The sequence below is a fragment of the Centruroides vittatus genome, unplaced genomic scaffold, assembly GCF_030686945.1.
Source record: "Centruroides vittatus isolate TY-2023 unplaced genomic scaffold, ASM3068694v2 contig_1057, whole genome shotgun sequence".
NCBI lineage: Eukaryota > Metazoa > Arthropoda > Arachnida > Scorpiones > Buthidae > Centruroides > Centruroides vittatus.
In genome coordinates, this window is record NW_027120684.1 from 1267145 (window position 1) to 1387691 (window position 120547).

General features: G+C 29.8%; 2 protein-coding genes and 1 long non-coding RNA gene across 5 annotated transcripts; 2 read left to right on the plus strand and 1 right to left on the minus strand.

The window, feature by feature from the left end:
- The first annotated feature begins 3930 nt into the window (after window positions 1–3930).
- Window positions 3931–99108, plus strand: LOC136972272 (phospholipid-transporting ATPase VA). 3 transcript variants are annotated; one of them, XM_067266846.1, is made up of 23 exons: window positions 3931–4185; window positions 46300–46760; window positions 58483–58687; window positions 65339–65424; window positions 69344–69450; window positions 70993–71124; window positions 73030–73157; window positions 73373–73634; window positions 76459–76502; window positions 79901–80083; window positions 82877–83219; window positions 85777–85941; window positions 86118–86203; window positions 87039–87269; window positions 89325–89405; window positions 89499–89798; window positions 91338–91392; window positions 92015–92217; window positions 94277–94477; window positions 94624–94704; window positions 94787–94891; window positions 95011–95198; window positions 96799–99108. In XM_067266846.1, the coding sequence occupies exons 2-23, from the start codon at window positions 46306–46308 to the stop codon at window positions 97061–97063; spliced, it is 3906 nt and encodes a 1301-aa protein (XP_067122947.1). In that variant the 5' UTR covers window positions 3931–4185; window positions 46300–46305; the 3' UTR covers window positions 97064–99108. The 3 variants fall into 3 exon arrangements, with proteins under 3 accessions (XP_067122947.1, XP_067122934.1, XP_067122941.1); XM_067266833.1 differs by lacking the exon at window positions 3931–4185 and adding an exon at window positions 27177–27349; XM_067266840.1 differs by lacking the exon at window positions 3931–4185 and adding an exon at window positions 28230–28693.
- LOC136972545 (uncharacterized) lies at window positions 10673–27650 on the minus strand. Its single transcript, XR_010880349.1, has 5 exons — window positions 27246–27650; window positions 27088–27173; window positions 20637–20797; window positions 10954–10984; window positions 10673–10884 (listed from the first exon to the last, which is right to left on the minus strand). It is a non-coding gene; the product is annotated as an uncharacterized lncRNA (long non-coding RNA).
- Window positions 99109–99929: 821 nt separating the features above from the next.
- LOC136972133 (ubiquitin carboxyl-terminal hydrolase isozyme L3-like) lies at window positions 99930–114436 on the plus strand. Its single transcript, XM_067266684.1, has 10 exons — window positions 99930–100079; window positions 100172–100183; window positions 100506–100628; window positions 106535–106691; window positions 106770–106855; window positions 106936–106983; window positions 107066–107141; window positions 107271–107329; window positions 113799–113949; window positions 114030–114436. Exons 1-9 carry the CDS (start codon window positions 100038–100040, stop codon window positions 113886–113888), a joined length of 693 nt encoding a protein of 230 aa, XP_067122785.1. The 5' UTR covers window positions 99930–100037; the 3' UTR covers window positions 113889–113949; window positions 114030–114436.
- Window positions 114437–120547: the final 6111 nt, after the last annotated feature.

A 120547-nucleotide genomic window follows, 5' to 3' on the forward strand; every position in this document is an offset into this window, starting at 1 on the left:
GATATGAAAATGGCGTCTGGATTCCTACGAACTACAATGGAATTTGTATTGTTGATTCGTTAACAATCCGGAAAAAGCTCGTAACTAATTGTCGTCTACGACGTTGTCGATAGCTTGCTTCTGCAAATTAGTAGAATGATTAATAAATGTTTCTGCTCACAATTTGTGTTAATTTTGAAATATATTGGAAGTTTTCATAGTGAACCCATTATGTAAAAGTAAAGATTTATAACAGAAGATTGTAAAAAATGGTCGTTTTAATTAAAATAAAAGTTTCAAAGTCAGAAATCAATATTATTTAGTAGCTACTTTCTTCATTTTGACCATGAATTTGCTTTAATTTCGTTTTATATCAGACCAAAATGCTTATATTTTCATATCGTTATAGTCCATGTGACCATCACTCCATGGGTAGACCTCATATGACAAGAGTACCGGCTTTGTATATATATATATATATTTGTAATACATAATATTGAAATAAGTCAATGGAAAAAAATTTCTTAAAAGGAGCCGACACACGAAAAAAGCTCTAAATTATTATCAAAGTAATATTAACAATTTTCACTAATAAATACCGGTACCTATAAGATTAAATATATTTTTCACGACCTTTAGATTTCCGGTACAAAACGAATATAGTCACTGAACTAACGTTTTCTATCTTTAACCTTAACCAAGATCTTCATCAGATTCTTTGTCCTTTGCAAAAATGGAATGTTACGAATATAAAACGTTTTTTGAATACAAAAATTAATTTTCTCCAGCATGTAGTAACGATCAAAGATTTTGAAATAATTTACTATACAGAAGTCTTTCATAATAATATGTGGTCTATCTTCCAAGGAATAATATACAACTACCAATGCGGATGCTCATCACAAGTATAGCGCCACGCATAAGATATTACCTTACTGTCTTTGAAATTAATACAATTCCCCGACTTGGTTGCTTTGTAAATCTCAAGGGTTTCCAAGGCCCTGATGTGGTCCGTTTTGAATGATTTTTTTTTTATGAGACTGGTGTTATTCAAGTCGGCTCTTACATTGTATCCGTGGTGTACGTTGACAGGGTGGTGGTGTGTCTTTTTTGGCAATGTCATATTTATGTTCAGCAATCCTTTTTTAAATAGACCTTTTGGTGGATTCAATGTAGACAAGATCTCTTTGGAACCTGTGATCCATTATTGGGATATTGTATACCCCTGTACTGTATATCTATGGTTTAGCTCGTAACTTCCATAATATAAACGCAGGGCTTCACGCCTCCACGGAACAGGGGGGTCCAATTTGACCCCCTCCCTGTTCCGTGGAGGTGCCCAGGACCCAAATAAGAAACACACAGTTATACAATACAACAAAAACCTGCATTCCCTATACAAGGAAATAGCACTAAAAAAGGCACCAATTTGGCTTACTCGAGAACGCAAACTATTTACTCGCTTCTGAGAAACGCGAAAGACACACCGGATAATTTAAGAGCACCAGTGGTGTACAGTATCCCAATAAGGGATCACAGGTTCCAAAGAGATCTTGTCTACATTGGTCTGTTCAAAAGGTTTGTTCAAAAAAGGATTGCTGAACATAAATATGACATTGCCAAAAAAGACACACCACCACCCTGTCAACGTACACCACGAATACAATGTAAGAGCCGACTTGAATAACTCCAGTCTCATAAAAAAAAATCATTCAAAACGGACCTTGGAAACCCTTGAGATTTACAAAGCAACTTAGTTACATGTTGTAATTTTGGAAACTGCTGCCATCTATTATTGAAGCTAACAGTTAATCTTGTGAAAACACTGCGAGTTATTTGTTGCTTCATTATATTAGATATTTATATTATTAAAAAAACAACAACAACAACAACAACTTATGAACATATATAAATATATATATATAATTCAGTTTTTCATGGCTTTAAAACATTAATTTTAAAAGAAGTATTTCTTCGCAATCAATAGAAGAATAGTTTAGCGTAATTTTATTCTCATAAACTTGTTTAAAATGTTAAATAGAAAATATTATTCTTAAATTACAAAAGAGAAAATGAGTAATCCTTGTTTGATTGATAGGTAATATAATTAATAAGAATTCGAGTGGGTGTTGTTAACCAATCATTCAATTATTTTATATGAGTTTTTGAAGAGATAAATTGCTGAATAGAACGAGAAAAATGCTTTATCCTTGAACTGGCTCTTCTGTTATCAAACAACACTAATTTTCTGCTTTGACCTTATACTCTAGTTTTTCTAAGAATTGTCTTCACAGAAGATCCTTGAAGAAATATGCTCGTTTCCATCCTTCAAAAAAATACTTATTCATTCACTCTGTTGTAGTAATAATTAATTTATTTTTCTACTCTGAATATATCCTTTGTTCCGCATTTTTTAGGCCGAATTCATTTATTTTGTTTATCGGTAAGTTTCCATCTTTTCATTTATATATATATATATATATATATATATATATATCACCCAATCTACTAGTTACGGATTATATATATATATATATATGCGTGTATCGTAAAGAGATTCTCTTCCTGTATTTTTCAAAATACGTTTAGATAATACTATTGCAGGTTATATATGAATTTATAATATATATAAAAAAAAAAGAAAACGGTGTTTTCAAATCAGAAATTGTTGCCTAGACTATACGCAATTTTTATTGGGGTTAGGTCTTTTTCGTGCTTTACAAGTTCCTGTAGTCAATGCCAAGGAAACTCACACTTCCGATTTAACATTTTAGGTCAGGGCTAAGCACACGCTTTTTAGAACAAATATATTTTTTAAATATGAACGGCTTTAACACGAGATGTAGCCTATAAACTTCAATATTGCCGTTGTAAAATTAAAGTTTTTATCTTCCCGGTCGTTTAGGAATGTGAAATATAAGTAGACTATTTTTATTTATTTAATGCTCAATTAGCTAGTAATTTAAAATAATTTTATTCCATTTATTCAGTGCTATAATTGGATTATAATGTCTGCTTCTTAGAAGTTGACTTTTTGTTTCGATTTGTGGTGTAAATTCTTCTAAGTTACTGTTGAAAGTTTTCGTCGGAAATGATGAAAAAAAGTTCTTATCTGTAGATAACTTTTAATTTTTTAAAATGATATTTACAATATTTACTTGTTTAACATTTTTAATACGGTCATATAATACGTATTACAGCATATTTAAATTTTTTTGCAAAATTTAAAGGTTTGAATTAATTAAGACAAATGTTGCATATTCTATAATCAGTATATTTACAGTTCAATGTTTATTCAATTTGCTATATCATTATTTTGAAGCCAAATTCAGATTATCTTTTGTTTCTTCCCCTTATTTACTCGCGATTGCATTAGACCTAGACCTGTTTTGTCTCATTTAAATATATGAAATCATTGGTCAAGGATCTTATTTTTGTAAACAATAAATAAATAAATATCTTTACATTTTACTGTTTTGTCTTTCTTTTTTTATTATTGATTTCTAAATACAGTAAATAAAATCTTCAATAGAGATAATTCCTTGTCGGAGTGTTTCGCAGCTTTCAATAAATTTATGTTAACATTAAAGGAAAAAAAATGATCCGATAATATAATTTAAATAATAATAAAATTTATAATATTCTTTTGTCAGTTGCAACTCTTTCCTACATCAATAAAAATCTTGAAAAATTATCTAACAACCACCGATAATGACGGGTAAACAGTAACATGACTAACGAAATAGTTAAGATAAATTATACGAATTACAAGGCCATTTCTTAAAACGAATAGAAACATTATATACAAGTTGAAACAGTTAAAATATATTTAATAAATAGCTTTAAATTTAAAAAAAAAAAAAAAAAAAAAAAAATACCGTACTGTACGTGTATAAGCACGCATTTTAAGGTCAGACTGGCCAACGTTTTAATCTGGATCACTCATTCTTCGTGCAACTTGGTGTTAGTTCGCGTTTAATGTAGTGTAAAGTGATGCAAATAAAAGTTTTTTTTTCTTCTGTTAAAATTAATTGAATTCAATAGAGCATGCACAGAGCACATTTTTCGCTTGTCTTTGCGACAGGTGTTAAACAGATTGGTTTATCCCATATCACTTTGGATGTGCGCCCTTGACTACTACTTATTAATCTACTTTGTCATTTGTTTTTCAATTATAATGCGTGTAAAATTATAACTGGAAACTTGGTATGTGTTTTTAATTCATTTTTTATGCTAATTAATTAATGTTCTTTAAATAATTTATTAGTTGTAATATAATTTGCTACTTTAAAAAAAAAAAAAAAAAAAATGCTGTAATGATCTGAATTAGTTCATAGCATCTCAAGAGAAAATTTACATCTGTTTGAATACTACAAAAAAAATAAATAATAATAATATTTTTATATTAAAAAATAAATATGTAAATAAATTAGAGTTTATTACAATTATAATTATATACTATCTGTATATAAGTAATTATTATGTATAATGAATAACAATTTATATACCAGTATAATATACATATGAAAAATACAGGAAATATATATTATAAGAAGAGAAATTTATAAATATGTTTACATATAAACATACTCGCTGGTAGCACTGAAAAGGAAAGATTGCAATGGTGCTAATTGTCGCTTTTCTGCCATTGTAAATCTTTCTCATGCAGATAATAAATGGTCGACAGCTCGATATTATAATGATGGCATATGTCAGGAGAAAACATAACAATTTATTTGTGCTTGAAACATTGCTTATCAAGGAAACTAATAACATTATTAATGATTAATGTTGCCCAGAATCACCAATGTAAGTCTGAAGAAGAGATTTTCTAAATTGTAAGAATTATCTTTAATTATAGAAAAATTTTATCTACATGACCTGTAATGCAATCCAAAGTCTCTTTTATAAGCTGAATTTCATTTATTTTTGGCATTTTTTCAAAGTTGTTAGATTTTTAAGTGAATCATAAAGTGATATACTGTATTTATAAAATGTTATCTGTTCATCCTCAAAAAACAATATAAGATAAGATTATTAAGGTCATTTATCATTACTCATTTCTTTGATCTTTGATGCAATATCTTTCTGATTAATTTAACTTCAAAGTTTTTAATAGGTTTTTTTTCTAATCTTTGGATAAATATTGGTCAGAAACGTTTGGATATTGCTCAATATTACTAAAAGATAATGGAATTATTTGCTTATGAAACTTTCGAAATATATATATCGTTAATACTAGATGTTAAAGTTATCTCTAGAGTCTATTTAAAATTATAATTAATTACCACATTTTCTAACAGAAATTTGATAAGTAATTAGAATGATTTATTACCAAATTATTAGTTATTATTAAGCTACTAATTTATAATTTGTTTTTTAAAGTTTTTTGGGTTGGGTTTTATTTACAATTTACTGAAATAACTTTATTAATAAATTTGTACAAGAAATCAAACATCTTGTTTTATTATTTATAAGTTTAATAAAGTCATAAACAATAAGGCATGAATGAATATGGTACTAATATAATTTTAAAATGAGTGTGTGTGTGTGTTGTGTGTGTGTGTGTGTTGTGTGTGTGTGTGTGTTGTGTGTGTGTGTCTGTGTCTGTGTGTGTGTGTGTGTGGAGCACGATTTTGTTCACCCTTTGAAGCTTAATAACTCTTGCTTTTTGTCGAAATTTTCTGAAATTTTGCAGGAAAGTTTGTATATTAGGGGGATTAATGCTATTAAATTTTGGTGGTTAAGGTCGGGGTGAAGAGGTAAAAGGGGTCGTGTCATATTCCAGAGGTGTCAGACTTAATGACGATTGTACTGGTTATTCGCATTTACAATATTTTTTATAAAACCCATCCCTACCCTCAAAATTAAGTTTTTTTGCCATTTTATAATAATTAAAAAATAAAAAAGTTTTAAAATAAAATATCGTAACAGATGGCGCCACTAAATGCTGCCGGGAAATTTAAGAAACTCGTTGCTGGATTGTTTAAATCTTAATTATAATCAATCAGAATGAATAATTTATATTTTCGATGATATTTTTTAAACAAGATACAAGATAAATCAGTGGACGAACGGATAAAACTATCGAACACTTGTATTATCACGAATTCGTGTCTGACCAATTGATTGGCCGCGTGTAGTTTCCCGGATTTTCTTCACATGTCTAATACCCAAATAGGGAGGATTTCCCACAGAAAGTCCTCCTTGGTAAATCTCCTTCGTGTTGTGTTGCCTTATCCCATACATCATCAACGAGATAAATCAGTAATAATAAGCCTATATAATTCCACAATTGTTTGATTTAACTCGTCAATACACAAATGTGTTGAACTAAATTCTGTTTACATTTTAAAATATAATAACATTTATTATTATTATTATTGTTATTATGAAGCATTTATGATACTCAGATACAGTACCAAATAAATCAATTTTAATAAAGAATTAATTCCCATTCAAGTTGAATTAAATTGAATTTATTAATCTTTTTTAGGATTAGAACCTCTGGGAAGGGTGAAAATGCAGTTGATAATTCATTCAGGTTTAATTATAATGGCGACTAAAATCTGAATAAATACATTTCTTATCTTTATAACATATTTATAGATCTACTATTTTATTAGAAATATATATATATATATATATATATATATATATATATTATATATATATGTTGAGATTAGTCTAATTGTAACCTTCCTTTGCATATGAATAAAATTTCTACAACTCTTTTTAACACATAAATAACACAAAGTGTGTGTTTTTTGCACTCTTTAAATATATATTTTATTTATCATAGAAAATTGCATAATGGATTTTATCCGTTCACTGACTGAATCGCATGCTAGTCTCCAATTTACATACTGTACTTTCTAGTCATAGCTAAAAACAATACTGTTCTTGGAAATTATTACGTAGAATATATAAAAGTAAGTGAAACATTTATATATTTGCTATAATATAAATATTTTCATATTATAGCAATTATAGAATATTTCATTAATTTTATATATTTAGTATAGGTCAAAGTACTAGTTAAAAAGTCAACGTGAACGAGATGACGATATGGCGTCTGTATACAAACTCTGTAAATGAAATCAAATACATACAGTACAGTATATAGTTATAAGTTCGTTATTTTTAAGTTTAAATTTAATATTTTCATAATTTTGTTTACAAATTATTATAAAAAGTGTGAAAATTCTTATTATTTCAGCTGTAAAAAATAAGAAGCAATGTTTAAGTCTCCCGTAAAATATAAGTGGATGTTATTTTCGCACTAGCGAATACTTAACCTATTTACGTCGCTACGAACTTAGGAAATTAAAATGGTGTCTCATGTGCATTGTACGCAATAATTTAATGATAGTTAATTATCTTAATTTTTCATCGTTCTCAAATGTAGCCTAATCGTTTTCTCTGAATAGACTACAGTAGCTTACTTTTCGGATAAGACTTTTTCAATAGTGATAATTTTAAACCACATTAACTATCAATTTTATTTCTTTGAGAGACTATTTGAATAATTTGCGAGTTATTTAACCGTTAAGTAACAGCTTGTAATTCTTTTAATTGTTTTAAATACAGAAAGAACTAGTTCTACGACAGTTTGTAAAAGTAGTCACGTAGAAATTTACACGACTTCAACTTTATGATGTACAGGGGCAAGACACTACTACTGAGATGGAGAGCATATATTTTAAGTTAAACTATATGAATTGATTTAAAGATTTGTTACTGTACGTTATTTTTAAAAATTCTCTTCATTCTTTAATAATATTTATCGAGACATAATTATGGTGTATTGTTATCTGAGTAAAATACAGCTGGTATGCGCCTTATTTTTGATGATTTAAAAAATATTTTCTGTGATACTGACATATACTGTATCTTAGCAGATTTAATAACTCTAAATTTTTATAGTTTAATAAAATCCCGCTTCAAATTACTATTATTTTATACCTTCTAGACGATATTAGTCATATAAAATATTTTTATAATCAATAAATAATTCGGGAATTTATCAAATCGATTAATCAATGTCTTATCTAAATTTTTAATATATTACTTCTATATCTCTCTTGCAAATTTAAATTAGTTTGCTGTCAAAGTTTCTACAATATATGTGTTTAATTTAACTTATTCAACTTCGTAAGATTTTTGTATTTTAATTAAGTCGATTTAGCTTATCCTAGACGAAGGTATAATTCCCGCAATATTAACTTTAATGATATGCTATTTATTTTCTATCTTTGTCCAGAGAATATTTAAATAGTTGCACGAAAAGCAGATAACTTTTGCTGCTTTATTATTATCTTTGAAGCTTTTAAATTTATTTATAGTATTGTTATTAATTTAACTCTGCGGTATCTAAATCTGTTTCCCTGCTCGTATGTCATTTTGTTTTGTTTTTTTTATACGTGTTTTAATTACCGACTGAAATAACCTTGAGTCCAGATGCTTAGTGTTTTATATTTTTGATTTCCGAATGCTAGTCAGTGAATATGCACTTAACATATCTATGACTCATATTTATTTTTAAATTTAACACTTGTATTTATTTTTTCTCTATATTAACATGTGTTAGTTTTATGGGCGAAAATGCGAGCATTTAGTTGCATGGGTGTCCGTAGAACAAAGTCCAGAGTTGGGAAAATATTTTAATGAATAGAACACTATGTAATTCCGACAGTTAGTATAATATAAAAAACATGTGGAAAGATTGTAGGTCATGGAATTTAAGTAGCAGATACGCACTTTTTGCTATTTCCATGCGTATTGGCGAATCTAGAAACGAATCTCAGAGGAGCAATTGTTTTATTCGTGTACGGTGCTAAATTTAGAATATGTACAGTATATATAAAACTTTTTTGCTGTGATAATTACTTAAAATAAATTTATAACAGTATAAAATGTAACAGAATTAGAAATTAATGTTTATATTTTTATTTCAAATAAATAATGAAGCTCGCGTTACCTACAAAAAAAATCTCAGGTGAGACAATCGTCTCCATTGCCACCTCTTGGATCCGACATGCCCACACGAAATAAGGCGTAACTCGAGTTAATTAAGACTGATTTTTTGGTGGAAAAGTGTGAGTTACATTTTAGATAATATTTTATGAAGTAACTCTTTATTGATAATAGCAGTATTGTGCACTGTAGTGTTTTCTACAGAAGTATTCTTAAAACTACCAAAAAATAAAATGAAACATTAAGTTTTTGCATTCTGAACGACAAAAAAAATTTATTTTTAATAAATTTTATTATAATTTGTTTTGACATATGTTAATTTTATTTTCTAATGTTTATGTTATTCAATATTATTTAACAAAATTTCTAAATAAACTGCCTGACAGTTTTGTTCTCTTATTACTAAGTCACTGTTAAAGATGTATAATTATGTATTACATAATAAAAGAGTTCAGAAATAGTAAGGAAAACAATGATTTTACTACGCCAATTTGTCATTGTTTACTTGATTTTAAATCTCAACGTTATTTTTGACATGAAATTTGATTAAGATAGACTGAAATCAAACTTACCGTACGCATTTATTAAAAATTATTACAGAATTATTTTAAATTACGTGTATGCTATTGATGAATAACACAATACTTACTTCATTTATACCGATTAATTTAATCTTTCTGTAAAAATAGATAGTGTGTGGGCGCATAAAACACAAAATAGTAATTACAAGTTAATTAAAGTTTAATTTGTATATACACTGTTCTGTATTCTTGAGGCTTTTTAACTAATTAAAACGAAATTCTTGAAATATATGTATACAGTATATTAATTTACTCTATTGAAAAAAATATATATACAGAGTCAACTTCTATGTACAAGGCCCCGCGCCTAGAGGGACTTTGAGGGTGCCTCATAAGTGGTTTTAAACATTTTAAAAAGGCCCCGCTACATATGGACCGGTTCTGTATATATATTGTGTTAATACTTTTAATAATAATAAATTAAAATAATTGAAAATTATGTATACACACATAAAATTCGAAATTTTATCAAATATTCCATTATCGAAATTCAATTTTTAATATAGTGTAGCCAGAGTTTTTAACTATACTCTCTTATACAAGCCTTCGCGTATAATATTTCTGAATCTCTGAATCACACTTCAATAAATTATAATTTAATATCAGGTTTAATAGCGGAAGCATGAAAGTAAAAAACGGTTGATTTATTTAATTTTTTCTTTCCTTTTACTTTTTCACGGCCTGATTATATACCCTACAGCAAGTCTTGCAGATCATTTTCAGCATTAGTTTTATCAATTCAATATTTTGTAGATTATTATTCTTATTGAAAAAAACCCAGCAAACTATAAATAGAATTTAAATAACAATAATACAATTACAGAAATTTAATTACAGTTTCAATTAACAAAATCCTCTTTATGTAATCCTCAGTTTAATTGTTTTGATATAAAATTTCATTGGAATATTTTTTAAATCCGGAAAATGTCTATTTTAATCCATGATTTATATATGATATTGTAATTATGTCTACGGGATTTCGAATAAATTTTCGAAATCTGAAATCCCGGAGTTTTATTATCATCTTTCATAATAAATATTTTTCTCTTTTTAAATATACTTAAATGATATATGTACAATGTCTCCAGCATTTGCATAATAAATACTTCATTAACGGATGAATAAATTTAAACGGATGTACTTGATTTAACAAATGAAATGTTAGCATTGTATTCAGATGTAATAGTGCAATACGTTACTAAATAATACCAATGTTTTTCAATTATAGAATACAATAGCATCTGGCATACTCCACGCTTATTATCAACATGATGAAAGAGATATAATGTCATTGTGACTGGGCAAAATATTGTTTGTAACCTGCAAAACATTCTTCAAGTACAAATCTCTGTAATAAATAAATACAGTAATTAAGTCACTTCAATAAAAATAAAGTAATTGCGAAACAAACAATTACCTTTCAAGTTTACTTTTCTTTATTAGGAAATCTGTGAAGCAGTATAATGCATGATAATGACTTATGTGAAGAATTATTTATAATTATAGAAGATTATAAAGGTAACGATTCCTTGAACTATTTTTATTAAGAATAAGATATTTTAATAATTTGAATTTTATTAATGGAAAGAGGACCTAATGGGTCACGTTTTACCAATCTCTTCATCAGTTTCATTACATGGAACAGTGAAAATTTGGGTTATTTTTGTGTTTATTTTTTATACTACGCTTAATTTAATATCTTATTAAAATATAATTTTTTCCTCTCATAACAGGATTATTATACTTAATTTTTTAAATAAAAAATATCTTTCTTTTGCGACTTCTTTTGCAAGAATCTACTTATGTTTATATTGTAAATACAATAGGAAGTTTATGAAAAATTTTCAAATAAATTATAAATTGATTAATAGTCTATATGGCATTATAAAATGTACAAAAAATAATAATAATAAAAATAAGAATAATTTATAAATCTGTATTAATAAGAAAATCACGCAACAGCCCAGTTTGATATTAAACTTAACGGTTCTATTCAATGTGTGTGAAGAAACACAGTATCAAGGAAACTATTAACAGAAGCAACACTGAGCAGAAGGGACAATGAATTAGCAATATCGATCGAAACCGGTGATGCGACAACAGAGCGAGTCTATTTAATTGCACAATTATAATTATTTAATTTAATCCATTATTACAAAAATGATTTGTAATATAATTACAAAATAACATTAAAAAACATATTCTATGGTTTTATGTAGTGTGGCATGAATAATTTAGGGTTTACGTTAAACTGTTGTAAAGTTTAACATTTAAACAGGATGGAAAAACCGTCTGATGTTTAAATTTAAAAATAAAATAAATAAAAGGACTGTTTTTGAGGGTCCAGCTTACTTAGACTATGTGGTTTCAGGAGTAGGGCTGGCCATAGAGTAACCCAGGAGGAGGAAGGGGGATCAAAATTTGCAAAATATCGGGCTACGTTGTTTATGGATGTTTCCTAAACCAAATAACAATGGAGACTAATCTCACTGTTATACGATTTTACTCGACTTTAAATAATCAAACTATTAAATTTTTAATAATTATTTTAAAAAATTACGAAAAGTACTGTATTTATGATATTTGAATGTTCCCGAATAGAAAAAAAATCCTAACAATAAAAACAAATATATTTATTCTTCATAATTTTCAGCGATTTTATTAAATATTTGATCCGTAGACTAATTAATCTGTGTATCTTGTTTTGTTTAAACATTTTAGAGGATTTCTCTAATTTTAAGAGATTTTTAATAAAAAAAAATATATATATATATTTAAACGCTTATGATACTACTAAATGAATAAAAGTAGAAATGAATACCCTTCCCGCGATAAGACTGCAACTTCCAATTCGTACCACTGTAATCTTATCTTCGTTTCCGTTTCCATTTCGATGAATCATCAAGTTTATAATTCCGGTACGACATTGAACGGCATAGGAAAGCAATTTACAATTGCAGCTAGAATCCTGTTTTCCGTATTGTATAACAAATTGAAAATCTTGTATATGTCAGTGTCGAGTGCGGGTATAGGTGCTTTGTTCTTACCTCCCTAGGATTTTCTGTAACGATGGTTTCACGTTATGGTGCAATGAATAACTTTATTGTCGAATAAATGTTAATTAGTAAAATTCAATTATCATTTAATACCTTAGGAAGAAATAGGAAACAATTATATACAAGTAGTTTACCGAACAATGAATGTATCTCATGAAATTGTACTGAAGAATTTAAAAAAAAAATATCAACTCGTTAAAAGTAATTTAATTTTTCAATTGTTAAGTCAACAAAAAGTATAACAGAGTTTATTTTTATTCATTTATTTCAAGTTGAATAACTGGAAACGTAATTAAGCTTGTAACTAAAATTAATTTTTAACGATTACCATATATCGTGAGAGGTACTTTAACTAACTGTTCGTGTGCCCTGTGCCCTGCAAGCAGTGCCGAATTTAACAACCAGAAGCCCGTGGGCACAAATACGGTAAGGGTACCTTTAAGAGTAGGCAAATTTGATGATTTAGAAAATTTACACAAAATACTGTACTTTCAACTAGATTTCAACTAGGAAGTTGTAAATTTCATTTAAAAATGAGGTTATTGTAAACATACATATATTTTATTGTGTAAAACTAATTATTTTAATTTAATTGAAAAATACCTATGTAAAAATTTTTCCCCGAAATTTTCCGATGTTTCATAGGTTTTTTCCCGGGTTTGGTTTTCTCTGCCTGTGGCCCTCATGATTAAGCCACACTAGGCTGTCGCGGTAATAGAAAAAAAAAAAAAATTATGTTTAAACATAGTTTTGTGGGGACCCTGGGCACCGGCCTCAAATGCCATTACGTAAATCCGGCCCTGCCTGTAAGATTTTATTTTTGACGCTCTGTTTTGGAAAAAAATTAAAAAACAAATACGGTAGAAATGGGCAGTTAATTTTTAACTTTAATCAACGGAATTATCTCCCACGGAGGCAAAATTTAAATTCTGAAAATACATCTTAATACTGATTATTTTTGATACCCTATTTTAGGGTCTCCTTCGTACTGGCCCTGTGCCACAGCCATCGAGGGCTTGTATGTTGCCTGAGAGTAGACCAGATTCCTTTCGCCTCGTAGAAGGCCCCTTTAATCTTTTGTTTTTTGAATCATTACGGGCCTTAAGTTTTATTCCGGATTTACGACCTCTGACGCTCTCGGCGACCCTGATGTGCGCCCCTGTTGCACCTGCCTAATTACGGAACTGATTATAAGTGATTATTATTATTATTATTATCATAAACGGAGACAATTTCATTAATAAAATATTTTAAACATTTTCAAAGTATAGAAATTTTCTTTCGTTCTGGTGAATTTAACGATACAATAAATATACGAAGCTACCTAAACCAAACTGATTATGAGATGACTACATATTCATTCTTCCATTTAGTTTCATTTAAACTTGGCAGAACCAGTTTTCCCCGTTTTAAATTATACTACGAAATTCTTTCCCCCTTTTCATTGTGACTTCATTATGTTTTAAATTTAGGATTTGCATTTAAGGTCGCGGTTTTTATAGAGTTCAAGCTACTCGGATACTTATCAATTTCTACATTAAATTCCTATTAATTATTACTATAATTTATTTCGATTTCTTACGTGGAATATTTTAATTAATTAAAATTGTCAGATAATTAATTTTGAATCCGTTGAATAGTCGTACATCATTTGATTAAATGACGTATACGACTATTGCAACGGATGTTAAAACACATTTTCGAAGAATTTATTATAATAAAAAATATTTTAGTGTGGTTTGCTACTTAATATAGTTCTTAAAAAAATATATATTTACAATGTATTGTGAAACTTTAAATAACTGAGAAGCGTGAGGTCACGCAATTGTAACTTTGGTAACCTGAACGAAATAAAGTTTAATAGTTAATATATAAATTAAATTTATTGCTAAATAATAAAATATTTTAAGTAATATTCATATATATATTACATCATTTATGAGCAAGCTGATGCCAGAGAGATCTTAATATGTGGTTTCGGGTTTTTCGGTAATGTAATCTTATCTTTGTTTTTTTTCCTCGTGGCATTATGCAACCAAAATTAAGCTGATATTTCTGGCGAAAAACATTTAAACTAAACTTAATCAATGAAAAGATGAAAATAAATTATATAATCCCATTACTATTTTGCTGCGATGCACCCAGAGGGGGACCAACGGGCTTTGGTACTCTCCAAAAAATCTTCCAGAAATATTTTCTTAGTTAAAATTCATTTTTTAATTTATACTGTGTCGTGTCTTCTGTTTGTACACTAGTGATCACATAAGGTAGAAATTTTATTGAATTCTCATTAAAATTTTTTTTTATCCGTTCAACTCGGCTCCCCCAAATTAAATCCTGATATGCAAACCGCTAGTTTGCATATCATTAGCATGTAGGCTATTATTTTAATAGCCAGTGTACTGGCGGTTATGAAATATGTTGATACTAAGCAGGCTTAAAGCCTACAACTCCATAAAAAAAAAAAAAAAAAATGCATGCGGCCTGCCGGAAGCCTACGAAGTTCACTTGAGGCCCGCATCCAAGAAAGATTACTTATCCCTATACTCGATGATAATGATGATGATAACTCATTGCAGACCGTCATTTACAAATACAACACAAAATCAAATATAAAATTCCAGGACAAGATCAAATTTTTAAAATATGTAAAATATTCGCTCGAACGGATTTCGTATCGTGGTTTAATATAGGAAATTTAAATATGATACACGAGATTCGAGAAGTGTTTTTTTGTTTTTAAATAAAAATTGAATTCCTCTATTATGTAACATCCTCGTTATTAGACAAAAAGAAAAACTGATCCTGGCCTATTTTATAAATAACTAGTGCAATATTTACAACACATTAATAAATCTGTTGTTAAAATTAATAAATCTAAATTGAAACCATATAAAATTTCTATTTTTAGAAAAAAGATGGTGTAGTAATAGACAAAAATTATATAAATGGAAATTATTTTTTAAAAAGTAGCCATTGACAGACTTCTAGCAGCTGTGAACGGTAGAATGACAACGATATCACATTTAAAGATCAGTTCATTCCAGTACCACAGTCGAGTTCCAATCTACTATTGAAAGGTAACTTAAGATTAGCAGACAGGAAATTAAGTACGGAAAATTAAACACAATTAGGAAATTTAGAAACGCGAACTTATCTATTTTCCTGCGGTAGTGTCCTATTTTAATACAGAAAATCACGAAACTTCTGTTTTTGGGAAACACGGATGACAACTGACGATTTCCGATTACTTCTGCCTGTGAAATATGAAGCAGTTGATGATCTTTTATGTCTATTTTATGTCGTTTATCTATATGTCATTTTGAGAATTTAGTTAGAGGTAAATATATATTTGGTTAACCTAATTAAATTTCCAGAATAAAAAAAAGACGACAAGAATTATATTTCAAACTGAAAATGTGGCCGAAACTTATAATTTAGTATCTAATTTTATATATATTACGTATAGGAAGTGTGTTAGAAATGTATTTTTTCAATAATGGTGTATCTGGAATGTTACATTAAGATGGCTTCTTTGTAATTGTGGTAATAACTTCCGCAATATCGGTTCTCCTTCGCCTGACTTCCGTTTCAAGCTATAAATATAAATTTTTTTGGTCATTTTAAGGTGCAGTTGTAGGATATGTTGGTTATGAAAAATGAATAACTTTTCTTGTAATAATACAGATAGATATAAAGTAATAAATAAACTTGGGAAGTCGAAGTGTAAAAAGCATTAAAGAAGTGCTGCTAAAAGGTATAAAAAATAAAATCATCATTTTATTACGCATTAAAGTATACATATAACACGTAAAACTTGAGAAAATGATAGAAAATTCGAATCTGTTCTTCCATGCTTAAAAATAAAAGGGCATTGTACTTGCAGACACACAGTCGTTTTACATTCTCCATAGTCATCCGTGTAGATACGAGGGCAGAATATTTGGTTTTCACTAAAAATTCAAACTTTTGTGACTGAGAAACTCAGCAATTACTGTATATTTTGAATATCGATTTTTGCTCAGAAACTAATCCTGTTTTCTCTAAAACAAATCCGTCTAACTGGTTATTGGCCTGTTTAGAAATTCTCCACTGCTTCTCAGTAGACAGACCGCTTTCTTCAAGCTTAAAAGCTGAACTGCACAGGAACTTGTATAAATTCCTTTAACACGTCTTCTTGTTTTAATAGATTTTTGAGTTTCACTGCGGCTCCCGAAGACTTTTCGTCCAGTTTATCAATGAATTCTCCTTTGATGAAAAATTTTCGGCATAAAAACAAGTCACTCGAATCTACGTGCTCCATTTGGTTATTACATGGTATTTTGGGAGTGCAAGATAGTTACTCTTGACATTCGCAGGATATTTAATCAAAGACTTTTTTTCATTTCCGAAATGAAATCCTTGTTTCACATACTCTGTTAAGGCAATAGACCAAAAAAAAAAATGGAAATAAAAAGTACCCAATTTAACTGCAAAATAGTACTCAAAGGTAAAAAAGGGAAAAGGGAATATTCTTGTTTAAATTCTGAAGTTAAAAGTATAATAAATAAACTTTATTTAAGAAAATTCTTTCTTAGAGCAACCAATACTGATGTTCTTAAAGAAATGGCAGCGCAACATTTAGAAAGTCGTACTTGTTAATTCAACTCAAATAATTCTTGATTACCAATTAACCTATACCAAGGATAGTGAACCTATTATGACATACAGTACGTGGTGAAAATAGTATATAGAGATAATTCGCCTAACGTGCAATAAATCATAACGTTTTTATTTATTTTTATTTTAAATATTCATTACTATAATTTATAAACTTGCAGTGTTTTATTGCTGTAACGCTTCGATGATGGGACATTCCAAAACCGTTCAAAATAACAAATTTCAGCAATTAAATGACGTATGAAAATTATTTAATTTATTTTCAATTTAGTTCATGAAAACTAAAAATATAGTTAATGTAATATTTCTATTAAAGACAAAACTTTATAGCTTTTCCTGTAATATAAACTGCCATTCAACACAATAAAAAAGATGCAATGAAAGATCAAGTGCAATTGGTAATAAATTACAGAATATTTAAATTAAATTATATCACGTGCGAATTATTAAGCATAATTTTTTTTATTAATATTTATACTATATGAATAACAAAAAAAATATTAAGAGACATTGTTACAATGACTATAATTTTTGAAAGCAAAAAAAAAAAAAAAAAAAAATACACTATCGATACGCCAAGTAATGAACAAATTACGACATGGAAGTGAATATAACACTATAAACAATACAACTTTGACCATCTGTTCTACCTTTTCCGACTAATGCCTTTAACTGGTTAAGGCCTTGCGGTATGATATTAAAATTTATTAGTATTTAAAATAGTCATTTATGCTTCGTATAGCCTATGCCTATAAATATATCTTATTAAATCTTTTGCATGGTTTGTAATAACGTGTCGCAACTACGAGTATTATCCTAACAGTTTCGTTTATAACTCTTTAAAAAAGGCCAATTTCTGCTAATAGATTCACACTTAATAATTTTTAATCAAATGAAAGTGATTATTACTTGTTTTCATGCGTAAATTAATAAGTTTATATATATATATAATCATTTAAAAACGAAAAATTTGCATAGTAACAACACTACGTTAAATTAATTTAATCTCTTTGACCTTAAATAAAACCCAATTTAATTACATTGATCTTAAGATTAATTATAATTAATTATTTTAAACGTCAATAATTTAAAAATAAACGGAATGTTTTTAAAGTAGGGAGAAACAAATTCCGGGAAATTAATGATCCGAAAACTTTTTCGATTTTCATAAAAATATGTTGCTAAAGTCTATTTATTTTTATTTGTAAAATAAATTTATGAAGAATTAGTGTCTAAAACCTTGTTCTTATTCACGTAAATCATCTCTGACGTAATTATCGAACATCTTTTAACGTCATAAATTTAATGATAGCGAAAGCACGCGACCTATCTAACTGCAATCCGTCTTGATTTAGTTTATTTGTTAGCCTGTTTTTTTAATGATTGATATAAATAACAGATAAAAATATTTTCGTTTTAAAGCCACTAAGAGAGCCTTTTTTCGTATCCATTGTAGGTTCGGCCAGGCCCACAACGGTGAGTAGTGAGGGACCCATAGATCACCCGTCGAAAAATCCTTGGGCTCGAATTTCGCATTATTCTATGGGAAAAAATAGGCTATTTTACGATACCTTTCTGAAGAAAATTCCCTATTTTAGTCTGTTTCGAACTGCTGATACCAATCCTTGAACTGATTAATAAAATTATATACACAAAGCGGGTCATATACTCTTATGATAGAAATTATATAGGTCTAGTGTTGTAGGCCTGTATATCAACCTACGTTAGACCTATATACGATATTTAATTTTATAATTATTACGCGATAGTGTTATACTGTACACGTAATATTTTTTCTGGCCAAGATTTACGCGATGTTTTTGTTTTAATTAATAAGTAATTATCCTTGGAAGGATTCGTATGAGTAATTTTTATTCGGAAAATAATTATGGGAACGTTATAAACTCAATTTTTATTTTATATATATACTTTTTTTTGTTGTTATTAAAAATTAAGCTTGTTTTCTAGCACATTTATTATACAGAAGATGAATTATGAACTTGTATTGATGTAATTTATGGATATTGAAAGGGAAGGGGGGTATTAATCGAAAGCATTAACGTTTTTTTCCAGTTGGAAGCTTTCCAAAATGCATTGGAAATTGCAAAATGACGGTTTAAACTATTCATTAGCGTTAATAAAACATTATTTCCATTTAAATTAATATATTAATCGGATATGGTAATCGTATCAAAGGAAAACCTGCTAATGTGACCACCTTACGCAGGTGGTCACATTAGCAGGTTTCACTGTATATATATTTATATGCAAAATCTATTATTATTATTTTTTTTTTTACTTGAAATTTATGGAAATATTAAAAACGTTTTAGCCATTTCTACTCCTACGCCTAACCCATTTTTATAATATTTTAAACAAAAAATATTAAACCGGTGTTTATGTTATTGTAATGACCCAGTTTTAGTTTATTTATTGGATTTTCAATTGCTTATTGCAAAGAGATAATCATTTTCATTCTGATAATGTGGGCAATTTTAAGTATTTTAAAGTATAGAAATTATTCATAAATTTTTGTCAGCTCTGCATTTATTCCGATAAGAATTTGCTGACGTTTAAAATTTACAACAGTAATTCTAATTTTTGATTTTAGTAAAGCGTATCGAGTGTTTTATTTCAAAATTTTTTAAAGCGATATCGAAGAAAAATATATTTAATCGCTATTTAAACGTAATTATAAACATATTAAATAGAAAATTTAAGATTATAAATAGAAAAGTCAGCAATTACAATAATTTTATTCGGAGAAAACGTAGAAGTCATTTAAAATTCACTTAGTTTCCATTTAAAAAGGTAAATTACATTCATATTTAAATATTATAATTTTAATAAAAATGTGTGTGCGCTGATCTTCATACCATAATTCAAAATTTTAAATAATTACTTCAGGCAATGGCATAAGTAGTCCAAAACAATCTGGTATTTAAAGATCTCCCAAGCATAAATTATTAGCTAAATTATTATTATTATTTTTTTTTTTTTGGGTATAATTTTAATCGCATTTCGTCTGAATTAATCATGCATTCATAATAATATTAAAAATTTTTTTATTAGACAATAACTGTATTTAGGAATTTAAAGACTTTTATCTTTAAATTCCTAATCAGTATGAGCATTTTTTATACAAAAAGTTGCTCCAGTTTGTCAGAAATGGGAAATAATTCCAGAATTTTTAAAGGGTTAACTATATTTAGCGCACAAAAAGTCATTGGATAAACTGAAATGAATGAAATCGCATTTCACAATGGCTGGGAAACGTTTGACTAATCTTTACGTTTGTTATATTAAATGTAGCTAAACAATAGAAAGATTTTTATATAGTAATTTAAAAATTTTACAATAAAAAAAAATTAGAGGATAAATATACCTTTATTATTATGGCATCCCCAGGTAGTGGCATTCCAGGTCATCAGTGGTTATTGTTTACTTATTTGAATTTCGTATATTTGTTTAATTATTTGTATTTTGTTAATTTTTTGTTCGTTTAATGTAGTATGTTGTTCCCCGTACAAATGATGTTCTCTTGTACTAAATAAAATAAATAAATAGGAAATAAAATACACAGTTTATTTCATAAAACTATTTCATTATATTCTTGAATATTACTATTATAAGTTTTATTTTAAAAATTTAATTAAAATTATAATGTATCAATATTTTTATATTGCTGAAAAAGTGATAGAATGGACCAATATTTGGGAAGAAATTCAAGCCACAACTTAGATTCAGATATCTCCCTTAATATATAAGGATATGGATTTTATAATCAATATATTTTCAAGCATTTCACAAATACTTAAAAAAAGAAGCTTCCAAAATATAGTTTGTTTTAATACCTTTTCCAAAAAATATCCTAAATATTTCAAAAACTAGAGTAAAGTTTCGGTAATTTATATATTAATGTAAATCATTTTAAAATGACAATGGCTTTTCAAAGAACTGACTTTTAACTGGAAGATTGGAAGTTCCGTTAAACTAAAATGTCATATGCAGTACATCCTTAACAAAACTAATAATAATAATACAATCTATACGTTAAGTCTACACCACACCTAGATATAAATTATATAATTCGCATAAACTTATGTGTATATTATTAGTTTCCTACATAAGATAATATAGAAAATAATTTGTTCTTATTTTAAAATTTAAAAATGTTTAAATTTGTTTATGATTTAAAGAATAGAATGAAGCTTAATCAACAGCAGAGAGGAAGAGATATCTATTAGCTAGGTTATTTTACAAACTGATTTCTATTAATTAATGCAGTGTGAAACCAGGTGTTGGCCTATTATACTTAAACTAAAATTCTACATACTAACCTGATTCTTTGAACAATTAAATTTTTGTTTTCAGTAAACGTGTTTGAAGAATATACGTTTATATACCTTATTCTTTCCAAAAAACACAAGTTTTATGAAATGAATAGTTTGGAAAATTTCAATTTAAGATTTATTTGAAACCATTGTTTTGTTACATCCTTTCTTGAAGATAAAAATGCTAATTTTAATTTTCATTCAATATCAAGTAATCTTATTGAAATAATTGCATGGTAATACCAAGGTAAAAAGTCACATTCATATAAAATAATATGGCGGAGCAGCCCATTATTGCACACCAAATTTGGCTATCATTTGACCATTACATATTTGACCAAAATAGATATTTAAAATCAAAATAATTTTCCTAGTAGAAACCATATTCGAATTTGAACAGAAATATACTGTATTTTTAATAAATTTATAGATAAAAATACCAAACTATTTTAATTATTGTTTAAATTTATACGTAAAAAAATAGATTACACCATGCCGTAACTAGCATTTCATGTGTCCTACGCAAAATTTTATTTTTAGCCCCCTTTTTTTGGAAAAAAAACACTTAAAGAAACAAATACCACAAAGATGGCAGATTAATTTTTAACTTTAACAGAAAAACATTACGGAAATCGGAAAAAAAATTTAAAATCTGAAGTGAAAACACAATACTGATAATTTTTTGGTACCCTATTTCATGGTCCCTTTCGTCTTGGCCCACCTGTTATACTTTCCCAGTTACTGCACTGGATTGCTCAGTACTTAACACAAAAAATATGTTTAACTTTTTGTGACATTGATTTATTGAATATAATAAAATCGAAAAAATTGAAAAACGTCTATTCACTTATTTGGTTTGATGGTCATTTAAAATAGTTTAAGGATATTTGCTTATTATTCTAGCAAGTAATCGATACTTAAATTAAGTTACTCGTTAGATATATAGGTTAAATTTATGTTTAAAATAGATTAAATTGTTCCCCGACTGGTTTTATAATTAAAAACATGACTTTTCCTTCTAAAAATATTGCAAATCATCTGCTTAATTTCATTTTCAATGACATTTTATCAATAATAATTTCCACATCTTAAATTATACGTTATTTTCAGAATATATTTTTTTATTTTATTTTTGTAAAAAACACGTCGACTCAAGGTAATGTTAACTATATTTAAAATATCGTAGAGACTTTCATTTAACTTAAAATAACAACAATTATTTTAGGTGAATTCAGATAAAATATTCTTAGAATATTTGAAAATATTCAATGCAGTATTTCAGTAAGTTAAAAAATAATAATAATAATAAAATAAATTTAATCAAAATTTTTATCAATTGTTATTTATTGTTAATTTGTATTGTTTTTATGTATTATATTTTAGTTATAGTTCGACGTTAGAAACCAATTTGCAAACAAGTAGCCTTGAGGAAAGACAACATAATCTATACATTTAATTTAATTGTTACACGAAACGAATACACGCAAAGCTTGTAGTTATATTTATTTTCTTTATCAGTCTTTGTTTATATCTAAGAAATAAGATATAAAATTGAAACTAAATTAATTACATTACAAATCAGATAATCTGATTATTATAATTTATCACGTTATGCTAATGAATTTCTGATATATCTAGATTAAAACGTGAACCTGCCTAAACGGAACCTGAATAAAACGGAAAAATTCTTCGGAACATAGCGATTTTCTGTGTTTAAAAACAACCTGTTCGAAACGGAAACCTGCCAAACCAGTAAAAAAATATTTGCTACCGCGCGATTCCGGCTTACACAAGTTTTACAGTATAGCCATTCAGAACTACATAATTCGAGATTAGTTTGGCTATTTAGGCCCTGTTTATCAAATATTAATAACAAAAAGCTCACACGAATTCAATTATATTTATGTCTAAATTCTGTTTATCGGGACGTAAGAATTATTAAGATTGTTAAAGTTTTAGAATATCGAATCGTTATCTATCGAGAGGTTAGCTAATATCGAACTTAATAGCCTAATTTATTTATTTTTACAAAGCTACAAGCCAAACTCAATTCTTACTATTAACTTTTCCAACTCAGCATTGAGTTTAATGGAATTTTTAAGAAATAAGAGCAATGACAGTGTAAACGACTACTGACAGTGATGATGAATTTACTCTGTCTCTAGAATTCTAATTATATAACTTTAGGACAGCATTGTTTATATTTTTATAGTGCAGTTAAATTACGGTTCTAATATTTAATTAAAAGTTTCTATTACAAATTAAAAAAAAAAAAAAACTACTCAGGAGTGATTCAGTTCGTCAACTAAATGCAATCCTCTGTCTTCGTCTGTGTCAGCTGATTATGTCGCTTAATTGCTTAGATTAAAAGGATCAATCTACCGTTGAAACAGATGTTTATTGTTTCAACTCTAAACGGAGCTGATATCGTGCCACATTTCACAACCGATAAACCTATTCTTCTAGAAGGAATTGTAGAGATTAGACATCGTAGGGTTATTCTTTAAGTTTACAATAGTTTGGAGGGATAACATTATAGTTTACCTTCCTCCTTTTACCGCTGAACACTTTTTAAATGGGTTTTTCTTCTTTTGCATTTAAATTGGGTATTGTATTTTGTGTATTTTTCTATTTCTTTTACATATATTAATTTCAGATCTATAAAGTTATATAGCTATGGCCATGACTTTGTTTTGGATGAAACGACGGACGGGCTAAAAAGCTACATGCTGAACATTTTCGTCTGTCTGTTAACAGAGGAGCCAGTAGGCCATTAAAACTCATGCTATTGAGAGTTTATGAATTAGAAAAGACAAATTTCACTGTTATGCAGGCCTTCGATGATTCATGTGCCAAATCGTGGAACTCTGCCATTTCGTTTGAAAACGTTTGCTTGTAACAGACCAGGCTCATACATGCTAAGTGCATGCTCAAATGTAAAGTTGATGTATCCGAATCTGAGACATGTCACTTGTCTTATCCATTGCCTTATATAAGAGGTTTGATTCCAGACAGTCTAATTGTTCAAAACAGCAATTACGCAAAACTAATTCGATTTTTATGCTTGAACCATTGAAAATTAGAAACTAGATAAAAGTAGACATATCAAAATATCTATACATATAAAATCAGTGGCGTATCTGCGTGTCATCATTAAGACGTGTCAAGAATAGTGTTGTAAGTATGACAGATCTTTCGTGGGTAGATCTAAAAAAAAAACATATACAGTATACTTTTCGTTAAAAGAAACATATGAATGTCTAGTCCCATTCCTGAATACATTCTGTACATAATGCATGCATGTGTAACTTATATCAGAATGTTTCTATAAGTATATAACTATTTTAAGTGACGCAATTGTAGTTTTTACTACACTTACTATTATAATAAAAATTTGAAAATTCTATATTTTCTGCTTATATTAATTAGTATACTATACGTTATAGCAACATATGAAATCAGGATTGGTTCATCACGAATTTTTAAAGTAGGAGGGTGACCCGGATATGTCGGGGCCCGTTTCTCTTTTCACTGTAATAGATACGAAACAGACTTTTGTAATCTTTTAGGTGTATAAAAATTGAGTTTACAGTATAATGTATATGATTTAATACAAAATTTTTAAAGCAATTACCTATTAAACTAAATATTGGTTGATCGAGGATATAATTTATTAGTATTTTTCTTCAATATAATTATTCAAACAGAAAACTATTATTAAAAGCGAATTTGGTAATATTTGATATTACAATTGGATTAGATATCGAAGGTTTTTCTTTTGTTGCACGAAACAATGCTATTGTTTTAGCGAGATATAAATTTATTTAATAAAATAATATTACAGATATTTGATTAATTATCTTGATAACTTCGTATTAAAATTATTGAATGATAATCTATATGAAGAAAACTACATTGTAAACTTTCATTATCTCTCTTTTATCTGTTTTGATCAATAAATTTTTTTTTTTTAAATTTTGTAAAGTTCTTTGACATTATTACTCTATTTTTTTCTGTTCTAAATTTATTTCCATTTAAATATTAAATTTTGTCAATTATCGTACGCTAATAATCTCTACATAATCAATTTTAGCTGTCTTCCATTTGCCAATTTATTATAAACACTGGAAGATATTTAATCTGTCTTTCTTATATTTTAAATGCAATTATAAATGAAAAATGACCGATTCATAAAGTGGATCATATAATCATTATCCTTCAGTTGCAATAAAAATGCATTAATTGATAATGCTAAAACCTTACATAAGAAGCTGTTCTTAAGAATGTTCTATAAAGACAACCTTAATTATAGGCTAATTATCAATAATTATTAAATTAGATAAATATTCTAGCTATTACAACATTGAAAATCTTCGTTTTATCTAAATAGCAGACATTTAAATTTACTTCTATCCTTATCTACGCTGAATCTACACTTTCAAGCAAGTTAATTTGGACTTTCCTTTAAGGATCCGAATTAAATGTGTTGTATAATCCGAATTGACGTTCCGAATTGTTTAATTTAAAGTTACATGTGGAGATTGACAGTAATGTATTGCATTTCTCAAAGATAATTCACTGTAATCCTAATTCTTTTTATTCAGATAACGGACTAACTAGGATCATGTTGCTACATGCTACATACGCTACATGTCGGCTATCTTTTAATCATTATCGTTTATTAAATATCAAACTTAATTTTCAAACATATTATCCTTAATTTAAGAACATTTAATGAAAATAATAAATGATATATTGTCTGAGATAGGTAAATCGACAATTACGCCTATCCAGTGGCGCGTTATGGATTCATGGGTCCCAGGCAAATTTGAATTAGAGAGGCCTCATGTACAGTGTTGTCTTCAAACTTATATTTTCGGAGAATTTTGGGGGAATCCCCGGAATTTCGTTCGTTTTTAACGCGACCTCTGCGTTGTGCCAGTGCACCAGTGTCCCAGAGGGTGCACTGGAACAACGCCACAAATTTAAAAATTTCGATATTCTTAGTACAGTAATGTGTTTATAAAAGATTGGATTGGGCTCCCTATTTGTGGAGGCCCCAGGCAATTCCCCTTTATGCCCATAAGTTAGGATAACCCGCCACCGTGCATATCTTAGTAACACATAACTGCCAAAGACGGAAATAATGATATATTATACTACATACAGTATATTGTTATAAATATAATTTACTAAATATGATAAATAAAAACTAAAAAATTAAATCATTTATTAACTTGAAAATAACTTAGTTCGTATTGATTATAGTCAATAAGCTAAATATAATCTGTTATTTAACGAGATGAGCTATTTATTTTATTTCCATTTAAATTCAGTTCATATTTTTGTATTTAAAAAATAAATAAATAAATTTTAAGTACCACAACAATTTTGTATTCATCAAAATAATTCAATAATAAATTTATAATATTCAACTTCGCCTTGTTGATTCTGTATAAAATATTATTTTTAACACCACGAGATAATAATAATTGAGCTTACCTTGAAATATCCCAAGATTTATTGACACAGTTACGGTATTTTGATTACAAATAACTTTTAAATTTATTTCGACGTGTTTTGCTTTACTGAGGAATTCTAAAAGAGAACGTTATCGATTGAATTAACTAAAAAAAATAAACAAATCGATTCTACATTACCACACTTCCTGTTTAAGTCTTTCATTTTCCTTTTGCAAGCCAGTAAAAAGCGTAGTTACGCTTTAAAAATGTAAATGGAAGCAAGCAACACGTCCGATTTCCAGGTAAATCTTCGACAATTAAAATTTCTTTTTTACACGATAGACATAATTAACTTTTAAGGTAGTGTAGGCGTAATATCGCTGAAGCATACCGTTACACAATTTTACAGTACAAGCTACTCTACATACGTTGCAAGTGATTTCATTTTTGCTATAATCATTCTGTATGTACAGGCCTATATCCTCGAAAATATTCAAATATTTGAAATATGTAAATTTTGAATTTGCACCAACTCTAACACAGATTTAAATTTATACTTATTTTATATTGGAAATTTATATTCCTACACAATATAAATATTAAATTTATGTACGGCGATTAAGAAAATGTAAAATTGTATTTTTATTTGCCTTGTATAAATAAGATACTAAGTCAAATAAAATTACCAAATATTCTCCTTTCGGTTCGATTTTTAAATTTTAAACGGGACTTTTAAACATTAAAAGTACCGAATGGCCCATTTCATATTATGACATCAGTTCTAAAAATACGAACATTATGTCAATGAACATTAAACAGCCGCTCTTTTTTTTTTACGAGCGCGAAATTAAACGACGTGAGTCCATCTGAATTATACAGGCTGAGTGGAAAATCGAATGACTAAGCGGTATTTCCTCGACTGACAGTTTCGTGATTGATAGTTTAACCGAATCTTTACTCCAACGAAAGTAATTTTTCATTGGCATATCGATATTAACGACATTTAATAATATAAAAGTAACCCATAACCTCGCCTTTTTCTCACAGGGAATGGATACCGGACGGTTGCTAAATAAGTATAGATCGATACCGAAAGAATTTTTAGTATAAACGGAGACGAAAAACAGTTATCTTTCTCTCGTACGTTCGAACGCTTTCGTTACTATTTGCACGATGTTTCGCATCCGTTATACAATCTCAAGGGGATAATTTGCGTTGCAGGCCGATTGCGTAACTCTGATCGAAACTGGTTTCGAACCAATAGCGTTCCTTCTTTAGATAAACCGGATGTGACGCAGGGTCGAGGATTGAAAGTTGTGTCGTCAGAACGTCAAACGTTTGTTTTCTGCTCCTGGGTTGTGAAAGAAGTTTTGTATATCGAGAGAGGATTGACCGATGCTTTGCAAGCTTTAAAAACCGTATAAAGTTTGACGGTAATCGGATACGTAAAGCAATGGACGATATAATTGTGGATATCTAAGAATTATGTTTGGTATATCGATCGCTTCGAGTTCAAAGTTCAAAGATTTAAGTTCATGTGTTGGAGATTGTAAACGTGGCAGTCGCCCGTCTATTATTATTTTTTTTATTAATTGTTAAGTGTGATTTTTTTTTAATTGGTCATCGATGAAGATCCGTTTAAACGGGTAAGACACAATCTTAAGTTATCTTTTTCCTATTCTCCAGACCTTGAATCCTGTTTATGTATGAATGAATCGTGATGTTTAATGTTAGACCTGTCTGCTTTTTTTTCTTTTGATGGTCGTTGATAAAAGTTATATTATTGTAGAAAATATATTTAAACCGTCGAGTATATAAAAATCACTTCGATTCTCTTTGTTTTGACCTGATTTTTACCCGCAAAAACTTCATTTTTGTCAAATATAGTCGCAGAAAAAGGGGAACAAGTTCCTTTCTGGGTTGTTTTCGAAGGATGAATGTTGCAAAACAGTTCTGGTTTATAACGAATAGAATTAGTAAAAAATTTTTTGTTATTGAAGAATTCATTTGATTATAATATAAAATAGCTCTTCCTGCTTAAAAATATGTAAACACAATATAAGAACGCAAGTACAATCTTACATAATTACACTTTAAATTATTAAATAACTTAATTAACTTTTATTGCCTGATCTAATTTTGAAAAATGGTAAATATTATGGCATAACGAAATTTCATTTTTTTTTTTTTTTGCAGAATTTACTTTGAAAAATTCTAAACAAACACAAATACTTGTACTATATTTGCTAATTATGGTCTAAAATTAGGATGGAGGTCACATTGTTTCATTTATCAATATGGAAAATTTGTTTTATAAGCATTATAAATCCTTTATAGCAGATTTAACAGATTTATTTACATTTTTCTTACTTGTTAATTGTTGAAAATAATCTAAATGAATTAAAACTTTTCTAAAATTTTGATATTTTATGTTAGTATTAAAGTCATATATATGTAAAACATAAATAAAAATACAAATAATAATTGAATTGTTTATAGAACAGTTAAAAATTGCAAAATTTAAATGCCAAATCATGTAATTCATAATCTTAATTTTGACATTTAACAAAGTAATGTGTGTTTTTTTATTTTAAAAATACATACATAATTATATATAAAATAAATACTGTAGTGTGTACTTTATATTAAAAAAATACTATACATACTAATAGGCTACGTGCTAATAAAATTGTAATATATGAACATTTCAAACATAAAAATTAGATTATATTTAATAACTAATGAAAAATAAATGTGCTAAATTTATCATTTGATTTATTTTTTTAAAATTATGAATAATGTATAGTACAGTCGGGCGGATCTACGTAGGGACTAATAGGGCTTAAACCCTAGGCCCCAAGTGTCAAGGGCCCACAAAAATTGAATTATTATCATAAACTTTTTAATACTTTTTCATTAACAATGAGCACTTATTGTATAGTAAAAAATAGTTATTATTAATAATATAATAATAATGATAATTTATAGTATTATTTCTATTAACAAAAAATGGGGCCCCATTGGACTTCAATAAGCCCTAGGCCTCGAAAAACCTAGATCCATCCCCAAGTACAGTACAATTTAGTTCGTTACATACTTGAATTACATATAAAGTAAATATTTTTCAACAATATTATGAGAGATTAATGTAATCACATGAAAAAATTAAGACATGTGAGATATTTAATGCATAAATTAATATCCAAAATAGATTATATTACTTATTACGTATTTTATTATTAAATTTAAAAATATTTGTGTATGCTAATTTATCTCATTTCCTGTTTTTATACATAATTATCTAAATATCTTTTTGATAATTTGCTTGAGAAATATTTATTTTAAATATAATTGAATTTGTCTTAAAGTTCTTATATTTAATAAAATCAAAAATTATGCTTTTTTTTAATTAGCTGCTCATCCCTGCTCATTCTTATTTTATACAAAATGATTTTTTACAATCTATTTGAATTTAAATTTTGTATTTAGTTAGACCCAGCCCATTAAAATGCTATTTAGTTATAAGTTCACACACAAAAGTATCATTTTAAAACAATGATTTTTGAAAATTGAAACAATTCATTACTAGAAAATTTTACATTAAATAAGAAAATAGAATAATGCAGAAAAATATCCGTAGTTTAAATAATATTAAAAAAAAAAAAAAATCAATAATTACAAAGAATGTGTGTCATCTGAGATTTTTCTGTATCAGCATGTTCTCTTATAGAAATTCTCTGCATGAGAAATCTCATATAAAAGAAGATATAGATATAAAGGATAGATAGGTTTATATATGCATATTATATACAAAGTACAGTACATATAAACAAATTCATATATGACACAACTTATTGTAGACATTTATTATCATCAGTAATTTAGTATAGTCAAAATAGTATGTTGTAAAACAAGTTAAAATGCACGTATGACTTCATTTATTGTAACCAGAATTTAGTTATTGCTATTATCATCTTTGGGTAAGTAGGCATTTTTAAGCTTTTACCATGCTCAGTCTCAATGTTTGGCTGACGATATGCAATCAAATTATCAGTTATCATTTATTGCTCTGTACTTTAAAAGTAAAACATTGTTTTAATTATTTTCTTGCAAATAGTAGTTTAAATTGTTTGCAAGTTTTATTTCAATTATATACTAACTACCATTAAAGATGGTATCAAGCAAACAATATAGTATGAATTACATATTAATTAATAACAGGAATTATAATTAAATTTTCAAGTTGTACATTTTTTAATTGTTTTTAAGATATCTTTTTAATGTTAGAGTAATTAAACTGAAATTTTCATTAATTATAGTTTTATTTACTTATACTATTAGATATTATCAGTTGGTTATTGTTATCAGTAGGCTACACTTAAGTATCAAAGTGATTACATTTAACTGGATTCTATTTTATTTGTATATATGTACATAATATGTAACCCATACCAATCTTTTGAACATAATTTGTTATCCTGTTAGAAAAGTTTTGTTGGTTTTATGGAAATTTAGACTTAACAGAACCTATTGGTTTAATAGACTATATTGAAGTATATAGTTATAGAGTATTGGGTCTAAATTTTCATAAAATGAAACCAATAGAATCTATTGGATCAACAGGTTCTATTGGGTCAAAATTTCCATGTAAAACAAATTTACCTAATTATCTTTCCTTAATCATCATATACAGGTATACCTCGAGTTACGTCGTTCTTGATTATACATTGTTTCTCAAAAAAGTATATGGAAAAATAAAAATCAAGTTTAAGTCATTTTATTCGACTTTACATCCGTCCGCCACAACTATTGAAGTCGTAATATCACTAGAAAAGCGTTAAAAGCACACAAAATCATATTAAAATATGTACATTTACAGTAAATGTTAATATAATCATGATAAATCATAGAGAACGAAACATGAAAACATCTGTGTTTCTGGTTGTCGTCTTATTTAGCGGTCTTTAAGTGCTCATTATTGGTGTTTTCCACCGTAGTTTCAACTTATGCTGTAACTGCACAAGTAAATTCGACTTATGTCATTTTTCGACTTACGTTGCCTCTCCTGGAACCAATTACCGACGTAAGGCGAGGTATGCCTGTAATTTCTGACCAGCATCATGTTTTAAAGAATTTGGAGCTTTTTTCAAATTGTCTATTGGATAGCAAGGGTATTAAGCCAAAATTTCAACATAGACATCATCCTTGTCATTCATTATTATTTTTAACAAACCCTTGATTGAAATAAATAACATTGCTTGTGAAGTTATGGTATTTATAATATGAATAGACAGAAAGTTCTCAGAATTGCATATAATGGCAATGTTATTCTCATGAAACAGGTGGCATCAGGAACCAGCACCACTACTTGTCATGCAAGCAACATTTTGGTACCAAAGAGGAAATAGAAAATGCAATGGAAGCAATGAGTATGGATTACAATGAAGAAAATGGAGAAACAGAAGTTTGTGCTGTGATAAAGTATCTGGTAAAGGAGGAGTTTAATGCCATTGACATCAAAACCAATTTGTATCAAGTTTTGAAGAAGTCCATCCTGTCATATTCAATGGTAAGCAAGTGGGTGACATTTTTCAAGCTTGGCTGAGAAAATGTGGAGGCCAATAGTTGCAGTAGACAAACCTGCAACTGCTGTTACCCCAGAAAACGTAGAAAAAATTCTTGATAATGTCTGGCTGACCACTATTTGAAAGTGTGGGAGATTGCTGAGGTCATGGGTATCTCTGCTGACCAGCTATATAAAAATCCTAACTAAGGAACTAGGCCTGACTAAGGTCTCTGCAAGATGGGTACTACATTTGCCCAAGGCAACCAAAAATGTATGTGGACAACAACTTCCAAGGAGTGTTTGAACATCTACCAGAGAAGTCCATGGAAATTTTTGTGTCATTATTTGACCACAGACAAGACTACAGAATCTAAACAACAATGTAAACAGTAGAAACATGCATCTTCACCAACTCCAAAGATAGCAAAAGTGGTTCCTCCAGCATGGAAATTCATGGCCTCCATTTTTTGGGATGCCAAGGAATTATTCTTATTGGCTACTTGGAAAAGAATAAGACCATCACAGCTACTTTTTATCGTAACCTGTTAGAGAAATCAAAGACTGCTATTGTGGAGAAAAGGTCTCATATGAATAAGAAAATCCTTTTTCATCATGATAATGCACTAGTGCATTTTGTCTGCCTCATCCAGCAAAACTTGCCAGCCTTCACTTCTAAATCCTTTCCCACTCTCCAAATTCTCTTGACTTGGATCCTAGTGATTTTCACCCCTTTCCAAAGCTGAAGAAAATGCTGGCAGGCAAGAAATTTCAAATGAAGAGGTCATCGCTGAGGCAAACAGCTATTTTGCAGGACTAAACAAATTGGCTTTTCCTGCTGGATTGAAGACATTGGAACACTGTTGGAATAAGTGTGTTATTCTAAGAGGAGATTATATGAAAAAATAAAAAACAATTCAACTAAATTTTGTATTTTATAATATGCGATTCTGAGAACTTTCCGAATCACACACATGCATAATTTATTATTTTGGAAGTCATTATTTTTTTCTTTTTAGGAGAATCATGTTGTTACATCTTGAGACAAAAATTTTAAAAGCAATAAATTTACTTATATTTTGACTACTATTAAAATTTAGTTAAATAGTTTTTAAACATTTTAAATAATAGTCAACAGACACAATAATAAATCTGATCAACAAATTTCATTTAATAAAGTCTCTATTTATTTTCTGATGAGAAAACACCAGTAGAAATTTCATCGGAGTTAGCTAGATAGAAAATTATTTTGACTACAGTTAACAAAGCTATTAAAAGTAAAATAATAATTATATATCAAATTAACCAAGAATTAAGATTTTCTAATTTTACTTAAATTCTTTTTTTCAATTAAAAAAATGTGTTACAGTAAAAATTTTTTAACATATTTATAATAAAATTATAAGTTCTTGCTTTTGCGATATAGTTGGCATACATACAGGGTAACATTTTGTTGATGAATGCCGTATTATATATAGCAGACATGGGCAAATGTGGCTCCTTTGGAGTTACATGTGGCTCTTGCTGAAAATGTTAATTTCTGTTTTTTATTATTATTTTTACAGTTTTTACAATTTTATTTTTATAATTTTGTAAAAATATGTTTATTAAAAAAAATTCAATATTTGTTTTGTTATATAATAAAATCGTGCGCCTTACCATACTATCCGCCACAACAGTACAGAACTGCGGCTCCCATGCATTTTGCTCAACCTACATTTCGGCTCCCACTGAACTCTTGCTTGCCTACCCCTGATATAGAGATATATTTACTGATTAAGATAGAAAAAAAATCTTTAAATATTTTATGTAACAGTTTAATTACTATTCATCTTTACATACTTGCAACATAATGAAATTTTTGAATAAAAATTAAACAAATATATGATATATTAATTCATTATTGTTTTTATTAAAAAATTATCCATAAACTAATCTCTTATTAAAGATAAAAGTTTGAGATAAAGTTTTATATGTAAGTTTACATATTTTGGCATGAACTCCCAAATATACATATCTAATTTTCTGAATTGTTGTGTTCAAGTGTTAAAGTTCAAAACCAGTGTTTATAGAAATATAAGAAAAATCATAAAATAAATTGACACTAGAGTAAATTTAGAAAAGGTAGTGTAAAGAATAATTAAACAGTATAAATACAGTATTAATTATTATTTTATTATTATTACATATTGGGATAACATGGGAATTACAGATTAATTTTGCAACTTAGATATATGGCATCAGTTACATCATGAGTTATGTAATTTGTTACATTAGGTATGAAATCAATAACTAGTCATCTTTTGTGCATGTATGAACTAAAATTTAAAGCAAAACATAAATTATCATTTAAAATTTCTAATATTTTTCTCCTAGATTTAAAATATAAAGTCTATATTTATAAATTGAAAACATTTTTGAGAATATTTTTTATTAAATTTATATTTTAAGATATTGAATTAAATCAGATTTTACAATGAAAAAATCTGTAAGTAAATAAATAAATATCTTGGAAAGGATTTTTTTTTAAGATTATCTTTAGCTAGATCAATCAATACTTATATCCAAATCTATAATCAAAATGAGGTTAATGTTACCCTTGGTGCCAAGATGGCAGCTTGTCTCTGATTCCAGCAAGAAAACAGTGGGACGCATGTTCTAACCTAACCTAACCTATTCTAATAAATTACCATAATTATTAGCAACCAAATTATTAGAATAGGTTAGGTTAGGTTAGAACGTGCGTTCCACTGTTTCCTTGCTGGAATCGGAGATGAGCTGCCATCTTGACACCAAGGGTTACATTAACCCAAAATGATTTTTATATTTTTGATATTTTGAACAATATTTTAAAAGAATGTCTTTATAAGTCAGTTTTTGTTTATATAGTAAATTGTACATTGTAAAAATAAATTAATTTTAATATTGTTTTTCATATGTATATAAATACCAAATTAAGAAAAATAATTTATAAATTTTTTATGATTTTGACATATTTTAAGATGAGTAATATAAGTATAGAATTTTTGTGTGTTTTTGTTTAAAATAATCTACTATTTTAACTAGTAAGTTGAATATTTATTCATATTTTTCTAATTTTTAAGTATATACTATATTCTGAAATATAAATTTTATTGTATTTACTTATTTTTTTCACTTTGATTTATTTAGTCTCTTAAATTGCCTTTCTTTATTTTTTCCCCATTGCATAATTATCTCTTTCATTTAGGCTTAATTCCACTCCTAAAAATTTTTTACATTTTTATCTTTTTATGAAAGTTAATTATGTAGGCAGAGCATCTAAAGAGACACTATGGGTAATTGATGATTCTATTATTGATTTGGTATTTTCACTGTCATGTGCATTACAGAGCTCTCAACCTGCAATTTCAAAAAAGCTGGTGTCATTGTCAATACTACAATACTGGTGTAATGTACTAATAAACATACACCTGGCAAAACTGGCAAAAAATAGATATATTTTAATGTTATGTTCTATTTTTTGAATATGCATTCAATTTTTTTTGTTTTATATAGCCTGATGATGTCCATTTAAAACAGAAAACATTTGTTTTCATTAAAATATATCTGTTTTTTTTTTGTTAGTTATTGGTGTATAGTTGTGTTTATTTGCTGGTATCATTGTCATAAAAAGCTGAAATTTGCCTAAAAAGCTAACAACCAAAATTTTAATTAAAATGTGGTGGTTTGACAGTTTTAATGGTCAAGACGCACAGAAGTGATACCTCTAGGCATACCTATAGTGCAAGGCATACAAAAATGATAATCTTATTTAACAGTTTATTTCATCACACCCATTTTGAACTTTTGATCATTTTGCACCCATTATACTAATACAATAGTGTAGACCAATAATTTCCAAATTTAGAGTTCTGAATCTATGTGGGGTTACCAATTCTGTGATCGCATATACACTTTTTCATGAACATTATTTTTTTACTTAAAAAACTTTTAAAAATATAGATAACACTTGATTGATTGTCAATCATAAACAACAAAAAAAAGGGGGTTAGTGGATTTATATGCATTTCTTAACAATGTCATTCTAACATATGAAAAAACTATGTCAAAAATAATTGTTAGAAAAAGGAAATATGTTGTGGAATTTTTAAAATATAGATTTCCATATAAGGAAGTTAATGGCAAGCATGTATCATTTTGTATAATTCACCAAACATCTTATACACTTTCCCAGCACAGAATTAGCTTATTGTAAGAATGCAATGGTCTTCAGAATGTTAGCAAATAGTAAGGATAAAAGATATTTAAACAGAGTCCAAGAGGTATATGATAGATTTCTTGGACTCTGCTTGTGTATCTTTTATCCTCTGTTTATGACAACAGGTTTGATCAACACTTAACTTACATTGGATCAACAAACAGATTGTTGTCTCAAAGAATTAAAGAACATCAGTGCAATATTAATACAAATAATCCATTAACTACTTTGACTCAGTATACCAGCAATCCTGGGATAGCCAGTAATTTTGAAGAAGCAATGCTTTTACAAGTTTTCGAAGAATATGGTTGCTAATGTCGCTCATCCTTAAAGGATGATTGTTTTGATAAAAAGACATGTAGCACTGTTTATCACCTGGAAAATGTTATTTGATAACTTTCTGAGAGTACTAAAGAGGAGAGTAACATGCAATGAAACCAAAATACAAGCCAGGTCATAAAATTATATGTATTATTTCTCAGTGCATGTGTTTTATATAACTTGGAGTTTAATGATTTCCTTATTAAATTATGATAAGCAATGAGACATGGGCTCTGCTTATTCAAATAGCATATCTACATAAAAGAATTTATAAAGTGTTCTGAAAATAGAATCTTTTCAAGATTTCAAATTTTTAACAGTGCAATCTAAAGCAGGCTTCTCAAATAAGCTAAAATTTAAAATCATTCATATATTTTATTAAAGTACTGTGCTGGAAAAGTTTGTAAGGTGTTTGGTATTAGTGAATTTATAGCAATTTCAGCTTAGACATGTGGTGTCATTCTGCACAAATTGTAGTGAGACTTTTGCAGGTTTTCAGTTCTTAAATACATTTTTAATGTCTTACCTATTTCTACCAGGAGCCTGGAGAGTTTCCTGATAGTGCATTACATAAATAAGGGTTTGGTTAGTCCCGGACCTGAACTTTACATGGGCAGCAGTAATGAAAAATTGTTAATGAATCAAACTCGAAATAATTACTATACATAATAATAAAAAATATATTTATCCTTCTAAACCCAAATATGTACAATAATGAAATAAAGTTTAATAAAATTTCAAAATATAATAAAAAGATATTTTGAAATTTTATTAAACTATATATATATATGTATCAGTGGCGTAGCTTGGGTGTCAGCTGCCCGGGGCCGAGGAAAATTTTGCCGCCCCCTTATTTAGGTATTTTTACAAGATATTATTATTTATTGTGAAATTTTGCCGCCCCCTAGAAGTGCCGCCCGAGGCGGGCCGCCCCTGCCGCCCCTGCCGCCCCCACTATGCTACGCCACTGATATGTATATATATTAGTTTTTTCGATTTGATAAACTTTTCCTGACACTTGAGGACTTATAAATTAAGTTATAACTGCCTTATAATTATTTCCACAAAACAAACAAAAATATGAAATTGAAATCTGTTGAAAATTCACAAAGAAATCTTACAAATTAAATTGGCCTAACCATCACCAAGAAACTTCTATTTCATCAATGGAACTTGAAAGTCTTGCTTTAAACCTGCTCGATCTTTAGCATCACTTGTTCAGTCTTGAGCTTCACCTCCTTCTTACTGTGTAGTTGGTGACATTACATGATTATGCCCACTTAACACTATTTTACATATTCAAGTGGCTGACATTCTTTTAATTCTAGTAATCTTTCTTTAAGTCATGCCATTGCCCTTACATTTAATCTTTTAAAATTTTTCATTGTGCCTTTTTGTGACAATTTGTGGTGGGAGATCATTCTTTTAACTTCCTGTGGAAGTTCTCCCCTGAGATGTTGTTTCCAGGTTTGATGACATAATTGTGTGGTCGTTTGTTATGTGATGTGATGTTGTCCGCAAAGGAAATGTACAAATAATAGAAAAGACACACGAAAACTTTCTATATTACACAATCTTTTCTTTATTCACGATGAATGGGTTTGGTTTTAAGAAATTCCAACTGTTCTTGTAAAACTTTACAAAATTTGAGGTGCGTTGCATAGGGATTCTTGTTGGATTTTCATACAAGTCGGGAATAAAATTTTACACCTGGAATAATCATGTAACAATCTTCTTAGCCTAACTGCGTACGTGAATCTCATTTAATTAAATCTTACAACTACCTTAAAACTAACTTAACTTAACTTAAGGAAGTGAAAATAGAGACAGAAAAATGAAGAATTGGGAGAAATGAAGAATGGAAGTTTACAGTCACCTGGAATTTTATTCTTTTGTCTGTGCTGATGTGCTCTTTGGGTAGGAGTTCTTTCAGAGGTTAATGTTCTTGCCATCTCGATGATTCCTTTTACTCTTTCTTGGATTCTTGAATATCAAGTTCCCTTTCAAATTTGCTGCCTAGGTACGATTCTTTCCCCATATCAACCTCAAGTTCTCTCAGTTTCTCAAAGGCATCCTCAGGCCTTTCGCTAATACGGAGTTCTTTCTGTTCCTTCTTTCTTAACAGACTTTGTTCCCTCAATCTTCTTGTCAAGATCTCTCTTCGACCTTGTTAGCAGTGTGAAAAACTGATCAACTCGCCAGTCATTTTTCACCCGGTCACCTTATCTCCTACTGTTCTCTTCCTCTGTGGAATGGCTAATCCTACCCAAAGGCAATAATGGTCATCCTAGAAAGTTCCAGAAAAAGATAGAAGAAATCACAGAAATAGAATAGAATTATGACTATATACAAATATACATGTTTTCATATATATATATATATATGGCTAATGGCCACACAGGTGAGGTGCAGCAGTCTATCCTTAATGAAATAAAATGCTCCAAAATAAGTAGAATAATGAACTAAAAATAATCCCCAAACAAAAATAAAATGGTTAAGAATCAACTCCTTACACATTCACCTTTATAACCACTTAAAAAGGGGGTTTTTTGGATGAATAAACCTAAATGTTATGTCCTTTGAATCTAACATTCACCCAAGTTCAAGAATTACTCTTAGTATTACTCTTAGTAATTCTTGAACTCTCTTAAAGATGATAACTGGAAACATCAGCAAAACCATGGACAGATGCTAAATGCAGTGGTTCAATGGACAGCATCCTTGAAAAAGCTAATTGTCCATGCTAAAAGCAAACAGCTGAGATTCGATATTAATTTCTTAAAATAACTAAAGAATGCTACTTTCTGATTTAGAATAGTTTAATAAATGCAAAATCCTATTTACATGATGATTCTAAATGAAAATTTAAAATTTCCGGAATAACATTTACTATTGATGCTATTGAAATGATTTTAGAATTCCAAGATGGACATTAATATTGTTGACTTCAAATTGCAAGTAGTCTGTAACTTACAATGGAATTCCATCATAAGCCAAACATGAAATAACTGTGATAGTTCCAAATGTTGCATACAACCTTCCTGTTATATATTCTAATCAGCCATTGGACAGGACTTGACATATCCTGGGATTGCTTGTTGGAATTCAATCCCACAAATTACAATACATTTAATATAAATATGTTTAACTTATCTTTAGAATGTACTGTACTTGTGATAATGTATCTGTAAGGTAATCAATATGTTTTATTTATTTTGTCAATATGTCTGTTGACAAATTTGTCAACAAACAGATTACATTTTAGAGTTTTAAATATTGTCATTTTATATTCATTATAGATTTAAGAATTTTTTCATATAAGATGAAAATTTTGTAAATAATAATTATATAAAATTATAATGTAGTAAAAAAAATTTTTCTTTAATACTTTTGTCAAAATTCAATGTTATTTACTGGATTCATATATTTGTGTAATACATTTATGTCATTTGAAGCGGTAATAGCATAAACATTAATAGTGGTTTAATTACATTTCAATGAATTTGTTTTGTATGAACTGGTTTATTCTGAAAGTAATCATTAATTTCCTTCTGTTGCTAGGCATTTAAGATGAAAATGAGGACAATGCTACAGTTAAGCCTACTTTTTTCATGGAAATTACTCAATGTTATTATTTGATAAATAAGATAATTTAGATTTTACTACTATTGAAATAATTGCACAACATTTCACAAATTGTTTTTTATTTTATTAAATAAATGACTAAATATATACATGTATACATTATTTGTTATTTTATTCAATATGAATAAATAACAAATAATTAGCATTTCAGTGAATTTAGTTGCCTTACAGTCCTTAATTTTCTTACAATATTATAAATTGTCTACTTGGACATAACTTATTAATAGGACTTTATACTGGTGTATTGGTTAGTGACACAAAGATGAGTTCAGAGTCAAAAAAACAAAAATTCTTTATTTTATCACCTGTAGTAATTTTTCCTGGAAAAACTGATTCTGAACTCATCTTTGTGTCACTAACCAATACACCGGTATAAAGTCCTATTAATAAGTTATGTCCAAGTAGACAATTTATAATATTGTAAAAAAATCAGCATTTCAGTAAGGAAGCAAGATTTAAATATTCTATAACAGGCATGGGCAAATGTGGCTCCGAGAGCTGCATGTGGCTCTTTTTGAGTTACATGCGGCCCTTGCTGAAAGTGTTAATTTCTGTTTTTTATTATTAGTTTTACAATTTTATTTTTTATAATTTTGTGAAAATATATTTATTAAAAAAATTCAATATTTGTTTTATATTATATAATAAAATCGCTTGCCTTACCATACTATCCGCCACGACAGTACTGCGGCTCCCATGCATTTGCAAAACCTACATTTTGGCTCCCACTGAACTCTTGCTTGCCCACCCCTGTTCTATAATAAACATTTCAAAATTCTTTGATTTTTCTTCAAATAGTTTCTTAAATTCTTTTGTAGAATAGTTTAAAATGATACAATACAAGTTAAAAGAAATGTTTAAAATAGACTAACACTTGACTCTTTTCAAAATATGCAATTCTATATTTTGAAAATATACAATTGCATATTTTTAAAAGTGTATTTGTTCTGTACAATTGTTGCAGCAGTGGTTCTCAAATTGTAGTATATGTTTTCCTAGTGGGATATTTTCTAGGGGTTACAGAAAATTTATTATTCTGATTATGACTAAACATAATTATTTCAGCATTAAAATTTGATTTTATGTAGTGGTATGTATCTGTACAAGGTGCAGTCAAAACATTCTGGGACTGGTCCAGTAAAAAATATCTGATGTACACGTTAATTTATTGAGAGTTGTCACCTTCAAAATAAGTTATTTCTGAAGCTGTATATAGATTCCAGTGCTTCTCCCAGTTTCCAAAAAAATTCCTGAAACTTTTTTGTGACATCATTAAGAATTTGCTGTAATTCTGTTTGACAGTCATCAATGTTCTCAAATCATTATCCTTTTCACACTGTTTTTGTGTGTGGAAATAGAAAAAAGTTACATGGTGTCAACAAACAGTCTGGGGAATATGGAGGGAGGATACCATGGCATTTTACTTTTGGCTAGAAACTGTTGAATAGAGATAGCTGTGTGAATGGAAAAGTTGTCATCATGAAACAACAAGTTCTGAGCTTTCTAAAGATCTGTCTTTTTTGCCTGACATTTTCATGCAGGCACCTCAAAACTCCATATAAAAATTTTGATTCATAGTTTGACCTTGTGGAACAAATTCTCGAAGAACAATTCCCTCCCTATCGAAAAGAACAATGAGTGTGTTTTTCAGATTTCAATGGAAATTGCAAATTGGCGAGAACATGGATCTAATCTAAATAGCAAGAAACAAAAACTACATGCAGTAATGGCACAAAATTTGGTGGTAAGCTAAATAACGATGTCTATTATGCATCCTAGTTTGTACAAGTTCAGTATGTGGCCAATTATAGTGCCATGTCACCAGTCCTGGAACTTTTTCACTGCACCTTGTATATGCTATTTTACTTTTGTTTTGTTTAAAATACACCCAATTGTTTTTTAGAGATTTTTTTTACATTTTGATTTTGATTTAACATTGCCTGGAAAAAATTCAGTTCTCTTTTTACACCAATTGTTTTAATCTAACATGTTTCAATAAATTTGCTTTTAAAAATCTCCATTTGATTTTAATTCTAAGAAAAAAATATTCATATTTTCTTTCCTAGAAAATTGGTCTTCTGAAAATTTCTTAAAAATTGTTTTTTTAAGCCTGCTACAATTAAGTTTTAACAATTAAATTAAAACTTTAATGTAGCAATTGTGTGTTAACTTAATTAAGTTTTAAGATTTGGCTGTTATTTTGTGATTTATTTGAATGTGTGTAGTGACAATCAATCTTTCATTTTGACTTTATCCCAGTATTGAAGCAGTCAGAAAAAATATAATTCAAGTTTGATGATATTTTTAACAATTGCATTCCTTCTGTTTTTTTTTTAAATACAGAATAGTTTTTATATGCTATTTGGTGTTAAAAGCTAGAAGTGTTTTAATGTTTAATTGAAAAAGTGGAATAAAAAATAAAATTTGTATGAATAATATAAATTTGTTAGATTTTTCTGATAAGTTATTAATATAACTGTCCTTCCTCTGCTTTTATTAATTAACATTGAAATACAGTGGTACCCTCATACTTTGAATAATTCTAACTTCAGAGTTTGAATGCTGAATTTGACAAAAATTTGCCTCAGAGTTTGAATTATGTTTCAAAGTTCAAATTGCACATGCAGAAAAAAATACACTTGAAGCATAAATACAATCCGTTGTGATTCCAAATCGTCTCTTGCTCTCACTCTTTCATTATGCTCTTGCTATTATTGCTTTATTTTTTGTGTGTTTGTTTATATATAGTATATTTTGTGTTTGTTGTTTTTTAATAATTTCTTTCTGTAATTTTTCTTCATCAACAGCTTTCGGATGCTTTCTACATACAAAATGTAGAAGGCATCCAAAACCTTTAGTTCAAAATTTCTTAAACAGTACTTTTTTAATGCTTGAAGTTTAGTAGCATCTTCCCAACACACATTACAAATTGTTTTTAATGTTTGTATAGCATTATATTCTTTCCAAAACTCAGAGCATATGCCCAATTTGCTTTTTATCTGAAGACATTTCAACTTAATGTTATTCAAACAAAATGTGAAGAAATAAAATAAGTTTTTAAACAAAGAACACAATCACACATTATTGCTAATGTGAGATTCTCACATTAATGTTCTTTATAATTGAATGTTACTGTATAATTAAATCACACATCTATGTTAAGTAACAACAGTAGTTAATAATAAGCAAAACTCTGTATAACAGAATATAACCATTACTTATTAACCATGGTATTCGAGAAGTATATGGAAGCAACAAAGTCTAAGAAGAAGGTTCTGTATTAACAATTGAAATGAAAAAGGAACTTATCACAAAGCACAAAAGTGATACATGGTGTGGCGGGTCTGGTGGCCACGTTTAAGACGCTAAAGTCTACAGTGTGCAATTTTCATTTTATTATCCAGTATTTATATATTTTATTTATTGTTTTTGTGTTTCAATTTATTATTAGGGCATTTTATTCTGTTATTTTTATCTTAACTTCTGTGTATTTCCTGTTTTAAGTTTATTTCCTGTTTTAAGTTTAGTTTTAAGTCTGGGAATGAATTAATTGATTTTCCATTATTTATAATGGGAAAAATTGCTTTGGACTTTCGAACGATTTGGAGTTCAAATAGCCTCCTGGAATGAAATAAATTTAAACTACAAGGCACCACTGTATTTTGTTTAAACACATTCTAAAACCAATTACATTAATTGGTTTATTGTATTATTTTTACTGGTTTTTAAGGTCTGGAACCAATCATCTATTTTTCCGTTTTTGTAAAATGGAGTTTTGGGAACATACCTATCATGTTCCCAAAGTATTGTGTTATCAAAAAGCTATAAGAAAATTTTAGGATGTATTTTATTCTAAATAAAACTAAGAAAAATATAGGTTAATATAAGAAAAGTGTAGGAGATCACAATGGATGTTGATGGCCGTTAATGAAACTAAAAACAAGTTATTGTTATGATGGAAAAGAAATTAGAAACATAAAATAAAATGTATATAAACTGTGTTATTTATGTTGTTAATGAATTTTCTAGATTATCCAGATTGAGCTGGTCCTATTTGAGCTAGATAAACAGGGTTCCACTGTAAAATGTAGGTTTTATTGCTAAAAGAAGCTTTTGGACTTATATTTTATTATATTTTGGCATTAAGTGCATATTCATCTTTTTAAAGGTGTAATTGTGTATAATACTAAACTTTAACTTTGTCATAATATTTCCCTTGGAAACACAAAAGAAAATACATTAAATTAGATGTGAAACTAAGTCTCCAGATCTTAAAAATTTTGAGTTAATGACATGATCTCAAACCTATTTTAACTTACAGAAATACAGAATGCATTGAGTATATGGAAGTTAAGTTAGGACAAAAATAAAATTTGAGTTAAGAAAGCTTGATGTCTATTCTATTAATTTTTTGACACTGAATTTATAACAAACTTGAAATATGATGTAATATACTTTGTTTTGAGTAAATTTCTAAGGATGTATACAGATTCTTGAAACATTACTTGGGTATAAGCTTTTATTCAAATTCTCTACTGTAAATATAATTCACATAAAATAGTTTATTGTTTATTTTGATCTAATTTTTTCCTTTACTTTGAATATCATAATAACATATTTTTGATAGCAAGTACATTTTTTACTCCATATTTTAGATTCAGTTACTCAGCATTTCTTTTTATGTAAAGTATCTCAAATTTGAATTTTATTTATTTTATAATTTTATTTAATATCACAAAACATGTTAATAGATTCTTAATTTTGATATATAAAGTACAAAATATTGAGAATTAAAAATATAATGTTTTTTACATCTTTTGTACATTAACAACAAAGAACAATATATTATGTGAATTTAGTTGCCTTACAGTCCTTAATTTTCTTACAATATTGTAAATTGTCTACTTGGACATAACTTATTAATAGGACTTTATACCGGTGTATTGGTTATCAACACAAAGATGAGTTCAGAATCAGAAAAACAAAAATTCTTTATTTTTATCACCTGTAGTAATTTTTCCTGAAAAAACTGAACTCATCTTTGTGTCGCTAACCAATACACCGGTATAAAGTCCTATTAATAAGTAATGTCCAAGTAGACAATTTATAATATTGTAAAAAAATACATATTATCTTTGCCATATTAATGGAAGGATGGTATCATTGGTATTTAAATCCTTGGTTAATGTAACCCTTGGTGCCAAGATGGCGGATCGTCTCTGATTCCAGCAAGGAAACAGTGGGATGCACATTCAAACCTAACCTAACCTATTCTAATAAATTACCATAATTATTAGCAACCAAATTATTAGAATAGATTAGGTTAGGTTAGAATGTGCGTCCCACTGTTTCCTTGCTGGAATCAGAGACGAGCTGCCATCTTGGCACCAAGGGTTACATTAACCGAATCCTCTTATATTATATATAAGTAAATAACAATCTGGTTTTATATAAATTGATTGATTAAATTATTATTTTTACAGTTGAAGATGACAGACCAAGAGCAAAATATTCAATTTAATCAACCATGTGTGCAGTGTTCAAGAACTTCATTTTTATCCAAAATTTTTAGAAAATGCAAGTCATCATCGCCATCAGATAAAGAGATTCGAATTGTTGTGCCAAATCATACTACAAATAAGAATATATCTGACAGGCAGCATCCAAACCATGCCTATCTTGCCAACAAAATTAGGACAACAAGATATACCATTCTTTCTTTTATACCAAAAAATATTTTTGAACAATTTCATAGGTTTGCAAATTTATACTTTTTGGGTATTGTTGTTCTTAATTGGTTAATTGAAGCATTTGGTAGAGAAATTTCTATGGTTCCTCTTGGATTTGTGCTTGGTGTAACAGCAGTTAAGGATGCTTTTGAAGATTGGAGGAGATATAAATCAGATAAAAGGGTAAACAGTTCTACATGTAGGATATTTAATAAGTAAGAATATTTCGTTACTTTTTATTTTTAAATTAAAATATAGATTTTATATAATAATGCTCTACTAGTCTATAGAAATATGAAACTTTATTTTTAACATCTTATCAAACCATAATACTGATAGATTGGAATAGTTTATATAGTAAGGTCTTGTTTTATGTTTCCTCATTTTATAAAGATTCAAATTAATGAACATTTCAAAATTTATAAAAAATCAAAAATATAACCAAAGATGAAAGACAAAAACAAAAGCATAAATGCAATGCAGGTATCCCTTAATGCAATTAATTAATCCCTTAATGCTACCGTATATCTCAAAATCACATTAATCAAATACCTCTGTGTAATACAGTGATACCTTGGTACTTGACTGAACAATCACAACCCACTAGAACAAATTTTCGGTTAATAACAAATATTTTTATTCAAATTTTGTCATCCATGAAAAAGCTTTCTATGATAAAAATAAGTAACTAAATTAAAAATAAAATGAAACCTTAGAACTGCCTACTCTCATCAGACAACATTATACTCTATCCATCTCGTTTTTTCACTTAATGCATGTGGAACACAATCATCATGTTGGTGATACACTATGATTTTTTCAAGTTTGAATTATTATTAATAATTTCTTTCCAAAATTTCCCAAACAAAACTTTCAAAGCCACATTTGACACATCTGACATTTAGGAGCATCTTTCCCATACACACCATGAGTATTTTATACTGTTTATATAGTGTTATATCCTTTACAAGTTGCCAGAAAGTCATGGAGAGAGGAAAATTTGGAAGAGCTGGCAGTATAATTTTCTGAAGAGGACAGTAAGGAGGATAACAAAGTTTAAGAAATTGTATCACTTGGCTAATGTGAGAGACACTTAAAGAAGCTTTAACACAGATACAGACTACCCATGAACCTCTTTGTGATCACAATCACATTTTTATGAAAATTTAAAACATATTTTGACATTAATATTTTTTAATTTATAATAAATTTAAGAAAAAAACATGAAAAATAAAGGAAATTAAACTTTATTTAGCTATTTAATCAAGACAATTTTGGAAAAAGTATTTAAATGTAGTTTATTAATTTTCAACTTTCCTGTGTAAGTGGAACAAGTGAATATTTTGTTTTAATTAAGATCTGTATGATAATTTACTTATAAAACAGCATTGAAAAGAATTTTGAAATAAAAATGGATTTTATTTTTTAATTCTTTTTAAAGCTGTATTTTGGTTTTGGTTTTTCATTAAAATTGAAACTGAACAAAGTAGAGACAAGTAGCTGAGACTGACTTGTCTTTACTACAAGCAGATAAGTGTAACTAGACAGTGATATAACAAGTAACTGAATTGATTAGAAACAAAGTAAACAACATTACAATTTCACTTTTTAAATATATGGTTTTCCTGCATTTTGGAAAATTATGCCTATAGACATTAATTGAGATGCTTTTCCATTTTTGTGGCTATTTCTGTAATATTTTTTATACCATAAATTTCCCTGTGACAACTTTAATTTTTTAAATCTTGTTGACACAATTGGACATATTCTACAGCTCTGAACCAAACCTTAGTCTACTATTCTGTGTACTGGAGTTTCCAATAAGCAAAATAGTAGAGTTTAACCTATGAAGTTAGTTAATGATAAAAAATGAACCTTACTCTAGTGACATTACCTAAATTAAAATAAGGCAGGTTATTGAATTTATTTATTAAAAAGTAAAGTTTGTTTAGATTAATAATCTTAGATCATTAGAACAAGTGAGCACAGTCATATTATGCTGATGGTAAAGTCTACATAAGCAATAAAAAATAATTTACAGTGGAATACCATATAAAGGAAAAAGTCAGTAAATTAATGTCACTCAATTTTATTTGATAAATACAACAAAGGAAGGCAATGATAATGTAAGTCAAAGTGATTTTCTAATGTGTCCAAAAGAAATAACTGAATTAAATACTTGACTAATATTGCTGTAAATGATATAGGTGCTCATTTTTTCTTAAAATTTTGTAAAATTTCAAGTGAAGTTTTTTTATAATAGCATGATTATGAATATTGCATTGTTGAAAAAATTACCTTCAAGGCAATAGAACAATAAGCTAAGGCAAATAAACAAAGTTCAAAAATTTTTAACGTTGATGGTTAAATAGAACAGTCAGATGAAATGTAGTTTTTCCTTTTCAGGAATAGTTGTTAACATCAATAATTGTCATTAGTGGTGCCTTGAGGTTACTCAATATTTTAAAAGTTTTAACTCTAATAAACTAATGAGATTTCTCTTAAATCATTAAAAACAATTATTAAAATAATAACTTATAGTTATTTTAATATATACACAGTTCATTTAATTTTAGACTCAATTTTAACATGTATAACTAAACTTAATTGTTTGGCTTGCTTTTAGAAATTAAATATTTTAAACTGGATTTCAATATTAAAAACATGTGTGAACTTTTATTCAGGAAAGTTTTTTGAAATAAATTTCTTTCAGCTAAATCAATAATTAACATCTTGATCTTGATGTCAAGTTATTTTTATTGTGTCTCCCATCACAATATGACACTGTATTGACTGCTGACTATTAATAATAGAAACTCTGACTTTTGTGTGAAAGTCATAAAATTGGCTTTAGTATTGCTTTGTTTATTAAGAAAGTGAAATACTTTTTCTCCAAGAACAACAGATTTTCATTGTTAAGCATTATTTCACCAGTCACTCTTATGCATGTGTTGCAGATGAGTTTAATCAGAAATAGCCAGATTTTGCAATTCTTGTGATTATTTTTTAGTATTTGTCACTGTATTTCATTTGATTTCTAAAGAATTGTGGCCCCCACAATTGCCAGATTTGTCACCCCAGATTTTTCTTGCTGGAGGGCATCTCAAAAGAAACTATAAAAATATATATAAAAAATAAAAATATAAAAATAATCCACATGCAATAGATGAACTAAAGAAGAACATTATAATGGTGATTGCCAGCATCAGTTTTTGGATGCTCCACTAGGTGACATAAACATGATAAAAAGAGCTCATGCCTGTACTCATGAACAAGGAGGCCATTTCAAACATATGTTGTAATTACATGATTTGGTTTTGCTTTTCTTAAAGATCAGATTATAAACTTTGTTTTTACTACCTTCTATATTATTGTACATTAACCTCACAAATAAAATTGATTCTTAACATACATGTGCATGACTTTTCAATCATTCTGTATTAAAACTCAAACATCTGTAATTTGTATTAACAAATTAACTGTATATTTTTAAAAATTATTGGAATTTATTGTTTCATTTTCAATTATTGAAAAATAAAATGAAGTATTGCTTTCAGACAAATATAGAAATGGTAAAATATTACGGAGTCTGAATATTTTAATCACAATTAGGAACACATTTTGCCTTATCATCACATTGCAACAACATGATTCAAATAAAAAACAGTGAAAGACTTTTTACTGTTCTTTAATCACAATTATGCATACATTTTGCCTTATCATCACATTGCAACAACATGATTCAAATAAAAAACAGTGAAAGACTTTTCACTGTTCTTTAATCACAATTATGCACACATTTTGCCTTATCATCACATTGCAACAACATGATTCAAATAAAAAAACAGTGAAAAACTTTTCTTTCTAATGTTTTCATGAAGAAAAAAACAATAGAACCTGTTTAATAAAATTGTATTCTTAAGCTATAAAACCAAACTTTCAATGTTTTGTGAGCTTCCTGACTGATGCTATAAGATTTTCCAAATGATCTACTAAATTTTTATTGGGCTAAATTATAGTTACTTTAATGATTAAAAAGAAAGCAATTTGGCTTACAAGCAGATGGTTAAGCTGTCATCTCTTAATGAATATAATAATTAGAAATAAATTTTATTTTTAATTTAAATTTAGAATATTCTGGAAATAAAAATTGGTCTGTTGTGGAACTCGAATCCACCAACTCCTGATAGTTGTAGGGCTGTGTTGCTAGTTATACTTCCCACCAGACCTCTTTCTGATCTTCACTTCCAGTATAATCTAGATATTACCATACTCAGGGCCGGATTATTGAATAGGCAAAGTAGACAAATGTCTAGGGCCCGTAATTCGGAGGGGCCCGGCTTCAGTGCAGAAGATTTCTCTGTTTCGATTTCGAAACTCGAATCGAAATTCAATAGGACAGAAAAGGCTGTATTTAACAATTCTTACTAAGCTCCGCTCGACTAGCCTTACCTAAAAAAAAAAAAAAAGTCAACAGCCACCTGTGCATCAGAAGTAATGTACGCCACGGGATCTCTCGCGCCATCTACAAATATTACTATGGCCGCGCCTTGTGGTAGTACTGATATACGGATGGTTATGATTTATTTTCTAAATCTACACTTATACGTCCCGACATTGCATATTCGATATAGCATTCAAGTTGCTCGAGTGCGAAGATATTACAATTCAATAGTGTTTTATAAAAGAGTTAAAAAGTTATGTGTGACACCACGATATCCGCACCGGGTGTCACCCATGCTAGCTACACTAATGTCACGTTATATAAGATTTGTTTAGATGCAACTTATTTAAATGGGGCCCCAATTTAAATTTTGTCTAGGGCCCGCTAGAGGCTTAATCCGGCGCTGACCATACTGATTAATCATAGCACTGACTGGGGGCAACATTAGCACCCACGACACTCTATTATCTAGATTATATTATAAATTAATGGCTCTGAAAATAAAATATCAGACTGGCATTTTGGTGGTATAAGTAGCAATGCAACTGTACAGCAAACAGGAGTTGGGGATTAGAGTCTCATTCCAGGCTAATTTTCTCTTCTAGAATATTTTAAATTTAAATTAAAAATTAAATTTGTTTCTAATTATTATATATATAAAGAGATGGAGCTTAACTAACTACCTCTAGGCCAAATTGCTTTTTTTTTATCATTAAAGTAACCATAATTTAGCCTAAATTAAAAATCCAGCAGATTGTTTGGGAATTCAATATATTTGGTTGGTTTGTTGTTTATATATATATCAGACATGGGCAAATGCAGCTCTTTTTGAGTTACATGTGGCTCTTGCTGAAAGTGTTGATTTCTGCTTTTTATTATTATTTTTACTATTTTATTTTCACAATTTTGTGAAAATATGTTTATTAAAAAATTCAATATTTGTTTTATATTACTTTTATATCAGGTGTGGCCAAACTTTTATCCCTTAGGGGCTACTTTTCGGTAAAATATAGTCTGCGGGCGACTATGAATATGGACAAACAATTTTAGGGTTTTTCATAGATATTTTAATAAATAATTAATAATGATAAATAAATAATGATAAGTTTTTATTTATTTTTGGCCTGTACTTGGTTTATTCATTTTAAAATAATAGGGATAAATATTAATAACATTTAAAACAATAATTAGTAAACTAACATACCTGCTTCTGTTCGCTGTATGAATAAATAAATAAAACTAAAATTGAAAGTAAATTCAAGTGCACAAACAAGGAGTAACAAGTGGTTTGAAGCCAGGGGCTGTCACGTTACTGTCTGACACATGCCCCTCGATGTGGGTTCCTGTCCGTGGTGAGGGGACCTCCCAGAGATGGTTTAGAAACTCCTTTTTACCATCCCTGGGATCTGAACGCCCACCCACGTGTTTGCCGTGCGTGGTGTCCCGTATGCCGGAAAGGGGGATCCTGGTAGTTGAGGGGCAACATAACGTCCCCAACACACTGCTTTGGCCCCTGCTTCGGATAAACGGGAGGCTCAAATCAGGCTCCGTTTGAGTCAATCGGCTGGTCGGTGAGTCATTCTTGACCTCGGCTGGGAGTCAACCGATCGATGCAGACCGGGCGGACACGTCAGGCAAGATGTGCTCTTCTTGACTGCATTGTGAGGGTATAGCTCCTGGGAAACCCTGGTGTGACGGTCTATGGGAGTCTCCCATGTGACGGCATCCCCTTGTTGGACCCCATGGTGGGTGGGGTCACTAGGAGCTGAATAGTTATTTTTAAACATGGATTCATCAAAAGCAAAAACCACAAGCACCATTGCATCACAACCAAAGGAGGTCAGTTCCTCCAACCAACCAATTTATCTCATAGTACATAGTACTACTGAAAAACCGATGTCTAAGTGTTCCCCTTTCCTAATTCAAAAGTTGTTTGAATCAACTATTGGACATTTAAAGAAAATACAAAAATTGAGGTCAGGGGACCTACTGATAGAAGCAGCCTCCTCTCAACAGTCAGCAAAGCTTTTGAAAATGACATCTCTAGGAGACATAACAGTCACCATCACACCACACGCAAGTTTGAACTCATCACGTGGTGTGATATCTGAGGTCGATCTGATGTCTGAAGATGAATCAGATATCCAGATCGGTCTTTCAGATCAAGGTGTCACTGCTGTCCGACGCATCTCCATTCGTCGTGATGGCAAGTTGATACCAACTAAACATCTCATTCTCACTTTTGGAAAGCCAACATTACCATCATTTGTTACTGCAGGATATCTGCGCTGTCCAGTTCGACCATATGTTCCAAACCCACTGCGCTGCTTCAAATGCCAGCGGTTTGGACATTCTCAAACATCCTGCAGAGGAAAGAGCGTATGTGCACAGTGTGGAAGTGAAGGTCACCAGAGTGCTGAGTGTACCAATACTCCATGCTGTGTGAATTGCAAAGATGCCCATCCTGCCTACTCCCGGAAATGCCCTGCATGGCAGAGAGAGAAAGAAATCCAACGAGTGAAAACAGTTAGCAACATACCTTACCCAGAGGCTCGGCGCATGGTCACTTCAAGTGCACCATTGAAACAGAAGACATTCGCAGCTGTTTTGAAATCCACAAAGACATGTGCAGTTCAAACGAATATTTCAGTTTCTCCGAAAGAATCTCTCACTTGCCATGCGAAATGTCTACTGATCCCATCAAAAGAAACACAAGAAAAAGAGAATTTAAAAGCAAAAGCACCCCTACTTAAAACAGGGGTCACAACAAGAAACCTGGGTTCTAAGAAGGCAAGTAAGAACCCACTAAACAAACAGAGAGTGAAAGCAGCTCTCTCTAAATCTAAAAAATCAGAGGCTCAATCTATGAGTGAGTTCTCTGATATCTCTGATGAAGAGAATAATATGGAGGTGCCACAACCAACCTCACCTCCAAAAGGAAAATCCTCTGTGAAATTGAAGAGGGACACTTTTGCGAAGAATGCTGCCTCAAACACATAATGGATAACAAAATAATCCAATGGAACTGTCGTGGTTTCCGCAACAACTTTTCTGACATTAAACACTTGACATTATCTACCTCATCTCTCTGTGTGGCACTCCAGGAAACCCATCTGAAACCTGGAGAAAATATTTCTTTAAAAGGATTCAATCTTTATCGTAAGGATGACGATAGCCACAACCGTGCCAGCGGAGGTGTGGCTATACTGGTTTCAAACCGCATCCCGTCCTTACCGGTACAAATAACAACAGAGCTGCAAGCTGTGGCAGTCAGAATTTCAATTGGCGTTACTGTCACAGTTTGTTCCATATACTTGCCACCAGATGTCAGAATCGATGAAGATGAATTGGATGCCTTGGTTGAACAACTGCCGACTCCATTCCTTTTACTCGGTGATTTCAATGGCCACAACCCAATGTGGGGCAGTCCCGACATAAACCGTCGAGGCAGGGCCATTGAGAGATTTATAGGCAATCACCAACTGTATTTATTTAATACTGGAGAAGTGACATACTTCCACGCCCCAACAAGAACATTTACTGCCATTGATTTGACATTAGCTAGTCCAAATCTGTTTTCAGCGTTTACATGGAAGGTTGGATGTAATCCACTTTCCAGCGACCACTTCCCAATATTTTTAGAATATCGAGGCAGAGAAAGCTGTGAAACAGCCCGTCCACCACGCTGGAAATTTGAAACGGCAGATTGGCCTACATTTTCCTCTTTGGCTAACATCACTGAGGAAATGGTCAATACTGCCGATATCAATGATGCAGTAGAAGTTGTCACATCGAGTATTATTCAGGCAGCCGAAAAAACAATGGGGAAAACGTCAACCAGATATCCAAAACATCCGAAACCATGGTGGGATCAGAATTGTGAGGTAGCATTTAAAAAACAAAAGAAAGCATGGGGGATCTTCAGAAGATACCCCACTGCTGAGAATTTGATAGCTTTTAAAAAAGCAAAGGCAAATGCCAGAAAAATAAGGAGGCAAAGCCAAAGGGATTCTTGGAGGAAGTATGTATCTAGCATAACATCTTCCACCAGCTCAAAAGCGGTCTGGGATAAAATCCATAAAATTAACGGGAAATATGCTTCTCACTCTCTGTCCATGCTGGAAAATAATGGCACAATAATCAGTGACATAAAAGGTATTGCTGATTGTTTGGGTGAAACATTTTCGTCCTCATCCAGCAATATTATGTATACAAAGGATTTTCAGGCTTACAAAGTGCAATCTGAAAAACAATATCTAAACTTCCACTCTCCATCTAATGAGGAATATAATGTGCCATTCAGCAGAATAGAACTATGTACAGCAATCTCTCGCTCGGGGAATACTGCTGTAGGCCCGGATAAAATCCACTACAGCATGATTAAAAATCTATCAGACAATTCCCTCAGTAATCTTCTGAATCTGTTTAACAGAATATGGACAGAACATACTTTTCCAGACTCTTGGAGGCTATCTATCATCATTCCCATACCCAAGCCAGGTAAAGACCACAAGAATCCCTCTAATTATAGACCAATTTCTCTGACTAGTTGTCTCTGCAAACTTTTCGAGAGAATGGTAAACAGACGCCTGATGTTCCTCTTAGAGGAAAAGAACTACTTTTCACCACATCAGAGTGGATTCCGTAGGAACAGAAGTACCACAGACAATTTAGTAATTCTTGAAACATCTATACGCGAAGCGTTTGTTAGACGGCAGCACTTAGTGTCTGTGTTTTTTGATATAGAGAAGGCCTACGATCGCTGCTGGCGATACGGTATACTCCGTGATCTGCACAAATTCGGATTGCGGGGTAATTTGCCAATTTTTATAAAAAACTTCCTGCAGAATCGTAGATTCCAAGTCAGGATGGGCAACACTTTTTCTAGGCCTTTCACACAAGAAGAAGGTGTTCCTCAAGGTTGTATTTTGAGTGTGACTCTGTTCCTAGTAAAAATTAACAGCATAGCTAAGTGTCTTCCTCCCAGTGTGAAACACACTCTGTATGTGGATGACTTTCAGATCTCCTGCCAGTCTAGTAACATGGGTTTCATCGAGAGACAGCTGCAAACCTCGCTAAACCGCATAGACAATTGGTCCAAGATCAATGGTTTTACTTTTAATGCAGAGAAGACCTCCTGTATCCACTTTTGCCGAAGGCGTGGTTTGCACCTGGACCCGGAAATTCACCTAAATGGGGTTAAAATCCCAATAGTCAATGAGGCAAAGTTTTTGGGTGTTGTGTTTGACCAAAAACTGACGTTCTTATCACACTTGCGCAATTTGAAGAGTAGATGTTTAAAATCTCTGAACCTTTTAAAGGTACTGTGCTGCTCATCCTGGGGAGCAGACAAATGTTTGATGCTTAGGATATATAGAGCCCTCGTTCGCTCTAAGCTGGACTATGGAAGCGTTGTCTATGGCTCTACGCGAGAATCTACTCTTCGGATGCTGGATCCAATCCACCATCAAGCATTGCGTTTGTGCACTGGTGCATTTCGAACTTCTCCTGTTCAAAGTTTGTACGTGGATGCTTATGAGCCTCCACTATCTCTCAGGAGAGAGCAGTTGTCTCTGTTCTATTATATTAAGCAGAAATCTCAGATTAAATCTTCAGTTGATTGTATAGTATCAGATACTCAGCTGATAAGATTATTTGCAGCCCGCCCAAGTAGTGTCCCTACATTCAGCATAAGAATGGAGAATGTCAGCAGCACGATTGACCTGGATATGGGCAACATTTCACAGCCTGAGCTTTATAGTATATCACCTTGGTCAACTCCTGTGATAAATGTCGATCTTAGCTTAAAGCAATTTCCTAAGGAATCCACCCCAGATTACATGTATAGACAGTACTTTGCTGAAATTCGACATCGTGACAGGAATTTAATTCCTATATACACTGATGGGTCTAAATCGGATGATTACGTTGGGTCAGCCTTTGTCTGTCAGAATGAAATTGTGGCAGAACAAATCGCACCAAATTCCTCCATTTTTACTGCGGAGTTGCAGGCTATTTATTTAGCCTTAAAGTATATAAATAGGAAAGGTCATCGTTGCTGCATGATTTACACTGACTCAGTTAGTGCACTTCAGGCTTTGATCTCGTATGAACCTAGTTCTCACTCCATAGTGATTAAAATTCGTAAGCTGATTTGCCATCTTTTTGCGAGGAATTTCTCTATAAAATTTTGTTGGGTCCCAGGCCATGTAGGTATAAGAGGAAATGAAGAAGCTGACGCAGCTGCAAAGTCAGCAAGTCCTTCTCAGCATACAATGCATATTGAAGGAGGTGACTTGAAGCTAGTTGTTAAAAAACGACTAGAGGAGAGATGGCAAAATGTGTGGAACGCACAAGTCCACAATAAACTACACGAGATCAAACCTGTGATAGAAAATTGGACACAGAAGAAACCTTACGACAGGAGATCCGAGGTCATCCTTACTCGTTTGAGAATTGGACACACTCGACTGACTCATCAATACCTTCTGACGGGTGATGACCAGCCTGTGTGTCAGTATTGCAATTGTACTGTAAGCGTTAAGCACATACTGAGCAATTGCACTGCTTCTGCAAGGATTCGTAGGCAGCATTTTGGAAATGCAAGTTTTAAAGAGATTTTGGGCCAGAGGCCAAATGTTGATAAATTACTGAACTTTCTAAAAGTTACAAATATTTATAAACAGATTTAGTTGTTTGTTTATTTTATATTTACACCTTGTTACTATATACATTTTAATTGTTATTTATTTGTTATCGGTTCTATGTTTTTTGTTTTTTGTTTTGTTTTGTTTTTTTCTTTCTCTGTTGTTTTATTTTGTTCTATTTTATTCTATTTATTATTGTTATTTATTTATGTATTTATTTATACCATGTGTTGTGGCGCAGCTTGGCCTGTGTTGCCTTTGTGCCAAAAAACTATTACCAACCAACCAACCAACCTGACACATGATTTTGCGCCATTTTATGCGATTGCCATTTATATGCGCATGCGTCGCGACTTCAATTAATTTAAAAGTTAACATTCATTTGCATTGTTCATCGGGATAAATACAAACAGTATGGGTACGTTGCACAGACAGTCTATTATTGTAAGAATAAATTATCCAATTAAGATTTTTAAACATTAATTTAAATGAAAGTAAATTCTTCAACTTTAGCTTCGCGGGCTACTTTCAAAACCCTTGCGGTTGACCGGTCGACCACGGTCTACGTGTTGGCCATCCCTGTTTTATATTATATAATAAAATCACGGTACAGAACTGTGGTACAGAATAAAAAAGTACAGAACTGCGGCTCCCATGCATTTTGCAAAACCTACATTTCGGCTCCCACTGAGCTCTTGCCTGTCCACCCCTGATATATATAGTTAAAAGATTTTTGATGCTTTTTCTATGCTATTGTTCAATATAATGTAATTTATTATTTAATAATGAGAATTATTTTTATAGATTTTGTAACTATTATATTTATATTTTAAATAATATTTTTAGGAATGCTGGACGCTACATTAAAACACTATGGAAAAATGTACATGTTGGAGATATTGTGCATTTATCTTGCAATGAGATAATTCCTGCAGATATTTTATTGTTAAGATCAAGTGATCCTCAGGGTCTGTGTTACATTGAAACTGCAAATATTGATGGTGAAAGTAACCTAAAACAAAGACAAGTTATTAGGGATTTAACTTCTCAGGTAATATATTATAAAAATATTTTTTAATGAAATAATAGTACTGTTAGAGAAATATCTGTAGTACTTTGAGAGAAAATAATATAAAGTTAATTAATAATAAATAACCAAAATTCTCATTATAGTAAATGTGCTTATAAAAATAAAATGATAAGAGTGTAGGAATTGAATCATCAATAAACACTACCAACAAAAAATTTATTATACCTCTGGCATCAAAATAGGTGATTCTTATAGAAAAAAGCTCTCAATTTCAAAAATCATCTTCAAATATTCCTAACATACAAGAATCAAAAGATATAGACATCTTTTTGTAATGCTGCACATAAAGAATAGCATATGGATCAAGCATATCCCTAGAAAAATCAATTTAACATGATTTTATTTCATTATTTACACTGTTTTGAACATTGTAAGATATATCAGAATGAGAATCCACACTTTTATGTGGAATTCAGATCTTATTTCAATCACACAGGCTATCAAAATCCTTCCACCAAAAGCAGCTGTTTTGCAAGCTGAATATGAATTTTACTCATGCTAATATTCATTTATTTCTAAGTTTTATAATATGTAATAAAATGAAATAGGAAAATGTAAATGAACTAATTAAAAGATGCAGCATTTGTCTTTTTGACTATTAACAAATGAGTGAAGGGCAGATTTCTACTTTGATTGACTAAGCTGACTATATATGATGTTTCAAATAGCAAAATAGTCTAATTATTTAATAAAAATTGCCGGGACCAATATGGCTTTACAGAAAAATATTTCTATTCGACTATACATACATAGATGAGTCTAGCTGATTTGTCCCTTCACACGCTGTATGAAGCAATAATAGTTCCACCGGCAAAGTCGACCTTTCTTTGTAGGCTATCATTCGCCGCAAAATGTAAAATAGTTAAAAAGTCCTCTAGCGGTGGCACAGCATAATTAAAATTTAAAAATTTTATTAAATGTAATTTTTAAGTTTTAATTATGCTGTGCCACCGCTAGAGGACTTTTTAACTATTTTACATTTTGCGGCGAATGATAGCCTACAAAGAAAGGTCGACTTTGCCAGTGGAACTATTATTGCCTCGTACAGCGTGTGAAGGGACAAATCAGCTAGACTCATCTATGTATGTATAGTCGAATAGAAATATTTTTCTGTAATAGTCTAATTATTGTTGCAATAGATTATTATTGAATTCTGGTGATAAATTTAATCTGTTGAGTGTAAATGAAGAATTATTTTATTAAAGAAAAAATCATCAATTTTTTGTATATTCTGAAAAGTTATGGTTTTGTGATGTGGTGGTTTCTCAAATATATGGTTAAATTTTAGAACAAGCTCTGTAAATATGACTGAAGACTTCCAGAACATTTTGAAATGTGTGAAAACAAATTTGAAAGGCAGTAGACCATGGAGTAGATTTGATATTGTTAAATTGACACTGTTCAAATGTTTTCTTTCATTTATTTTATATGCATTATTCATTTTGTAACTTCCCAACTTCTAGAATAAATTCATTTTCTTATTCTGAATTTTTAGTTTACACACCTTTAGTTGATCAATTTAATATTAATAATTTTTAGTATATTTCTGTTGACATTCTTCTTTGTAAAGATGATTGTTGCTCATTTATATATAGATATTTGTTACTAACATTTTTTATGTACCATGTTTCAAAAAGTTAAGAGAGAATCTTTTGTAGATGTTTGAAAAATGTAGACAATAAAAAGAATGAACTATGCCTAAAATAATATTTTAATACATTTTAATAATAGTGAGGTTGAGGCCGAAGTTTTAAACGCAAAAACGTGTATGTCGGATGTTTGGCGTCGCTTTCCCATAAGCCTAGAAGTTTGACAATGGCGTTTGGAAAGTCAGTGGAATCATGCTCAACATTTCAAACACCATTGTCAAACTTCTAGGCTTACAGGAAAGTGGCATCAAACGTCCGACGTACGTGTTTTTGTGTTTAAAACTTTGGCCTCAACTTCGCTAATAATTTAATATTTTTACTTTTAAATTGACCAATATATGACAAAAAATAATTTTTCAATATTCAAATATTAAGAAGCAGAATATAAATAATGATAAATATAAGAAATTGCTTTATTGGAGTTTATGTTACATTATTAATATAGTGTAAAACTAGCTCCAATGAAGTAGTTTTTTACATTTATCATAATTTTTTTCAGAAAGTTGTTTTTCACTTAGTTCCATAGCCAGGAGTAAATTTTTGGGGGTTAGAAGAGCAATTTAACAAACTGTATATATTAAATTGCTCTTCTAACCCCAATAATATTTAATGGGATCAGGCAGCTAATATCAAAACAACGACGAATAGACACGTGATGAGGCATCTGGAGAGGTTGGAAATCTTCAAGTGAGGACTGGTTGTATAAACCAGCGGTCCCCAACCTTTTTATCGCCGTGGACCGGTCAACGTTTGATAATTTTACCGCGGCCCGCTGAGGGGGGGAAACGTTGATTGTTTGTATTTTAGATTGTTTTGATTTAATAATTTTAATTTAATTGTATTTAAACATGCCTTCAAAATAAAATACAGTTACACCAAAAAATGAATATAAAGTAATTTAACATTTTAACTCACGGTTTTAGGTGACGTCTCTCAGTTCCCGGTTAACCTCTCGTCCATTGAAAGTCGCACAAACCCGAGAGAAATACACCACAGTAAATAAAATGGAAATAATTTAAAGTTCCTTAGGTGGCCTGGTACCATTTGATCCACAGACTGGTACCGGTCTGTGGATCAAATGGTACTGGTGGACTGGGGGTTGGGGACCACTGGTATAAACCATAGAGACACGGACATGTTATCTACTGCTTGGAGATTGTTTTACAATAATAAATAATTTTATCAATGTTATATCTTATATTTATTCTTTTTCATTATTCTTGACCATATTTATGTCATTTATTTTTTATTTATATTTAGTCCACAAGGACAACTTCTGTTAATTTTTATATTTGTTCCATAATCGTTTTGTGTTCTATTTTTAATGTTCTGTCTTCTGTAACTGACAAAAAGATTGTTTAAAACAATTGAAAACATTTATATGCTATTAAATTCTTGCTGGATTGACAAAGGTGTAATTTTTTGTAAGTTAGAAGAGCAAGGTGAAAAATTTGATTGTGTTTTTTTTTCCAACCAGCACTAGTGTTATTAGTTATAGTCCAAGTGTTAAAAAGTAAATATATAAAAAAACACATCTTTTCATACATTTTCAGCACTTCTTTATACTGTAGTTCTAACGAATGTTTTCGGCTTGATTTACAGGTCTTCTTTATGTTAGAAGCCATTATAACTAGAAGGAGTACTGCAATACTATTGTTACACTTAGTAGGCATTGCAGTATTGTGTCAGATCACTTGTTGGTGACATTTAGCAAAAATTCTTATTTATTGTGGCTGCATGCAACTTGAGAGCGTGCGATCGATGTGCAAAGGAAAACAACACCATTGCAATACACAGTAACCAGTGTCTCGTTATGTCCAGTTATAACAGTTGCATGCATCACATGCATCTGTTAATAACTAAATAGTTTAAGTCTAAGAAAATTTATCTATAGCTTTCTGCCAGTCCATGAAATTTATCTATAGCTTTCTGCCAGTTTTTCCTATTTTTGCTGGTCCATGGGTGTGAAAAGGTTGAAGAATGCTGATCTATAGGAAGTGCTGTTTCAAAATCAGCTGTGGCAGAGGTGTAGCTAGGGGGGTGGTGGGGGCGGCCTGCCCCGGGTGTCACCCCTTTAGGGGTGACACCCGAGTAGGCCTGTACCTAAAAAAAGAAAAAGGTCAACGGCTTGCCTCCCCATGACAGTTTCTTCGCTATGAAGAGATGCCACAAGAGCTCACACCAGCTGAAAATCTTACTATGATTTATTCTATAAATCTAAACTCATATGTTGCGACATTGCATACTCAATATAGCGTTCAAGTTGCTCAAGTGTGAAGATATTACAATTCAACAGTGTTTTATAAAAGAGTTAAAAAGGGTGACACCACGATATCTGCACGGGGTGTCACCTATGCTAGCTACGTCACTGAGCTGTGCTTCAATGACATCATCACAAAAACTCTAATACTTTGTGATAGGAATCAATAACATCCACTACTCTCCTATTCATTTAAATTGAAATTAACAGTAATGAGCAAAAGTTTATTTAATTGACATTAGCCTTCAGAGTAATATTTGACATATTTGGATGCATATTGAAGGAATAATAATTTTTATTCAAAAATTATTATTTCTTTTTTATTTAAAATTTTTTCAAATTTTATTATTTAAAATTATTATTTACCATCTGGCAATTTTCTACAATTGAATTAGAATGATTTTTGATTCTAACTTCAGAGAAAGGACTTTTTATATAAATGAAAGTTTAACCATTTTATGAAGGATTATAAACAAATATTCTGATTTGTATATGTTTGAAACTGAATCCCTGACTTTTTATCAATCTATTGTATTTGAGATGCTGTCTTTCTTACTATAGTCTGTTTACTTCCATATTCATTAGTCAGACAAATCAAGAACAAATTGTTATGATAATTGCCAACAATATTTCAGCTTCATCATCATTAGCAGCAATGTTGTAGCTGACCGTATACATCAGTAATCTTATATACAATTTTATTTGTTTTTCTTCTATTAAATTTATAATTTTACTTGGTATAGTTTGGCCCAAGAAGCTTTAAGCTATTAAACTATACAACCAAACTCATTAGCAGTGAAGTTATATATAGCAGTATTTTAGAGAGACTGGAAACTGGTAAGTCAGTTATAGCCAATATTGAATGAATTCTGCATTATGTTAATATTGTATAGTTTTCTATGAATGTAATTAAATATGTGCTTCATTAACTTAATTTAATAAGATTTACCAGAATTATTAAACAATTAATAAGTATTTCATTTGCAATGCAGAAGTAGGTTGTGTAGTTTTATTCATGAAATTAATTTAGAATTTTCTAGGAATAGAATAATGGAATAACAACATGATAATTAATATGTCTCACTATTAGTTTAATCTTATTAATCAAATTAGTAAGTCTAGTATAGATAAAATGGAATAACAGTTAGAAATCACAAATGTTTTTCATGTAAATACAAATCATTTAATAAATTTCCAAACAAAATATTGAAAAGAATTTCCTTTTAAAAAATCAAATGACCATCATTGTTTAATTTGAGTTAATAATGATAAACAATTACAAAATAGTAAAGAACATCATTTTGAATGCTAAAATTATTAAATGATTTTATATTTTAAAAATATTAGTACTTTAAAATATAAATTCTATTACAGTAGTTATTTATTTGTTCCATACAATTTAACTTTCATAGGCTTAATCTTTTATTAAAATCTGATTATTTAATAGTGGAATACAGTTTCAATGAAAATCTAATTCAGTGATCTCAACCTTTTTTTCATCACGGTACATTTTTAATAATTTAAAAATTTGGCAGCACACACGGTTACCTCTGTAAGTACCACAGGACACCCATGACGTCATAACAGTGATTTTTAAACGTAGTTGGTTATTTAGGTAACATTTTCTGAATGCCTTAATAACTACTGGCAGTTACTGGTAACACCGGTTACAATTTACAAACGCACCCTAGGAAGGTAGAACCGATTGAACTATTTGTCTGTCGTCGCTTATGTATGGGTATTCGCAGTGATGGCACACTTCAAAAATCTTGTGGCACACTAAAGTGCCATTGCACAGTGGTTGAGAGTCACTGATCTAATTAAACGATTAAATAATTTGTTTTTATTTTTAAAATTGTTACATTTTTCAGTAAAATATTTTTCAGTCTTTTTTATTTTATTGTTTTAAAGAGAGTTGGAGAATTTAAAATTAAAAATACCTTTGAAATCTCAAAAAAGTTTAAAAAATATAGATATATTTACTCATTTATGTTATTTCTATAATTAAATAAAGTTAGAGAATTGGATATCTTTTATTTTATTTTTGTTTATGATACTCTTATTAATTCGGTATAAAATGATTGTTTTAATATAATGATGTCCTATTATCAAAATAATTATTTATATAGATTTTTTGTGTTGCTCAATACAAACGAAGTTTTGTTTCTATGTGTTTTATTTTTTATGGATTTGGATAATAAAATAATGACTTAAATAATACACGTAAGTAATGAACTCTGATAACATAAATTCTTAAAAGAAAAATTTTATAAAAGACTTTTGTTTACTTATGAAAATTTGAAATTAAAGCATGTTCATGTTTTCTCTGCAGATGGAGATTTAGTTGACTTAATTTTATTCAAACATTTTTAAATATTCAAAAGTTTATCAAACATATTATTGCATTATATGCTTGAAAAATTGGAAGAGCTAGAATAATCTTTGTCTTCTATAGTTTTGATATACAGTATTAATTACATTCACATATGTATATAGTTTTGTATTTTTCATATGTTTACATAATTTTTCATTTTGATTTTAATTTCTTAATCTTAGAAGAATTTACAGTTTTATTATTTATAAATTTCATTATGTATTTGAATTTTAATAATAATTTAGTGAATTCAGTTTAATTTTTAATAGCTTTTTTGTAAACTTAAAATTATTTAGCATTTTAAATAATGTTCATTATTTTTCTTACAGAATGCTAATTTTCATCCAACTGATTTTAATAGAATAATTGAATGTGATTCTCCAAATAATAAAATATACAAATTTCATGGATGTGTGTAAGTATTGATTTAGTTAACTATTAGAATTGGTTTAGAATGAGTTATTTATTGAATTTTAAAATATTTAATATTGCCTATTTAGAAGACAAAAATTTTCAAAATTGATCTAAAAGTTAAAGCTAGGACATTTCACTTTTATAAATAGCTAAATCTTTGCTTTATTGGAGAGCAAATAAAAATAAATGAACACAGTTAAAATATGTCAGGTCCTTTTGGCACAGCTTATATTTTCATTTTCAATTTTATTTTCTTATATATCAATTTTGCATATTTCTATTTATGGAAACATTAATCTCCTTTAACATCTACTCTACTATTCATAGTGCAGTTATCGTTCTGTTTTTTCTAAATCTATGTTTTCTTTCAATCTAATCCTTAACCCTCTTGTTGTTTATCCTACATAATATTTCATATTCTTTCATTTCTCTTCCATCATTACCATAAAAATTCCCATTCTCTCATATATTTTTCTCTTATTCTTCTCACTTCTCTGCTTAATAAATACTGTAGCATTTCTGTAAAAGCTATTCAATTCATTACTCTTTCTAAAGTTTTATAAAAGTTTTGGTCCCCAAGGGTCAACATGACACATTGGAATTATTCAAATTCCTTCTCTTCTTACGTCAAAATTTGTTAATGATCATTACTGTTATTTTCAAATTATATTAGAATTCCATTGTAAAGTAAATTTTAAATTTATATATATACAAATTCTGTATTTCTGATGATGCTTTAGATAATTCAAAGTAAAATTATTTGAATGTGCATATACTGTTAATACACTGCCAACTGCCGTAAATAATCGGGCTAACTTTTGGATATAAATGATTAAAGATTAGAAATAAATTTGGCACTTGAGGTAGGTGTTAGGCGCCATCTCTTATTAAAATTAATAATTTAAATAGTTTACATTAAACTGGAAGAAAAGAATCAGCCTGAAGCGGGACTCAAACCCGCAACTCCCTCTTACCGTGTGGTCTTGTTGCCATTTATGCTACCCGGACCTTTGGTCTAATCTCCCCTTCCAGCATATATAAGCCAAATGTATTGGCTTTGTAAGATTTATTTCCGTTTCTTTCAACAGAAAAAGTTTACATCTGGATTGAACCGGACTACAAATAAAATACAAGCTTTTGCGACAAAAATTACTTCTTTCCCGACACGTATATAAATACATAAAGACTATTATAAATACCATATACGATCCTGTAGTTTTCGCGACAAAAATTACTTCTTTCCTGACACGAATATAATTACATAAAGACTATTAAAAATACCGTATACAATCCTGTACATGGGCGAGACCGTCGATGTGCTACCTTCGCTTCTCCGTGCTCCGAAAAAGAAAGATCCTGTTCCGTCGGCCTTGCCGCTATTTATATGTCCTGTCCCCCTTGCGGAGTTAATCGTCCCCTCCGGGTCTAACGGACGATGGACCGTTAGGGAAAGCAACAAACAAAGGGCATTGTCTGTTAAGGGACAAACATGGTGAACAATCGCCACAGCTTAATGTTATCGGGTTTAGTATGATGTTTATTTGCATATATTGTTATTTTTTAAAATTTATTTTATATCATTAAACTGTATATAGGGTAGTAACAAGTCTTTTCCCAGCCAATTATTTCAAAAACTAATAGGGAATCACTGTAGACTTTTTGTTGATGTGTACTATACTAAATGATAGTATGACTTTCTAGTAATTTCAGTTCCAAATGAAAATAGAGTAACATTATCAATCACCAAGTTGTGGCATGTGAAAAATAGGTACTGTTACCTTTTAGTGCATTTTGAAATATCAACTGGGACCTTGAAAGATTGTCAAATAGAACAGGTAAATAAATGCTTTGCCAAACAATATGCAAGGGGTACAGTGCATCTCTGCATAACACAAATGCAATATAGGAGTGATTGAATGTGCAATCAGATTTAGGTTAGCTGTGATATGGATTAAAAAATGTTCTGATTTAATAGAAAATATCAAATTTCACTAAATAAAACATACAAAATGCTACAAATGTTTGTACTTGCTGTTTATTGCACATACTGAAAATGACTACTTTACTTTCCACAACAATGCACACATGTATCTTTTCAACAACTTTTTGCATGGCTATCAACATGTCATTGGTAATGGCAGTACAATAATACCCTGAACTTACGATAGGTGGGACCGAGCGATAACTGCGTAAGTCGAATTTGCATAAGTTGGGTATAATTTCGCATATAAATACATACAAATTATTTTTAATTGGGGCAGGAGACTAAAGAAAACAATAATTTAGAAAAAAATGTTTAATAAAATCTCAGATAATACATATGATATAACAAATTATATTATTAAAATCGTAAACCAAAGTTATTTTGATGTAGAAGGCTTCATAAAATCTAACAAATTCGTCTGATGGCTCAAAGATTGTTTTTTCTCCACAAAATTTCTTCGTAGCATGCTAATAATTTTTTTTATTTCTCATTTTGTAGAAGAAATGCTCTCTGCGTTGGAGTTTATATTTTCTAAAATTTGTAATCCCTTCTCATTTTTGTATCGAAGTCTTTAATAATGTTAACTTTACATTCCAAAGATAAAGTTTTTCTTTTCTTGTTTGATGCAGAAGAATCAGTTCTACTTCGTTTAGAGGACATAGTAGAGTCTCTCAAGTCTCCGTAGATATAACAAACACAGAAATAAATAACACAAAATAAATTGTAGCTATGCGTCGATTCCGTGCGACATGTCCGAACGTGTAAGCTGAACAATAGTGTAGGGAGGAGTGAGTAATCAAGAGTTGCATGGCACTCAAACAAAAGACGAATTGACGAGATTTAAAAATCGCGTAACTCCGGGTTCACATGAGTCGGGGTAGCGTAAATCGAGGTATTACTGTACCTGCAGCCAGAATGCATTGTTACACATCATTTGCATTAAATGGCTGTATTTCCTAAACCTTTAACTTCAGAAAATATCCATGGCTGTAAAACCTTGGAGATGTTACTAACCAGTTCACTGGCTTATTCCAACCTACCCACTGCTCTGGAATTGACACTCATCCAATGCTGCACTGCAAGAGTGTTTGTGCAGTGATATCTCAGAATTCACTGAATGGTGACAATATGTATTTTTTTCACATGCTAGTACTTTGTAATTGATAATGTTGCTCTATTTTCATTTGGAGCTGAGATTATAACAGCCCTTCTTCAGAGAGAGAATTCACATTGTTATTTAATGCCCAACATAATATATATTAGCAAAAGGTCTACAGGTACAGTACCTATTAGTTTTTGAAATAATTGCCACAAAGAGACTTTTGTTACCACTTTGCACATTCTCATCTTAATTTATGTTAATCAATTATAGATAATGTATATTTTTTCTTCTAATTTATTTTAATTTTGACACATATAATGTGTCAAAATGATATTATTGAAATTGACCCTGATGATGGTCTATGAATAGATTGAAAACATTTGAGTTTTAATAATAATCTGTTGCTTGTTTGATGTATTTTAAGTTTAAGTGGATCAAATGATTGTTTCAGATAAGTCTATATGGAGGCACTGGCCAAAAGTATACAGGAAAATGGTTCTTTGAATGGTTAAAGTGCCCTCTAAACAGGAATTTTTTCTGAAATGTAAACATAATGGAATGTTCCCAAGGCCCAACTACAGAATAATTTTTCCATTAGTATGTAGTTTCTTGTTACTCAAGGTTTGGAGATTCTACCTCAATAAATAAATTCATATTACTAAAGCCAAGAAGTTCTAATCTAAGTCTGGAAATAGACCAAATAATAATCTGTTGCTTGTTTGATGTTGTGTTGAAGTTAAATATTCTCATGTTTATGTACCTACATTCATTTGCTATTTTTAATTTAATTATAATAATAATTTTAGTTTTTAAATAATTGTTTTATTGTTTCAGAGTATCACCAGATGGTTGCAGAATAGCAGTAACAAAAGAAAATTTAGTTTTGAGAGATTGCGTTTTAAAAAATACTGATTTTATAGAAGGAATTGTTTTATATACAGGTAAAATTGATATATTTATTAATTTGGTATTTTATCTTTAATTCTTTAATAAATAACATTTATTTTCAGAAGTAGTACTAAAATACCAGAAAAAAATTTTTATTAATAAAATTAATGCAACATTATATTCCAAGCATTACTTAATGTATGAATATTGCAAGTTACTTTAAATTCTACATCTTAATTTTAAAAAAAAAATGATGGTTGTATTTACATAATAACAGTGCTAAATAAAAATGTGAACTTCATGAATTTATATTAGCTAAAATTGTAAAATTAATTGAAATTCTTGGTTTTAGATTTAAATGATGACTAAAATGTCTTAAAATTAGTTATTTTTTTGTATTTTGATCTAAAAATCTATAATTTTGAAAAAATATTTTAAGTTTCGAGATAGCATTTATTTGAGGACAGACATTTTCAGAATTTATTAAATAAGATTTTAAAATTTCATTCTTTACTTTAAAAAGTAGAATTTTAAATTTTGTTTTCTTAGAATGCATGTAATTGGATTATAAATTTATTTTAATAATTTAATGGTGGCTTTTGAAGAAAGAGTGATGAATATATAACTTAAATTTTTAGTTAATAAAGTTTTCAAATATATAAACAACATACAATTAAATAAGGATGGCATTTGTAATATAATTTAAAGGTTTATGAAAAATGATGTTTATATGCAGTAAACAAATTTTTTATTACATATGTAAGCATCTCAAACTCAATGTTATTAGTTAATGCCAAGTGAAACCATAACACATTGGACTATTTTTTGGCTACAGTAATAATGAAATTTTTAGTCATTTGTTACTAGAGGTAAACATTTGATGCCATCTCTTATTAAATATAATAAATTAATATTTAATAAATAATTTAGAATATTCTGGAAGAATCGGCCTAGAGTGGGACTCTAACTGAGCTCTTGCTTACCATATGAATGCATTGCCAGTGCAACAATTATGAGTAGCATAACCGACAACCCATAAACCTTCATAAACCCATAAACAAAATTTAAATGAAAATCTAAGATATAAATTCCATATTTAAAATCTATATCAAAATTTTTAAATCCTAAGATAAATTAACAATATTTTTAATTATTATGCATTTTTAATTTTACAAAATACAGAAATATAATGTAAATTAATTATGCAAAAAATATGCTATAAAATAATTTTAATGATTTACATGATTCAGATATTGTAATATCTGAATAATTATAAATCACAATTTTCAAGTAAACTAAATTAGATTTCTTTTTTAACAAGTTAATAAATATTTAAATAATTTTTTTAAGTAACTATTCCATTGTAATTTACTGTATTTAATATATCAAATAATGAATATTTTATGATTCGTATAATATCTGAAAAAGTTTAAACATGTAATTAGATAAAACATTAAATAGAAATAATATTTAGCTAATAACATCAGTTTTGTTGAATAAAATTATGAAAAACTTTCAATATAAATTTTAAAATTTTACTAGTGATTTCTGAATTTTAATAAAATAATAATTTATGAATAATATTTTAAAATTAGGACATGAAACGAAAGCTATGCTTAATAATGGAGGTCCAAGATATAAAAGGAGTAAATTGGAAAAACTAATGAATAAACATATTTTAGGCTGTATTGGAATTTTAGTTGTTTTATGTTTAATCGGTGCCATTGGTAAGTAAAATTTATACTTATAATTAATTAAGTTGTTTGTATATCAAAATGATGTCTTAGTACACAAACATAGAGAATTATCATTCATACTATGATACAGAATATCTTTGTGTGTTGTGTACATAGACAGATATAGATACTGTAATTGTTAATTATACAAATTAGAAATAACAAAATTAGGACTTCTAAAATTTAGTAAAAACTTAATATCAATGAAAAATTTAATTAAAACTAATTTAATTATAACTTATTTGCAATGACATTGTTGTCATTATAAATACATTCTTGCTGCCATAAGCCCCATTCTCAAATTGAAATGGATATAAGTGTCAGCCAACAGGAATTTGAGGACTGTCAAAAAATGCTTCAAGATGGGCGTGAAAAAATTAGTTGTACAAACATTACTTCATCTGCTATTACTAGTTTATCTGAAAAAGAAAATTAAAATTTTTATTTTTTGTTTTTATGACTAGATCACATGCCTTCAACTTTTATCAGAATGGAAGTTTTTCTCTTATTTGAACAGTTATCCTATTATAATATCAATATTTTTAAGATACAGCAGAAACATTACCATCTTCTGCATCTGTTCAGCATTGATTTAGCCAAATGATTGTCAGATTAAATCTGGTTATTTTACTGCTATTATTTTAAATTAAATTTTAAATAATTTGGTACTAGAAGTAGGCATTAGGTGCCATCTCATATTAAGTTTAATAATTATAATTAAATTAATATTAACAAATAATTTAGAATATTCTGGAAGAAAAGAATCAACCTGGAGTAGGACTGGAACCCCCAAACTTCCACTTATCCTGCAAATGAGTTGCCACTTACGCTATCCAGACTTTTGCCCAATCTTCTTTTCAGTTACTTATGCTGACTGGAGACACCTTCAGCACCCATGTTCTATAATTGCCTACTATTGCACTCAGCTAACCATGTTTTAGCAGCAATGGACAGATAATGGGTCCAAGAAGAAACAGAATGTCAGATACGTTTGAATTCATGTCAGTATTTAATATACTGACATGAATTACTGATATGAATGAATGAGTTTATTACTAATAAACAATAAAAATGGTGATAAATTTATAATTTGCATGTTGGGATATTGTTATCCTTTTATTAATATAAGTTTATATCTCCAGTAATGCTCTAACTCCTGAGCTGATGGATGGAGTGATAGGTTATTACTGTTGATGGTAAGGCCTGTTTGAAGAAAAGAACTTGAACACCTAGACAAAAAAGGCCTCTCTCGTGTGAGATTGGTACACGGAGAGCCAAAGGAAAAGAAATTTAGGAGATTATCCTTAATTTTGAATGGAGGATTAAAAAAAGTTAGCCCAGTCAGTGGAGACCTCAGCAACAGTCAGCTTGTTGAGGACTTGGTTTAGAAGATGATTCAGACAAGAATGTTGAGAGAGAGAGGGCATCATTGTAGACTTGGGATTCCCAACAAATTAACAGAACTATATGAACGCTATGTGAAATAGTGGTAGAATACTATTTTACATTTCATTCATAAAATAAATTCAAGTGTTTTTCTCTTTTAATGTGCTAAACTTGTTGTTCAGATTATTCCAGTTTTTGATAAAATATAAATACAAAATTAAATATATCTGAAAATTTTTTTGTAACTTATTAAAAATGATAGGCAAAAAATATTTTCAAATAGATACAGTTTATTTATTTATTTGTCCTTATTAAATTTTACGTAGTGATAAATGTGTTGTATACAATAAAGAAATTTTCTTTTATCAGCCAAAGTGGTGGTTATATTATTTATTTAATTAATTTTTTCAGACCATTTGGCCTCCTTTTATTGAAACATAACTTTATATTTAGTGTCCTCTAATTTTGAAATATATAAATAGAAGCTAACCTTAAGAATTTTATTTTCAGGTTATGGACTTTGGATAAATTCATATATTAATATCAAGCAAGTTCCATTTATTCCTAATAACTATACCAGTTCCTCACCAGTTGCTCAGGGTGCATATTCTATTTTCACTTTCATTATTATTTTGCAGGTAATTTTATTCAATTATTATCTATTTATTTAATTGTCTTATTAAATTTGATTTAAATAAGAAATATTGAAATTTGCATTTTGTGATTTCATATTTAAAAAATTTCATTGTTTATTTATTATAAATTTTTAATTTCAATATTTATTAATAAAATTATTTTTTAATAAATTTTTTAAAAATTTAATTCTGAAATTTTTATATCTAATTTTTTGTAGGTCATTATTCCGTTATCTCTGTATGTAACAATAGAAATCATTAAGCTTGGACAAATATATTTTATTCACGAAGATGTTGAACTTTATGATGAAATATCAAATAAAAGAGTAGAATGCCGAGCATTGAATATACCTGAAGAATTAGGTCAAGTACAGTATGTATTTTCTGATAAGACTGGTACTCTTACAGAAAATTGTATGATTTTTCGTCGATGTACTATTGGAGGAATAGATTATAACCATCATCCAACTAATGTAAAAGGTTGTCACATATTTTTCCCCAAATAATAATATTTTAATTTTTGCTATATTTTGATTTTATTTTTTTTTTAAAGTATTTCACTTTTTACCTTTTTTTATATTTTGAAAATAATAGAAGAAAAAAATGTTTCTATTATAGCATTTAAGTTTCATTAGTAACTTTTTAAATTTTTTTTAATATGAAAAATCTTTATTTTAAATAATTAAAGTTGATTTTCAGTGTCAAATAAATTATTTAAATATTTTAAAAAATATCTAATTAGTTACTTATCCTCAATGATTTTGATTTTCTATTTTTTTTTTTAATAATATTTTTTAGTTTTTATCTTTCTTCATTTCATTTCTATAGTCTGAAATAATTATGATTGTAACCTATTGACTTTTAATATTAAAATTTAAAAAATACATAGACAATTAAATATACATCAATATTTAATCTTTTCATTTGTTAATAATTTAAATATTAAAATTTTTTTAATTTTGTAGAATTTTTATTATTCAAATTTAATGTTGTTTGAAATCGTAAACAGTATTTTGAATTTTAAAGAGTTTAAAATCTTTAGGTTGCATTATATCAGGTTTATAAGAAATTATGATTAATGTAGGGATTGTGTTTCTGGAATACATTTAAATTAAGATAAACTGTCCTATGGAAATATATTAAATTTTTAGGAATAAATTCTATTACTTTATTTACCAACACAATATGTAAACAAAATCTATATCGTGATGCATACAAGTTTTAGACTTCAAACTATTAAGTTATAGCTAATAAATTTTTATATTGAAGACTTTTAAATTAAAATATTTGCATTTCATAATGGGATTTTAAACAGCTTATTTATTTAAAATTTTTGTTTGAATATATCAACATGGTTGGTGGATTATTAATTTTTTGTTTGCTTTTAATAAAGAATTCAAATAAACTTAAATAAAAAAAAAAAAATGATAGCAATCCTGAAATTATTTATTTAATTTGTATTAAATGTATCCAAAATCTTGGTTGCTAATGATTTTGGATACATTAGGTCAACAGAATCTTGGGTTAGTTATTACTAATACATTTTATAAGTAACACTCCATGCATAAGATGATGATTAACAAAAATTCTAGAACTTCTGACTTCTCATTGATCAGTGATTATTGTTCTGCTTTTTTTCCTTTCTTTTTATATTATTTTATTTATTCTGGCCTGAATATAGTATTGCCATATAAGATCTCCTTGTAAATTATATCTGTGTAGATTAATATAGAATAAGAAAATAAAATTAAACAAAATTTAAGTTTTTTCTTCTTTCAAAGGAAGTTGCAGAAAGTTTATTTTTACATGCATTGAGAAAATTAATTATTAATTAAAGTTATGACTAATGGTTTAGTAATTAATAATTAACCATTTTATATTGCTTATAAAAAAAATTAAATGCTACATTTTTTTATTATAACATATAATAACTATTAATTTTGCTTGGACATACAAGAGTTGAAACAATATTGGAAATTTATTATTGTTGTTATTGTTATTATTACTACTATTTCATTAACTTATTTTGATGAAAAGAGAAAATAACTTTATCTTGGAATTAAGATTACATTAAAAATATATTAAGAGTAAAATATTGATATATTTGTTTTATATTGAAAATGTTTAATATAATATAAACATATTTTAAAAAATAAATGAAATAATGAAAATGAATTTTATCATTACATATATTTTTTTTCTAACGTTACTATAAATTTAATACTTATTTATAGCTGCTGAATTTCTTCAATTTTAGAAAGCAATTTTTCCCCACATTTTAATGTCTCTAAAATCAGAATTCAGTCTTATAGCCAGTGGTGTCTTAAATTCAATGCCAAAAGAAGCCAGTTTGACAACTGAATATTCAATTTATCAGATAATAGCCATTATCTGAATCTGAGAAAATTTTGTCTTATTTGTTCATCCTGTTGTCATTTCAGTTTGTGCATTGGCAATATTATAGATGTTGAATTAGTCTAAAATTTGCATTCTGTTTGATAGTTAAAATGTGTTTTAAAAAGTATTAAATTATGATGCAGCATTAAAACAAAATGTGTTTTGATATGTAGAAAAGTATTAAAATAATGCTGTGCAACATATTTATTATGCCTAGTGCAACTAGTGAATGATTTCCTACTTACATAAGTGGGATTCACTAGCTGAAGTAATCGGTAGAATAAAAATCATCTGATAAGCTTTAAAATATAATGATTGTGGGTTGGCAGAACTGTTTTAGATGACTAATAATGCTTGGATAAATGTCAAAATTTAGTTTAGGAATGGAAATCAAATTTTTGTCTTGGAACAAAAAATTTAAATTTAAATTGGTATGATAGAAATTGCTCTCAAAAATTTTTTAAATAAAAATATAGGCTTGTAAGCTAAAACTTTTTTTAAAATTTGTAACATATCTATCAAATATCATTTCACAATGTTTGAAAACATTGGAGAATTGGAGAAAAATTTGGGATAAAATGATAGATTAACTCTCTATTAAATTATTGAAAATATTTAAATCTTAATCTTATTAAATTCTAAAGCTGGAACTATTCTATAAATTAACAGAAAGATGTAACTTTTCATGTTTATATTTAAATCTATTATAATTAAATGCTAAAAATACAGTTTTGCATTTATTCTTTTACATAATTGCTTTTGTAATTTTTTTTGCTTTGAAGCTTATTTTTTTTATAAGATTTGACTGTATTAGATTTAATTTTTTGTTTAATAATTTTAAATTTAACAATATTTATTGTTAAAATATACTCTGTATTATATTAAAATAAAAGTTTTTTTTTTCTAGTTCAAACTGATGGTAACATTGAAAAGAAGCAAAACAATTTAAAGGTAAATAATGCATTTATACTATGGTAAAATAATTTAATAATTTTATTGGAGGACAATTATTGAACATATAATTAGGTAATGTAGCTAATGCTATATCATTTCTTTTTTTAATTTTGCAATATTTAAATGAAAATTTATATAAATAAAATTTGTTTTGAAAATTTTAAAATTGTAACAGTGCAATATGAATTATAAATGCAGAACAGTTTAAATTTAAAAATATATATATTTTACAATGTATCAAATCTCTTAGCCACAAACGACTATCAACTGCCAATAATACAAGTTTGAAATCTTTTCTTCGTGGAATGATGCACATATGCAGCACAGCAACAAAAAACAGTGAGATGATGAGACCAACTTTTGCTACAAAACTCAACTTTATGCCATTTTTACTTGAGTGGTGAGATAGATCTGGGAAAATACCTAGATCTTTCTCAGCACATATTTTAGAGTAGCATTTCTAATAACTGATAACAAGTTGTTTAGTAGTCACTTGCTAAAATACAATGTGCTATTTCAATGGCAGAAGCATCAACAAGACTGCTGTTGATCAGAACAAAGAGGAAGTCTAATTCATTCCTAACTCCGATCAATTTAATATAAAGTTTCGCAATTACTTTATTTTTGTATTATAACATAATTAATTTTCTCACCCTTAACATTTAAGTTTTAGTTATTCAATGTTAATATTTAATTCAATACAGAACAAACTTAATTTAAATGATAGAATATTATTATTTTTTGTGTGTTAAGAAACAGCAAAATTTTAGCACTTTTGCTGCTGACTTGACTGACATGATTTTTACATTATGTTACATCATCCCAATATGTTGTTGATGCAATTTTGTGTCATTCAGATGCTGGAAATTTTTGGTAAATTGCCAGCATTTTATTTTTTTGGTCGTCATTTATTACTACTTGGATGTGTAAGAAAAATTTTAGAGATGATGCTTTATTACTTGGTTTCTTACTTTTTTAGGACATATTTAATTATAATGGTTTTTCATCATTTTGTTTTTGGGTGACTCAATTTTTCATTATCACATATAGTTCCATAAAGATTACTGGAAGTGAAAAAGTTATTTTATTCTTAATTTATGTGTAATAGTGACATACTTTATGAAAAAATAAATTGGCATATTTGATGCAACTTTTTTTTTAATGGCAGCAACAAAATTGTTAATTATATTATCATCAAATGTAATGATTGATTGTAGGAACTGTGTTTAAAAATGTAACTGTTTACGTGTGTGTTTATTTCTGCAATGTTTTTTTATTTAATTCTCTTCACCATGTGGTCACTAAGAGTCTTTTCTTTCCATACTGATTGTGAGTTTGGCCAGGCTCACAATAGGGACAGTGGGTGATGAGGGCAGTGCCTCAACATATCCAGGACAGATCAATCCCAAAAAATTCCTGGGGGTTTTTGACTACCTGGATTTGATCTTGGGTTCCCAAGAGCAGTACGCTGATACCTTAACTGTTTCATCCATCTGACCTTCATATCATGCAAAGCACAGCAAAGTATTAGTGTTTTCCACTTTTTGTTGTCACACTGTATTGTTTGCATTATCCCTATGATTGAAAAAAGTGAATTTATGAGAAAAGCAATAGGTTTTATTTTACAGTTACTGTTTATTTCTTAATTTTATCAGTAATGCTGGATTTATGTAATAGGGAGCATAAACACAATATTAAGATTGACTGTTTGGCTGTTAGTGTTGGAAGAGGAATCTATTGGATTTTCATCCAATGAAAAACATTTGATCAAAGAGGAAAGCAAATCTGAAAATTTACTGAAGCTTCAAAAATATTTTTAATGCACTATATTAATTCTTATCAAATCCAATAAAATTCATCTAATAAACAAAAGCGTTGATAAATATATCACACTAACCTTATAAAGCTTTGTGATACATTAAAAAATATTTGCAAACGTTTTCAGTCTACTCGAGGATCTTCTTCGGGTGGAGTTGTACTAGAGAAAATTTTTTCTGGTGTGATTCTGTTCTATTTCATTTCTGATGTGTTCTAATTTCCTTTCAAATTTTCCTTTTAAATTTTAAATTCCTAACAATGTGCAACTGTGTCAGCTGTTATAATGCTGGGTCATACATTGCCAGCCATATCCTCAAGAGTTGTTTTTCGTCTTTAAAATTGATTGAAAGGCCTTGGCATTCCATTTTAAAAATTTCCAATACCTCCAAATTTCTACATTGGTGTATATGATGAGTTTGCTGGATCATGGTCGCTTGTTGTAATTTGGGTGTAATGCCATTTTCACTGGCATATATAGCTAAGGCAGTAGTGTTTTTCTTTTTTTCAATATCAGTTTTATGAACACGGAGCATTGTTTGAGCGATCTTCTTGTAGATCTGATATGTATAAGATCTCTATTGAATCTGTCATCTTTGAGCAGAATTTTATACATTCCCTGTGCTCTTTTGATGTCCACTCGATCTTTCTCATTCCTTAGCATGCTGAATATATCCAGCTTATGTCTGTAGACTATTTTTGAATTAGTATAAGTCCCAATGTCTCGATATAGGGACTGCATTCTTATCATATGAATTATATCAATTTCCTATTATTATTTCACAAAACCTAATCTTTTATTTTATATTAATTAATTTTTAAAAAATTATATATATATATAATTGAAAGGCTGTTTAGATGATATACACATAAGTTTGTACACTTTATTTTCATTCTCTATTCTACAGCCACAGGTGACTGACTAGATCATAAACAAAATATAATTTCTTGATTGTTAGAGGAAAGTTGATTGCAGGCACTTATATTCAGACACAACAATATAAAAATAAATATTTTTGTACTGTGCACTTGTATTTTATTTTATACTTGGCTTAAATTGTTTAAAATCTATAATGTGAAATAGATTTATACTGGATTGTCTTTTGTTCTCATTGTAATTGTTATGAGTAAGCATAAAATTGCTTGAGAGAACAAATCATGTCGGAACACAATTAAGATGGATATACTGGCTTTCATTGCCAGATGCATATACAGGCTTAAGATATGCATAGTAAAATAAATTTGGTAACTCACGCCAAGTTTTAACTGGGTTCTGGTAGAGAAACTTCACTGACTTTGGCGTTAAACTATCTTATCTTATAGTATAAGATATGCATTTCAGACAACCTGCTCTTCATTGGTCCTCTTTTAAATTTTACAGCAATCTTGATGACAGAAATTATATGTATGTTATAGATAATTGTGACAACTGGATTCCAATGTATAATAAATTTTAAAAATTCTTACATCATTCTTAGATGATGAAATAAAAAATTTTATTTAAAAAAAGTTAATATAATTAATTATTAAATTTTGAATATTTATATAAATAAATAAAATTTAAAAATTATAAATTTTAGGATGATACATTTATTGTTAATCCAAGATTGCAAGATGAATTATGCCAATTGGATATGGAAATAAACTTTGAACAGGATATGAAAGTATATCTGTTACCAGAACGCCAACGTATCCAAGACTTTTTTTTACTCATGGCCATTTGTAATACTGTTGTTGTATCTAAATATCCACATAAAGATCAGGTGATTGTCCAATTTTCTTTTTTATTTATATATATAACTTATATAATATGAACAAAAGTTACAACTTTTCATAAATTGTAGAATAATAAAAAATTTCAAAATATATACAGTGGTGCCTTGTACTTTGAATTTAATTCATTCCAGGAGGCTGTTCAAACTCTGAATTGTTTGAAATCTGAATCAATTTTTCCCATTAAAAATATGGAAAGTGAATTAATCTATTCCAGACCCTAAACAATACTCATTTCGATAAACTTAAAACAACAAGTACATGTAATTTAAGGTAAAAATAACACAATCAAATACACCAATGATAAATTAAAACACAAAAACAACAACAAATAAAATATGTAAATAATGTATAATAAAATGCAAATTGCATTTACTGTTCACACACCATCGACTTTGCATCTTAAACATGGCCATCAGATTCACCAGGTGTGTACTGTTTTCATGTATTACGTGCTCAGTTCAAACTCTGAAGTATTCGAAGCTACAATTATTTGAAATACAAGGTACCGTTGTATTAATATGTTAGAAAATTTAAAAGAAATAAGACTTGATGAGATGATATTGATTTACATTTTGATTTCAATAGTTTTGAATTGATTACTTTGACCAAATATTTGGGTTTTGCAGTTTATAATTAACCAATCAATTTATTAATGTAATATATTAAATTTTATCGTAGATTAAAGTTTTCAATTATCTTGTAGAATGTAAGATATCAAAACTAAGGGCATTATAATGGCACAGTAAATAAAAACATAATTAAACAAAATAAATTAGATATGTAATGTAAATTGCTGTTGCATATAGAGTAAGCTTATACAGTCAAACCTCCAATAATAGCCAGCTTCCAATAATGGTGGACATTTTTTCAGGAACATTTCTTTTTTGAACAAAAATGAACACCAAATAGCTTTCAAATAATGTTCACTACCTTCATTCACAGAAATAGTGCATGAAATCAGTTAGTTATTGTTGATAACATGATTAATTTAGCTGCTGGCTTTTTACATGGTTACTTGGGTGTAAATGTAAAAAATAAATTTAAAAAAAATAAAAACTATTTGCAATTGTAGACAATTGCAAAAAAAAGTTTTTGTGTAAAGATTCTTCTTGAATTTGCAGAGAACTCTTAAAAACAGATATAAATTGACTTTTTAGTGTAGGCTATGATGGATGTTAAAATATGTAAAGAAAGAACAGTGGGAATAAACAAAAAATTTCATCACCAATGATTACTGTAACTATTGGATTGTTCGGAAAGTAATTTTGTTTTTTTTATTACTAGAGGAATTGGATGTATTTTTACCAGCCAATTTTATTTTAAACCACATTTTCATTATATAATTTGACAGCTGACATTTTAAGGCTTATTTGTAAAAAATTTTGTTTGATTCTGTACAATTGTTTTTTTTTGGTGACCCATCAAATATGGAAAATCGAAAGCATCATTTTCGGCACATTTTGCTTTTTTATAACTAAAAAATCAAAATGCTGTTCAAACAAGAAAAATATTGTGGTATATGTTTGGAGAAGATGTGTTGGGAGAAAGACAGTGCCAAAACTGGCTTACAAATTTGCTTTCTGGCAATTTTAATATCGAAGATACACCACATTCTGGATGGCCATTTGAAGCCAATGAAAACAAAATAAAGGTACCGATTGAAGCAATCTGCCGTATAACAACACATGAAATCACTAAGAGATTAAATCTGTTAAATTGAACCGTTTATTATTATTTAAAACGAATTGGTTTCATTTTAAAGCTTGATATATGGGTTCCACACGTTATTAAAGGGAGATACTCTCTATGGTGGGATTTTAAAGAAATTTGTTTTTGAGCTTTTACCAGACAATTTAACAATTGAATCAAAAGTGTACTGCCATCAAGTAAACAAATTGAGTAATATCATCAAACAGAAAAGGCCAGAATTGATCAACAAACAAAGTGTAGTGTTTTACCATGATAATGCCAAATTTCACACAAGTTTGGTAACTCGTCAGAAATTGTTATAGCTTAGATGGGATGTGTTATCACACCAACCTTATTCTCCAGGTCGGGCACACTCAGATTATCACTTGTTCCGGTCTATACAAATTTTTTTTAACTGTAAGACATTTATTTGAAATGACAATGTCAAAAATCACTTGAATCAGTTCTTTTGTAAACAACGATCAAAATTTTTATGAATGTGAAATCATGCTACTACAAGAAACAATGACAACAGGTATTTGACCAAAATGGTCAATATATAATTCAATAAAATACTTATTTATTGTAAGAATATTGGGTTTATTTTTCTATGGAAAAAACGAAATTACTTTCCGAACAACTCAATATGTTTTAGTGTAACTTATTTTAAGAATAATTTGAATAAATTTTTTTAACTATTACTGTCATCAGGGGATACTTTATAATTTTTAAAATAAGATTTTTTGGAACATTCTTTCAGGGGACAGTAACCTTTAGAGGAATAATTAACTATATTGTAAAGATATAGTTAAAATAATTAGATTGAAAAAGGTATTTTTAGTATATATGAAACATAAAAACATTTTCAGTATAAAATTTAATTATATTTAATGATGTTAGTTTCTTTAATTTTTATATATGTGTATTTTTTTCATTTTGTTTTAAAACCAAATAAGTAAAAAGTCCTTTAATACAAACCAAATATACCTATATATTTAAAATTAGTATATTTAAGAAATTATTGAGTATTTTTCATTATATACAAGGTTATAAGTAATTTTGTCGTCTAATAAAGATATTAAATTTTTTAGATGAATTCCAGTGGCCTTTTTTTAAACATTCCACCTATTAATAATGAATCCCATGTGTTGGGAAGTGGTGATATACCACAGGACAAATATACACTTTTGATAAATTCTGTTGATACACCAAGTAATTCTGCAGCTTCTACACCAAATTGGAGACCAAAACATTTAGCTATACCATCATTTGGTTCTCGTTCATATACACCAACTCCTACACCCTCTCCGGCAGATTTCCGTCCAATATATGAAGCAGAAAGTCCAGATGAAATTGCTCTTGTAGAAGCTGCATTCCATTACAATTGCCGTCTTTTAAGAAGAACTCCTGATGCAGCATTAATATTCCTACCAGGTATTTAACTGAGTTTATTAGTAAATAAATAAAATATCAAGATCTAAACTAGATAATAATGGAAAAAAATAATGAATTATATAGTTTTATGATAAAAATGTTTAATTATGTATCTGAAAGATGTTAATACAAAAGAAAAAGCAAAAACTGCTAAAGAAAAATATAACATAATTGAAATTATATAAACAATAAAGAATCTTAAAAGTAATAAAGTATAGTGAAACCTCTCTTAATGAGCACCTGTCATAACGAGTAATTTGCATAACGAGCAAAACAAATTGTAAAAAAAATGACTCACTTAATGAGTGATGTTTCGCATAATGAGTGACCAAGAGAGGGGAAGTCCTGGATTGTGTGCATGCTACATCAGTCTGTGTTTAGCACTTATTCTGCTAGCATCTTAGTGTTACCTGTGACCACACATTTTTCCAAACTTGTATTCAATCATATTACATATAAACATCAACAACCATAGCCCATTATATAATAAACATGCCAAATGACATGCCAAATTCTTGGGCAAGGTAAAGGCTATAATTAAATATTAGAAATTACTGTATTTTGATTATTTTTTGTTTTCTGCAAATCAAATTCGCATTCCAGGTTGGCTCATTCCATGCTAGAAGAAAAGATGATGATGATGATTCATGCTTCTTAATAATGTATATTGTATTGGGTTGTTCGGAAAGTTCGTAGCGATTTTTAAGAGAAATAAAAGAAATTGTTTTAATACTAAAAATATACTTTTATTCCATTATGTATGCGCCATTGTTTTTAATGACGTGTTGCCATCTATGGGGCAGCTTCATGATACCCTCTTCGTAGAACTTTCCAGTTTTTTCCGCGAAAAACTGATCCACGTGGTTTTTGCAAGCTTCCAAAGTATCAAAGTTTTTATCATGAAGGGAATTTTGTAGAGAACGGAACAAATGGTAGTCCGACGGTGCAAGGTCGGGTGAGTAAGGGGGGTGGGGTAAAACATCCCAGCCTAGTTCCAATAATTTTTGGCATGTTCGTAAAGACGTGTGAGGTCTGGCATTATCTTGGTGAAACACAATGCCTTTTCTATTGGCCAGTTCCGGACGTTTTTCTTTAATTGCCATGTTCAGCTTATCCAATTGGGAACAATACTTATCAGAATCAATTGTTTGATTCTGTGGAAGCAGCTCGTAGTACAGGATTCCTTTCCAATCCCACCAGACAGTGAGCATGACCTTCTTTGGATGAAGACCGGCCTTTGGAGTTTTTAATGGTGATTCATTTTTCTTACCCCACGATCGTTTTCGGCTGATGTTGTTATAAATGATCCACTTTTCATCACCTGTCACTAAACGCTTCAGAAAAGGGTCATTTTCATTTCGTCTTTCAAGAGAATCACAAATGGAGATGCGATCCAGTAAGTTTTTTTCCGTTAAGTCGTGAGGTATCCAAATGTCATAACGATTCACGTATCCGAGCTTCTTTAGATGTTGAAATACAGTACTGTTTGATGACTTCACTATGTCTGCAATCTCTCGAGTTGTGTAATGAGGGTTTTCATCCAATAATGCTTTGATTTGGTCCTCTTCAATAACAGGAGGTCTTCCCGAGCGAGGAGCATCTTCAAGGCTGAAATTACCCATTTTAAATTTTGCAAACCACTTTCGAACAGTTGATTCTGATACAGCACTCCCACCATAAACATCACATATCTTTTTTGCTGTTTGTACAGCATTTTTGCCTTTATGAAAAAAGAAAAGAAACAAGTGTCGATAATGCATGTTTTTCGCATCCATTTTTGCAATGAGCCAAATTAAACACTATTTGAATAATCTTAACGGTTTTTTTGTAACGGACGCGTCTCAAAGTCATTTATCGTAATATTCATTGGTTTGTACAATTCTAATCATTTTTGCGTCAATCGGTGTCTCAACTGTCGGCTATCAAAAATCGCTACGAACTTTTTGAACAACCCAATATATTTTTACTTGAATAAACGTTATACATAAAATATTTGAGTATTTTTTTGGCATGGAACACATTATTCTATTTTACATTAATTTATATGGGAAAAATTGTTTCGCGTTACGAGTAACATTCTGAAACAAATTATGCTCGTTAAGTGAGGTGCCACTATAATTAAAAGTTATCTAATGAGCAAGTACAATACAATAACACATTCAAAGGATTTTTTTTTAATACATTTATTAAATTTATTAGATTCTACACTTATTGTTTCATAAAAGTGATATAAAATAATGCTAATTTATAACTATGTGAAATTTAAGTTCCACTTTTGTTTATATTTTGTAATATCTTTCTGTGTTTTTATTACAAATTACACAATTCTTTGTTTTTTTAATTTTTCTTAATGATGCTTTTTTTTTATGCTTATTTTATGGCAATATCTTTTGCATAAACTTGTTGGTGAGATTCTAACAGTAAAATTATCTTTTATATAAAAATTTAGTTTTATGAATCAAAAAATTTTATTAACAAGCTTTAAATGTTTGATATGATTGTATGTAATGAATATATATTTTAAATTGTTAAATGAATAGAAGTATTCTATTTCTAGGTGAAGGTTTGATAGAATTTAAAGTACTTCATATCCTTCCATTTGATTCAGTTCGTAAAAGAATGTCAGTCATTTTACAGCATCCTTTTACTGGAGAAAAACTGTTATATTGCAAAGGATCTGATTCTACTGTTCTAACTCAAATATCTCACAATCAAACATCTGGTATTTTAACGTTTTTAATTTTTGAGAGTTACTGTTTTAGAAATAATAATAATAAGTAATGGTAACATATAATGAATGTAATATAATTTGTGTATTATCTTCAGTTAATTAATTTTTGACTCAAAATCTGTTTGTTGTTGAAAAAATGATTTTATTTATTTTTTTTTAAATTTTAGAAATGCAGGAAATTATTATGAAAACACAACAACATTTAAATAATTACAGTAGAAAAGGATTAAGGATTTTATGTATGGCTAAAAAGGTATTTTAATTTTAAAAAGTATTTGTTTATATTTTAAACATACTAAATATATATTAATTGAGAATATTAATATGATTTAATTTTTATATCAATAGTTAATATATATTTAATTAGTTTTGATTATTTATGAATTTTAGCAAAACTAAAAATTTGATTTTAATTAAATAGTATTGTTTCTTATTCTAATATTGATACAATTTATTATCTTTAAGTTGTTACAGAATATATGCTGCTAAAATATGTATTTTTTTTTTAACTTTCTCCATCCTATGGACACTGAGAGGACCTTTTTTTTTTATCTTTTGTTATATTAACTTTTGATCTGGTGTTTCAATAGTTTTTTGATAATTAAATATTATGTTCACAGATCTATCATACAAAAGAAAATTTTTTTTCAATTAAGGAAAGTCATCTTTGTTGTTTCAACAGAAATGCATTTTGGGCTATGTCCCTCATCAGTCTGTTCTAGTCTTTTTTGTTAATAGCAAGCCCATTATGGATTTAGCCAGATGATGAGGGACAAAGCTTGACATATCTGGATGGATCGCTTCCAAAAAATTCTGGGCTGTTTTGATCCATCCAAATGATCTTGGGTTTCCAGAGCAGTAGGCAGTTACTTTAACCACTTGGCCATCTGGTTGTCTGCCAAAACATTAACAGTAGATATTCTAGAGTTATATAAAGTAATAGTTATTACTGTAATTTTCAGATTATTATTAGTTATAATTATGTGATTTAATTTTAACAGTTTTAATTTTAAAATATCATAAATATTATGAAAAAGTTAATCTATTATATAATTATAAGATGACTACAAACGGATTTTTGTTTTTAGGTTATTTCTCCTGAAGAATATGAAGAATGGTTATATGAACATAGAAAAGCTGAACTCTCAATTGAGGATCAAGAAGAAAAGCTTCATATATCTGCATGCCAAATTGAAACAAATTTAGAATTATTGGGAGCAACTGGAGTAGAAGATAGGTTACAGAGTGGTGTACCTGAAACCATAAATGCTTTACGTTCTGCAGGAATTGTATTATGGGTTCTTACTGGAGATAAGCAGGTATTAAAAACATGAAATATTTTGCATTTGTAAGATTACTGCAATTAATTTATATTATCTGTTAGAAAAAGTATTAGTTATTTCTAGTTTATATTATGTTTGATATTAATATCTTATTTTTGTTTTTTTATTGTCTTATAATATTGAGATGGGTTGATAATGATGATGATAATAATAATAAGTGCAGAGCCAAAACAGTTAGGAGTCGAAAGTTGAAATTTGGTACACAGTTAGGGTACATCATGAGAACATACACTAAGAAAGGATTTTTCGAAATTTCCACTGTAGGGAGGGAGAGAGGGTTAAGGATTACCCTGAAAACTTGGCTTCTACTGTACTATTTTAGATCCCTTTTTGCATTTAAGTGGGAAATTGAACATATTCTTACACCCTTCTAAAAATTATCAATGATATTTAGTGTTCCATCATGTATAAAGTTGAAATGGAGAGCGCCTGTGCATAAGTTTGCTATATTCGATTCTTCGTCTTAATGTTCAATTTTTTGTTCAAATTTGTATTTATGAATGATTCTGGAAGATCCAGCTTATTTTTTGAATTTAGTAAACCTGAAAAAGAACCAGAAAGAGTTATGAAAATGTTTATTATTCATCACTTAGTGGTACTATGCACCTGTTAGTGGTTGCAGCGAGTCTTAATTATTGTTATCCCAGTGTGATAAACAGATATCTAAAAATTTTCTAATTAGTCTCAGAAGAGGGGAGGACCTAATTCTTGCACTGGGTGAAAACGGGTAAGATCGGCTATAATCTAATAATCTTAATCTTTGCTATCATCACCTTTTGTTCGAGCAATGCCGGACTCATCTGCTAGTTATTAATACAGGTAGGCCTCTTACAATGCGGTAGATAAGTTCCTTGAAAATACCGTGTTGTGGGAAATCGTGTTATAGGAGACATCAACTTAATACAAAAACTGGGATTCAGTTCTAAAAAGAGAAAAACTGCCTTTTATGGTGTAACATTTTCATCATTTTTTAAATTTATGTACATAAAAAGCTCAAATAAAATTCGACATCATATAAAAACTAAAAATATTATGATTTCAAGTCAAAATCAAAAAGAAACATAATGTTATGCTCACAAATTCAGTCCTCATTGTCACTTATTATAATTGTTCGAGAATGTTTGACTGGTCTTATTTCAAGATCTGAGCTTGTTTCATCAAGTTCCACTGCACTTATGTGATCCGTTGCGATTTTTCTGTTATGTGAAAGATAATTCGTTTCTAAATACCCTAAACCGCGTTGTAAAAGTACCATGTTGTAAGAAAATTTCTGCATTTTTCCAATCACATTGGAGTGAAAACACATTGTAAAGGTACCGCATTGTAGGAGGCCTACCTGTATCTAACCATATTTTTAAAATAAATTATTTAAAAATGCTAAAATCTAAAACCAAGCCTAGTATATGATAAAAAACAATATCACCAGATTTTAATTGGGCTATAATATGGCTAATTAATTATAAAAATGTTGCTTAATTTGGAATAAAGGTATGTGGTTAAACCACCATCTTGTAGTTAATTTTAAAAATTATAAATAAATAAATTTAAAATATTCTGAAAGAAAAATATGTATAATTATCCTAGTTGATGTAATGAGTTACCTGTATGATTATACATTCTAAATTAATTGATCTGGAAGCAAAAATCAGACAAAGGTCCAGGTAGTGTAATTGGCAATGTATCTGCAGGGTAAGCAGAAACTTCAGGTTTGAGTCTTGTTCCAGATAAGATTTTCTAGATTATTATAAATGTATTTATTTATTTATTATTAAATTTAATACAAGATGGCAGCTCACTACCTATCTTTAGTCCAAATTACATATTTTTATAATTAATTAGCCTGATTAAAATCAGATGACATTATTTGTTGCTTAAAAATATCATTTAAATTATTAAGTAAGAATTGTTTGATTAATTTAAAATTTTATCTTAATTTATTAGATACAACTTTATGAAATAATTTAAACTGAAATTAATTTATTTCATATTTTTTATAATAAATGTAAATAATGTTTCTTATTTATATTTTAGGAAACAGCAATTAATATAGCATATTCATGCAAGTTGTTTTCATCAAACATGGAAATTATAACATTGAATGCTCGCTCAGTGGTAAATTGAATATCTCTCATTTAATTTGCTTAAATTGTTTATCATAACATATGGATTAATTTAAAATTTTAATGATAATTATATTTACTGTAGGAAACAACAGAGGACACAATTAAATTTTATTTAGATCAGATGAATAAAGATTTAACAGCTTGGAATACATCTCCTAAAATTAAATCATCAGTTTTTAATTCATTTTCAAAGTTTTTTAACAAGAAATCAAAATCAACTAACTGTATTTTAAACACGCATCAGTCGTATCGACAAAAAGGAATGGTCATTGATGGTCGTACCCTAAGTTACATCTTGGACAAAAGATTGAGTCCTCTCTTTTTGGAATTAGCATCACGATGTCATGCTGTGCTATGTTGTAGAGCAACACCTCTGCAAAAGGTTTATTTATTTTTGTTTTTTAAAATTTATGTTATAATTTTGTGTCAAGACTATGAAATAATGACTATGTTAATTTTCGTATCAACTATAATGTAAACATAAAATAATGTAAGTTATATTGATATTTAAGTTATAAAGTAAATAAATTATTATAACAATAATATATTACTAAATAACAATAAAACTAGAATTCACAGTTTAAAATAATTGTAATTGGATCATTAATCAATTGTTGATTTGATGCAATTAACTTCAGTTTTATTTAATATGTTTATTTACTATTACCTTTTCAAACGTAAAACTCAATTCTTATTTAACTTTAATGTCTGTTAAAATTAATTATTTGCATTAGTTTATATTAGTCTTTGAAGTGTCTACTCACAGTTTGCAGTAGTTTAATCGTGATGTCAATTACATTGAATTTAACAACAACTCTAATCATAAAGGCAATATTTAATAAACATAAAAGACATTGGCAAACTAGCATAAAAACATATTTTTAACAAAGAAAAGAAAATTCTAAGAAATATTTAAATCCAAGAAGTCACATAACCTATTACAGCAACCAAATTTTAAAATGTTGGTAATTTTTATATACATTAAAATCATATAATAATAATAATAATAATAATTTATATGATGGTTTATTTACAGAACATAATGGTCTACAATATGAATCTTAAAATCTTAGTTTATAAATCATGAATCTTAGGCTCAAAAAAGGTACAGAATAGGAAAATGCATTTTGTTCAAATAGAATCAAAAACACTGATATTAGTATACTTACACTACATGCACACATGTATGTATATGTATGTATGTATATACACAAGCATAAATGTGTCAAAATTATGTGGAATCCAGTAATTTTTAGGAAATGTAAATTCAGAAATAGGAATGTGTCTATATGCTAAATCAATAGTGCTAAATTCAATAATGATTGTGTATTGGCCTTGACCTGATTTTCAGGAAAATGAAATCGCCTGTTTAATCATTGACAACAAAAAGAAAATTTAGATACAAATTTGTATACTAATGATAGTTGTCAATAAAATCAATATGTTTTGAATTCACATATAAAAATACTATAAATGATCATACAGAATTATCTTTAACAAAACATGCAATAGTCTTCTTGGTTTAATTTTCTTTTAGGATGATAATTTTATTCCTTTTTTCATAATTAATGTCATGGTAAAAGGATTGTAATTAAGACTTTTAGAACATTTTAACTCAAACTTTTTTTTTGTTAATTATGTAACAGAAAATGATATTTGATAATATATCAATCACATCTTCATTGTGCTTTCTGCAGAAAAAACTAAATAGTTTTTTTTATAATATCGTAATTTGAATTTTTCTCTTGATTTCTTTTATAATTAAACATTTAGTGTTTATGTGATCCTCAAAGTTATTATTTATTTGGTCTTAAAAAGGATTTTCAGAATATCTTGTATACTTATAGATTTAGTATTTTGTGAACTTCATGTTTGTTTTACTAATGTAAAATATTAAGTGTATATTGTTATCTATTTATAGGCTTCAATAATCAAGTTAGTGAAGGAATCATTACATGTTTTAACATTAGCAATTGGTAAGTAATAAGCAGTTTTTATATTAACACTGTATAATAATTGTTTTTATAAAAGAAAAATTTGTCATAATTAAAGGCTGGATTTGTATGCATTTGCAATTTTTTCCTTGAATACTACAATTTTAAAACCTCAATATAAAACATGATTTAGGTCCAAGCAGATCAGATTAAGGTTGCCCGATAATGTACATTTTATATGCACTTTTAAAAATGTATATAAAATATGCTTTTGTGATTTTTACCTATATTTTGCAAATTTGACCAATTTCAGGACTAATAAGTGCTTTTTTAAAACAGCACTTGTATTTTTTTTCAAATGATCTATAGTCTATTTCTGTTAATGTTGCCAGATTCTGAAATGCTGAATTCTTCATTAGTGACTCTGAAATTCCTCATTTGGTTTCATTTTTCTTTATTTTTACATAATTTAGAAAAGATAATTATCAATAAAAACCTTTTGTGTTCTGTATTTGCTTCATAAGTTTATGTATCAAAATAGATATAAGTATTATTTTTGTACATTTTTAGGGTGTTTTTTTATCTTTTAATTTTTTCCCCAAAAGTTAAATAACTTATAAATGCAGTTTAATTTTATTTTTAATCTATGAAATTCTTTATGTAGGTGATGGAGCAAATGATGTAAGCATGATCCAAACAGCAGATGTTGGAATTGGTATAAGTGGTCAAGAAGGAATGCAAGCAGTCATGGCTAGTGATTTTGCTTTGGCAAGATTTCGCCATTTAGAAAGATTGTTGCTCGTGCACGGTCACTGGTGTTATGATAGATTGGCACGGACAATTTTGTACTTTTTTTATAAAAATGCAGTAAGTAATCTTTTAAAATTTCTAATAGTATAATTTGTACTTTTTTAAATGAAATTTATTATTGTGATGAAATAAAAAATGAAACATCAATATTTATATAATATATACTATTCACGTTTTAATGTGTAATATATATACAGTAGAGAACCAAAAATCGGAATCAATTGGGGACTGGGGTTGTTCAGATTAGGGATTTGTTCCGATTACGGTCTATGTACGAAAAAATATATTAACCTGTCCGATGTTCAAATTTTTCTCCGTTGCGTGTCGCTTTGTGTTGAATTTTTCTCCGTTGCATGTCGCTTCGTGTTGAATTTTCGTCGATTTTAAGCCTAACGAAAATTTTTATAATAATAATCGAGGCTATCGTATCATTAAAAATTATTTCTGCATTTTATACAAACAAAATAAATATATTGAAAAATATAAAAACATGAAAATTATACTTTAGAAGTAAATTTAGTATCAAAAACGTTCGATTCAGCACGACACAGTCCGACTGAAAATCGTGCCGATTACCGGCGATTTCGATTACCAGGGTGCCGATTTGCGACTCTCTACTGTACTGTTATTAATCCAAATATTTGTAAATCATTAAAATGACTTTTTTTGTTAAAAATTATTTTAATTTTATGCCATTTTAATGTCTGCTGAAATTAATCTTATTTTTTATTTTATTCATAGCAAAAGTATCTATATAAAGAAAGTTTTTCCAAAATTTAATAAATTGAAGTTCAAAAATTTCTGAATATATCTTTGAAATATTAAATAATATTTAATATGCAAAATAGAAAATTCTGTATGATGAAATACATATTAAGTAGAAATCATTTTTCTAAAATTTCTTCTCATTTTTAATTATTTTGAACAGAGAAATTTTTATTTCTAAATAATTATTTTAGTTTAAGTGGCTCCAATAAAGAAAATAAATGAATTTTCATGTTTAGATATTGTTGGAATTGATAATTTTTAATTTGTTTTATCTGTATTTCCTCAAACTTAAATATTTCTAATATTTTTCATATACATTTTGATAAAATTTTGACTTCAAATTTTTGCCAAAAGTTCTGATTATTTAAATTTAAATGAAATAAAAATATTGCTTTAAAAAGTAAAAAAAAAAAACAAATAACTTTTTTAATAGCTTCATGACAGATTCTTTCTTCCTCTCATTTATTTACATAGTTAATTTTTGTATAATTTATAATTAAATAATTAGTTTGTACAATAACTACACATATTAAAGATAATTTATAATTAAATAAAAATACTTGTATTGTTATATATGTTATACTGAATCCAGGAGTGTTACTCATTTTGTAAAACTGGCAAAAATTTATATATAATTCATGAAATTAGCACACCAACTGTTGAATTTGACAAATTTTCTATTTCTACTTTAGAATTGCCTATTTTGTAAAATGGTAATTTTATATTTTCTAGTAAGATATCAACGTTTGCTTTGCTCATTGAGTTATGGCTTAGAAAATAATAGGCAAAAATTTATTTTAGTTTTTTCTTACCTGAAAATTACTTATTGATATTTTATACTTTCTTATGATGTTCTTATTTTATACTTTCTTTTGTTATTACATACATATTACATTAAATGGTAGATTATTAAGCATATATAATATAAAAATAAATACTCGCAAGAAAAACATACAAAATTAGAAACTCCAATCAACAATAAATGAAAATGAAAAAAAATGAAACTCCAAAATACACAAGTTCATAAATTTACTATATTTCTGTGCTAATATCACTTAAAGCAATTGCCAATTTAGTGAATTTGGCAAAAATATTGCAAAATGCAAAAACAAAGCACATCAACTGCCAGTTTCATAAAAACAAATTTTTGCTTACTTCACTAAATGATAGTATTTAATAGGCAAAATAGAAAATTCTGTTTGATGAAATACTTATTAAGTAGAAATTTTTATAAACTTACTTTTAAGTATTTTCAACTCTGTTTAAAATGGTGTAATTCCCAGATTTGGTGTAACATATTGAAATTTTATACTTTACAGGAAAAAGTAATTATTATTTATATTTACAGAATCTCATTTTTGTTTTATTTTGGTTCCAATTCTTTTGTGGTTTTACTGGGAGTGTTATGATTGACCAAATGTATTTAATGTTTGTGAATGTACTTTTTACTTCAATATCTCCTGTTGTTGTTGGCATATATGATCAAGATTGTAGGGATTATGTACTGCTGCAGAATCCTGGAATTTACTCCAGAGGAAGGAATTCAGAGGTTTGTAAATATTATGTTATACTAATCATTAATATTTTTATTTTATAAACATCATTTTATATTTATAATTTATCAGTTTATTCTTACTCAATATATCTTTACATTTACCTAAAATTTTTTTAATATGAATATTTATTTTAATACAGTTGTACACAAAATATTCTTTTATTGTTAATATGGTGGATGCCATCTACCAAAGCATTATTATATTCTTTGTACCATATGTTGTAAGTATTATTTCGTTTTACTTTCAGATAAATTTTTTTTCTGTAATTTGCAATAATTTTAATTAATTTTGATATAATTCAGATGTATTATGATAGTAATTTGGGCATTTGGGAATTTGGTACTATAACATTTACTGCATGTGTTGTTGTTCAGTTGGTTCATCTAAGCATAGAAACTAAATCTTGGGTAAGTAAACCTCATTATTTTTATAAATCTCACAAATTATATTTTTACTCAATAGAATTTTACTATTATTAATTGTTTGATTATTCTTATTTATAATATAATTTCTAATTCTTTTACAGACTTGGATACATTTTATTACCATAATTATTAGCTTGGGACTTTATTTTGCTTTTGCTGTTGTATATAATTCAGTATGTATAAGTTGTCCTGGTCTTCAAAATCCATATTGGGTCATTCAGCATTTAATGAAAACTGCAAATTTCTGGTTTTGTATCTTATTTGTTACAGTCACCTCTTGTTTACCTAGGTAAAAACCACTGTTTTGATTGAAATTGATTAATATTAATTATAAATACAGTTAAACTTCCATATATTGAATTTCTTGTAGGAAATAAAGAGAATTCATTTTGTTGATAATTTATTAAATGAAAAATGCACCAGTAATGAAAAGAACACATAATAAACTGTTAACTGAAATTTAAACTTAATTACCATCCAACAACATTTTACAATGTGTGATAGTTTTATTCATCACAAAAATATCGCCATGATTGTATTAAGCAAAACAAAGTGTTGGTGTGTGCTTTTTTCATGAAAAAATCAAATTAACTTTAATTAAATAATGAAAAATTTTATCACAAATGTTATCTTATAGCTTTGATCATTATTCAAACTATCCTTGTATATGGATATTTTAACTTTGTTATGGATACAATACAGTATAGAAACATTGTACTCAGTGGCCATCTTGTGAAAGACAGTTACAAAATGATTGGCATTCTAGCATTTAAATCAATGAAAAAAAAGATGATTTTTATTCATCTGACTTTCAAAAGTTTGTAACACGGAATTTAAACTTTGTTGAATAGAATATTTTTACACATAAAGATATATTTTCAATGTTCCACAGAAAAATTCATTGAAAAGAGAAATTCCTAATATGGAAGTCTGACTAATTCTTTTTAATTTGAAACGTTAATATTTTAGAAGGAGGAAATACTTCTAACATTTAAATCAATGAAATTTTTTTCATTACTTTTCAAATTCAAATGCTTTATTGGCAAAGTGAAATTTTCTTATGGAAGTAGAAAAGAAAATACTTTATCCATAATTTTTGATACATTTTGTTTTGTGTCTTTAATCAAAAGGTGTATATTAAAATTAATTTGTTCAAAAATCTTTTACATATTTAGATGAAGAAAGCTTAGAAAATTTATAATGAACAATAGCACAGGATTACAATTATGATATGTATTTGTAAATTATTAATGTTGTTTGTAAATATGCATATAATTTTTTATAATTTTTCTGTGTAAATTTCTGAACTCAATTTTTATTATCAAATTAGATTTTCTAACAACTGATTGGGTGCCTAAGCCTTATTATATTCTTTGTAATAGTATAACGTCTTTTTGACTTTGAAAGACCATTTTCTAGATTTTTTTGTGCATGCCTTCTTCTTTAAGAAATCAATTATAATCTTCTAACATAGAAATTTATTGTTTTAAGTGTTAAATATTTTAAAATGAAAGTGAAAAGTGATCATTTATTTCAAGTAGTTTAATATGTAATACATTTATTTTGGATCTGTAATATTAGAATATAATATAATAATATAATACTTATCTAAAATTGAAGCAAATATCTCAATAAAATATAATTATTGAAATTATTTACTATATTTTATAATACATTTTTATATCATTTATAAATATTTAAAGAATACTTATGTTCTAAAAGAAATTACGTAAACTTTTTATACAATCTATAAAACAAATTCAAAATATTTGAATATTTGAATTCATTTTGAAGAACTTGTTATGTATTATTAATAAAATAATTATTTAATTTTTCATATCTTCCTTTGATTTGTTATATTTATATTAAGTAATTTTTTTATTTATCAGATATGTAATTCAGTCAATTAAAAATCAGTTTTGGCCGTCGGATGTAGTACGTGCAAAATTAGAACAGAAGGAAAATAAGAAATATTCGGAACAGTCGACGTTGTCCGTGTCTTGGTCAAGAGGATCGAGCGGTTCGTCTATCGTCATAAGGAACGGAAATCCTCCTGAAAATGCTAATGAGTGTCAAGAAGGGAACATACCAACAGTTTCTGCTATCTGTGATTCTTCTCATTCCATTAATTCACCAAATCAAATCATTGCTTGACATCATTTAAATACTTAGCAATCTGTCTAATAATAAGTCATAAATGGATGGTGCTAAAACAATTGTCAAGTAACCAGTTGACATAAGCTGCCTTATTTTTCTATTATCAGTATTTGAAAAAAGCTGAGATTTTTAAATATTAAACATTATATTAATGTTGTTTAACTATATTTGTAAATGTAAACAATAGTTTAGTTAAAAAAAAAAAGGACTATTTATATTTATTGTATATAAATATTATTGATTTTATTTGATCTTTAATGAAATCTTTAATATTTTATCACGAAATCAATTAGAACGAAATTGATATGTGGTTATACTTTTTTTGTGATAATTTAAGAAAAGACAAGTCAGTCTCAAATCGATTGCAAACAGACAATTTTTAGCCATTGTAAACTAGATTTTTGCATTCACTAAGTGATTATCAAGAATCAACTTTGTATTTTGTAATTTTATTGCCTTACATATCCAACAAACAATAATATAAGAAATTAAGAAACTCCGTTTCTCATTCTACGAGCAAATTTCCACGGATAATTTTATCGAAGGCAAAGGCCTCCGGCATATATCATAGACCAATGCAATATCAACATTCACGTAATTTTTGTATCGAAAATGTTTGTTTAAAAATTTGCCAGGATAAATTTTATATCAAATGAAAAGTTTGATGTTAATGTGTAATCCTAGTCATAGCTTTAGTATATTGATAAGATTTAGATAATTTTATATTGTTAGCAATGTAAAAGTATTTATTATGATTTCATGACTATGGAATTAATGAAATTGTGTTTTATAAAAAGTTTTTGTACTTACATGACAATACAGGTACCTTGAATATTAATATATATATATATTATAAATATTGTTATGTTTTGTTCTACGTGCATTAATCATGTTTTTATAAATGTTAACTTGCTTAAAGTTTATAAAGTTCATTTATATCATGTATATATTCGTAGTGTATATTTATATACACGTTATAAAATATTATATATATATAAAATAAATTTAAGTTGATTTATAAAGATTTATCATTAATTTATATTTTGAATGATTTAATATGTGTTTCATTATTTGTTTGAAGTGTCTGGGTTGGAGAAAGGTGCTAATTGTTTAATATATAAATATGGAAGATGCATTAATTAATCACAGTTTCTTTCTCCTATTTTTATATGACAAAATGTCATGAAAATTTTTAAGACTATCAATCATTATTGGGAGATTTATTTCCATTTTAAATAATCTTCAAAATGTATAAAACTGTATATAATATTTTGTAGCCATTTCTTAATGTACTACCTCAATTTCTACACTTTTTACTCCTCAAACTTTAAAGTAATTCTGTTTATAAATGATGTAATTAGATAGAACTATATGATGAAAATTTAATTTATGTAAAAAGTTATAAGTACTAACTTTATATATATATATATAATAATGGAGTATATCTTTCAAATGATTGATAAACATGTGTTTATATATGTAAATATACCTGTATATTGTAGAAAGAAAGTGTGTAATACTCATTAATTAATGCACTCTGCAAATAGCTTTGCAATAGATTTCATTGAAAATGAACCTCTTCTTTTTAGATAGTGATAAAAAAAAAATATGTAGTACAAGTTAGTACTTTTTCATTTTTTGATAAACATTACAAATGAAAATATCATTAAAAAGAAAAAAGGCAAGTGTGTCTTTGATGATGTGATATGTTTATAAATTTGTTAAAAAATGAAAAAAAAAAGACTTTTTTGAATATGATAAATTGAAAATTTTATGCAAAATTTATTTGATGGTGTTTTTTGAAGAAAATTTTGTACATTTATTCCTTTTATAAATGAAAATATAAGTAAATATTACAATACAATCACTTTATAAACGCACATTGTAGTGGAAACTGCAATTATGTTTTGTATATCAGAATATATAATAATTATTGTGGTTAACGACTATGCAATTTCCAATTAGTGCCAGCTTCTTTTTTGTTTTATATGTTTAATTTTTAATAAAAAAAAAAAAAAATTGAAATTTTGTGCAGAAAAATATTTTGTGTATGTTGATCTCAATTATAAACACATTTACAGATTTTCTCAATAAAATGAGAGATTTATAAAATTTAGGAATGAAGAATTTTATGATTTTCTTCAATTTAGGAAAACGATCGAAGAGAATTTTAAATAATAAAAACTGAAGTATATCTGAATCGCGTCATCTGATTCGTTAAAGCTTACGCTACATTGCAGATCGACCAATGAATCGATCGGATAATTAATCTTTTATATATCCGGATTTTTATGTTAAAAAAAAACAATTGAATTGTTTAATGATGTCGAACAATCCGATTTTAAAATGTTTATTTATGAATAATTGGGCAAATTATCACTCGAAAATGAAATCATTGATGTCGATAACACGTTTAGCAATCGCCTAGCCTCCATTTTATTACAAGTCACATTATTAACAATACTTTCTACCTGTGAAAACACAGTTAAATTGTAGAAAATGGTTAAAAATGCAAGGATCGATAAATTTTATGTCATATTTAACATTTCAATCGCCATTTTTATTCCCGATTATTAATAAACCCGAAATATTTTTGCATCGATACTTTTCGTAGAAACGGATGAATGGTTGGTTAATGATGCTATACAATTTTTTCTCGTGTATTACGTATATTATTAGTTCTGGATATAAATTAGTTTTTGATTGGAAATTACGGTATAAATATAGAAAAACGAATTAAACTCAAAATAAACAGGGACATTTTTGAAGCGTGATTATGTTTTACATCGCTTCTAGATAAGGGTAAAATGCGTCATTCGCAATCGGTAGTTTAAGCATGGCGTTGTTCTGTACCGAATAACTCGGTAATCGATCGAAAAACCAGACATGACGTGGTCTAGGTGGCGCCAGTGCGCCATTAGGTCATTCGTCAGTAACATTCGGAGATCTCAGAAGACAAGCAAGCTCCATCATGACGTCCACCAGGTGGTTACCTTTGGAATCTAACCCCGATGTAAGTACATAAGAAAAGGTGCAGCCTTAATTGTTTGCCATAATTTCTCCATTTTTTTTCTTTAATTTTTCATAATTTTTCTCTTTTGGTAGGTTATGAATAAGGTGAGTTCCGGATTCATCCGAAAATGAATCTTCTACTTTTACTTAATCCGATCACGTTGCAACGTCATTCGAATTGAGACACTTCGAATAAAATATTTTAAATGAAGACAATTTAGATAGACGAATCGGCTTAACCACCATTATAAAGTTGAAAAAAAAGTTTTATTTAATTTTTTATTTAGTGTTTAAAGCATTGATCGAATACCAACCCGCATAGCAACAAAGTTATGCGCGAAACAAACAATTGTAAACTAATTTTTTTGTTGTTTTCTTTAAGAAAGAAACATTCAATGATGTCTTCTTTATTTATCTTTGTTGCCAGTTCCTCCATGACGGGGGTGTTCCTTCCGAATGGGGCATCGTAGACGTTATCGATCTAGACGCTCTCCAGTCTGTTCCTCAACCTGTTGTCGCCGTTTTGCTGTTATTCCCTGGAGGAGACCAGGTAACATACATTCCGTTTCCGGTAACATTCTACCTAAGCAATTAGAAAATACGTAATATAAAGCGTTCAAATGAACTCCATTTTGAAGATTCTCCTCTTTGTTTACTTAAAATGTACACCGACCAATTGTGACGTCATCTGGGTGTGACGTCTTAAGAATTTTTAACGGAAAATTTTCCGGATTTTAAAATGACTAATCGCCTAATCTCTATTAAAATTGGGTTATACAGTTATTGGTTATTTATGTGATTCCGAATATTCATAATTATTATAGGTAATATATAATTTTAAGGCTACCAAATTAGCGATACTTCCACATTAGACACTATCATACCGTTCTGATTTTGGCACCGAATTCAATTTTGGGTCTGCAAAAACAATGGTTACATCGAACAATATCACTTTAATCGCGAGTCTATTTATTTATAGAATAGAATAGTTTTTCATTATCAATTATCTCGGTAAGCAGAAAATTCTTCTTCGTTACTTTAGTGGGCAAGCTGGCAACTCTTTATCGTGCCCCTAGATTTAGTCTTTTGTCTCCCTCTAGAGTCATTATGACCAAGTACAAACACTGTCACCAGTACCACACAGGTGACGGCTGGATGGCCGAGCGGTCAAGGTGGTAGCCTGCTGCTCTTGCTGACCCGGGATCGAATCCGAACGGGTCGAATAATCCCTAGGAATTTTTCGGAAGGTGGTCCGTTCGGATATATCGGGCCCCGTCCCTCACCACCCGGTCGTCCCATTGTGGGCTGGCCGAACCCATAATGGGCCTACTAAAAGAGGACCTCTTAGTGCCCACAGGGCGGAAAGAGTTTAAAAAAAGTACCTACAGGTGGTACTGGTGGCAATGTTTGTACTTGGGCTCAAAATAAATTTATTTTATTTTTTAAGATCTGTGTTTATTTGGTCAAGAACCCAAAGTGGTGACCCGAACGTGATCACAAGAACTTATTTACTTTTTCTGTGAATATTTTTATTAGTTATATGTTTCCGTCATGTTCAACAGCGAAGACCCCGTCGAGGTAGCACGGGTATCGGTGAAAATTCCACCCTATTGGAGAAAGAACGTTAAAGTATGGTTTACACAGGTTTAATATAATAACAGAGGTTATGAAATACCATCACGTACTAGGATCGCTTGACTGTGAAATAGTCGAATTGGTCGCCGATCTAATATCCCAACCGTTGACGAGCACGCCCTACACGGACTTAAAAACGCGATTAATCGACGAATTCGAAGAATCCGAAACTAGAAAAGCGAAAAAATTACTCCTAGAAATCGAACTGGGAGACAAAAAGCCCCCGGCAAGGCTAATAGAAATGGAGCACTGGCTGGTACGCAAGTAACGGACGAATTCCTTAGAACGCTCTTTCTACAGAGGTTGCCTAACAACGTGCGTTCAGTTTTAGTGACTAATCAAGAGAATCTCCATACCTTAGCCTCTATGGCTGACAAGATTACGGAGGTAACAAGTCCCAATTCTGACATTTGTTCCACTAGTGGTGCAACCAGCAGACATTCGACTCTCTCGTTTGGAGAAAGCTGTGTCAGAACTTACCATTTCGATCCACGAGTTACGAGCACGTTCTCTCTCACGCTTAGAGAGATGACGGCGTTCTCCCAGTCCAAATCTACCGGGTTATAATGTTTGTTGGTAGCAAATTCAAAGCTAATGCCAAAAAGTGCACCCACTTTGTTTTTTTTTAAACATATCATCAAGGAAGCCTCGAGAAACGACTAAGCCCCGCTCTATCTGCGACTTAGAGGGGCGGGGAGAAAACATCCAGTCGCTTATTTATCTTTGATACTAGCGAGGTTGAGGCCGAAGTTTTAAACGCGAAAACGTGTACGTCGGACGTTGAGTGACGCTTTCCTGTAAGCCTAGAAGTTTGACAATGGCGTTTGGAATGTCGAGCATGATTTCACTGACTTTCAAACACCATTGTCAAACTTCTAGGCTTACAGGAAAGCGTCGCTCAACGTCCGACGTATACACGTTTTTTGCGTTTAAAACTTCGGCCTCAACCTCGCTACTACCACTGGCCGCAGATTCCTAGTAGACTCCGGGGAAGACATCTCTGTCTATCCTCACCACTCTAGAAAAACCTCCCACCGCTCTAGAAAAACGACATATCAGTAATCGACAACTTTACGCAGCTAACGGCTCTGTGATACCTACATATGGGGAGCACCTCCTTGTACTCGGTATTGGATTCCGACGAACGTTTTGTTGGCCATTTACCTTAGCAGACGTACAGCACCCTATTATAGGAACAGACTTTCTAAGTCATTTCGGCATTCTTGTAGATTTGAAGAATAAGTGATTAGAGATAATCTCACTCACCTATCAACCTCAGGAACTACCACCATCACTAATCAGCAAACTGTGCTAATGGTATCACCTCAACAGAAGTATTCCAAGCTTCTCTTGGAGTTTCTCCAATCTCCTGAAAAAACAACCTACATATCAACAAGTTAGAGACCATGTCTACCATACAATCGTCATGACAGGAGCTCCAATCACTGCTAAGCCAAGACGACTTCCTCCTAATAAGGTTGCACAGGCAAAGCTGGAATTCTAACAGATGATAGACGTGGGAATATGCAGGCCCTCCAAAAGTTGCTGGTCCAGCCCTCTACATCTTGTTTCCAAGAAGGACGGGTTCATGGCGTCCTTGTGGGGACTACGGGCTTTGAACGCTATTACTATACCAGACCGGTACCCAATAAACCACCTTCAAGATTTCAATTTCCAACTAAGAGGCAAATTCATCTTTTTTAAAATAGACCTGGTAAGGGCATTCCACCAAATACCCGTGGCACCAGAGGATGTTCCAAAAAGGCTGTGATCACACCCTTTGCCTTATTTGAATTTTTAAAATTGCCATTTGGACTACGCAACGCTGCCCAGTCCTTTCAAAGATACATTCACAATATTTTACGCGAATTAGACTTTGTCTACTCGTACCTTGATGACTTTCTCGTCGCATCTCAGTAAGAGAAAGAGCACTTGTTCTATTTAAGAACACTGTTCATAATACTGCACAAGCATGCCATCAGCATCAACCTGTCAAAGTGTGTTTTGGTGTGCCAGAGGTTTCCTTCCTGGGCTATACTGTCTCCCAAGCAGGAATTATTCCCTTGCCCGAACGAGTCAAACCATTCGGAACTTTCCACGTCCGGATACCATAGAACAGCTCCGGAAATTTCTGAGCTGTTCTATGAGCTGGTCAACTTTTATAGACGGTCTCTTCCCAACACGGCATGCACGTAACAAGCTTTCTTTGATTTGTGCAAAGACACAAGGAAAAGAGAGAAACGAAAACGAAAAAAACAATGGACCCCAGATTCAATCTCAGCGTTTGAACGATTCAAAGAGGAACTAGCAGGAGCTGCCTCTTGGCCTATCCCTCTACTGACCTTCCAATGATGCTGATGGTGGATGCATCAGACTTTGCAATAGGAGCAGCTCTTCAACAAAAAAATATTCCATTTTCGAACCTTTGGGCTTCTTTTCTAAGGCACTAACGAAACCACAGGCTAACTATAACACATATGACCGTGAACTCTTAGCGGCATATTCAGCAGTGAGATATTTCCGCCACATCTTAGAAGGCAGGAATTTCACAATATATACCGATCATACATTTATATACCGCCCCTAACCTACACATTTCAGCAGCGTTCGGATAAGGCATCCCCTCGCCAATTTATCACAGATATCGGGTACAGTACATACCAGGGAAGAACAACGTAGCAGCAGACGTCTGCTTAAGAATTGATTCTATTTTTCTACAACAGGAATACTCCTGGAAGATATTGCCGCTGCACAGCTCAAGTTCTCGCTGAGAGCTCAGCTGACCGATAATTGAGTTACTAAACTCCCAACCGTCCTCTTGGGGCTAAGATCCTATATCATCTCTAACTACAACACTACAGCAGCGGAGATCACATACGGTGAACCCATCGCACTGCCTTCTGATCTCGCTGACTATGAGACTACTCTTACCAACGACTTACCTACCTTGATATGCAGGTTGAAGGATCATTTGGGGTCGATCCACCCAGTCAGAGACGTCCAACACTCGTCTAAAAGTATTTTTTACACCCTGACTTGATGACTGCCGCACTCGTTTTTGTGCGCCATGATGCCTCACGCAAACCATTACAACCAATCTATGATGGCCCCTGTGTCCTACGACACTTATACAAACACTTCTATTTAGATACACCTCGAGGGAATCAAACTGTTTCAATCGACCGCCTCAAACCCGCTTTTTTTCTGAAAGATACGACCACCTCTCTGCCATTCCCAACAATGACAATGGGCCTGTGGACAGAAACAACTACCCGCCGGATGAGACCACACAAAACCAGGCACCTTGCTCACTGTCAACTCGTTCTGGGTGAACTGAGCGTTGTCACTGGAGAGGGAGTATGTGGCCAACCTGGCAACCCGTTACCGTGCTCCTAGATTTAGCTCTAGAGTCATTCTGACCACGTGTGTGGTACTGGTGACAGTGTTTGTACTTGGGCACAAAATAAATTTATTTTATTTTTTAAGAACTGTGTTTATTTGGTCAAAAACCCAAACTTTAAAACATGTTATAAAAATGTTATATACAATAAAACCTGTATTAACGGACACTCCCGAATAGCGGACACCTCTATTTAACGGAAATTTTTAGAATCTCTACATCCTTCAAATAAGGCATCTTTTATATTTACCTCTAAATAGCAGGCAAGTGTCTCGATTCCGTTAGTGTCCGTCATTCGGAGGTTATACTGTATATGTATAAGTTTATCAACATTCCTAGTAATTAATCTGTGCTTTCGGGACTTCTGATTTTATTGTTATAAGTAAATTATAAATTTAAAATAAAGAGATAAAGAGTAAGAATTGCTATTTGTATTATTATATATTATATATATATATATATATTTTAAATAAAATATGAAAATGAAAGTTGGACGAGGAATAAAATCTTCATGAATCTCATTCAAAGAAACTCAATTATATCTTTAAAAATGACATATCCTTAAGTCAAATCTCAAACAAAGGCATTCAACCGGTTTATTCTCCATGTTGTAACGTTTGTGGATAAAGCGTGAAATCTGGAAAAGCACGTTTAACTGACAAATTGATAAAGACACAAAGAAGAATAAAACGATGAATGATGAGCTAAAACTTGAAAAATACTTCAAGAGATCAAACAAAGAAAAAAGATGTGCTAGACAGGGTGAAATCTCTTTAAGTAAAAGTTGTCTGGACATATTATAAGAACAGATGACAACATATGGACCAAGATTAGGCTATACTGGATTGGAAAATAGAGGAGAAAATTTTTAAAAAATCCAGCAACGAGAGTTGCCAAACTTTTCCGGCTGTTATGAGTTTTTATTTAAAAAAAAAAAAACTTTTATATTGCTGTATTAAGTAAAAATAAAATTGTGTGTGGCGCCATCTGTTACGAGATTTTGTTATAAAAACTTCTTATATTTTTAATTACTATAAAACGGCTTAATTTTCAGGATAGGAATGCGTTTTATATTTTTTTAAAAATGTATAAATGTTAATAACGAATAAAATCTTTATTAATGAGTAACTCTTGACAGTTGTATATCATCAACGGCCGGATGGCCGAGCGGTCAAGGTGGCAGCCTACCGCTCTGGTGGACCCGGAATGGAATCCGAACAGGTCGAGAAATCCCCAGGAATTTTTCGGGGGGTCGTCCGTTCCGGATATGTCGGGCCCCGTCCCTCACCACCCGGTCGCCCCATTGTGGGCCTGGCCGAACCCATAATGGGCCTACTAAAAGAGGCCCTCTTAGTGCCCACAGGGCAGAAAGAGCTAAAAAAAGTTGTATATCATCATTTAGAATAATTTGAATATTTCAGTATGAAAGCTTTTGTCAAGAAGAAGCGGAGAGAATTCAGTCGGATGGACAAACTGTTAGTGATGGCATATATTTTATGAATCAAGTCATCAAGAATGCCTGCGGGACAATAGCCCTCATCCATTCCATAGCAAACAATGCCGACAAGATTCAAATGGGTAAGAATAAAACACAAGTAAAATATAGTATTGTTATTCGGAATATGATAAAACAAAACGAAATATATCTCTTTACAGACGAGGAAAGCGTCCTAAAACGTTTTATAGATCAAACCAGAGACCTGCCTCCAGAAGAAAGAGGACAAGAATTAGAAAAATTTGACGTCAGTGACTTAAAATTTCAAATAAATATAAAACAAAATTGTGTGATATTTATTTAAAATACTTTTAAAATTTTTAATAGGACATCGTGGCACTCCACGAAGCCAGTGCTCAAGAAGGACAGACAGAGGTCGGTTATAATTATTGATAAATTTTTTTTTAAAAAATATACAAAAAAATTCACAAATATCTTATAAATTCGAACATTTTAGGCACCCGATGCCGAAGAAGATGTTAATTTGCATTTTGTTACTTTTGTCTGTATCGATGGAAATCTGTACGAGTTGGGTAAGTTAATCAAACTGTAAAAGAAATTACAATTTCCTGATTAATTTATTTTCCGTCAAGACTAGTAAATTTTTTCGTAATTAATATAAATGTTTCCTCAAACTAATGTAATGGCGATTTCTGTTACAGATGGGAGAAAAAGTGTACCCATTAATCACGGCTCTTGTTCCGACGAAACTTTGCTAGAGGTAAGTTTAATCAAATATTCGGTGTTCTTCAAAAAATGTTAATACTACGGACACACATTTTAATACGAGTATTCGTGTGATCACTGTGGATATTTATTTTATATTTGGCTTTAAAGTTAGTGCGGGTGGTGAGGGACGGGGCCCGGCATATCCATCACTCCCAAAAATTTCCTGGAGTTTCTTCTACCTGTCCGGATTCGATGATTTTCATTGATGGGCATTGTTTCTCGTTTCTCATTCTCATTGACCGGTCTTATTAATAGACGAATACATTCTAAATGCACAAAATTAAAGGCCAACAGTCGATAATTTGAGAAAAGTCCTGGGTTGCTCGCTCGCCCGGATCCCCAGAACGGTAGGTTGACTCTAACCGCTTCGGCCATTCTTCTGTTCTTGTAACGATATAATCGAAAACATTCGATCTTCTGTGGATTCTTTTAATGGTGTCAAAATATTTCATTACGTTAGTGTCTCCCGATACGGCTGCCAAATATTTCACTCGTTTTATCTATAATTAGATGGCAATTTATTTCTGTTAAACAGCATAAACTTTGTGTAGAAAGTTAATCCATTATGTACACTGCCTACAGTTAATGGCACTTAGCCCAAGAAACCATAACATTTCGCGTTGAGGACAGGATTTTCTTTCAAGGGATGTCCGGAGATTGAAAAATATCTCCTGTATAAATTATATAAACAGTTTTTTTTTAAAACACGAATGATTACGAATGCGCTCTTCATATATTCAGAGTGGTAAATCGGGTGGTGCTAAATCGAAGGACCTCAAATAATAAGAATTATAACAAGAAATAAGTTTGACTTTGGGAGTTTTTTTTTTTAACTCTTTCCGCCCTGTGGGCACTAAGAGGGCCTCTTTTAGTAGGCCCATTATGGGTTCGGCCAGGCCCACAATGGGGCGACCGGGTGGTGAGGGACGGGGCCCGACATATCCGAACGGACCATCCCCCGAAAAATTCCTGGGATTATTCGACCCGTTCGGATTCGATCCCGGGTCCCCCAGAGCGGTAGGCTGCCACCTTTACCGCTCGGCCATCCGGCCGTCTACTTTGGAAGTTTGAAAGTCGTGTGGTTTAGTAATAATAATGTCGTTTGCAATGCAAAATCATTCGTTTAGATATTCAAAAACTAGAGTTTTCTATTTAATATTTATGGGAAGATCTGTTCACTAATATTCGTTGGCACTTTAAGAGAGTGGCGCTATTTAGAAGAGCTGTATATCGAGGTTTGACTTTCACGATTTTTTAATTCGAAAATACTTGTACGTTTCCTAATAGTTTCTAATGGCATAACTGTTAGTTGATTTCAAATACAGTCGAGTCCGCATAAGTCAACATCCCAAGGGGAAGTGAAAATGTGTCGAGTTATCCGATATGACGACTAAAACAAAGTTGAAAAAACCAGAATACTACAATTAGGAAAATAGTACAGTAGTGCAATGTACTGTACCTTTCTGACCATCCATCACTGGCACTAAAGTTGGTTTCTACTCCAAGTACCGCAGCAATTTCCATCGCCTTTTGTTCCAGTATCTGTCCCGAAACAGGAAGATTCGACGAACGAATTTGCTTTAGCCAACGTACCAGAGCATCTTCGACATCTTTGTACGGCGACTTTCTCTAACGTTTTCGAGACAGCCGCGACGAAAATCCGAGAAAAAGTTTCTTAATTTTCTCTTTTTTCTTCAGGAACCCCACCAATGTTGTTTTTCGAAGGTTTTTTTTAAGGGGAATCGACTTATGGGACGTCTAAACGAGTGCAAAACTATGTCGATTTATCCGACGGTGTCGAGTAAACTGGAGTTTTTTAACATTAATGCCTATGTAAGTCGGCCGGGACTACAGGAAACTGACTACTTACCCCACGATGTCGAGTTATACCTATAAAGACTTATGCGGACTGGACTGTATTAATTTATCGAATAATACTTCGTACATTAATAAATTCATAAATAAAATATAATTTTTTTAAACAAGAAATTGGCCTACTTATCACTGAAGACAATTTTCATCCCTAATTCTCCTCCTATTTTATACACAGTACGGGCTGCAATTTTTCGTCACAATGCTCTCAATTCTAGTAGTGTCTCGTACCTGTACATCATACTTTTCCTGTTAACAATGGAGTCATGCTTATGGGGTCACCAATCTAATTCCTTTCAAGGGAAAATTTTTGAATTGAAATAACGTGAGTCTGTTTATTATTAACTATTTAACTCCGTTCTCGAGTTTAAGGAAGTACAGACAGACAAAGGACACCAGTGGGAATTTATGGGTCTACAGTTTTTGAAAATTTCAGCCCAATAATTGTCATAACTTTATTCTCCTGTTATGTCGGACCAGTCAGTTTATATAGGACTACGTATTTAAATTTCCAATAGGTTTGCAACCTTCAACGCCATAATGAGCATTGTCACGTCAATTTGACGTCATTCTTTCATGTTTAATGCATTAATGTTATGAGCAAATGAAAAAATAACGTCAAATTCACATATAAATCGTCACGTTTCAAACAAATCAACCTAACCTATTGTATTATATGTAATATACGGTGTGGTCGCGATTTACTCGTACATCATACGGTTTTCCCCCTCTTCTTTTTATTATACCATAACTTTCAGTTAAATCTTTTAAGAAAAAATGGGTGTCAGACAGAAGGTGTCATTTGGATGTGGCCAGGAGAGAGAGAGAGAAAGGTGTCCAAAATATTACTCTTTTATATTAAAATATATTAAAAAGTTTATAAATTTTTAATATATAATTAAAAAGTTTATAAAAAGTTTTACAAATTCGAGTTTATTTACAGGTGGTTTATTTGTTTTATTGATTTCATTCATATATTTTTCATGGTTTTCGTACAGGAGTGGGTCCATTTGTAACTTGTAACATTACTGAAGTATTAAAAACACTGTTTTTATTTTATAGAATAATAATAATTATATCGAAACTAAACACATTATTCGCTTCATATATCGTGTTACCCTCAGTGGCTGTTATCCTATGGGCAAAAAAGGAAAATTGCCTGGGGCCTACACCAGCAGGGGGCCTCAAACCGACCTATTGTAAGAAAATATTTTCTCCAAAAATTTCCCTCGAAGAAAAACGTCTGAAGTCAACATTGTACGCGGGCTCCCCTTAATATATATGTCGCAGGGATATGATAAAAGTGGGGATTTGATCAGATCCCTAAGGGAGATGATCAATTTGCTGAAGATGTTAAAATAAAGGTTCGATATTGACATTTCCCTAATTAAATGAAGTGATTTGATCAAATTTCTAAACTGGTTTCGTGAAATGACAAAAAATCGAATCAACAAAGAAGAACTTATATGAAAAGATAGAGATAACGCCAAGTTTATTTATTTTTATTGAAACACGTTGTAGATTTGTGGCACCTGGAGTTACAAAGGACGTTATTTTTTTACAGGCACATCTATTTGTTTTGCATTGTACCTTGGATTTTTCACAGAAACATTTCTTAAACCCCTTGACCTCCGAATAAAGATAATTTTCCAGCAATTTCTCGCAAACTTAGCTTTATCGCAGTTGCACAATGATTTGTACAAATCATTGTGCAACCGCGTGCGTAATGATTTGCGCACGCAGTTGCACAAATCATTACGTCACGATAATCGCGCGCATTTATATTTTTCTTTATCATGCCGCTCGCTCAAACACGTCCTGATAGTTTCATTGAACTGTTCTTCACACACAAATTCGGTTTGAGTCTGGTTTTGTCCTGTATTCGAAGCCATTATTTTGATAATCGTACAAATTACAAGAGAAAATAAAATATAAATGCGCGCGACTATTGTGACGTAATTTGTGCAACGCGTGCACCAGAGGTCGCCGGCAACTAGCCTGTTGAAAGGACGTGGGGGCGGGTAACTAGCGCAAGCAGTTCTATGCAAGTCCTGTCTTGTTTATTTTATCTTTTCACTAAAATAGTGTAAGGATTTGATCAAATCACTCAAGTTTTTTTCAGGAAATGACTCTATAGAATTGTCATTTTAATATCTTCAGCAAATTTGCCCAAAATCCCTTAGGGATTTGAGCAAATCCCCACTTTTATCATATCCTTCCGACATATACATATTTGTTATTTTTCAATTACGACCGTTTCTTTAGTACTGTCGTCGTTTCGCTCGTTCCGCCATCTGTTGTTAACTTTTGAAATTAAATTGTATTTATATTTTCTGTACAATTTTGACTTTCGATTTTTTTTCAAATTTGATTACTTTCCCGAATTTTCATTAATATCAGCTTTATTTAAGATTTATCATTTAAAAAATCTCATTAAAATAGTTTATATATCATCCGATAACTAAGTGCAGGGCAAGTACTAAAAAGGGGGTTGTCATAGGACCAGTTAATCCGGACACTCGACACAGGGAAGCTCCCAAAATTTAATCTTACGTAAAAAAACGTGGTCTGCAAGTGATGTAACTTAAAGTTTCTTGGTGGTAACGTGCAAAGTATATTTTTATTCGTTTTATTGCCATAGAAGAGGGGAGGAACCACGCACCACTTTCTCGATTCCCGATTAATTAAGAAAGATTGGTTTATTGTTAATATTTTGGAATGAAAAGTGTAGAGATTTCATTACGAAACATAAAATTAATCTGAAAATGGTGATGCGAGAAGGGGGACAACCACAAATATGGTGTCTCGCGTACCTTCGAAAGCCATAAAAATAAACGAATAAAGTCAATAAAATAAATAAAACAAATCTTTCACTACTAATCAAAATAAATTTTAATTTTATATCATTATTTCATACCATGTTTTTACATAATACATTAAATTTTTGAGTTTTTGTATCAGGCACCAGGCCAAATGACCTCATCTATTCGGGCCTAGATAAACTTTATAACTTAAATACAGAAGTAAAATGAAGAATAAATAAATTCTCTATCTATCCATTTAATTATATGGAGTGAGTGTTAGTTTTATTTTATCAAATTAATTAATATATATATAAAATATTTAAATATTGCATACTTTATTTTCACAAATGGAGAAAACCAAGAAATCCAATTGTACAGTATATTCATAAACTGATGAACACTACAATATTGTATATTAAAACAGCATGTTAAATCAGTTTGGGGTTAAATTATAACTAAACATAAACAGCATTACTTTTATTACATTAACTTAAATAAGTAATTAATTATATTATTATTAAACGCTTTTATTTAACTTGATTTGTATGTCTTCAAATCTTGTAACTTAAATTTCATCCACTTCTAATTAGAATATAAGGCAGATGACAACGCATTTTAGTGTTTTAGTGTGGCCTACCACCATCCTCCCCATCCTAACATAACCTAATGTAAAATTTAACCAAGGTGTTTATGTGTAAATGCACTATAATAATGTATATGGTAGAGGTGAGTCATCCCACCATCCTCCTTCCCTAATCTGGACAAACATGACCCCATAAATGCATTTTTTGTCTTTTTATATAAATTTATTTTAACTATTTTGAATTTTGTATGAGGCTAATTTTGTTTTTCTCATGTGTGCAATCTCTATATATCATTGTTAATCCCAGGCAGGGTTCTAGCTTTGAAAGTGTACTGACTGTTTTTTTTTCCTTAAGATATACCTTGTTTAACAATCCATGTAGCCATTCTTTTCTAAGTTTTTCCTTAAATATTCCTTACATTATATATTTTTTGTAGCTAAGTCTTTTAATTTTTCTCAAGATCATTTATAATTTTAAAAATCCAGCAACAAATTGAATAATTTTCAAAAATTTCAGAAATTTTTGACAAAAGGCACAGGAGTTATTAAGCTTTAAAGTGGCCCTCCACACATATACACAGAAACCCACAATGTTAAAACATATTCTCTATGCAAGACAAATAAACAAGTCTTGTAAAAATAAAAAGAAAAGTAATTACAGATAAAATAATACAGTTAAAGAACTAGACTGAAAATACAATAAATCTAAAAAAAATTACTCTTGACATTCTGTTTATTTACTAAACAAACTCAATTTTATCAGTTTTACAGTTTAAGGAGATTAAAATTAATTGTTGGAATCATTTCAACAACTTCCATATCTCCTTTTAACTTTTGTAAATATTGTTTTGTTTATCTGTTTTCTTAGGTCAGGATAAGCTTCTAAATTATAATATGGAATTAAATGTAAATATAGATATAAAAATAATTTTGTGTTTATGTTTACATTTAATTCTATATTGTAATTTATTATACTGTAGAAGTTTATTTTAGCAATATTTATTTTTGTTTCATGTTATTGCAGCATGAAACCTTGTTTCATTCACACAATTTATTAACATTCTCAGTATTTACAGGAAAAATTCATTTAATGTTTACATAAGAAATTATTAATAAAATATTAGGAACATATAATCTATTTTGACTTCTGATATTGATATTATCTGTAATCTAGCATCTAATAATATATTTCTGGTGTGTAGGATGCAAGCAAAGTTTGCAAGAGTTTTATGGAACGAGATCCAGAAAACGTCAACTTCACAGTTCTTGCTTTGACATCCGTAGAGGCATAAACTAGTGAAGTAACCGGTGTTCCACGCTCTCGCATTTGCCAAATCGATTCTGCCTTACATGGTACGACAAATTTTCCTTATTATTGTTTAAAAATAAACGATATTCAAATATGAATTATAAAAAAGAAAATTTGTTTGTAGGTGTACTACGTCTGTCAGTCAGCAGCTAACGCATTTAGAGACTATCATCGCCTTGTTCTCGCATTAAAATCTCTTCCTAGAGGAGACATTAAAGGCCAAGAAATGTCGCCTTTGAGCTGTTCTTTTCATTTTACAAATGCAAAAAAAGAATGTGATACGGACCATCTCCAGCAACAAATGTAGTTTTTCATTCGAGCGATGTTGTCTGGTGCTCACACCATATTACCTATCTATAATAAACATATCGGTCGGATAGAAACAACCGTCTTCGCCCACGGCTCTCTCTCGTATCTGAATGTTTGTCCCAAAACAGCTTAAACAATTAACGAACAAATGGCCGTTTAATGGCACATGCCTGCTTTTTGTACCTCACAAACCGTAATTGACAATAAAGTTGATGGCATTCACCCGTTTGACTTCCCCTATTATTTTGCTTCCACCACAGTTATTACGCCAGATTATGTATTTCCGTGAATAACCAAGCTTCAATGCTGGCTTTTACTTTTTTATTTTAATATACACGAGAAGAAAACCTTCTTTACAGTCGTTAAATATAAAGAATAAACTCATTGTAAGCAGTTTGAACTTTACGGAATTTAAATTATTTGACCAGGTAGATTCTAATCTAACAGGGAAAGAACCAGATAAAAGCTACTGATCATAAAATTTTTATAACCGAATTTTAATTAACGGTTTAAAATATATATATATATAAGGGAGTTTGCGACTAATTACACGGTATAATATACTAAGTAACAAACAGATTTTAATTAAATCGGTCGAAACGGACAATTGATTGAAATGCCTTGTGGGTGGTCCCAAAACAATACAACATTGACTGCGTTGGCCTTCATACTTAAATACAAATTTTTCTCTATTAACGGCGATAAAATAAGTTAATTTGCTGGAAATAATAACATCATTTAGTATTATTTTAATTCTTATACATTCAGATAAAAGGTTTTATTTAACAGTTTCTAATTCTCTCAATCCTTCCGAGGATTGCTCATATAATGAATATTGACTGTTAAACTTCGCAGGAATAGGACATTATCATAAAACCGTCGTTTAGAAGAGGATTCCGGATACGACAAGCCTCGGGCTATAATAGTCCTACGTGGCCCCACATTTACAATTGTACGCGATATTATTACCGTCCATCTTCAATCAGAACTGACATTCGACTATTTAACTCCATGCTTTTAATGTTATAAGCAATTAGTGAAAGGTTCGAGTCGAGTATCGTAATTGTCGTTTAATGCTCTCGACTGTAATATAAAATGTGTTTAATTAAATCAACCGTATTTATCTCGTAAAAATAATTATAATGGCCTGCTGTAGAATGGAAGACATTAACACTTTTATGATTTAAACGTATAGATGAATATAAGTATTCTTTACGTGTAACATACTTCTATTGCCATCCACTCTGGAATTGTTTTTTAATTATTTGGATACGATATTCCATTTTGGTGGCTACGTAATTAATTGGCAAGTCTTCAATATAAAATTACACTGTATGTTACAACAAAGAACACGAGTAAAGGGAAGGTGAAAATAAGCCATAGTTTTTCAAGATTACATTAACTATTTAAGAAACTTTTTATTAATGGCAAAGGAAATAATTACGTGACAAGACCACATTCTTTCGGCCAAATTTCTTTGAAAATTTGTTCATAATTACTGGTTGCGTTACGTTGCCGTATTTCAAAGAATTTTTAGACTAGAGTCGCAATATTGCAAGAAGATTAAAGAATTTTTAAATAATATACGGTAAAGAATAGTTATAGATTTTTATAGTATCATTTTCTATTTTAATTTAACTGTAAACGTGCATACAATATGTAAATATTTTTCCGAATCTCGCTTCAATTTGAAGAAAGAAAAGAGATGACTTCATCGCTTCTCGTGTCTGATGTAAGTGATGTAAATGAAGCTTTCTAACATACCAATCTGTCAATTTCTAAGTATAATGTCTACATCATTTCTTATACATTTTGTTTTTACACAAAATTATATTCAATTGAATATATAGGCTATATATTATCGCTACATTTTTACAAAAATTAACTATAACTTAATATTATTTATAATAATTAAAACATTATTTTTTCCAGTATCTAAAGCAGAAAGTTCTGAGATAGAAAATGTAATAATCTGTTAAACGTCGGAATAAAAACACAAAATATACAATTTTTGTACACGTTTTTGTCATTACTAAAATATTCAACGGTAATTGAGAAGATTTAATACTATTTATGGTAATATTTTATCCGGAAAACAACGTATTATTCATATTTTACCGAAAAAAAAAGTTTAAGTTCCTCAATTAGTTACACATTTACAGCTAATACAATTTATAAACATGTATTATTCAGATATTTAAGTTTCCGTATTGATTCATTCTGTAACTCGATTTCTCCTTTTAATATCAACAAATTAAGCAGAATTAAATACCGTTTATACCGTATTTTTACACCTTATAGTCGAACCGTTTCAGACAATAAAGGCTTTAGCCCGATAATCTGGAGGACCCGGGTTCGAGTCCGGGAACTTTTTTACGTGTTTTGTCTTAGATATTTCGGTTTCCACACCTCAACACTGTTCGAAGTGGATTCTACCCATACAAACTCCGTACTGAAATGGTTTTGATGGGGGCCCTTTTCGTTCCATTAGCACTAACGAGCCCTTTTTATTCGTACCCATCCTACCCGGGCCTGTCTCTTCTTCGCTTAATCTTCCACTAGAGTATTTATTTCGACACATATAATCTTTAAAAAATACGTAAGTTGCCAGAAGAGTAGCTTATCGTTAACAGAAAAAACGCTTTTAAACGAAATTTTAACTTTAACTTTTGTATGAAACTTAATCATTTCTAGTTACAGAGAGAAAGAGACTTTTCGCCTAGATTTTGGATGGAAATCAACAAAAATATTTGTCTTAAAGTGAATCTATCGAATATCTGACAAGTTGTCAGACACGGGAAAGATAATGTTCTAAACAGATGTCGGATTTATCTCGAATTTCGTTTGCGGTAAATAAACAAGTTAAGCGAAAACCATATCGATTTACACATTTCCCGCTTTATTTTTCAGTTTCCTATACCACTGCTAACCCACTTTTCACTCCGCGGTCCTTCACAATAAACCCGATATTTGATTGATGTACCGGATTTTTCTAACCTAAAAGACATCGATCCGTACTTTCTTTTATTTATTATCGACCTCTGTACTTACGAAATTGTAAAATTTTCGATAATTTTTACGAGTCATACTCGTTGTAAATATAAATAATGATCTTTCAAAGGTCACAATCGAAACCGGAAGTCGAGCTGTCACGTTTCCGGTAGAAGAATTTCTACAATGTCAATACTTTTTATTATAGTTTGAGTTTTGTAATTGCTCGTTTATACAAATTGTTTGCATTTTAAATGCAAGATTTACCTAATTAATATTAAACCGTTCACTCGACCTCGGTTAGAATTGCGATAGAAGTTTATTAAAATTAGCATAAAGTAATCTAAAGTTAATCAACTACACGAAATAAAATGTATTTTTATTGCTGTTAGAATGTTGTTTGATTTATAAGCGAGAAATAATAATAATAAATGTTTTTATTTGTTCGGTATTACAGCCATAACGACCGCAAGTTATACTGTCGGTTGCTGGAATGCAGCCAAACACACTGTAATGCCCAAACTACGATCGCCTTTGGCCATTCATAAATAAAACAAAACTTGGTGCGGTGTATTTATAATTAAATTCTTTGTTTTATTATCGAATTATTTAAAGATTCATCCATTCATTCGATAGAAAACTTCTACTTTTAGTTGCCATCTTTCTTCGATTAAACGTTTGTTCCGGATATTTTTAACGGGAGATTTCAAATACTGTTCTTCACGCTACGAATAAGTACAAAAGATTTCATCATCATTTCGTCGGCTGGTACTACTCAGTTTACTGGACCCTTCCTCTTTAACTGTGGGTAGAGAATCGCAGGACATTTGTAAATGTATTCGATGACCATTAATCACGTTCGTCAATGGAAGGGTCAGATTTAACGTACGTCGAGAGTCTTTGTCCGTGCCAAAAATATTCGTGTGGGGCCCGAGGCGGTAGCTTAGCCCGTTTTGCACTCAAAGTCCCTGGCTTTAACACTTTCGAACTTCCGACGTTAGATTATGATCCTTTGTATGCGGGATACGCTATAACCGAACAAAAATATCTCTTTTACTTCTTTATTCGAGGGTTATTTTACGCGACGTTATATGCAATCGACGGAGAAATTACAGTTTTATCACTAAATATGTTAACGTGTAATTCGTAATTAATCCGGACAGAAAAATGTTGCAAATTATTTCGTAACAATTCAAAGCCGATATTCAGAATTCATATGGATGGGCCTTAAGGGATCAGGAGTAGAGTGGGCCCCTTAGCCATTTGTTTTTTGAACAGATGAAATGCCCAGAATGTTTCTTTATTAATAAAAAGCGTGTCTCTTTTTTATTTTCTGTTAATTTTATAGGGTAGAAAACAATATCTACCCGGAGAAAAAATCCCCATCTTTCCCCTCTCGACAGTCCCAAATATTTAGAATAATGGTAACGTTTAAAATTCAAATTCATTTTGTAAAATGTATTTTTTTTTTCTCTCTTTAAAAATCAGTGAAAAATATTACTTTTAAATAAATAAATAAATGGAATTAATTGCCGCAAAGTGTAAAATTGTTCGCTGTTCTACATTACGCGTCTATTAAATCGAGTTACGTAAATCTTCTATTAATAACGAGTCAATGAGAGTCATTTCTTAATAAATCCGGTTTCTACACCCTAGCTTAGCTTATGTATATTCTTTAATATACATTAATCTAATTATATAGCAAATTTAAAATATAAATCTTTGTCTCTAAGGTTTAATCCCGTTAGTAATTGAGTTTAATTATAGATTATTTCATTTTACTACGAAGTAGTGTGTCGTATTTGTTACCTATAACCTAGGGCAGTTCAATGAGATTATTATGGTCGTTAACCGCGGTAACATTTCCCTATTTTTCTTGCTTCATTTTACTAAAATCGGCGCTCAGTAGTAAGTGTTTCGAGAGAAATATTGCAACACGTTACGGTGACTGTCACCATTGTAAATTTCCAAATAATAGGGGGGGGAATAGACACGGTAAGAATTTCTCTAAAGGAGTGAGTATGGCGAGGTGATTCACATCCTCGATATTACCTAAGTCATTACCATATCCTGAACGATTTCAAGAAAGACTTGACGTCATTTTCACCATAGTTGACACTTTATTAAAAAATATACATGCTTGCGTATTGTAGATGAAATTTGTAAATGTTCTGTAATGAGCGTTAATTGAATAAATAATAAGAATTTGGGCGCGTAGGTCAATACGAGAGAAAATAACAACAGGAAACGGTGTTTGCGAGGTAAAACGTCAAAGGTTTACCAAAACAGCGCGACAATGACGGAAAAAAAACTGTATAAAATAAATGAAGCAAAACTAATTCTTCAATGTGTTAGCTTTGACTCGCGAGTCATTATCGAGTATGGACGGCGTAACCTATGTAAAGCCATTGTAACCCCCCTAATGCAGGAAGTGCTCTATTTGCTACGCTCTCCCCAAAGTTGTTTTCGAGAAAAGGATTTCTACTTCACACCGCAATCTTGACCTAAATAGCGGATCGCTTCCGCAATTATTCGAGAAATTTTGCCGTCGCCGTAAATGGGACGGCGTGTTCCAAATGATTCTACCGAATTAAGGTTTTGGACCAGTTAAAATTACGAGGTTTTTTTTGCCGTGCATCGATAACGACGGCAGATGGTGATTTATCAAGTAATTTCCAACAGAGCCGATGAGGTTTATGGTCTCGATTATCGTGAAATACACGAAGCGAGAAGGACGTCATACACGACTTTAAAACATAACTTGGTTTTTGGTCACGACGTCTCTTTGCATTTTGATCTTCCTGATAAAGGCGGGTTAAAGGTCGAGCCACCTATCGTTGTACTCGGGGCAGCATCTGGGCCTCATATGTTTCGAATTAGTCGCGTTTCTGCGGTTTCCCTTTTCGTTTTTTCTCGGTCAATTCGGAAAATGGAAGTAAACTCTATTAATTTTTAATATTCCTTTTAATCGAGACCAAAACTCTAAAGGTCTTCGACTTTTCTAAGAAAATTCAGTCATATGTGTTGAAGTGTCGCTGACGTGGCCGGGCCGCGAGGTTTGACAAACGATACGTGCCTCAAAACCTGACTTTGCCAATAGTTTTCGTCCGTTTTGCAGGAGTGGGGGAATGTCCCTCTTTCGGTTAAAGGAAAAAAAAGAAGAAAGATTAACGTTCAAGAAACGAGCTCGGTCAACTGCTCAATTTGTCAATGCTGCGGTTATATTCTTCTTACATTGTAACATCACTTCGATTTTCTAGATATCTTCGACAGCTTATTGCGAATAATAACTTAATAAAGAATGTCCTTCACGTGGTGGGGCGCTGATATAGTCCGGCGTAC

What these genes read in the sequence shown, in the direction of transcription:
- LOC136972272 (XM_067266833.1), top strand. Translation starts at nt 27,320, where the DNA reads ATGGAAGCAAGCAACACGTCCGATTTCCAG. An exon ending in AGCATTAATATTCCTACCAG is followed by an intron (nt 83,220 to 85,776) that starts GTATTTAACTGA and finishes TTCTATTTCTAG; the next exon opens with GTGAAGGTTTGATAGAATTT. An exon ending in CCAGAGGAAGGAATTCAGAG is followed by an intron (nt 94,478 to 94,623) that starts GTTTGTAAATAT and finishes ATTTTAATACAG; the next exon opens with TTGTACACAAAATATTCTTT.
- LOC136972133 (XM_067266684.1), top strand. Translation starts at nt 100,038, where the DNA reads ATGACGTCCACCAGGTGGTTACCTTTGGAATCTAACCCCGAT. An exon ending in TATTCCCTGGAGGAGACCAG is followed by an intron (nt 100,629 to 106,534) that starts GTAACATACATT and finishes TGAATATTTCAG; the next exon opens with TATGAAAGCTTTTGTCAAGA. An exon ending in CCGACGAAACTTTGCTAGAG is followed by an intron (nt 107,330 to 113,798) that starts GTAAGTTTAATC and finishes TCTGGTGTGTAG; the next exon opens with GATGCAAGCAAAGTTTGCAA.